At 45.5% G+C, this 122995-nt stretch overlaps 2 protein-coding genes across 5 annotated transcripts; one reads left to right on the top strand and one right to left on the bottom strand.

The window, feature by feature from the left end:
* Positions 1-40201: 40201 nt before the first annotated feature.
* On the bottom strand, positions 40202-44459 carry LOC138664077 (uncharacterized). Of its 2 annotated transcripts, XM_069750508.1 has the most exons (6): positions 43924-44459; positions 42836-42894; positions 42668-42754; positions 42324-42519; positions 42021-42166; positions 40202-41259 (listed from the first exon to the last, which is right to left on the bottom strand). In XM_069750508.1, the coding sequence occupies exons 2-5, from the start codon at positions 42875-42877 to the stop codon at positions 42102-42104; spliced, it is 390 nt and encodes a 129-aa protein (XP_069606609.1). In that variant the 5' UTR covers positions 42878-42894; positions 43924-44459; the 3' UTR covers positions 40202-41259; positions 42021-42101. The 2 variants fall into 2 exon arrangements, with proteins under 2 accessions (XP_069606609.1, XP_069606608.1); XM_069750507.1 differs by lacking the exon at positions 43924-44459 and having other exon boundaries at positions 42668-42856.
* A 79-nt stretch (positions 44460-44538) lies between these two features.
* On the top strand, positions 44539-122282 carry LOC138664075 (gastrula zinc finger protein XlCGF57.1-like). Of its 3 annotated transcripts, none has more exons than XM_069750501.1 (7): positions 44539-44596; positions 95490-95639; positions 95760-95936; positions 96020-96143; positions 96227-96324; positions 97859-97949; positions 121132-122282. In XM_069750501.1, exons 2-7 carry the CDS (start codon positions 95583-95585, stop codon positions 122133-122135), a joined length of 1551 nt encoding a protein of 516 aa, XP_069606602.1. In that variant the 5' UTR covers positions 44539-44596; positions 95490-95582; the 3' UTR covers positions 122136-122282. The 3 variants fall into 3 exon arrangements, with proteins under 3 accessions (XP_069606602.1, XP_069606604.1, XP_069606603.1); XM_069750503.1 differs by having other exon boundaries at positions 44550-44596; positions 121135-122261; XM_069750502.1 differs by lacking the exon at positions 44539-44596 and adding an exon at positions 50936-51305 and having other exon boundaries at positions 121132-122261.
* Positions 122283-122995: the final 713 nt, after the last annotated feature.

The raw sequence follows: 122995 nt of genomic DNA, 5'->3' as shown, positions 1-122995 counted from the left end.
GCATTACATTCTATGGAGGCTGTGCTGTATTACATTCTATGGGGGCTGTGCTGCATTACATTCTATGGAGGCTGTGCTGTATACTATGGGGGCTGTGCTGCATTACATTCTATGGGGGCTGGCTGCATTACATTCTATGGGGGCTGTGCTGTATTACATTCTATGGGGGCTGTGCTGTATTACATTGTATGGGGTTGTGCTGTATTACATTCTATGGGGACTGAGCTGTAATGCTGGATACAGCTGTAATTATATGTTATATAGTCGTGTTACACTCCCCTCACTTCTTGTAACCTACAAGTGTACAAAGATATTATACAGTCACCATGCGACAAATGGGCCTTTGTAACTTCAAATGCCAGGGCTGAATTTTAGTCCCAGTCCCGCTCTGGATAGATCTATAGATAGATACAATAGATAGATCTATCTATAGATAATACCAAGCTCGTTGTTTAGTAATAAACATAATAAAATGTTACATAAAGACTTAGGCCGGGATCACACATGCGAGAAACTCAGACGAGTCTCGCATCTTAATACCTGGCACTGCCGCCACCACTCGGGAGCGGAGCGTACGGCTGCATGTATTTCTAACATACCGCCTTGCCTAGGTCATTTTTGTTAAATTCGTTAACAAAATTCTCAAAATCCGTCTCAATACCCCTTCATATGACAAAGATGTCATCAATATAGTGTAACCATAATGTTATCCGTTCCTCCGGGGTGTCAGATGTTTCACTGAAGACTATCTTTTCCACCCACCAGCCCAGGAGCAGATTTGCATATGTGGACGCACAAGGGCTACCCATTGCAGTGCCCCTGAGCTGGTGGAAGTACTTGCTGTCAAAAAGGAAGACATTGTTAACTAGACAGAATTCGAGAGCCTTTAAGAGAAAGGCATTATGGTTTTTAAACTGTCGGCCATGTGTCTGCAGATAATGATCCACAGCCATAAGTCCCGCTCTATGGGGGATAGAGGAATAGAGTGCCTCAACATCAATACTCCCCAAAATCATGTCTGAAATTTTATTCTTACAATCTGTTTTGCACTTGCAATCTCTTTTCTGGATCTGTCCATACCTCTGGGTAAAAGGCTGCAAACACGGTTCAAAGAATCCACATCACCAGTGAGTTTTGTGTTTTGTCTGTTTATGTCCGTATGAGAATTGAATAATAGAGTAATAAGATGATAATTGTGATAATTGCTATCTGTATTATTTGTCAATATCCTAATTGGTTATGTATTTGTTTAGGGTGTGTGTTTAATACAGAGCTGAGATAGACTCTGTGCAGTGTTGTTATTTTGGTCATTTTGGATTGGCAGTACATTATATGAAGCTGTATTTTGTATAAGGCTGTGGTTTTTGTTGTTTGGCCTTAAAGTGCTTTCAGAGTGTCAGTGGACACTGCTGCAGGTTTTTTTTTATAGAGTTGTGTTAATTCCAAAGTGCAAAATAGGCAGGCTGTGTGAACCTTGTATGTATGTCTATGAGAACCTCTGAATGAGATGAGAGGTGAGTAAATGAGTATAAGGGATAAATAGATAAATCCCTGATTGATGAGGGGTTCGGTTAGGTGTGGTCCTCTGTATGTGACAAGAGACATTATTCAACGCAGTTTGAGCTGAATTAGCTGGAGTGATTGAGATAAGGGATTTTCTTCTTGTAAAAATCAACTGAAAAGTGAAAGGAAAAGAAAAAACACTCCCTGAATGAGCATGCATGTATGAGTGATCACATAAGGTTCATTACTTATCTAACTGTTGTTGAAGGTCCAGGATGAATGAGTTGTGGATATTTTTAATGTACATTTAATTTACATCTGAGATTCAGTAAAACCCTTGTTATATATGGTTTGATATTGGATAGGTTTCTATATGTGTTTTGGCCGGACGCGGTCAGAATCAGCATATTCAAGTTGTGCAGTGATCTGCCTGTATAGAGAAACTGTTTTTAATTCCGAGAGGATGAATGTTTTGTAGAGATTAAGTCTGAAAACTGCTGCATTCTGTTTCTGTGTGGAAGACGCTAAAGATCTCTATTGAATACCTGGTGGGAGGGGGAACCCCTGCGCGAATTGCTTGTGATTTCTCCTCTCTATCTGTTGTGAATTCCGTTCTTGGGCTCCCTCCGGTGGTTGTAAATGGCACTTTTGTGAATTCTGCCCTTGGGCTCCCTCTGGTGGTTTTGAGTGGAACTGCCGCTCCTTGGGTTTAGCTTTAGCAGCTGCTTTCACTAATCATCTCTCCTGGCTCTGTTATTTAACTTGGCTCTAGTCTTCAGCCTATGCCACTTGTCAATGTTTTCAGGCTGGATTCACATCTCTGCTTGGATTCTCCTGGTTTCCTGACCAGTTCTGCAAAGATAAGTTCTGGCTTTGCTCATTTCAGTCCACATGTTGTGGACTTATTGTTCTATGCATTCTATTTTTGTCCAGCTTGTCATTATGGATTTTTTCTGTTAGCTGGAAGCTCTGGGAAGCAGATTTACCCTCCACACCTTTAGTCAGGTGTGGAGATTTTGTAAACTCTGTGTGGATTGTTTTGTAGTTTTTATACTGACCGCACAGTATCCTTTCCTGTCCTATCTATCAAGCTAGACTGGCCTCCTATGCTAAAATCTGATTTCATCTCTGCGTATGTTATTTTCCCCTCCTCTCACCGTCAATATTTGTGGGAGGCTATCTTTCCTTTGGGGATTTTCTCTGAGGCAAGATAGGTTTCCTGTTTCCATCTTTAGGGGAAGTTAGATCTTAGGCTGTGCCGAGGGGTCTAGGGAGCGTCAGGTACCCCCCACGGCTATTTCTAGTTGCGCTGCTAGGTTCAGGGTCTGCGGTCAGTACAGATACCACCTCCTTCAGAGCTTGTCTCATGTTGTTCCTAAACCACCAGATCATAACAGTACAAGTGGCCGAAAATTAATTAAATGTATCTCAAAAGAAGGAAAAGAAAGTTCTGAACCATTTCTTTTTCTGTGCTCTGGTTTGCATATTTTTTCCTCTTGATATCTGGGTGGTGCAGGATATATGCTCTGGCATGGATGTTCAGGGTTTGTTTTCTCGTGTGGATCAACTGGCTGCAAGAGTACAGAGTATCCAGGACTATGCTGTCCAGACTCCGGCTTTAGAGCCCAGAATTCCTACTCCGGATTTGTTCTTTGGGGACAGATCCAAGTTTTTGAACTTTAAAAATAACTGCAAATTGTTTTTTGCTTTGAAACCCCGTTCTTCAGGTGATCCCATTCAGCAGGTGAAAATCATCATATCCTTGCTGCGTGGTGATCCGCAAGACTGGGCTTTTTCTCTTGAAACAGGGGATCCGGCATTATTGAATGAAGACGCATTTTTTCAAGCGCTCGGATTATTATATGACGAACCTAACTCTGTAGAGCATGCTGAGAAAACACTGTTGGCCCTGTGTCAAGGTCAGGAAGCGGCAGAGTTATACTGCCAGAAATTTAGAAAATGGTCTGTGCTCACTAAATGGAATGAAGAGGCTCTGGCTGCTATTTTCAGAAAAGGTCTTTCTGAAACCCTTAAAGATGTTATTGTGGGCTTTCCTACGCCTGCCGGTTTGAACGAATCTATGTCTCTAGCCATTCAGATTGATCGGCGTCTGTGCGAGCGCAAAGCTGTGCACCATATGGCAGTATCCTCTGAGCATAGTCCTGAACCTATGCAATGTGATAGGATTTTGACTAGAATAGAACGGCAGGAATACAGACGTCAGAATAGGCTGTGTTTTTACTGTGGTGATTCGGCTCATGTTATCTCTGATTGCCCTAAGCGTACTAAGAGAGTCGCTAGGTCTGTTACCATTAGTACTATACAGCCTAAATTTCTCTTATCTGTGACCCTGATTTGCTCATTGTCGTCCTTTTCTGTCATGGCATTTGTGGATTCAGGCGCTGCCCTGAACTTAATAGACTTAGAATTCGCCAGGCGCTGTGGTTTTTCCTTGCAGCCTTTGCAGAGCCCTATTCCTTTGAGGGGCATTGATGCTACACCTTTGGCTAAGGATAAACCTCAGTACTGGACACAGATGACTATGTACATGGCTCCTGCACATCAGGAAGATTGCCGTTTTCTGGTGTTGCATAACCTGCATGATGTTGTTGTGCTGGGATTTCCATGGTTACAGGAACATAATCCAGTGCTGGATTGGAAAACTATGTCTGTGACTAGTTGGGGTTGTCAAGGGGTACATAGTGACGTTCCTTTGATGTCAATTTCCTCTTCCCCCTCTTCTGAGGTCCCTGAGTTTTTGTTGGATTTCCAGGATGTATTTGATGAGCCCAAGTCCAGTTCCCTTCCTCCACATAGGGACTGTGATTGTGCTATTAACTTGATTCCTGGTTGTAAGTTCCCTAAGGGCCGACTTTTCAATCTGTCTGTGCCAGAGCATGCCGCCATGCGGAGCTATGTTAAGGAATCTTTGGAGAAAGGGCATATTCAGCCCTCTTCGTCACCATTGGGAGCGGGTTTCTTTTTTGTTGCTAAGAAGGATGGCTCCTTGAGACCCTGTATTGATTATCGTCTTCTTAATAAGATCACGGTCAAATTCCAATACCCCTTGCCTTTGCTTACTGATTTGTTTGCTCAGATTAAGGGGGCTAGTTGGTTTACTAAGATTGACCTCCGAGGGGCATATAATCTTGTTCGTATTAAACAGGGTGACGAATGGAAAACTGCATTTAATACGCCCGAAGGCCATTTTGAATACCTTGTGATGCCATTTGGACTCTCTAATGCTCCATCTGTGTTCCAATCTTTCATGCATGATATTTTCCGCAATTATCTTGATAAATTCATGGTCGTATATTTGGATGATATTTTGATTTTTTCCAATGATTGGGAGTCTCATGTGAAGCAGGACAGGATGGTGTTCCAGATCCTTCGTGATAATGCTTTATTTGTGAAGGGGTCTAAGTGCCTATTCGGAGTTCAGAAGGTCTCTTTTTTGGGTTTTGTTTTTTCTCCCTCCTCTATAGAAATGGATCCTGTTAAGGTCCAAGCTATTCATGACTGGATCCAACCCACATCTGTGAAGGGTCTTCAAAAATTTTTGGGCTTTGCTAATTTCTATCGCCGTTTCATTGCCAACTTTTCCAGTGTAGTTAAGCCCCTTACTGATTTGACGAAGAAAGGCGCTGATGTGATGAATTTGTCCTCTGAGGCTGTTGAGGCCTTTCAGGAGCTTAAACGCCGATTTACTTCTGCCCCTGTGTTGCGTCAACCGGATGTTTCTCTTCCTTTTCAGGTTGAGGTCGACACTTCTGAGATTGGGGCAGGGGCCGTCTTGTCTCAGAGGGAGTCTGATGGTTCTTTGATGAAACCGTGGACTTTTTTTTCCAGAAAGTTTTCGCCTGCGGAACGCAATTATGATGTCGGCAATCGGGAGTTGTTGGCTATGAAGTGGGCGTTTGAGGAGTGGCGACATTGGCTTGAGGGAGCTAAACACCGTGTTGTGGTCCTGACCGATCATAAGAATCTGATTTACCTCGAGTCGGCCAAGCGGCTGAATCCTAGACAGGCTCGATGGTCCCTGATTTTCTCCAGTTTTGATTTTGTGGTCTCGTATCTTCCGGGATCTAAGAATGTTAAGGCTGATGCCCTCTCTAGGAGTTTTTCGCCTGATTCTCCTGGAGTCCTTGAGCCGGTTGGCATTCTTAAGGAGGGGGTGATTCTTTCTGCTATCTCCCCTGATTTGCGCCGGGTGCTTCAGGAATTTTAGGCTGATAGGCCTGACCGCTGTCCAGTGGGGAAGCTGTTTGTTCCTGATAGATGGACAAGTAAGGTAATTTCTGAGATTCATTGTTCAGTGTTGGCTGGTCATCCTGGGATTTTTGATACTAGAGATTTGGTTGCTAGGTCCTTTTGGTGGCCTTCCTTGTCTCGCGATGTGCGTGCTTTTGTGCAGTCCTGTGGGACTTGCACCCGGGCCAAGCCTTGCTGTTCCCGTGCTAGTGGGTTGCTTTTGCATTTGCCGGTCCCTGAGAGGCCCTGGACGCATATTTCCATGGATTTTATTTAGGATCTTCCTGTTTCCCAGAAGATGTCTGTTATCTGGGTTGTTTGTGACCGGTTCTCTAAAATGGTCCATTTGGTACCTTTGCCTAAGTTGCCTTCCTCCTCAGATCTGGTTCCATTGTTTTTTCAGCATGTGGTTCGTTTGCATGGCATTCCGGAGAATACTGTGTCTGACAGAGGTTCTCAGTTTGTCTCTAGATTTTGGCGGGCCTTTTGTGCTAGGATGGGCATTGATTTGTCTGTTTCTTCGGCGTTTCATCCTCAGACTAATGGCCAAACTGAGCGAACTAATCAGACCTTGGAGACCTATTTGAGATGCTTTGTGTCTGCTGATCAGGATGATTGGGTGTCTTTCTTGCCGTTGGCCGAGTTTGCCCTTAATAATCAGGCTAGTTCGGCTACTTTGGTTTCACCTTTCTTTTGTAATTTTGGTTTTCATCCTCGTTTTTCTTCTGGGCAGGTTGAGCCTTCTGATTGTCCTGGTGTTGATTCTGTGGTGGACAGGCTGCAGCAGATTTGGACTCATGTGGTGGACAATTTGACGTTGTCTCAGGAAAGGGCTCAACGTTTTGCTAACCGCCGTCGGCGTGCTGGTCCCCGGCTTCGTGTGGGGGATTTGGTTTGGTTGTCTTCTCGTCATGTTCCTATGAAGGTTTCTTCTCCTAAGTTTAAGCCTCGGTTTATTGGTCCTTATAAAATTTCTGAAATTATTAATTCGGTCTCTTTTCGTTTGGCTCTTCCAGCCTCTTTTGCCATTCATAATGTTTTCCATAGATCTTTGTTGCGGAGATATGTGGTGCCCGTTTTCCCTCGGTTGACCCTCCTGCCCCGGTGTTGGTTGAGGGAGAGTTGGAATATGAGGTTGAGAAGATTTTGGATTCTCGTTTTTTGAGGCGGAGGCTCCAGTATCTTGTCAAGTGGAAGGGTTATGGCCAGGAGGATAATTCTTGGGTTGTTGCCTCCGATGCCCATGCTACCGATTTGGTTCGTGCTTTTCACTTGGCTCGTCCTGATCGGCCTGGGGGCTCTGGTGAGGGTTCGGTGACCCCTCCTCAAGGGGGGGTACTGTTGTGAATTCCGTTCTTGGGCTCCCTCCGGTGGTTGTAAATGGCACTTTTGTGAATTCTGCCCTTGGGCTCCCTCTGGTGGTTTTGAGTGGAACTGCCGCTCCTTGGGTTTAGCTTTAGCAGCTGCTTTCACTAATCATCTCTCCTGGCTCTGCTATTTAACCTGGCTCTAGTCTTCAGCCTATGCCACTTGTCAATGTTTTCAGGCTGGATTCACATCTCTGCTTGGATTCTCCTGGTTTCCTGACCAGTTCTGCAAAGATAAGTTCTGGCTTTGCTCATTTCAGTCCACATGTTGTGGACTTATTGTTCTGTGCATTCTATTTTTGTCCAGCTTGTCATTATGGATTTTTTCTGTTAGCTGGAAGCTCTGGGAAGCATATTTACCCTCCACACCTTTAGTCAGGTGTGGAGATTTTGTAAACTCTGTGTGGATTGTTTTGTAGTTTTTATACTGACCGCACAGTATCCTTTCCTGTCCTATCTATCAAGCTAGACTGGCCTCCTATGCTAAAATCTGATTTCATCTCTGCGTATGTTATTTTCCCCTCCTCTCACCGTCAATATTTGTGGGGGGGCTATCTTTCCTTTGGGGATTTTCTCTGAGGCAAGATAGGTTTCCTGTTTCCATCTTTAGGGGAAGTTAGATCTTAGGCTGTGCCGAGGGGTCTAGGGAGCGTCAGGTACCCCCCACGGCTATTTCTAGTTGCGCTGCTAGGTTCAGGGTCTGCGGTCAGTACAGATACCGCCTCCTTCAAAGCTTGTCTCATGTTGTTCCTAAACCACCAGATCATAACATCTATCCTTATCTGTACTGTGTACCAGAGGAAGAGGGGGCATGGAGCTGCTCTCTGAATATTCTGTCCTTGGTGAAGTACACGCTGAGAGATTTGTGTTTAAAGTAATAGTACTGTATGTATTGAAGTAGAAAGGAATATTGTAAGTTGGACGTTGGACGTCGAAAAGTAAAAGAACTGCCTATTTTTGAGGAAATTTGTGCGATTGAAAGATTGGTAAAAAGATTCACCTGCTTCAAGTTGAGTAATTGATATGTATATATAGCCAATTGAGGATCAACAGAGGAGGTAGCCAACTGCACGGCTGATGTAGTAGGTGAGAGGCCTAACACATCAGGGCCTTCCTTCTACAATCAGCTTACGGGTCAGAGGTGGTATAGCCTTCTCGTCCATGGAACTGAGCTAGTGGGTCAGAGGCCTCACACATCTGGGCCTTTCCATTTCTAGCCAGTTGATCTAACGGTGGTTTAGCCTTCTCGTTACATCCTTTACGTTTACCGGGTCAGAGGTGGTTTAGCCTTCCCGCTAAATCTTGACACTCACTCTGACTTGTCACGTGTGGCCGCCTGGTGAAGGCAAGGCACACTAAAAAGGGCATTTGCAGAATAAAGGTGAGTTGTTTGAGCAAATAAGTTGAAGCCGTGGGCAACTTGTTCTGTATGCAGTCAGGGCTCCAATGGGATCCAGAAATGCTGTACAGATTGAAAAAGGAAGCAGTGAAAGATGTGGGACCAATATTGAAAAAGGCAAAAATGCCAGTGTGTGAATGTTTGGATGTACAAAAGGCACAGACAAGGGAGAAAATAGCATGTGAATAAATGGTGTCTGAGAGAGTGCAGCAGGACGGAAGTAAGGTGTATTATGAATGTTTTGATGCTCAAAAGTCTGACTATGACCGACACATTACTGCTACGGTCATACCTTTGTATAACCAGAGACCCAGACAAGACAGATGGACTTGGAAACATTGCGGTCAGACAAACCCAGACTGGAGAAATACTTGTATGATCCATGCTGCAACCCAACCTAAGAGAATTGCACTGAATCCTGTCCAGACAAGATCACATGTAGTGATATAAGAAGCTGACACAGGATTGTGGTTAGTGGGTAGTGCGGACATTTGACTTTTTGGGAGTAAGCTGACGGTAATCCTTTTGGGAAGGAGCTGTAGACCAGCATGTCATGTCACCCCCAACCGGACATCTAGTCACCCCCACCACCAGAGAACCAACCACAACAGGTAGGGTAAGACAGATACAGGAGTATTATCCCTGGAAGCCCTCTGACTAGCTAGCTACGCTAAAACAATTGGCTGACCCTGAGATCCAACCTTTCCCATTTTACAGACAAAGACAATATGATGGACGTATAAGTGCACCTGAGCAGACCTAGAGAGTTGGTGAGCACAAAAGCAGGTGATGTACTAGGACGCAAATTAAGACTTTTACAGATGTGACAAAAGGTAGAGATGTACTTTGGACGGTTACAGCTGAAATGGGCAGACATGGGGTACAGTCCAGTAAACCCACTTGATGTTAAAATATTGGTAAATACATTCATTGACGGTATGACAAATGGCTTACGAGACGCAGTACAGCTAGCCAGACCTGAATGGAGAAATGTAGATCCAAAGACCTCCTGAAGGTTGCTCAGGAGTTGAAGAAACTAGGACAATAAGACGACGTGTCATGTATGCTGAAGTACAAGGAAAAACAGTAGCGACATAGTAAGGGACCTAAGGATTTAGAAACAATGAACTGCTGGAATTGTGGAGAAAATGAACACTCAGACCAATCTTCCACCTCCTTCACCTTCAGATTAGGAAACTGACAACCCAGTGACAAATGTGTGCCCTGTTCTTGTCCCCTCCGGACCTGGTCCTGCCTTGATGACCACCATACCAATGCTGGGAGGGAAAGAGACAGAATACTTGACTGACACTGGGGCAGCCGGGACTGTGGTACACAAAGACTTGATAATGCCAGACATGATTACTGATGAGGCTGTGGAATGCGTGAGGGTAGAGACAAGTGACTGAAGCCCCTATGACTAAACAAATAAGACTAGAATCACGAGACAGCCAAGAGGTGCTTACAAACTTATTGTTAGTGACAATACCCCTATGAATTTGCTGGGAGCAGAGTTGAGTGCTGTCTAGGCCTCTGTACAGTACTCTCCTGAGGGTATTACAGTCACAAGTCCCCTTTCATATAAACACTTGGGGCAGAGGGACGCCAGGGTCTTCCACGTGCACATTATACCACAGGTAAATCATGCCCTATTATAGTTACACTTAATTCCATTCATTTGCCAGTTTAGTAGTTTATTTACACAAGATGATATAGTTACCGTGTATTTCTAGGTTGTCTTCACATGATATATAGTTTTTTAGCCATTCATTATATTGGCTCAAACCATAGTCACTGTTTGTCTTTTCCACTTCCTATACCTTATCACAAGCAACTGGCATTGATATTTGGTATTTTTCAAATCCCTTCTTTTTGTATTTGGAACTGTTAGTTATGGATTTATATAGGGCTGCTACTTTCTTAGAATTGTACTTTGCTGTGGCCTATGGCATTGTGCTCCCCCGTTTTATGACTCAGTATCTTTCGTAATTATATATATATATTTAAAAATTTAGTTTTTTAAGGGGTACTCTACCCAATCAAATACGGGTATAAATAATATTTGGACATTAATGTGTAACTTATATAAACACGTGTGTAATATTGCAGAAATGGTGTATATGGCAATAGTAGTGAAAGTAATACCTGACACCAGAATGTCTGAGGACAGGGAAAAGAGTCAGGTACCAGACACTGTTTGCGCAAGGGGAAAATCTGATGTGGGTCGGCTACCCATTCCCCCTGTCATGATAAATTAAGAGAAGAAACCACTCCTCTTTGGTTAAGGCAATACCCCTTTGAGCCTAGTCAAATCAGTGGCCCTGAGCAGGGATATTAAAGAGTATGTGTGACGCTGTAAGAATCTGGCTGCACTCGGATGTCACCCGAGTGCAGTCCTATTAGAGCATGTAGATTCAAACAGTGAAAAACGGAGAGTGGACCCACTGGACCGTGATGACGAACCCCTCTCGGACGAGCTGACCAGGTGGACCGCCCCCTATACAGGGAGAGTTAGGGGCAGGCCCGTGAGGGACTATCGCCACGGAAGCTGGAGGGTCGACTGAGATCAGATGAGTACACAGCAGGCACAAAGGGAAAGAGGGAACAGAAAGGAACTACTGAGACAAGGGAGAAGATGGGAATGCTACGGAGGCACGGAGTCTGGCAGGACAATATGGAGACACCGAGGCTGACGGGAGCAAGGAAAAGATATAGGAGCCGGGCAGGTACCGAAGAGGAAAAGGAACTGAAGGAACAAGGCAGGAAAACAGGAAACAGGCAGGCACTGCAGAGGGCGGAGGAGACCCAAAGTCAGAGAGCTAGGAACGCACAGAGACCACAGGTGGCCAGAAGCACTTGTAAACACAAATGAACATCAGGCACAGAGAAGCAGCAGGAAGCAGTTTACATAGCAGCATGGGAGCTACTTCCGGGTTACAGTCCTCCAGGATGACGGAGAGGACAGGAAAGAGCGCCAACAGAGGAATCAGATGTGCGCACGCGCAGAGCTGAATTCGACGCGCGCGCACACCCGGCGAGCTGCAGTGGGGAGAGGCGGCGGCAGCAACGGCATGACACTACCCCCATCTTTACGCCCCTCCTTTTTAAGACTAGAAAGAAACCGGGACAAAATACGAGGAGCCCGAATGTTCTCTCGAGGCTCCCAGGACCTCTCCTCAGGACCAAAACCCTTCCAGTCAACCAAAAACAAAGTTCTCCCTCTAAGTTTTTTCATGGCTAAAATGTCCCTAACTTCAAAGACATCATCCTCGGAAACAGGCAAAGGAGAACAAAGGTTAGAAGAATGAAACTGATTAAAAACTACAGGTTTAAGGAGAGACACATGAAAAGAATTAGAAATACGCAGAGAGGCAGGCAACTTAAGTTTGTAAGAAACGTCATTAATACGAGACAAAACTTCGAATGGACCGATATAGCGAGGACCCAGCTTATGTGAAGGGATTTTGAGACGAATAAATTTAGAAGAAACCCAAACCTTGTCCCCAGGATGGAATATAGGAGAATCAAGACGTCTTTTGTCCGCATGTCTCTTCATCCTAACTTGAGCAAACTCAAGGGCGGACTTGGTCTCCTGCCAGACCCTGGAGAACTCTCTAGACAGAAGATCAGCCACTGGTACAGTAGAGACAGGAGGAACCGGAAGAGGAAGACCAGGATGTTGACCGTAGACGATAAAAAATGGAGATTTGTTAGTAGCTTCGCTGGGATGGTTATTGTAAGAAAACTCAGCCCATGGCAGTAAGTCAGACCAATCATTCTGATGAGATGTGGAAAAATGACGGAGATAAGTTACCAAGGTCTGATTAGTACGTTCCACCTGGCCATTGGACTGTGGATGGTAGGCCGAAGAAAAATCAAGCGAAATGTTCATAGATTTGCAGAGGGATCTCCTGAAGCGGGCGGTGAATTGAACATCTCGGTCAGAAACAATATGTAAAGGAAGACCATGAAGACGAAAAATATGGTGAACAAAAATCTTTGCCAATTCGGGAGCAGAAGGTAAACCTGGGAGAGTGATGAAATGAGCCATCTTGGAGAAACGGTCCATGACCACGAAGATGACGGTGGAACCAGAAGAATGAGGCAGGTCAGTGATGAAATCCATAGATAAATGTTGCCACGGAGTGGAAGGTACTGGCAAAGGATGTAGAAGCCCAGAAGGTAGTTGCCTGGGAATCTTATTCTTGGCACAGGAAGGACAAGAGGCGACAAAACTTTGGACATCCTTAGACAACGTTGGCCACCAGTAAAAACGAGAGATCAAACGAAAGGTTTTTTTGAAACCAACATGTCCAGCCAGTTTGGAGGCGTGACCCCAAAGTAAGACACGTCTCCTGTTCCCTTCAGCGACAAAGGTCTTACCCGGAGGCAACGAAGTGAGAGAGACTGGAGCAACTGTGATGACTCTGGCAGGATCAATGATGTGTGCAGGCTCGTCCTCCAAATCCACCACCTGGAATGACCTAGACAGAGCGTCGGCTTTGGAGTTTTTATTTCCTGGCAAGAAACGAAGTTCGAAGTCAAACCTGGCTAAAAACAAGGCCCACCTGGCCTGCCGAGGATTAAGTCTTTGCGCAGAACGAATATACGCCAGATTCTTGTGATCGCTGTAGATTATAAAACGATGTAAAGCCCCTTCTAAGAGGTACCGCCACTCCTCTAATGCCAACTTGATTGCCAAAAGTTCTTTATCACCGATGGAATAATTTTTTTCTGAGGAGGAGAAGATCTTTGAGAAAAAACCACAGGGCACAGGACGACCAGAAGAGGATTTCTGTGAGAGCACAGCTCCAGCTCCAATTGCAGAAGCATCTACTTCAAGGATGAAGGGTTTATTGGCCACTGGACGATGAAGAATAGGAGCTGAGGCAAAGGCTTGCTTGATGGACCGGAAAGCCTCTTCGGCCTCAGACGACCACAGATGAGGATTGGCACCCTTCCGAATCATGGAGGAGATTGGAGCTGAAAGAGAGGAAAAGTGAGGTATAAACTGCCGATAGTAGTTAGCAAATCCAAGAAATCGCTGAATTGCTTTCACTCCAAGAGGACGCGGCCAGTTGAGCACGGCAGAAACTTTTCCCGGATCCATACACAAACCAGAGTCGGAAATGATGAAACCCAAGAAGGGTAGAGATGACTGTTCGAAGACACATTTTTCCAGTTTTGCGTACAGCCGATTCTCTCTCAAACGCTGAAGTACTTGCCGTACATCTCTTCTGTGAGTAGACAGATCTGGAGAGAACACAAGGATATCGTCCAAGTACACTACAACACAGGTGTAAAGTAGATCCCGAAAAGCATCATTTACGAACTCCTGGAAGACTGCGGGTGCATTGCATAAACCGAATGGCATAACAAAATATTCATAATGACCATCTCTGGTATTAAACGCAGTCTTCCACTCGTCACCAGAACGGATACGGATCAAATTATAAGCTCCTCTGAGATCCAATTTGGTAAAGATTCGTGCTCCACGTAGACGATCAAAGAGTTCTGGTATGAGAGGAAGTGGGTACTTGTTTTTGATCGTGATGGTGTTGAGACCCCGGTAGTCTATACATGGGCGAAGAGAACCGTCCTTCTTTTTAACGAAGAAGAACCCAGCTCCTGCAGGTGAGGAAGACTTTCGAATGAAGCCTCTGGCCAGATTCTCTTGAATATATTCGGACATGGCTTGAGTCTCGGTAGGAGACAATGGGTAAATACGACCCCTAGGTGGATTAGAACCAGGAACAAGGTCTATCGGGCAGTCCTAAGAGCGGTGCGGCGGCAAAATCTCCGCTTCCTTCTTGTTAAAGACGTCCGAGAAAGCGCAATAGGCTGGAGGAATTCCCACGGATTCCGAAGCAGACCGAGAGGAGGACGCAGGCTTGACGGGAAGCAGGCACCTGTTTAGACAAGACGGTCCCCACCGTAGAACATCTCCAGTACGCCAGTCCAGCGTGGGTTCGTGATCTCTCAACCAAGGAAGACCCAAAAGGAAAGAATGAGACAAAGAAGGTAAAACATAAAAGGCCAGTTTCTCACGATGAAGAGCTCCAATCTGAAGTTCGACTTCCTCCGTAACCAAGTTGACGGTCTCCCGCAAAGGCTGACCATCGACGGAAGCTATTTGTCTAGGAGTCTCCAAGGGTCTAACAGGTATCCCAAGCCTGTTAACAACCTCGAGCTGAACAAAGTTCCCAGCCGCTCCTGAATCAACATAAGCCTCCAGAGAAAAGTGACGGGAACCTAAATGTAGAATAACAGACAAAACCAGAGGCGGAGAGGAATCATAACCACCTAGGAAGGCCTCTCTTACCTGTCCTAGGCGGATGCGTTTCCCGGCTTCTGAGGACAAGCGAGTAAGAGATGAGAGGCACTGCCGCAGTAAAAACAAAGACCTTGTGCGAGTCTTTCCTTGCGGCGTTGCTCAGAAGACTTAAGGCGATCGACCTGCATGGGTTCAGGAGAAGATGAAGAAGCCACCGGGGCTGCTTGAGAAAAAGAAGTCCCTCGAGCAACAGTGGTCTGGCGAAGAGGTCTCCTCTCTCTGGCAAGCTCACGAGTGCGCTCCTGAAAGCGCAGATCAATGCGTATGGCCAAGGAGATAAGATCATCCAAAGAGGTGGGAGTGTCCTGTCCCGCCAACTCATCCTTAATCCATGAAGACAAACCACGCCAAAACGCTCCAACCAAAGCCTCATTATTCCACCCAAGGTCTGAGGACAGAGTCCGGAAACGGATGGCGTACTGGGCTACTGAGAGAGTACCCTGGTAAAGGTTAAAGAGGGACTCAGTGGTAGAGACCAGATGACCAGGTTCATCAAAAACCTTACGGAAGGTATCCAGGAACGGATTGAGTTGGGAGACCAAAGGATCATCACGCTCCCAGAGGGGATTAACCCACGCCAAAGCCTCACCCTCCAAATGGGATACTATAAAAGCAACCTTAGCTCGGTCGGTAGGATAAAGTAGCGGAGACAATTCAAAATGCAACTGGCATTGATTAAGAAAGCCGCGGCACGCTTTAGAATCCCCACCATACCGAGGAGGTCTAGCAAGTCGGGGCGAGGGTTGTGGCGCAGAGACAGGAGTGGAAACAGAGGCCACATTCTGGAGGGAGAGAAGCCGATCATTAATGGAGGCCATAAAACTCAAAATATGGGACCGAGTGTCCCGTTGTTGACCTAGCTCCTGCTGAAGGGCAACCAACTGTGGAGCAATACCAGGATCAGAAGGCTGTAAAGCCGCTAGGCGAGACTCCATATTCTTTAAAAATGACATGATCCTAGTCTGGTTTTCACGCAAAAAGAGTAACTCCTTTTGAGTGGCAGAGACTCCAGCGGGGTCCATGGCCTGATGTTACTGTGACGCTGTAAGAATCTGGCTGCACTCGGATGTCACCCGAGTGCAGTCCTATTAGAGCATGTAGATTCAAACAGTGAAAAACGGAGAGTGGACCCACTGGACCGTGATGACGAACCCCTCTCGGACGAGCTGACCAGGTGGACCGCCCCCTATACAGGGAGAGTTAGGGGCAGGCCCGTGAGGGACTATCGCCACGGAAGCTGGAGGGTCGACTGAGATCAGATGAGTACACAGCAGGCACAAAGGGAAAGAGGGAACAGAAAGGAACTACTGAGACAAGGGAGAAGATGGGAATGCTACGGAGGCACAGAGGCTGGCAGGACAATATGGAGACACCGAGGCTGACGGGAGCAAGGAAAAGATATAGGAGCCGGGCAGGTACCGAAGAGGAAAAGGAACTGAAGGAACAAGGCAGGAACACAGGAAACAGGCAGGCACTGCAGAGGGCTGAGGAGACCCAAAGTCAGAGAGCTAGGAACGCACAGAGACCACAGGTGGCCAGAAGCACTTGTAAACACAAATGAACATCAGGCACAGAGAAGCCACAGGAAGCAGTTTACATAGCAGCATGGGAGCTACTTCCGGGTTACAGTCCTCCAGGATGACGGAGAGGACAGGAAAGAGTGCCAACAGAGGAATCAGATGTGCGCACGCGCAGAACTGAATGCGACGCGCGTGCGCACCCGGCGAGCTGCAGTGGGGAGAGGCGGCGGCAGCAACGGCATGACAGTATGTTAAGGCAGGGGTTCTAGTACAGAGATCTTCCCCCTGCAACACCCCTTTGTATCCCATTAAGAAAAAAGGACGCAAGGGTTCCCCTGACACTTGAAGAATAGTTCATGACTAACGGGCTATTAATGATGTTACAGTGAGTGTGACCTCAATTGTCCCTAATACACTCACCGTATGGTCACAGATCCCAGCTACATCAAAATGTTTCACAATCACTGATTTGGCAAAAGCATTCTTCACCTCCTCCACAGATTGTACTATTACAGTACGTGGATGACCTCCTGCTCTGCTGCCTGGACCAGATGTCCTTGCTGTGGCTTTTTAGCAGAAAAGGGTTGCAAAGTCTCACGTGACAAACTACAGTATTACAAACAAAAGGTGACATTTTTAGGCCACAATATTGCTAAAGGTACAAGACGCCTGATTAAAGAAGAAAACAGGCAGTGCTGACACAACAGTATAAAGGGAAACAGAGACCAATAGCTTACTACTCAGCACAATTAGACCCCGTGATTAGAGGGTCTCCTATGTGTGTCCGTGCTGTAAGATCTGCTGTATTACTGAAAGGCATGTGAGATCACACTGACTTTTTCTTTTTGACAATTTGTTCCCCACATGACATTAATGCCATACTCGTACAAATTCAACCAAAACACCTGTTTATGGATAGACAGATCAAACTTGAATGTGCTCAAATACTAATTCCTGTATACCTCACCCTCAAAAGACACAATGTTCTGAATCCAGCCACTCATCTGCCTGTGGATTCAGAAAAGGGGGAATTGGTGACAGCGTTGGAAGGAGAGAGAAAAAAAAGAGAGAGTACGTTGACATGACGCATGAACATGCATAGGAACTGATGAGTCAGGAGACAGTGGGTTTTACATATGTTCATGGAAAAAAAAACCTCACATGAGGTAATCCGAGCTGAACCACTCCCTCTTCACATGTTGGTGTAGGAGGCAGAGTTGAAGGCACTCACTGAGGCGTGTAGAGCTGCTGCAGGTAAAGTCGCTAATATTTACATAGATTCGAATTGTGCCTGGGGAATATCCCATGATTATTGCCCTATCTGGAGAAGCAGAATGTTTCTTACATCAGCCGGTAAGCCTATTAAAAATGCAGAGCTGGTGAAACAATTAGTGGAGGCATTGATGTTACCAGTCCAGGTTGGCATCGTCAAGGTAAAAGCACACACGAACGGTGACTCTGTGGAGGTAGAGGGCAACAGAAGGGCGGACGAGGCTGCTAAAGTAGCAGCAAGGTGGCCTAGGGAGCAGTGGGCGGTGGCGGGGAGTCAGCGTTTTCCAGCCACACTGAGCCTAGATGTCCTGAAATCCCTCCAGCTGCCCAAACAGAGAAGGAACACTGGGAGAGAATGGGAGCTGAGCTGAACTCAGAAGGAGTATGGGAGAATAAGGATAAATTGTATATACACATGGCCCCACTCACACCTCAAAATATCACGTGTCCATGGTAGATGCCTTCTGGATCGCTCCTGGTTTCAGTTACGCAGCCGTAAAGCTCGTACAGTCATGCCTCATCTGTGCACAGCACAACCCAGATAAAACAGTAAAAATCCCTAAGAAAGCGACACCCAGGCCTCTCTACCCGTTCCAGAGACTGCAGACTGACTACATACAGCTACCCAAGGTAGGAGTGTGTGAAAAATGTCCTAGTATGTGTAGATCTCTTCTCTGGTTGTCTGGAAGCCTATCCGGTAAAATGTGCAAATGCTAAAGCGACTGCAGACAAACTGATGAAAGAACATCATTAATCATTCATCATTAATTGAAGCTCTAAAAAACTATAGGGAGAAAAATACTTTATCTAAAAAACTAATTAAAGCTGCCAAAAAGGAATCAGAGAAGCACATTGCTAAGGAGAGTAAAACTAATCCCAAACTGTTCTTCAACTATAAAAGAATAAAAACTGAAAATGTAGGCCCCTTAAAAAATAGTGAGGAAAGAATGGTTGTAGATGACGAGGAAAAAGCTAACATATTAAACACCTTCTTCTCCACGGTATTCACGGTGGAAAATGAAATGCTAGGTGAAATCCCAAGAAACAATGAAAACCCTATATTAAGGGTCACCAATCTAACCCAAGAAGAGGTGCGAAACCGGCTAAATAAGATTAAAATAGATAAATCTCCGGGTCCGGATGGCATACACCCACGAGTACTAAGAGAACTAAGTAATGTAATAGATAAACCATTATTTCTTATTTTTAGGGACTCTATAGCGACGGGGTCTGTTCCGCAGGACTGGCGCATAGCAAATGTGGTGCCAATATTTAAAAAGGGCTCTAAAAGTGAACCTGGAAATTATAGGCCAGTAAGTCTAACCTCTATTGTTGGTAAAATATTTGAAGGGTTTCTGAGGGATGTTATTCTGGATTATCTCAATAAGAATAACTGTTTAACTCCATATCAGCATGGGTTTATGAGAAATCGCTCCTGTCAAACCAATCTAATCAGTTTTTATGAAGAGGTAAGCTATAGGCTGGACCACGGTGAGTCATTGGACGTGGTATTTCTCGATTTTTCCAAAGCGTTTGATACCGTGCCGCACAAGAGGTTGGTATACAAAATGAGAATGTTTGGTCTGGGGGAAAATGTGTGTAAATGGGTTAGTAACTGGCTTAGTGATAGAAAGCAGAGGGTGGTTATAAATGGTATAGTCTCCAACTGGGTCGCTGTGACCAGTGGGGTACCGCAGGGGTCGGTATTGGGACCTGTTCTCTTCAACATATTCATTAATGATCTGGTAGAAGGTTTACACAGTAAAATATCGATATTTGCAGATGATACAAAACTATGTAAAGCAGTTAATACAAGAGAAGATAGTATTCTGCTACAGATGGATCTGGATAAGTTGGAAACTTGGGCTGAAAGGTGGCAGATGAGGTTTAACAATGATAAATGTAAGGTTATACACATGGGAAGAAGGAATCAATATCACCATTACACACTGAACGGGAAACCACTGGGTAAATCTGACAGGGAGAAGGACTTGGGGATCCTAGTTAATGATAAACTTACCTGGAGCAGCCAGTGCCAGGCAGCAGCTGCCAAGGCAAACAGGATCATGGGGTGCATTAAAAGAGGTCTGGATACACATGATGAGAGCATTATACTGCCTCTGTACAAATCCCTAGTTAGACCGCACATGGAGTACTGTGTCCAGTTTTGGGCACCGGTGCTCAGGAAGGATATAATGGAACTAGAGAGAGTACAAAGGAGGGCAACAAAATTAATAAAGGGGATGGGAGAACTACAATACCCAGATAGATTGGCGAAATTAGGATTATTTAGTCTAGAAAAAAGATGACTGAGGGGCGATCTAATAACCATGTATAAGTATATAAGGGGACAATACAAATATCTCGCTGAGGATCTGTTTATACCAAGGAAGGTGACGGGCACAAGGGGGCATTCTTTGCGTCTGGAGGAGAGAAGGTTTTTCCACCAACATAGAAGAGGATTCTTTACTGTTAGGGCGGTGAGAATCTGGAATTGCTTGCCTGAGGAGGTGGTGATGGCGAACTCAGTCGAGGGGTTCAAGAGAGGCCTGGATGTCTTCCTGGAGCAGAACAATATTGTATCATACAATTATTAGGTTCTGTAGAAGGACAAAGATCTGGGGATTTATTATGATGGAATATAGGCTGAACTGGATGGATAAATGTCTGTTTTCGGCCTTACTAACTATGTTACTATGTTACTATGTAACTGATCTGCAGGTATGGTGTCCCAGAAACCATAGAGAGTGATAGGGGTACACACTCCATGGGAGAAATAATGAGGGAAGTCATGCAGGCCCTGGGAGTACAGCAAGCATATCATGCACCATATAGACCACAAAGTAGTAGGAAAGTGGAGAGACTAAACGGGACACTTAAACTGAAAATTCAAAAGGCCATGGCAGACACAGGAAAGAACTGGGTAGAGTGCTTGTCTCTTGCACTCTTGTCAGTCAGACACACTCCAAATAGAAAGACAGGCTTATCTCCTTCTGATGTCCTGTTTGGTAGTGCCCCAAAGACTGGTCTGTACTTCCCACAGGTGCTACAAATGCAACATGGTGCTATGACAACCCATGTCCAGGCCTTGCAGGAAAGACTTAATGTGGTGCATAAACATGTGTTTTCATCCATTTCAGATCCTAATGAAAGTGCAGATGTGCATCAGCTGAATCCAGGTGATTGGGTGGTTATACGCAGACACGTGAGAAGGAGCCTTGACCCACGATTTGACGGCCCCTTCCAAGTCCAGCTGACCACATTCACCTCAGTGAAACTTGAGGGAAAGCCCACCTGGATCCATGCCAGTCACTGCAAAAAGATATTTTCACCAGCAGAATGACGGTTCTCCTAATCACCTTGCTGGCAGTGGTAGGATGTTTGCACCTTACAGAGACACTGGATACACTTTTAAATGTTGACAAGGACAACAACTTATTCAACATCTTACTTTTTTTTATAAAAGACGCGGAAGAACAAAAACTGCTGGACTTTTGGATCTGTATACACATCCCAGTATCTGCAATGACTATGCTGTACTTAGCCTTACCCCTGGAGCCAAGGAAGGTATTAACACCACACCGCACACACAATGAGACTTGGACTCAGATTTTCCAGGTCCCTTGAGGTTCTTAATGAGACTAATACAATATAGAGACTCCTTTTTAAATCCAGCCAATTGGCTTAGCGGCCTAGCAGGATGGATTTCTGACATTATACAGACTTGTATGCAAATTTTGTTGCTTTGCTTATTGTTTTATGTAGCCGTAAAAGCGCTAATATATGTATTAAAAAAAAATCTAAGGCTGAACCTTCTGTAGTGTATCATAGGCCCCGTATAGCCACTGCTGATGGGAGAGGTGAGTGTCCACTCTGAGGGTGGATGGGCGAAGCAGGTAGGAAGTCCCCTTGTGGGTACTAGACCCATGAGACAGTAGCTCCTTTGTGGACATCAGCTGACCCCGTAGCAGAGGTTATACCATTTATAAAAGGGGGGAATTGATATAGAAGGGTTAATAGTTTTCCTTTAAGTGCCTTTTGCCTTTAATTGTTAGAATTACTAGAATCTGTGGATGCAGTAGTCTGATGGTCTCCTCTTCAAGGAGACCATACTTCTTATCAATGTATGTTCTTAATAGTCAGCAACAACATGTTCTGGGTGCATGGTAAATAAAGTATGACCCTGAGCGATGGTGGGGGCTACATGACTTACATTGAAATGCATTTCTTGTAAATGGTATAAAACTTTGCCTTGTTTTTTGAGATATCAGATAAAAGTGACTTGCTCACAGAAATATGTGTGAGGTGTCCTTTGTCTCCAAGCGCGCTTGTAAAATGACGGGCGTAATTCCACAATTTGGGCTCACTGGTGATCTGTCATCTGACATTCGGTCAGAACGAAAACAGCTACGACAAGCTCATTCACATGGGCGGGGCTATCGCTCCGATTTCTAATGAACTCATCCACCAAAGACGGTGTCCAAAGGTAATACGCATGCGCAATGATAAGCTTGCGTTCCACTGCGCTCCACGGACTTTCAGTCCTTTTGCTTTATGGTCCGGAAACCGGAAGTAACTCTTCCATGAACCAGAAACCGTAAGTTTGGGCACACATTATAAAAAGCCAGACCAGGCAGCGGCAATATTATAACGGTGAACAGCAATATGACATAACGGCATGATAGCTTATACCCCTGCGGACTCCCCTGAAGAGTTTTTACGAAACGCGTCGGGTATGGGAGAGGACAAGGGAGCTATGTCCACTGATGATTCAAAGGAGCAGACTTATGAAAAGTCCTAAAGGAACTGGGTGAGACCGTTCCTTGCCTCTTATATAAAAAATGCCGCATAGAATCACTATTTGTATGACTGAGGTTCTTAATAGGCAGTAATTAAGTACATAGTTATAATGTTGTAAACACTGCCACAACCTCAATCATCCGCCATGTGCTGCATCATAAGCACGTTAATACTGTGTTAATATCCATGTTTTGAGTAACTTGACTATGTATACTGTTTGCAATATTGTATATGGTTTATGTACCATTGGAATGCCAAGATTGTATAAGGTTGTAGTAGGCACCGATGTTTGATCCATTGCCAGTGGATAAAGGTTTATGCGCATAATATGTGCTCTGGCCATTTGTTTTGACTCAACATTGGTATTTGTGTGGACTACTATTGGTTAAAAGAGGCTGTTTTCATTGATATCGCGGATTTATATTGTCAGCCGGCTATGATTCATTAACTAGCTTGGATAATTGACCACAGTTTCATAATTTGAACAATGCGGGAGCTTCCCTGTTTGGTTACTCTTGCTTTTTTATGTAGTACCACTGGAATTTATTTGTTTGTCTTGGCACTTGCACTTTTTGTCCCCCATTTTTTAATAATCTAAATAAAGCTTATAAATTTTATTCACTTTTCCAACACGCTAATCCCTATTCTGCTTTTGATTGGAAAAACCATCCGCTACATATGTAGATAAAGAGGTGGTTGCAATGGGGGTGGATTCTGTGTGTATCTTTATCTCAACACATGTTCAATTTACTCCTAGGAGAACTAACAATGTTCTGCTGATATTTTACAAGCAATTAAAGTGTTTGAAATTATGCAATTCACATTTCCTACACTTCTGAAGCATCAATGAGTGGGCGAACATAATTTTCCATTGCTGTGTGGACCTCCCCATAATACCCTGCAGCTATGACATATTACAGATTAACATACCTTGTACAGTGGTGGTCACTGGGCCATCACATACCTGGGCCATCACTGATCAGCAGTTCCCAGTGGAGCACAGTTTGCAGCAGTAATTTTCCTTCTCCAAAGTCACTGGGTACACCACTCTCTACTGTAAAGCGAAAACTCTTATGGTCAGCGGGGTCTCCTCATGTAGAGTATAAGATATTATGGTCAGAGGGATCCTCTCTCTCTCATTCCTGTAGAATGTAGGCTCTTATGGTCAACAGGGTTCTGTCTCTCTTCTCTAGTGTGTAAGCTCTTATGGTCATCAGGGTCCTTATTTTCTTTCTCCTGTAGAGTGTAAGCTCTTATGGTCATCCGGTTCTTCACTCTCTTTCTCCTGTGGAGTGTAAGCTCTTATGGTCAGTGTGGGTTCTCTCTCCTGTAGATTGTAAAATCTTGTAGTCAGAGGGGTCCTCTTTCTCTTCTGTAGAGTGTAACCTCATATTTAGAGGGGTCCTCTCTTTTTCTTGTAGAGCGTAAGCTCTTATGGTCAGTAGGGTTCTCTCTCTCTTCTGTAGAGTATAAGATATTATGGTAGATGGGGTCCTCTCTGTATCTCTCCTGTAGAGTTTAAGCTCTTATGGTCAGGGGGGGGGTCCTTTCTCTCTCATACCTGTAGAATGTAGGCTCTCATGGTCAACAGGGTTCAGTCTCTCTCCTTTAGAGTGCTTCAAGGAAGCCTACAGCCTGCAATAACCATTCTGCCGCCTCACCATCGCCAGAGCCACCGCCTCGCCATCGCCAGAGCCTCCGCCTCGCCCCTACCTTCTGTCTCTTCCCCACTATCCCATAGAATATAAGTCCGCAAGGACAGGGTCCTCTCCTCTCTATACCAGTCTGTCAATGTAAACCTGCTTACTGTAATCGATATCTATAACCCTGTATGTAACTCCTTGCTCATGTACAGCACCATGGAATTAATGGTGCTATATAAATAAATAATAATAGAGTGTAAGCTCTTATGGTCATCTGGGTCCTCTCTTTCTTTCTCCTGTAGAATGTAAGCTCTTATGGTCATCCGGTTTCTCACTCTTTTTCTCCTGTAGAGTGTAAGCCCCTATGGTCATCGGGGTCCCCACTCTCTTTCTCCTGTAGGTAAGTATAGTTCTCTCACTCTCCTGTAGAGTATAAGATTTTATGGTAGATGGGTGTCACGACCTCCACACTGTCCTTGTTTGCTATGTTACTATTGTGTGGAGGCTGTCAGCCTGTCTGCGTAGCCTTTACTGGCTATTAAAATAGGGGGACACCCCAAAAAAGTGACGTGGGGCCCCCCTATATTTTATAGCCACAAAGGCTACGCAGACAGCTGCGGGCTGATATTCATAACCTAGAGAGGGGCCATGGACATTGGCCCCCCCGGCTACAAATACCAGTCCGCAGCCGCCCCAGAAATGGCGCATCTGTAAGATGCACCAAATCCGGCACTTAGCCCCTCTCTTCCCACTCCCGTGTAGCGGTGGGATATGGGGTAATAAGGGGTTAATGTCACCTTGCTATTGTAAGGTGACATTAAGCCGGGTTAATAACGGAGAGGCGTCAATAAGACGCCTATCCATTATTAATCCAATAGTAAGAAAGGGTTAATAAAACACGCACACATTAGGAAAAAGTATTTTAATATTCTTCATTTAACCATACTTACCATACTTCAGCGCCTGCAAAAAACGTAAAATAATGAACCGTATACTACCTGTCCGCCGTAGTCCAATTAATAACGAATGTCCCACGACGATCTCCCCTATAGAACAGTGACATCAGGTGATGTCACTGCTCTATAGGACCCTCAGTGACACACTGACAGGAGACAATGCATCCTGCATTGTATCACTGAGGTTACTAAAGTTAAAAGTCTTACTTTATGGCAATTGCTGCGTGAGAAAATTTCTCACCCAGCAATGCCATAAGTCAGACTAGGGACTTTTTTTTTTTACAGCGGCGGAGGAATACCTTCCTCCCGTCATTGTGTTTCTGGGGTCCCTGGAGAGCGGTCGCATTATCTGATGCTGCTGCTCTCCACGGGAGATCGTCGTGGGATACTCGTGGATTTCTGCGGACAGGGAGTATATTGGTTGTTTGTTTTTTTCATATTTTTTACAGGTTGACACTGGCTTCGGGGATCAAAATGACAAGTGATGGTGAGTATGTAATCTATGTTTAATGTACTGTATGTCTATATGTATGTCATGTATGTAATGTATGAATGTACTGTATGGAGTATGTATGGAGTATGTTTTTTTTTTTTTCCATTCAACACATTAGCCGGATGATGGGACTACTACTGTCCCATCATTGGCTAATGTGTCAATCACTGTTAGTGTAGCAGGCATCGTCCGATGGGACTTGTAGTCCCATCGGACGATGCCTGCACACACGCACAGAGCCCCAGCACGCCGCATACACCCCGCACGCCGCATAGAGCCCAGGCAGCCCACATACAGCCCCGGCACACCGCATAGAGCCCGGGCAGCCTGCATAGATCCCTGACACGCCACATAGAGCCCAGGCAGCCCGCATAAAGGCCCGCACAGAGCCCTGGTAGGCACGTACAGATCCCTGGCAGGCCCGCACAGACCCCACCCGCACACACAGACACGCAGTGTCCACCCACGCACCGCCCACACTCTTTCCCCCTCCGGAACAGCATATAGAAGGACAGAAAGGGCTTATTTACGTTCCGATATTTGTGTCCCATTGACTTGCATTGGTATCGGGTATCGTATCGGCGATATCCGATATTTTTTGGATATCGGCCGATCCAATCCGATATCGATACTTTTGAATATCGGAAGGTATTGCTCAACACTACTTGTGACATGACTTCTCTTTTGCCTGCTCCCTGTAAACTATATTGCCTTTCTGGTTTTTCTGACTTCGGCTCATGAATTGGATTTCGTCTCTGACTACCACTTGTTGTACTGCGCCATTTCCTTGACCTGACCTCGGATCGTTTTACCTCCCTCTACTTATCCAGTAAGTAGTATTGTATTACTATCTGTTATTGTAATATTTCTGTCCACTTTTGGGACTTATTTTTACTATAGTGACTCGCGTCACATTACGATTGACCGTTAAAATTTTCTTTTCCCACCTATGGATCTGTTACGTACTTTGGGTGATCAGGTGGTGAATCTGACTCAGTTAGTACAAGATCTGTTCTTAGAACAACACAAACTGGCACCCTCACAGGCTCAGCTACAGGGTCAGATTTCTGGTACTTTTACTGCCCCGCAGAATCTCTCTCTTCCAACCGCTGTCATGACTTCTGAACCTTCTGACGTATCCCCCTGAACCTGTTGTAGCACCCTCTGACACATTTTCGGGTGAAAAAGACCAGCTCAGAATTTTCAAAGAGTTGTAAATTATTGTTTACCTTGCGCCCTTGGTCATTGGGGAATGAGTCTGAGTCACAGCTGGTGGGAATTATAATGTCACTTTTGCGGAGGGGGACCCTTAAGGTACCGTCACATTTAGCGACGCTGCAGCAATCTAGACAACGATCCCGATCGCTGCAGCGTCGCTGTGTGGTCGCTGGAGAGCTGTCACACAGACAGCTCTCCAGCGACCAACTATGCGAAGTCCCCTGGTAACCAGGGTAAACATCGGGTTACTAAGCGCAGGGCCGCGCTTAGTAACCCGATGTTTACCCTGGTTACCAGTGCTAATGTAAAAAAAAACAAACACTACATACTTACATTCCGGTGTCTGTCCCCCGTCGCTCTGCTTTCCTGCACTAACTGTAAGCGCCCGCTGGCCGTAAAGCACAGCGGTGACGTCACCGCTGTAATCTGCTTTACGGCTGGCCGGCGCTGACAGTGCAGGGAAGCAGAACGCCGAGGTCGCGACAGACACCGGAATATAAGTATGAAGTGGTTTTTTTTACATTTACACTGGTAACCAGGGTAAACATCAGGTTACTAAGTGCGGCCCTGCGCTTAGTAACCCGATGTTTACCCTGGTTACTAGTGAAGACATCGCTGAATCGGCGTCACACACGCCGATTCAGCGATGTCTGCGGGAGATCCAGCGACTAAATAAAGTTCTGGACTTTCTGCTCCGACCAACGATGTCACAGCAGGATCCAGATCGCTGCTGCGTGTCAAACACAACGATATCGCTATCCAGGACGCTGCAACGTCACGGATCGCTAGCGATATCATTGTGAAGTTGGTCAGTGTGACGGTACCTTTAGACTTGGGCATTTTCCCTACCCTTTTTTTGCTCCTGAATGAAATTCTGTGGAAACCTTTTTTGACACTTTAGGACAGATCTATGACGAACTTGACAGGGTCAAGGTGGCTGAGACAAGGATCATGAACCTGACACAGGGGAACTGCACAGCAGAAGACTATTGCACTAAGTTTTGTCAGTGGACTACTGTGGTCCTGTGGAATGACGCAGCTCTCATATGCCAATTTCTCAGGGATCTTTCGGAGTCTTTAAAGGATGCTCTAGCTCTACATGCTCCACCTGGTTCTTTGGTAGAGGCCATGACTCAGGCTAATCGCATGGATTGAAGGATGTGGGAGAGACGCGAGGTGCAACAAGAGGTTCCATTTTGTCCCACTGGCCCATTTCGTTTACCTAAGATGGAACCTATGGAGTTTGGTGCTGCCAGCTCAAGGATTAAGGAGAGGAGACGCCGTCGGGAATTTGGACTTTGTCTCTATTGTGGCCAAGCTGGTCATTTCTTAAAGGATTGCTTGGCACGACCTACAGCAAACAAGTCATCGGGAAATGCCTAAGTCTCGGTGATTGTTGAGGAGGTCACTCAGATTTACAGGTACCCTTTTACTCCTCCGATAAAGTGTTGTTGAAAGCTGAACTTCTCTTTCAAAATCAGTGTCTATTCACATTTGCCTTTATTGACTGCAGATCTGTGGCTAATTTAATTGATTGGGACTTGTTAGGAAGATAGAATTAGGGACAGTTAAGCTACAAAGCCCTATTCAAATCGTGGCCATTGATAGAACACCATTGCTCAAAATCCTGGTTCAGTTAGTTACGGTGGCGTTCACACTCAAAGTGGGGTCTCTTCATATGGAATTAATCTCCTGGTATGTTTTGGACAATTTACCTGCTGGGATTGTGTTCGGTATTCCTTGGTTGCGTATGCATAATCCGATTATTGAATGGAATCTGAAAGATATTGTCAAATAGGGTTCTTATTGTATTGAAAAATGTCTTAAATCTGTGCATGTTTGCTCCGTTAGTCTGGAGGGTCTTCCGGAGTCCCTGAAAGACTTCGGAGATGTTTTTTCGGAAAAGGATTTTAAGATCTGAGATCTTACTTCCTCATCGACCCTATGATTGTGCTATTAATCTCATTCCTAATGCCAAATTACCCAAGGCTCGCTTGTGTAACTTGTCTGGCCCTGAGCAGTTACACATGAATGTTTATATTAACGAAAGTTTACGAAAAAGTCATATTTGTCCTTCCTCACCACTGGTAGCCGCCAGATTCTTTTTTGTTAAAAAGTAAGATGGAGGTCTAAGTCCCTGCTTCGATTTCCGAGAATTAAACCAAATAACAGTAAAAAATACTTACCTGCTTCTACTTATTCCCGATCTATATAATCAGCTTTCAGGGGGCCAAATGGTTTTCCAAAATGGATCTCAGAGGGGCATATAATCTTATACGCATTTGTGAGGGTGATGAGTGGAAGACAGCATTTTTAACAAATGAAGGTCTCGTTATGCCTTTTGGTCTAACCAATGCAGCCACGGTTTTTCAGAATTTTATGAATGATATTTTTTCCGTCTATATTGGGAGATTTATTGTGGTTTATTTTGATGATATTCTGATTTTCTCACCTGACCTGGATTCACATTATAAACATGTCCGTTTGGTTCTGCAAGGGTTGAGAGATAATTGTTTGTTCGCTTAAATAGAAAAATGTACCTTTTCTGTTCAAGAAATATCATTCTTGGGTTTCATTGTGTCAACCTCCGGGTTTTAGATGGATCCTGGGAAAGTTCAGGCTATCATCGATTGCATTCAAGCCAGCGACCTCAAGGCTCTGCAGCGCTTTTTAGGGTTTGCAAATTATTACAGAAAATTATTATAAGAGGATTTTCTCAGATCATCAAGCCTCTTACGAAACTCACTCATAAAGGGGGGAGCTAAAGGTTTGGTATCCAGAAGCGGTTGGGGCTTTTGAAAGTTTGAAGAAATGTTTTATGTCTGCTTATCTTCTTGTTCAACTAGATCTCCTGAGGCCGTTGATTGTGGAGTTAGATGCTCCTGAGGTTGGGCTGGGGGCTGTGTTGTCTCAAGGTCCTGAGACTTTTACTAACCTGCGACCATGTGTCTTCTCTCTAAAAAATTTTTTCTCCTTCTGAAAGAAACTATGATGTGGTTAATCGAGAGTTACATGTTGTCAAGTTGGCTTTTGAAGAATGCAGGCATTTTTTTGAGGGAGCCGTTCATCCAGTCACCATGGTGACAGATCACAAAAATCTAGCTTATATTGAATCTGCCAAGCGGTTGACACCTAGACAAACCCTGTGGTCTTTATTTTTTTCACAATTTAATTTTTCTATTATGCTTAGACCAGGGTCTAAGAACGTGAGGGCAGATGCCCTGTCTCGTAGTCTTGATTCTGTGTCTCCTTCAAAACCTCCTTCCTCCATTCTTCCTCAGGGTTATGTTGTGGCCATGGTTTCCGCTGAGCTGAAAGCGGAGATCCATACTGCTCAGTCCTTGGCTCCATCTAATACCCCTGAATGCAAGCTGTTTGTCCCTGTGTATCTCAGATTACGCCATTTGCAAGAATTCCATGATTCTGTGTTGAGTGGTCATCCTGGGGTCACTGCCACCCAGGAGGATATTAGAGATTTTGTGTCAGCTTGTGAAACTTGCACACGCTGAAAAGTACAGCATTGCCATCCAGCCAGGGAATTGGCTCCTTTGCCAATTCCGGGAAGACCATGAACTTATTTGTCCATGAATATCTTTGCGGATTTACCGCTGTCTGGGGGGATGACTGCTATTTGGGTGGTAGTCGATCAGTTCAGCAAACAAGCTCACTTTGTCTCATTATCTGGGTTACCCAATGCTGAAACTCTCTCCAATCTGTTTATTATTCATGTGGTACAATTGCATGGGATTCCTTTAAATATTATATCTGATAGGGGGGTACAATTCGTATCTAGATTTTGAAGGGCTTTCTGCAAAAGATTGGGAATTGATTTGTTCTTTTCCTCTGCTTATCACCCTAAAACTAACGGTCAGACAGAGAGAACAAATCAGTCTTTAGCGCAAAAAATTATAAGATTTTTTTTCGCCAATCAGCAGATTTGGTCATCATTTCTTCCTCTGGCTGAGTTTGCCTTTAACAGTTGGGTTAATCAGTCAACAGGGGCCTTAAAGTTTTTCTGTAATTACAGGTTTCATCCTCATTTTGCTGAGTTCTCCAGAATAAGTTCTGGGTGCCCTGGGGTGGATGTCACTATTCAAGAGCTGCAGATGTGTGGAGGGAGGTTAAAAAGAACATTGGAATGGCTCAGCATCGACAAAAGCGGAAGGCCAATAGGAGGCGCTTCTCAGGGGCCGCCTTCAAAGTGGGAGAGAAGGTATGGCTGTCCTCTAAGAATATTAGATTGAAGATGCCGTCACTGAAGTTGAGTCCTAGATTTATTGGTCCGTAAGAGATTTTGAAGGAGGTCAATCCAGTTGCCTTCCAATTAAGACTCCCTCGGTCTTTCCGTATTCCTAATGTGTTCCATAAGTCGTTCTTGAAGAAGTTTATTCCCCCAGCTCTGTTTCCCTTGCCCCAGCCTCCTCCGGTGTCTATTGAGAGAAGCTTGGAATATGAGGTACAAAGCATCGATTCCCAAATGGTCTGGAATTCCCTTCAATATCTGGTACATTGGAAGGGGTATGGACCTGAGGAACGGTCCTGGGTCCCAGATCATTCTGTCAGGGCTGATCGGTAAGTCCGGGCCTTTCATTGGTGGTTTCCAGAGAAACCTTGACGAGGGGGTACTCTCACGATCTCCACACTGTCCTGGTCTGCTATGTTACTATTGTGTGGAGGCTGTCAGTCTGTTTTGTTGTGTGCTGGGTCTGGGCTGCAATCAGCTGTGTTCACTTCTCTTGATTAGTCCTTTACTTAAGCATGTTAGCTCCTTCTTTCAGTGTCAATCATACACTTGCTGTGGCCTGTGTAAATCTGATTCCTCTGTACTCTGTACCTGACCGAGCTTGACTTTGATTTGTCCCTGGACTTAGACTCTTTGCTTGTGACCTGACTTATAATAATAATAATTTTTATTTATATAGCGCCAACATATTCCGCAGCACTTTACAATTAGCGGGGACATGTACAGACAATAAATTCAATACAAGTTAAGACAATTCAAACAGTGACATTAGGAGTGAGGTGCCTGCTTGCAAGCTTGCAATCTACAAGGAAATGGGGGGAACACAATAGGTGAAAAGTGCTTGTTATTTCAGGTCTGGCAATTATAATAAATAGGGATTTTCATATAAAGCTGCATGATCCGATCATCAGCCCGTGTGTTTAAGTAAAATAGTCAAGTATCAAGTGCAGTTATGTGCATGGAGAATGTGGAGACAGATGAATAGTAGGGTGCAGATTCAGAATATTTGGAAGGAGAGAATAGGGCAAAGTTAGTTTATTGAGTAGTTGATGTGGTAGGCTTGTTTGAAGACATGGGTTTTTAAAGCGCGCTTAAATAGGTCAGGGCTAGGTATCAGCCTGATCATCTGGGGAAGTGCATTCCAGAGAGCTGGCGCAGCACGAGAGAAGTCTTGGAGACTGAGGTGTGAGATTTGGATTACGGGGAATGTTAGTCTTAGGTCATTTGTAGAACGGAGGGCACGTGTAGGGCGATAGACAGGGATGAGAGAGGAGATATAAGGCGGTGCAGAACTGTGGAGAGCTTTGTGGGTGAGAGAGATGAGTTTATACTGGACCCTGTAGCGAATGGGTAGCCAGTGTAATGACTGGCACAAGATGGAGGCATTGGTGAAGCGGATGGACAGAAATATGACACTGGCTGCCGCATTCAAGATGGATTGGAGAGGAGAAAGTTTGGTAAGAGGGAGACCGATCAGAAGAGAGTTGCAGTCATCCAGACGGAAATGATTAAGAGCGACAGTAAGAGTGTTAGCAGTTTCAAAGGTGAGAAAAGGTTGGATTCTGGAGATGTTTTTAAGATGCAGGTGACAAGAGCGAGTGAGTGATCGGATATAGGGAGTAAAAGAAAGTTCGGTGTCAAATGTGACCCCAAGACAGCGGGCATGCTGCTTGGGAGTTATGGTTGAACCCGCCAGGGTAATTTTGATGTTGGGTAGAGTGAGGTTAGTAGAAGGGAGAAACCCAAGAAGTTCCATTTTGGAGAGATTTAGTTTCAGATTGAGGAAGGACATGATGTTAGAGACAGCAGACAGACAATCCTTGGTATTTTGAATTAGGGTAGGAGTGATGTCAGGGGAAGAAGTGTATAATTGGGTGTCATCAGCATAGAGATGGTACTGGAACCCAAATCTGCTGATTGTTTGTCCAATAGGGGCCGTGTATAGAGAGAAGAAGAGGGGGCCTAGGACTGAGCCCTGCAGAACCCCGATAGTAAGGGGACGAGGAGAGGAAGAGGAGCATGCACTGAATGTTAATAAGATTAGCAGGGTTTCTATATGTAGCTGGAGGAGAGTAATGTATGCTGGTGGAGGGAGGCCCAGGGTTTGGGGAGATGTCGCTTGCAACTAGTAAAAGGAGAAAAAATAGAGCAGGTAGTGGAATGATTTGTATGAGCGTTTTGAGTGCTGCATGGAGGTATTGGATGGTTTGAAGTGGGTAAGAAATGTCAGTCGAGCCTCAGAGTTATACATGGGAGAGGGGAGAAGGGAGGGGTGGATATGGAGAGAGTGCACAGAATGTGTTGAAGGGTAGGCGAGTTGTGAGAAAGCAGAAGAAAAAACAAATAAGAAGCAGATTGATATGAATGCATAATGTAGTATGACTGACCAAGAAGTATGATTGTTTGTAAAACCTATGCACCTTACCTGTCTCCTGTCCTGTCCAACTGTCATTGTCTAACTGCCAAGCACTTGATACTGTTGCACTTAATATCTGTTGCACGCGTCACCCTGCGCACCTGCTATCCCAGCCAGACTAAATATATATGAAAGCATAAAAGATGTGGCACTCACCCCAAGATTGCTGAAAAACAAAGTCCTTTAATTCGCTTTATGCGGCATTAGACATCTGTGGAGAGGCGGCAGGTAAAAGTGAGGGGTGCAGGGACAGGAGAACGGACGACGGCCGTTTCGCACAAATGTGCTTCCACGGGTCCAGTTACATAGTGTGTAACTCTATTGTTCTGCTATATGTAGAGCACCGCCCATGGATGCATCAATTGTTGTGTTTTTAAGTCTGATGGAAAGCTGGTCCCATATGTTCTATAGCCTGTGAAGATTACTAGTTACTTGGTGCCGCTCAGTTCCAAATCTTGTTTGTTTGGCTAAATATATATGAAATGACTGCTAGCATCAGGCAACAAATGGCCACAATCAGCAATTAAGCAATTAGCATAAGGCCAGAGCAGGCATTACTATGCAGGGTAAACAACCAATGCTGAACAAGGCCATAAAACAGTGGGGAAAGAAAAAAAATAGCTTTGAACACTTTAAAGCAGAAGCCAAAAAGAGAGAAAAGAAAAAAAAAACAAAAGCTTGCTAGATATGGTTCCATTCACACTTGTCAGACAGAGCACACAAACAGATGATGGATGAAATACCTGTGTGAAAAAGAAGAGAGGAACATCAGCTTCAATTCCATTGTCTAACTGCCAAGCACTTGATACTGTTGCACTTAATATCTGTTGCGCGCGTCACCCTGCGCGCGTGCTATCCCAGCCTGACTTCTCTTTTGCCTGCTCCCTGTAAACTATATTGCCTTTCTGGTTTTCCTGACCCCGGATCGTGAATTGGATTTCATCTCTGACTAACCCTTGTTGTACTGCACCATTTCTGGACCTTACCTCGGATCGTTTGACCTCCTTTTACTTATCGAGTAAGTAGTATTATATTACTATCTGTTATTGTAATCTTTCTCTCCGCTTTTGGGACATATATTTTACTATAGTGACTCGCGTCACAATGGGGTCCTCTCTGTATATCTCCTGTGGAATATAAGCTCTTATGGTCAGAGGGTCCTCTCATACCTGTAGAATGTAGGCTCCTATAGTCAACAGGGTTCTGTCTCTCTCCTCTAGTGCATAAGCTTTTATGATCATTGGGGTCCTCATTTTCTTTCTCCTGTAGAGTGTAAGCTCTTACGGTCATCTGGTTCCTCACTCTCTTTCTCCTGTACAGTGTAAGCCCTTATGATCATCAGGGTCCCCACTCTCTTTCTCCTGTAGATTGTAAGCTCTTATGGTCAACAGGGTCCTCTCTCTCTTATAGATTGTAACCTCTTATAGTCATAGGGGTCCTCTTTCTCTCCTGTAGAGAGTAGCTTCTTATATTCAGAGGGGTCCTCTCTCTTTCTTTTAGAGTGTAAGCTCTTATGGTCAGATGGGTCCTCTCTCTTTCTCTCCTGCAGAGTGTAAGCTCTTATGATAAGCAGTGTTCTCTCGCTCTCCTGTAGAGTATAAGATGTTATGGTAGATGGGGTCCTTTCTCTCTTTCTCCTGTAGAGTGTAAGCTTTAATGGTCAGTGGAGTCCTCTCTCTCCTGTAGAGTGTAAGCTCTTATGGTCAGTAGGGTTCTCTCGCTCTCCTGTAGAGTATAAGATGTTATGGTAGATGGGTCCTCTCTCTTTCTCCTGTAGAGTGTAAGCTCTTATGGTCAGTAGGGTTCTCTCGCTCTTCTGTAGAGTATAAGATGTTATGGTAGCCGGGGTCTTCTCTGTCTTTCTTCTGTAGAGTGTAAGCTTTTTTGATAAGTGGCGTAGTCTCTCTTCCCTACAAAGTCTTAATTGATCTCATGGTTGGTTGTAACATGGCTCAACTACAGTATGTGATGTTCAGCTCTGCTATGCATGATTATGTTCAGTAGCGGAGACTGGACCATATTCCCACCACTCGTATTACCCACCACATTCATTATTTGATTTGGATATTATGTATATATTTAACAAAACTAAATTTATGAATTTTTTATAAAACCATGCTTGTACAAATAGCAATAATGTAATACAATAGCGTAGTCTACTACACTATTTCTCTCTTTTATCTGTCCCTCTATCATTTCCTCTCTCTCTCTGCATTTCTTCAGACTGGCCTACCACCTCAATGCATTAACCTAACTATCCCTGCATCAAAACTTTCAGCCCAACCAGGTTCCTTGTATCATGTTCTCACACGCTTTATGCATTTAATAGCCCTCTGGGTCTGTTTTTAGGCTACGTTCACATTAGCGTCGTCGACGCAACGCATGATGCATTGGCAACGCACACAAAAACGCACCCTTTTAGACGCATGCGTTGAACGGATGCGTCGTAAAACGCTGCGGTTTTTGTGCGTTTTTGTAGCGTTTTTTCGAAAAACGCAGCGTTTTTCAACGCATGCGTTGTCAAACAATTATGTCATTTTTCAACCCAATTTAGTGTCTAGACACTAGATAATACCACCAATGGATAGAAGAGGGTGGGTATAATGGAATTGTGGTATATATACCCCGGCATAGATAAATTCCTACCATTGCGTGGCTTTACAGCATCAAGATGGAGCGTCCCATGGAGAGTATCTACCTCAATATGGAGCTGGATTTTGCCATTGCTATTGCTTACGCTATTGCCTGTCATGAACAGAGGAAAAGAGATAAACTACGGAGGAGTCGTCGGCGTTTTTGGCTACACCCTATAGTGGAAGTCCGAGAGAGCCGTGGAGCCTACCATTGTTTGTTTGGCGAGTTAAATGACAACCTGGATAAATACTTTGAGTACACCAGGATGTCTCAAAACAGCTTCCGCTATCTGCTGCGTCTGGTGGAAGGAGCCATTTCCAGGCAGGACACGCAGCTCCGTAAATCAATTTCCCCCGAGGAACGTCTGCTGGTGACTCTACGGTACGTAATGCAATGTGAAGGATTTATATGTTCTTGCCATTTTTTAAAGTAACGTGTTTTGTTTTTGTGGGCTGGGGGATTGGAATTAAAAATGAAATTTTATTTTATAACAATGTAATTAAATTAAATTTATTTATTTTTCTTCTCGTCAGTTTCCTGGCTACCGGAGAGACCTTGAGATCACTGCATTTCCAGTTTCGGATTGGAGTCTTCACACTTTCGGGTATTATTGCCGACACATGCCGCGCATTGTGGGACAACCTCCGGGAGGAATTTTTACCAATACCAACGACAGCGTTATGGGAGGCCAACGCCCAAAAATTTGAACAATTGTGTTCTTTCCCTAACTGTATTGGAGCAGTGGATGGGAAGCACATTAGGATTACAAAGCCTGCAAAAAGTGGATCTCTGTTTTTCAATTATAAAAAATACTTTTCCACCGTGCTCATGGCAATTGCAGGTGCGGACTGCAGGTTTCTCGCCGTGGACATTGGAGCGTTTGGCCGTGCAAATGATTCACGGACATTTAAGGAGTCTGACATGGGCCGAAGATTATACGAGAACAATTTTAATTTCCCCCAGCCACGACCTCTTCCCAACACCGAAGCCCTGGCCATGCCATTTGTTGTGGTTGGGGATGAGGCTTTTCAAATGAGTGCCAACCTACTGAAACCGTACTCCAGTCGGGGCTTGGACCGCACAAAAAGTATTTTTAATTATAGACTGTCCAGGGCCAGAAGAATTGTGGAGTGCGCCTTTGGAATCCTTGTCTCCAAATGGCGTATCTTAGGATCCGCAATAAATTTGAAAATTGAGACAGTGGATGAGGTGGTGAAGGCTTGTGTGGTTCTCCACAATTATGTTATTGATAAAGAGAGAGTCAACGTGGAACTAGATGAACCCATACCAAATCCATTGCCTGATTATCAAGATCATCCTCTGAGGACAACTTTGGAAATTGCTCATATGAGGGATCGATTTGCTGCATACTTTGTTTCAGATGTTGGGCGTGTTTCATGGCAAGATGAAATGGTTTAATTTATATTTCATCTTGGTTTTACTGATACAATCAAAACACTGTCATGTAAACACTGTTGAGTCCATGACATTTTACCAGCCTATGTAATGTTATTTAAATGTTGTAATGTCCCCTGAATTTCTACTGTGTTGTGTTTTGAAATAAAGTTCTTTATTGTGCCTTTCCGTTTTAACAAAACAAATCTCCCATATGTTTGTCCAAATTAAACAAAATTTAAAATCCAATGTTCTAGAAACTAATGTGTGTCCCACAAAATTTAGTAATGTGAGCACCAGTACCCAAATTGACTGTGACAAAACAAACAAATTGTTCAGCCGTGTGTTCCATAGTTTTAAAATATAACATGATCGGCTCCAGGGCCGGCGTCAGCACCCGGCGTACCGGGGCAAATGCCGGGGCCCTGAACAAATGGGGGGGCCCACTCGTGGCCGGGATACCAGGGAGCCCGGGCTGCTCCCTCAGCAGCTTCGCCACTACTTGAGCTGAGCCGTCACTTAAATAAACATGGCCACGCACAGTGCACGCTGCAGCGATGTCTCTGCTTCTGCTAGTAATGACGCGGCCGGGCGGACACACAAGCAAAGTTAAAGGCACAGTGTCTGCCTGACCGCATCATTAGTAACAGACACAGCTGCAGCGTGCACTGTGGGTGGCCATGTATGTTTAAGTGACGGCCATCGATCAAGCAGCGCTCCCTCCACAGCCACATGCCAGAGGAGGGGGGAGTCTGGAGAGATATGGGAGCAGTCTGCTGAACGATCATTTTCCTGGTGTGTCTGGATGGATAAAACACTGACTGGAGATTTGGCCCATAATCAATAAATTAAGGTAGAGAACTGTGAATGTTCCCAGATAAGAAACGCTTCCATAGCAAAAGTCAAAAATGGAGCAAGAGGGTCGACCATCCCACAAGCTTTGGCAATATGTGTATGTCTGCGTATTGTGTGTGTGTGTGCATGTCTGCGTATTGTGTGTGTGCATGTCTGAGTGCTGCATGTGTGTGTGCATGTCTGAGTACTGTATGTGTGTGCAGCATGTCTGCGTACTGTATGTGTATGTCTGCGTATTGTGTGTGTGTATGTCTGCGTATTGTCTGTGTGTGTGCGCATGTCTGCGTATTGTGTGTGTGTGTGTGTGTATGTCTGCGTATTGTCTGTGTGTGTGCGCGCATGTCTGCGTATTGTGTGTGTGCATGTCTGAGTGCTGCGTGTGTGTGTGCATGTCTGAGTACTGTATGTGTGTGCAGCATGCCTGCGTACTGTATGTGTATGTCTGCGTATTGTGTGTGTGTATGTCTGCGTATTGTGTGTGTGCATGTCTGCGTATTGTGTGTGTGTGTGCATGTCTGCGTATTTGTGTGTGTGCGTGTGTGTGTGTGTGTGTGTGAGTGCGCATGTCTGCGTACTGTAGATGTGTGTGTGTGTGTGTGTGTATGTCTGCGTATTGTGTGTGTGCATATCTGCCTATGTGAAGGATGAGGGGGAAGGCTAGGCCCTATGTAGTATATCTATATTTCTCCTCCGTATTTGTGCATCATGAATCGTGGTATGTGGGCCCACTGAGACTCTTTTGCCCGGGGCCCACAAAATCCTGGAGCCGGCCCTGATCGGCTCCCACCTTGTCAACCATTTTTAATCTTGCAGACTATTTGCATATGGAACCTGGCTTGACAAGGAGGGAGACGATCATGTTTGCTAAACTCTACTGAGTTTACACTATTGGACTCATGATGCTGGAATACGTCCAGAGTCAAATAGTGGCGACACTGTGAACATTGCTACCACCTCACCTGACCAATAACCTTAAGGGTACCATTATAAAACGATTAACCAACGATCCCGACCAGTGATACGACCTGACTGTGATCGTTGTTAAGTCGTCGTGTGGTTGCTGGAGAGCTGTCACACAGACAGCTCTCCAGCGACCAAAAAAGACCAAGTCGCCGTGTAATCTGGGTAAACATTGTGTTATGAAGCGCAGGGCCGCACTCACGATGTTTCCCCTGTTAACCATTGTAAATGTAAAACAAAAAAACAAAAAAAACCCTTACATTCCGGTGTGTGACACGTCCATCGCCGTCAGCTTTCCGCACTGTGCCAGCCCTAAAGCACAGCACAGCGTTTAAGTCAACGGTGTGCTCTGCTTTTACTTTACGGCCGGGAATGACAGTGTCATTCACTGCGGGAAGATGACGGCGAGGGACGTGGTAGACACCGTAATGTAAGTGTGTAGTATTTTTTGGTATTTTTCAATTTTTGAGTGGGTAAAACACTGCGCTAGTAACCCAATATTCCCTGGTTTCCAGCGACATCGCTGGATCGGTGTCAAACACGCCGATCCAACAATGACAGCGTGTGATCAGTGACCCGATAAAGGTCCTGATCATTCGCAGAGACCTACAATCTCCCAGCAGGGGCCTGATCGTTGGTCGCTGTCATGCATAACGATTTCAGAAAAGATAACGTTGCTACGTGACAAAAAACAACTATATCGTTAATGAAATCGTTGTGTGATGGTACCTTTACGGTAGGTTTTAAAATTGATATATTGTGAAATGCTCTTTGTGTTTGTAACATCTCATAGTACAATGAAAGCCAGCCCTAAAAAAATTTGAACAAAAAATTGATAAAATTGTGTCAGACATTGCACATCAGGTGTTACAAACACAAGATTTGTTTATACGGCGCACGGTGTGATTTGGTGCAAACTTTATTTTAGACAAAGAAACTCCGTATTTTTGATCAAATTAACAGTTTTATTAATGGGGACACAAAAAGAAAAAACGGGTAAAGGTTAAGGTGTATTAACGTCAGCGACAAAGGGGGATTGATATCCTCCAGTTTGGGTGTGGGTTGAGGAGAACGAGGAGGAGGACGAGGGGGAGGAACCACCATATTTTAAGACACTGGACGGGATGCCGACGTCAGTCCAGCCTGTAGATGGTGGCGATAATGCCAATGCAGGAGGTGAGGGAGGAGGGACGACCAGTGTCCTAGCCAATGTGGACTGGCTATGACTACTCCTGCTCCGGGTAGACCCAGGCTGGGTACTGGGTGTGCTAGTTCTTGGAGCAGCCATAGCCGCCGTTGTAGTTCTGGTCTTCTTTCTTTTTCTCCTCTCTCCCTCTGGGTGTGGTTCGGCTTCCTGTCTTTGTGCCCTTGAAGGCCTGGCAGGAGCAGAACTTTGGGGCTCTGTTCTATGGTGGCGGTGGCGGCGGTGGCCCTCGGCACGCGGAGCTCTGTGTTGGTGCTCTGCAGCAGGAGTCGGAGCCATGGTAGCCAGCGATGGTACTGCGGGCATTGTAGTCGCTGACTGCATGACCCGAGCCTGCTGCAGAGCAGTCACGTATGCATTGTTGCAGGCCTGCATCACCGAAATCTGGAGTTCCGGCGTAAGATGTTCCACCATGCCCTTCTCAATGGCACTAAAAAAATGTTTGGCTGGCCTCGAGAGCTCCGATTCCATTGTTTGAAGACGCCGGTCGATATTGGGCAGAGCTGTGTCCATTCTATCGCCCAGCGCCTTGAAACAATTCTGGAAGACCGTGCTCAAATGCAAAAATTCGGGCAGTAGCGGCCTGTCCGAGGCCCGCTGACGCTGTAGGGAAGACCCGAAGGAAGGAGCGACAGAGGCCTCGGCCAGGGGAACATGTGATGGACCGGCTGCCGGTTCGCCAGATTGTGGTGGTGCAGACCTGCTCTCGCTGTGGGATGGCTGTGACGGGTCAGCTGGCGATTCACGAAGGACCGCTCCAGAGGGTCGGACAGGCTCGCGGGTGCTGCTGTGTGTTCTGTGAAAACATAAGGAAACCATTAGTATACAAAATATAACATTTCACATTCGTCACCACCTGTGTAAAAGTTAACATTGCATCACACATTATAATTTAACATAACTGTTTAAGGGTTAGTTCAGTCTGTCAGTCGTAACGGTTTGCTGATTGAACCGGCCAGCTGCCTGACATGGCTGATGCGACCAATCAGCGCGGGTCACAGGCCTGATTACAAATGCCCGCTCCTTACTCCCCGCAGTGAATGCCCGTCGCCCGCATACTCCCCTGTCATTAATTAACTTTACCGGCGGTATCCATTGCCGCCGTTAATGTTAACCAATTTTTAATATTGACACTGCATATGCCGCATCAATATTAAAAATAGAATACATTTATTTTTTTCTAAATAGTCACCCATGTTTGGCGTTTGTAACGCCCGACAATTACGCTTATCGTCGGAACTGCCATGACGTCACGGTCATGTGACCGAGACGTCATCACAGGTCCTGCGACCTGAGCAACCCTGGGAACATAACCTGCCTTGGAGTAGAAGGTATGCCGTGTCTATTATATTTTTCCTTTTTTTATAAATCTGTGATAAACCTGGATGGGCAATAAACTACTCCACTATGAAATATTGCCCGGGCCTGGCCAATCTACTATCTGTCTGTGTGCTGTATACTTCGTACTTGCCAAAATAAATGGCTGGGCAATAAACTACGTGGCTGGGAAATATGCATGTTTTCCAAACGAGGTGTGGGAATAGGTACTATACTTACTCTCGGCTTTCAAGGACCGGTCGCAGGAATTGCAAAATACGATTGTATTTATATATTGAGGTCCTTGAAGCTGCAGCACCACTACGACTCTGTCCCTCCTTTTTCATGACCCTCTTGAAACGGTCCTTCATGGAGCGCCATCTGGTCTTCAATTGTTTAAGTGTGTTAAAGTAAAAAAAAAAATTAGGTTGAGAGAAAATATTGAAATTGATAACGCAACCGTGTGCAATCCCAATAGAAGACATCACAGACGGTTGTGTATCCTGGCATGATTGGTCAGAGCAGCATTTCGGAAATACTTACGAAATTTATCTTTGACCGCGGGGGAAGCAATGTTGAAGCCATCCCACAGCGATTTTGCCACCTCAAGCCACAAACGGCGCAACACGCCCTGGTCCGCGTGCCGGGGGTCACGGCTGTCCCACAACGGGCCTCGCTCCTGTATGGATGCAACCATGAGGTCGATGTCCAGTGGTTCATCATGGGCCCGTTGTGAAACCTAGAATAATTGGAAAATATTAATGTTTGCAAGATAAAAATTGTTCTCCCAACCTCCTCCACCACCTCCCCTCCCACCACCCCCCATACCCAAAAAAAAAAAAAGTTAAAGAAAAAAAAGGAATAGGTTGTTTGAAATAAAAACTTACTCGCCGTCCTGCCACCACAGCTTGGTCCCGTGGTCTCTGCTCCTCAGGGCTATGTTCCTCCTGGCTCTCCTCCTCACTTGAAGAAGCCTGGAAAATAGTTTAAAAAAAGTTGAGTGACCCATCTACAAATGACACCGAATAGTAAGCAACAGTAGATCATGTACTCACCGGACTCCTCAGCGGTGGGGTGATGCTTGACTCGCTGGCCATTTTTACTAGATGAAATTCTGAAACAAAAAACAAAATAAAATTTATCCTATGCACAATACAGCGGAACATAGGAAAATATAAAAAAAAAATACATTTACATTTCAACCACAAAGAACAGTGCACTCATTGTACAATGCCAACTGAACTAACGCTGAGCAAACAACACTGCCACATTGAAACAAAAAACAATGGCAGAGACAACACAATGCCAGAGTAAACAAAAGCCTAAAGATAACAAAACAAATACACAACAGACCCTATGTAGTAATCCAAAAAGACAGTTTTTTTTAACAAAATTTTAACTACTTTGATTGCCAAAAGTCAAAAGAAAAGCCAAACCATACCGCCATACGTGACAATTGAAAAAAAAAAAAAAAGAAAACGGCTAAATATAAAGACCTTAAATACCTCAGAATCTGATTAAAAAAGCAACCATTTCTATTTAAAAAAAAAAAAAAAATTTGGAAAAACAGCATGCACGGAGCAACCCAAAAAGCACAATAGATTTTTGAAACAAAAAAAATTAACAACCCCCAAAAATTAAGGAAAGACACGGCAATCCTGGATACACCACCATACTTTACAATAAAACCTACATGGCCGGAGACAATAAAAGGCCATACAACGCCATACATCACAACCAGAAACATACAACAATGTCTTTACACAACCACAGTGCAGAACATAATACACAACTTGCAATAAAAATAATTAAATTTAAAACATGTAGAAAAGGCGCAGAATCATTCTATACTACCATACTTTACAATAAAACGCCATCATATAACGCAAGAAATATACATCACAACAGAATAAAAAAACACCCCCAAACAAATAATTGGAAAAGAAAAGTCTATCCTGGAAAGAACAATAATCAAGGCCACAGACAATGAAACGCCATCCTATACAACGCCATACATCACAACCAGACTAAAAATACAACAATGTCTTTACACAACCACAGTGCAGAATATAATACACAACTTGCAATAAAACAATTTAAAAATAAAACATGTAGAAAATGCGCAGAATCATTCTATACTTACATCTCTGGACAGCAGATGAAGAAGTCTGGTCTGGTGTGTTGCCTATAGATGCTGCAGCAGAAGTGGCAAACAATCCAAACATTCTCTTTATATAAGGGGGATGTTTATCACTGTCTAGACACTGTCTAGACCCTTTTTTGTGTAATTTTATTTAACGACGCATGTGTCGCACAACGCACGCACGACGCACGCACTTGCGTCACGTGCGTTGTCAATTGGTTTCAATGGGAGATTGTAACGCAATGACGACGCACGAGCGACGCAAGCGCGACGCATGCGTTTTATCGACGCTACAAAAATGCAACATGTAGCGTCTCCGACGCCACCCCAGGTGCAGTAAAACGACGCATACATCGTGCGTTTCACAAAAACGCATGACAACGCAACGCATGCGTCCCCAATGTTAAAGATAGGGATGCATGCGTCGTTGTGCGTCGACGACGCTGCGTAGCATGACGCTAATGTGAACGTAGCCTTAGTGAGTGGGAGACACTACACCGGATATAAGGCTGTTCAGTTCCTACAGGACCTGTGATGATGTCAAAGAAGGGGAGGAGTCAGGTGGTCACATGTTACACACCAATTCCTGAATGACTCCTCCCCTCCTGTGACCTCATCACAGGTCCTGTGCACAGAACAGCCATATATGTGGTGTGCGGCTCTGCAGGTGGAGGTAGGTGCTGGAGATTCCCCATTACTGGGCGGGGGCAGGGGACATTAACCCCCTCAGTGCTGCGGTCACATTCCAGGAGACAGAACGTGTTCCCGTCTGTGTCGCTATATCAGGGTCTCTCTCTGTATTGGATTACATTGGGTCACTTCCCTCCTGGTGTCGCTCGCTGCTCTGTTACTGTACAGTCTCCATTATGGCCATTGCCGGCTCCATGTTGTCACTATCAGGAGATATTAACCCCTTAACGACCGTCTATGCTTTTTAAGGGTGCTGAGAAATAAGTTTATAGCTACCCCCAGTGTCTGAAAATCTCCAGGGTCTCGACCATTGGGGGTAACAGGAGAACATGATTCTGGTCGGTTGTTACCGTCCCCAGTGTTGCGATCGCCGTTATTCACCAAATAATGGCGACCGCAAAAAAACCCCTGATTTCCCATTTGTTTCTCTCTTCTCTGATATGATCTAGCATATCAGAGGAGAGAAAAAATGGGGTCCCCCAAGCCCCCAGATACCTCTGGTGTCCCTGGACCCTCCTGCATCCCCCGGTCATGTCCCCTTGCCATAGGTGTCTTCTTCCGGGAAGAAAACGGCTGGTGAATGCGCAGTGCACCCACCGAGATCTGCCGGCCGGCAGCAATAGGAGATTTTTCAACCATACTCAGATGGCACCACCATCAGTACTATTGGTTGAAAAATGTAAGGAAAGTAACACAGGTAGTTGAGTGAAAGTAAATGCAGCCCTGCCTGTCTGGGAGCCCTACTGCAACAGGCAACACAACAGATGTAGACCCAACTTGGAGTCTCCACATTTCAAAAAATGATTGTCACACAGCAGTGGCATCAATTTCCACAGAGTAGAAGCAGTATAATTGGCCTCTGACACACCTTACACTACAGGCAACCCACCCGATGGAGACCCAACTTGAAATCTCTACATTTCAAAACATTGTCACACACCACTAAAGTGGCATCAATATCCACAGAGTAGAAACAGTATAATAGGCCTCTGACACACCTTCCACTACTGGCAACCCACCAGATGGAGCGCCAACATGGAGTCTCCACATTTCAAAAAAATTCTTTGTAACCGCAGCAGAAGCAATGGCAGGCACAGCAGAAACCACAAAGATGACACAGACTGCAATAACACGAGATTAATGCATGACACTAAAAATGACACCATTGCCTAGTCTGCCCAGTCTGCGACTGGGGTTCAAAAGTTATTGGAGATCCACGACTTGTACAATTTGCTAAAGTTATGCGGTCTACACTTACAGGGGACAGCCTGATGCGCTTATCCGTCAGGACACCTCCAGCAGCGCTGAAGACACATTCTGAGAGAACTCAGGCTGCTGGGCATGACAAAACCTCCAATGCGGGACAGGGAAGCTCAGGCCACTCTTCCATTTTTGAAGACCAAAATGCAAACCCCACCTTTAGGGTGGCCAGGGTGGTAGTCATGGGCAGTAGTGTTCCCACACCCTGGTGCCCCACAGATGAAATGCAATGTCCATTCTGCTGCATGGCAGTGTGCGCAGACGTACACTCACATTCACTGTTAGAGTCCCCTCGGCTTCTTTCACTCCGGCTCCGCATCTACAAGCTCTGCAAACCATCTCAGAGACATTGTCCTTTTTCAACAGTTCAACTTTACTTAACAGTAGGGTTTCTATCACAAATGCAGCATAGTGTACACGGAGTGGCATCTCTCACGCTTTCTCTGCCTTCTTGGAAACCTCTATTCTTCCTAGCAGTCCCTGTCTCGCTTTTGGTAATCCCTGCCTCATTTCTGGACCATCTCTCTCATGGACAATCTCTGTCCCATCCATGCCTTCTGGCCCACCAGCTTCCTATCATCCCCTTGTCCGGCTGCACGATATTCAGGCTGGGGCCCCTTCCTGCCTTAGCAGCCTTATCCCCACGGCTTGCAGACTGTCTCCTTTCACTGCTGCATCCTGACTGACTCCAACCAGGAAGTGCCTGCCTATGTCCCCCTGCTATATGCTGCACTACTCTGTAGCCCCTCCCAACTGGAATACCCCTATGCTAACAAAACCTAAACTAATACTCCTATTCCCTATCTCTAATGTGCCCCACTAATCTAATCCCACTATTGCCATATGATATCTTCTATTCTGTCCCTATTTCTATACATAACACACATCAAATACATCACATTACAGAACATAAACAATACAGCAACATCACACTAACATTAGTGAACGACAAGGTGCCGCAGGTAGTCATGTGAACAGTGTCCAAAGAAGGGGATGCACATGGCGACCCTGGTCACCCCCTTACACACCATCCTCTCCAGTCATTCACAATGTGTCAGACTTGTACTCTATTCTGCTGGTGCACAGGCTGGTCAAAAAAAATGTGTTTAACGACTCAAGGAAATTGATTATGCCACTTACACTGTTGCTAATGTTTTTCTGATTAAACCTTGATGCTCCCGGGGTTGGACATCTAGAATTGTGATGCTCACTATATGCCTCACTGCTGCCTTGGGGAAAATCACTATTAAGACTGTCTATAAGCGTGTTTTCATACTCCAGCATGCTCTCATCCCTTTCCAGTGGGGGGGAGCATCTGGCTAAATTTACTCTTGTAAGTTTTTGTATATCAGGCCGGGGTCACACTAGACCGTAATACGGCCGAGTGCAATGCGATAAAAAATCGCATTGCACTCGGAACAATGTTAACATATGGGGCCGCTCCCAGCAGCCAACTTTTTCTCGGCCGTTTTCCTCGGTCCGAGACACTCGCAGCATGCTGCGATTGTCACGGACCGAGGAAAACTCTCGACTCACTCGCACCCATATAAGCCTATGGGTGCGAGTGAGACAGCGCACACCACTCGGATAACATCCGAGTGATGTGCGCTATAAGCGGACCCCAGCAATGGAGGAGATGGAGAAATTCATTTCTCCGCCTCCTCCGCAGCTGTGCTCCGATCCTCCCTGTGCGAGAGAATCGGAGCACAGACGCAAGACACTCGGCTCCTGCTCTGCTGCGAGCAGGAGCCGAGGGTCATTAGCATATTGCATCCGATGCTCTCGCATCGGATGCAATACGCCAGTGTGACCCCGGCCTCAGTCACAATCCGTCGAATGTTGAAAAAAACGGATCCGTCACAGATTGTGAAAAACTGATGCAACGGATCCGACTAGCTAATACAGCTAATTGGATCCTAAAAAAAATCAGAGCATGCTCAGTTAAAAAAACAGACGGATTTGACGGATCTGGCACCATAGGGTTCCATTCTAGCAAACAACGGATTGCGACGGATCAGTCACTGTCCGTTTTTTCAACGGACACAAAAAACATTACTATGTCCGTTTTCTCCGGTCTTCGGAAAACCAATTTTCAACGGATCTGGCAAAAAACGGATGAATCGTGAGGCCATCCGTCGCAATCTGTCACTAATACAAGTCTATGAGAAAAAAATGGATCCGGCGGCAACTTTTGCTGGATCCGTTTTTTTCAAAATTCGCCGGATTGTGCCTGACAGCAAAAAACTGATATGTGAAAGCAGCCTAATATGAATGTAAAGCTACTTTCACAAATCAGGTTTTTTGTTTCAGGCACAATCCGGCAAGCTTTGAAAAAAACAGATCCTTTTTTTTATGCCGGATCCGTTTTTTTCTCCTAGAGTTGTATTAGCACCGGATTGCACCTGATGGCCAGACGTCTCATCCGTTTTTTTCCGATCTGTCCAAATAGTAGTTTCCGGGGATGGAGAAAACGTCCAGAGGAATGTTTTTTCGTCTGGCGACAAAAGCGCACAGTGACGGAACCGGGCAAAAACGTGTGAAACGGAGATGTGAAGATTCGGCCTCCGGATCCGGTTTTCCAATCATTTTCCATTGAAATCATTCTCTCTCCTTTTTTTCCAAGAAGTCACTGTAAACTCCATGTTAAAAATAGAAAACCGGATCCGGCAGAAAAACGGATCCATTGCATCAGTTTTTTCACTATTTCAACGGATTTGTTTTTTGGTACATTAGCCGGATTCTGCCTGAAACAAAAAACCTGATGTGTGAAAGTAGCCTAAGAGAGTAGCAACCAAGTAGGCAGAACTATTTCTAACCCTAAGAATACTGGCATCATGTTGAAGATAGGCACCAACTTTTGCCACAGAAAACTGGGTAAGCTTATTGACTCGAGTATAAGCTGGGGATGCATTGTCCCCCTCATCCCTGTCATACTATGCATGGCTCCCCCTGTCCTGTCCTGGTATGTGTGGCTCCCCCTATCCTGTCCTGGTATGTGGCTCCCCCTGTACCGCATTGTTCAGCTCCCCTGGTTCCGCATTGCTCAGCTCCCCCGTTCCCGCATTGCTCAGCTCCCCCGTTCCCGTATTGCTCAGCTCTCTCGTTCCCGTATTGCTCTGCTCCCCCGTCCCCTATGGCTTACATTGCCCCCCCCCCCTCCCCGTCATACTCACCCTCGGTCGCTGCATCTCCGTTGTCACGGCGCCGGCGGCTCTCCTCTCCTCTGCTCAGCGGTCATGTGGTACCGCTCATTAAGGTAATAAGGAAATCCTGATAACCTGACCTGTTGGTGGCTCTCGAGGACTGGAGTTGGGGAACACTGCATAGGTCATCGATACGATCTCTCAATATTGTGTTTTCAAGGACAATAGCTATCACCTTGGCATAGTCATCACCTATACCATCTTCAATGCTCGACACGCGTTTCCAATTCAGTCAGCTGTTCAGCCTACTCGTCCTGTCTATCCTGTAGATCCAGTATTAGGCAGTATTAAGCAGTGGATTGAATAATGTTTTTAATTTCCGGCAGTAATTTGTCCGTGACCTCAGCTGCCAAATATGAAGGATTCATTAGTATCTCCCCTTTCATTTTGAAATAGAGGTGAGAGATTGATGAAAGAGATGGACCAACTTCTCCCCACCCTCAGTTTGGGGTGATTGATCCTCTTGATCAAAAGTGGGAGCCATTTTGGGAATGTTTGAAACGTCAACAAGACAGGAGGAAACGGGCTGTTTTTGCCCACTGCGAATTAAATGGCAGTCCATATAAGCAAATAGAATTATCTGAAGGTCTCCTTTAGCTTGATGTAAATTTTAAAGATTATGAGTGTGTATAAGGGAGTAACGTTCAAAAATCAGATGGCCAGATGAAACATACGGAGAGCATAAGCGATGATTAGAATTCATATGGTCGGCGCCTGAACCAGAAATCTCACAGACCCATATTTTGCAGCATTAGTTATCCCATGTTAGAAGACAGGGAAATTTACAGGGTAATTCATCTGTATGTCCAAGAAATTTTCAGCCGTAATATCGTGTCTGGACACTAGATGGTAACAGAGACACACCGGGATAGTTTTTTTTTTAACTCAAATTTTTATTTAGGATCACATGACAATTAACTTGTTACATTCTTATATTTCAATACAGAGTTTTTACCCCAAAATAGACCACCCCATTCCCAACTTAATCCACCCCCTCCCAAACAGACAGCCCACCTCTTTTAATAACTTAACCATCAGGATTATAGAGTTACTATCATCTCATGTAGATCTGCATGCCTCATATTATACACCCTTCTTTTATAGAGAACCTATCACATGGCGAGCCACGAAGACCACAATTTATCAAACGTTTCTATTTTCCCTCTTTTCTTATAAATCCTTCTTTTCTAATATCAGGCCCTGTTTTACATACTGAAGGAATTCCCTTCTTGTAGGCGGCTCATCCTTAATCCAATTTCGCGCTATTACCTTTCGAGCCATATACAGTAATCTGGCAATGGCTGTCTTCAGATTGTTATCCACTCCAATCTCATCCACGCATCCCATCAAGCACACTATCGGGTCTCTTGGCACCGTGCATTTGTACGCACCTTCCACTCGACTCAAAACCACCAACCAAAAAGCAGCCAGTCTCGGACAGGTCCACATCATATGAAATATGTCAGCATCTGCGAACCTACACCTCGGGCATTCAGAGTCATCACACAAACATGCCTTGAACAATACTTCCGGAGATTTATAAACTCTGTGTATCACATAGAGTTGTGAAAGCCTATACGGTTCGCTCAGTGACAGCCTTGGTATCCATTCCAACACCGATTACCAAGTTTCATTCTCCATTGGGCCCACATCTCTCTCCCACCTAGTTCTTGCCGTGATCGGATACCCCAGAAGGTAAGTATGCAGCAAGTCTTTATAAAGAGTAGAAATAACCCCCCTAGTAGTCCCCTCACTACAGACAAATTCCAATACTATAGCCCTTTGAATACTGGCATTTCCATCCCTATTCTGAGCTCCAAATGCGTGCCTCATCCGCAAATACTGATATTCCCCCTTAGGCCCGAGACCAGACTCTGCCTACAGGGGGCGTGGCCTGGATCCTGAGCCGAGCGGACGTCCCTGGTATGAGCTCCCCGGACACCTCTGATTAAAACTCAGATTCGGCACCAAATTCCCTCAAAATACGCCCCAAGACCGGTGACTGGAGGACCTCTCACCTGGCACCACCTGAACGCTGTGTCGGGAGAAGCCCAGTAGCAGAGGGACGCGGGACAGCGCCAGAAGCACTCAGGAGGAGAGACGCCATCGCTGCCTTCCTTTGAAGCCCCGGAGGTGTACCGGCTGTCTACAGCGGAGGAAGGGATCGCGGAGCCAGCATCGGGACGTGAGGCAAAAAAGAGTTCCGTGGCACAGCACGGAGAGGCACCGGTAAGTGTGGGAGTGCCAGTGGTGCAGGGAGAGGACACGTGTTACAGCGGCCATTTTAACATAGACACAGCTGGGAGCCGGCAGGCTCGCGGTGCGGGCCGCATATAGTGCTTCCTTGATATCTGTCTCCATCGTCCCCTCATGTCCCACTGCTCCATATTGTGCTCACCTTGCCTGGGAGGAGGTCGTGGGGCTGCCTGGGGCTGTGGTGGCTTTGCTTTGGCTTCCCTCCCCCCCTCTCCTTTTGGCGCCAAACGCAGCGGTTACACAGCAGACTCATATCTAATAGCAATGCTGCTTCTACGGTCCCGCTCAGAGCTCATAAGGCCCCAAGCCATATCCTCCACCAAACTGGTAATCATAATACGGGAGAGGCAATTGCTGTTGAGAGAACTGGCTGTCTAATGTAGACATACTCGCCTCACTGAACCCCCCCCCCCCCCCACAGCCACATATCGACCACCAAAACTTGCTGGGGTATATGGGCAAACCCAAAAGACGACCTGATTTACCCCCGGATTCTGAAACCCACTCCGATAACATGGATTGCTTTCTAAATACAAATAGTCAACATAGGAACACAAGATCCAAATTTTCCAATAAGGTCTCGAGTGACAGCTCCTTCTTGCGTGATTCGTCAGCTTCTCAGAGCTCACCTGATAGAATGACTGATGAGGAAGAAGACAATAATGATTTTTTAGATGACGTGACTGTAAATGATCTTAGCAAAATTATTAGAACACTCCCCACCAAAAAAGACCTAGAAGTTTTTGCTTGTCGCATTGAAAACTCCTACAAAAAAGAGCTCCATGCCCTAAAATCGTAATTCACATCCCGAGTGGAGGACGTGGAGAAGTCTCAGGAAGTCATTTTACAAGAACTACAAACCCACAGAGAGGTCATTACTAGCCACGCTTTGAGATTGGAGGACCGTAATAGACAAAACAACATCAGAATACGTGGTCTCCCTGAATCTGTAGGTTTATCTGATCTAGACTCCATGGTACAAAAACTGTTCCTTGAATTATTAAATGATGAAGAAGCAGGGTACATAGAATTTGACCGTATACATAGATCACTTGGACCTAAACCGTCATCAGAATCAAGACCCATGTTATCTGCAGAATACACTATTATAAAGTCAAAGAGGCCATCATGATGGCTGCTAGACAGAGAGGTACCATCAACTATTGCGGAACCCAGATTTTGTTGCTCTCAGATCTATCTAGGCGCACTATACAGCTCAGGAGAGCACTACGGTGTTGTGAATTCTGTGGCAGAGTTCACTCCTGTGGAGAAAAGTGGTACTGCAGCTTCTGAGTTTCCTCCCTCAGGTGATCTGGTGAGGTCGTTAGCTGCTTCTCTACTTATCTCCACCTGATGCTTTGATCCATGCTTCCTGTCAATGTTCCAGTGTTGGACTTGTGTTTCTCTGGATCATTCCTGTGGCCTGCTGCTCTGCATAGCTAAGTGCTTCTTTGCTATTTGTTGCTATTTTTTCTGTCTAGCTTGTCTATTTGTTTTGCTCGAAGCTCTGGGACGCAAAGGGTGTACCTCCGTGCCGTTAGTTCGGTACGGAGGGTCTTTTTGCCCCCTTTGCGTGGTTTTCTTTAGGGTTTTGTGTAGACCGCAAAGTTATCTTTCCTATCCTCGTTCTGTCTAGAATATCGGGCCTCACTTTGCTGAATCTATTTCATCCCTACGTTTGTCTTTTCATCTTACTCACAGTCATTATATGTGGGGGGCTGCCTTTTCCTTTGGGGTATTTCTCTGAGGCAAGGTAGGCTTATTTTTCTATCTTCAGGCTAGTTAGTTTCTCAGGCTGTGCCGAGTTGCATAGGGAGCTTTAGGCGCAATCCACAGCTGCCTCTAGTGTTGTTTGGAGAGGATCAGGAATTGCGGTCTACAGAGTTTCCACGTCTCAGAGCTCGTTCTATTATTTTGGGTTATTGTCAGATCACTGTATGTGCTCTGATCGCTATGTACATTGTGTTACTGAATTGCCTAGCATAACAGTACAGGAAGCCAAAAGTACTAATGATTCTCAATAGAGGGAAAAAATAAGTTCTGAGACCATTTTTTTTCCTTTGCACTGTGATTTGTCTTTTTTTTCCCCTAGACATTTGGGTGGTTCAGGACACAGGTGTTACAATGGACATTAAAGGTCTGTCTTCATGTGTAGATCAGCTCACGGCAAGAGTTCAAGATATACAAAATTTTGTGGTTCAGAATTCTTTGTTAGAACCGAGAATTCCTATTCCAGATTTGTTTTTTGGAGATAGAACTAAATTTCTGAGTTTCAAGAATAATTGTAAACTGTTTCTGGCTTTGAAACCTCGTTCCTCTGGTGACCCAGCGCAACAGGTTAGGATCGTAATTTCTTTTTTGCGTGGCGACCCTCAGGACTGGGCATTTTCTCTTGCGTCAGGAGATCCTGCATTGAGTGATATCGATGCGTTTTTCCTGGCGCTTGGATTGCTGTACGATGAGCCTAATTCAGTAGATCAGGCAGAAAAAAATTTGCTGGCTCTTTGTCAGGCTCAGGATGAGATAGAGCTATATTGCCAGAAATTTAGAAAATGGTCCGTGCTCACTCAATGGAATGAATCTGCGCTTGCAGCCATTTTCAGAAAGGGTCTCTCTGAAGCCATTAAGGATGTCATGGTGGGATTTCCTATGCCCGCTGGTTTGAATCAGTCTATGTCTTTGGCCATTCAGATCGGTCGACGCTTGCGTGAGCGTAAATCTGTGTACCATTTGGCGGGATTACCTGAGATTAAACCTGAGCCTATGCAGTGCGATAGGACTATGACCAGAGTTGAACGGCAAGAACACAGACGTCTGAATGGGCTGTGTTTCTACTGTGGTGATTCCACTCATGCTATCTCTGATTGTCCTAAGCGCACTAAGCGGTTCGCTAGGTCTGCCGCCATTGGTACTGTACAGTCAAAATTTCTTCTGTCCGTTACCTTGATATGCTCCTTGTCGTCGTATTCTGTCATGGCGTTTGTGGATTCAGGCGCTGCCCTGAATTTGATGGACTTGGATTATGCTAAACATTGTGGGTTTTTATTGGAGCCCTTGCAGTGTCCTATTCCATTGAGAGGAATTGATGCTACACCTTTGGCCAAGAATAAGCCTCAATACTGGACCCAGCTGACCATGTGCATGGCTCCTGCACATCAGGAGGTTATTCGCTTTCTGGTGTTGCATAATCTGCATGATGTGGTCGTGTTGGGGTTGCCATGGCTACAAGCCCATAATCCAGTATTGGATTGGAATTCCATGTTGGTGTCCAGCTGGGGTTGTCAGGGGGTACATGGTGATGTTCCATTTCTGTCAATTTCGTCATCCACCCCTTCTGAGGTTCCAGAGTTCTTGTCTGATTACCGGGATGTATTTGATGAGCCCAAGTCCGATGCCCTGCCTCCGCATAGGGATTGTGATTGTGCTATCAATTTGATTCCTGGTAGTAAATTCCCAAAAGGTCGACTGTTTAATTTATCCGTGCCTGAGCACACCGCTATGCGCAGTTATGTGAAGGAATCCCTGGAGAAGGGGCATATTCGCCCGTCGTCGTCGCCATTGGGAGCAGGGTTCTTTTTTGTGGCCAAGAAGGATGGTTCGCTGAGACCGTGTATAGATTACCGCCTTCTTAATAAGATCACTGTTAAATTTCAGTACCCCTTGCCATTGTTATCTGATTTGTTTGCTCGGATTAAGGGGGCTAGTTGGTTCACTAAGATAGATCTTCGTGGTGCGTATAATCTGGTGAGAATCAGGCAAGGCGATGAATGGAAAACTGCATTTAATACGCCCGAGGGTAATTTTGAGTATCTAGTGATGCCGTTCGGACTTGCCAATGCTCCATCAGTGTTTCAATCCTTTATGCATGACATCTTCCGTGAGTACCTGGATAAATTCCTGATTGTGTACTTGGATGACATTTTGATCTTCTCGGATGATTGGGAGTCTCATGTGAAGCAGGTCAGAACGGTTTTTCAGGTCCTGCGTGCTAATTCTTTGTTTGTGAAGGGATCAAAGTGTCTCTTTGGTGTGCAGAAGGTTTCATTTTTGGGGTTCATCTTTTCCCCTTCTACTATCGAGATGGATCCGGTTAAGGTCCAAGCCATCCATGATTGGACTCAGCCGACATCTCTGAAAAGTCTGCAAAAGTTCCTGGGCTTTGCTAATTTTTATCGTCGCTTCATCTGCAATTTTTCTAGTGTTGCCAAACCATTGACCGATTTGACCAAGAAGGGTGCTGATTTGGTCAATTGGTCTTCTGCTGCTGTGGAAGCTTTTCAAGAGTTGAAGCGTCGTTTTTCTTCTGCCCCTGTGTTGTGTCAACCAGATGTTTCTCTTCCGTTCCAGGTCGAAGTTGATGCTTCTGAGATTGGAGCAGGGGCTGTTTTGTCACAGAGAGGTTCTGGTTGCTCAGTGATGAAACCATGCGCTTTCTTTTCCAGGAAGTTTTCGCCTGCTGAGCGAAATTATGATGTGGGCAACCGAGAGTTGCTGGCCATGAAGTGGGCATTCGAGGAGTGGCGTCATTGGCTTGAAGGAGCTAAGCATCGCGTGGTGGTATTGACTGATCATAAGAACTTGACTTATCTCGAGTCTGCCAAGTGCTTGAATCCTAGACAAGCTCGTTGGTCGTTGTTTTTTGCCCATTTTGACTTTGTGATTTCGTACCTTCCGGGCTCTAAAAATGTGAAGGCGGATGCTCTGTCTAGGAGTTTTGTGCCCGACTCTCCGGGTTTGTCTGAGCCGGTGGGTATCCTCAAGGAAGGAGTAATTGTGTCTGCCATCTCTCCTGATTTGCGGCGGGTGCTGCAAAAATTTCAGGCTAATAAACCTGATCGTTGCCCAGCGGAGAAACTGTTTGTCCCTGATAGGTGGACGAATAGAGTTATCTCTGAACTTCATTGTTCGTGTTGGCTGGTCATCCTGGAATCTTTGGTACCAGAGAGTTAGTGGCTAGATCCTTTTGGTGGCCCTCTCTGTCGCGGGATGTGCGTACTTTTGTGCAGTCCTGTGGGATTTGTGCTCGGGCTAAGCCCTGCTGTTCTCGTGCCAGTGGGTTGCTTTTGCCCTTGCCGGTCCCGAAGAGGCCTTGGACACATATCTCTATGGATTTTATTTCTGACCTTCCCGTTTCTCAAAGGATGTCAGTCATTTGGGTGGTCTGTGATCGCTTTTCTAAGATGGTCCATCTGGTACCCTTGTCTAAATTGCCTTCCTCTTCTGATTTGGTGCCTTTATTCTTCCAGCATGTGGTTCGTTTGCATGGCATTCCAGAGAATATTGTTTCTGACAGAGGTTCCCAGTTTGTTTCGAGGTTTTGGCGAGCCTTTTGTGGTAGGATGGGCATTGACTTGTCTTTTTCCTCGGCTTTCCATCCTCAGACTAATGGCCAGAACGAACGAACCAATCAGACCTTGGAAACATATCTGAGATGCTTTGTTTCTGCTGATCAGGATGACTGGGTGTTCTTTTTGCCTTTGGCTGAGTTCGCCCTTAATAATCGGGCCAGCTCGGCTACCTTGGTTTCGTCGTTTTTCTGCAATTCTGGGTTCCATCCTCGTTTCTCTTCAGGACAGGTTGAGTCTTCGGACTGTCCTGGTGTGGATACTGTGGTGGACAGGTTGCAGCAGATTTGGACTCAGGTAGTGGACAATTTGACCTTGTCCCAGGAGAAGGCTCAACTTTTCGCTAATCGCAGACGCCGTGTGGGTCCCCAACTTCGTGTTGGGGATCTGGTTTGGTTATCTTCTCGTCATATTCCTATGAAGGTTTCCTCTCCTAAGTTTAAACCTCGTTTTATTGTTCCGTATAGGATTTCTGAGGTTCTTAATCCTGTGTCTTTTCGTCTGACCCTTCCAGATTCTTTTTCCATACATAACGTATTCCATAGGTCATTGTTGCGGAGATACGTGGCACCTATGGTCCCATCTGTTGAGCCTCCTGCCCCGGTTTTGGTGGAGGGGGAATTGGAGTATATTGTGGAGAAGATTTTGGATTCTCGTGTTTCAAGACGGAAACTCCAGTATCTGGTTAAATGGAAGGGTTATGCTCAGGAAGATAATTCCTGGGTTTTTGCCTCTGATGTCCATGCTCCCGATCTTGTTCGTGCCTTTCATGTGGCTCATCCTGGTCGGCCTGGGGGCTCTGGTGAGGGTTCGGTGACCCCTCCTCAAGGGGGGGGTACTGTTGTGAAATCTGTGGCAGAGTTCACTCCTGTGGAGAAAAGTGGTACTGCAGCTTCTGAGTTTCCTCCCTCAGGTGATCTGGTGAGGTCGTTAGCTGCTTCTCTACTTAACTCCACCTGATGCTTTGATCCATGCTTCTTGTCAATGTTCCAGTGTTGGACTTGTGTTTCTCTGGATCATTCCTGTGGCCTGCTGCTCTGCATAGCTAAGTGCTTCTTTGCTATTTGTTGCTATTTTTTCTGTCCAGCTTGTCTATTTGTTTTGCTGGAAGCTCTGGGACGCAAAGGGTGTACCTCCGTGCCGTTAGTTCGGTACGGAGGGTCTTTTTGCCCCCTTTGCGTGGTTTTCTTTAGAGTTTTGTGTAGACCGCAAAGTTATCTTTCCTATCCTCGTTCTGTCTAGAATATCGGGCCTCACTTTGCTGAATCTATTTCATCCCTACGTTTGTCTTTTCATCTTACTCACAGTCATTATATGTGGGGGGCTGCCTTTTCCTTTGGGGTATTTCTCTGAGGCAAGGTAGGCTTATTTTTCTATCTTCAGGCTAGTTAGTTTCTCAGGCTGTGCCGAGTTGCATAGGGAGCTTTAGGCGCAATCCACAGCTGCCTCTAGTGTTGTTTGGAGAGGATCAGGAATTGCGGTCTACAGAGTTTCCACGTCTCAGAGCTCGTTCTATTATTTTGGGTTATTGTCAGATCACTGTATGTGCTCTGATCGCTATGTACATTGTGTTACTGAATTGCCTAGCATAACACTACGGCCTTTATTATCCCTTCTCAAGGAAAAAGATATCACTTATAAGTGGGGATTCCCGTTCCAGCTGATAGCCTTTAAAGGGGGGAAAACAGCCATTTTCCTTAACCTAGGGGATCTAACTAACTTTCTAGGTACCTTTTGAGTTGCCGATGACTGATCTCCTGGAATGGCCTCATTCTCCCCAACTTCCAGATATCCCTCCTAGATGGCTAAAAGCACAGCGCACCAAGCAACACAAGAAGAACGGCTCCCCTTGATTGTAACATGAGAGGAGCCTGTCTCTCTTTAGACCTTCTCCTGCCTCGCAGCGTGCAATACTATACATGTACTAATTTAAATGTGCGGCATTGAGTTTTGCGGCGATTTGGTTCTCAATCACCTATGATCTGCCGTGTGGAACACTCTTTACTGACCTATGGATCCGGTACCCATTACCGGGATAATTTTGAAGAATAGTTGGTTTGCCTATTTACCTTATTGTTTATATTGTTAAGTTTAAATCTGAATCTAGTCTGGACAAAACCGGATATTAGTTAACAAAGTTTGGTTTAATATTTTATTGTTTAGGTTGTGGGGGTGGCAAACAGAGGTTGGTTCTCGTCTTCGGCTTCTTCCCACCCTGATTGTTGTATTTGGTGGCCTCCCACCAAATAACCGCACCAGGATTTCTTACTCTAGGTGTTTATTCACCACGCACTTTGTTTTTCTCCACTACTTTCAACTTTCTTGTTTCTTTCTTTTCTTCACCCTTTTTCCCTCATCCCTTCGACCTGTCCCATCCCAAAAACCACACAAAATTCTCTTCAGGTTCTGGTCCCAATGTCCGCACTACCATTCCATTGGAATCTACACTAGTCATGACTGGAATTAAATTTTGTTCCCATAATGTTAAAGGGTTGAATGTGCCCGAGAAAAGGAGACAGATTCTGTACTCCAATCATAAACAACGTATATCAATTTTAATGTTCCAGGAGACGCACTTTAAAACTGGGGTGACTCCTAACTGTACTTCCTATTATTACCCAAAATGGTTCCATAGTACCAATCCTTGCTCTAAATCTAAAGGAGTGTCTATAGGCTTCCATAAATCCTTCCAACCTGAGATCCTTGAATCATTAATAGATACGGAGGGAAGATATAGTTTCTTGAAGGTGGCTTGGGGAACACGTACTCTTATCTTCACAAATGTCTTCTTCCCCAACCAAGGCCAGCAGAAATTTGGTTATATATGTAAACGACTCCTAGAGAAATTCGCAGGTGCATTGCCGATAGTCCTTGGAGGTGACTTCAACCTCCCAATGAACCCTCTAGTTGATATCTTGTCAGGCAGGACCTCTTACTCTCCATCCTCCATCAAAAAAGTGAAGAAACAGATGTATGACTTACGTCTGGTGGATGTATGGAGGATTCTCCACTCGGGCACGAAAGACTATAGCTTTTATTCTCAAGTACATTCTACATACAGTAGAATCGACTATTTCTTTGTATCCCACTGCTTATTAGATTCTGGGGTGAGGGCGGATGTGGGATCTGTGCTGTGGTCTGACCATGCGCCCATCTATTTTTCGATCCAACTGGATCCCTCCGTGAGATCTAGCTTTTCATGGCGGTTAAATAGCCTGCTACAGGACCAGATTTGTAAAGCAGAGGTGAAACGTTCGATTGAAGGTTTTATGGCGGACCATGCCGGAGACCCAACATCCCCCTCCATGCAATGGGAGGCCCTGAAGAGCGTCTTACGGGGTGTGTTTATCTCACAGGGAGCACGTCTTAAGAAGGAATGTCTGGCAGACATTGCCGACCTCTCTTCACAGATACATAAACTTGAGATGCAACATAAAAAGGACCTCTCCTTGCTTACTTTGTCAAATCTGTCCACAGCTAGACAAAAGCTACTTACAATTTTAGATCAGAAATCTCGCTGTTTTAGAGAAAGAATTAGAAGTCGACTTTACCATCTAGGGAACAAAAGTGGCAAATTCCTAGCGAGAGCCTTACACCCACGAGGCCCACAAACATTTATCTCACACATCAAAAACGCCAAGGGTAAAAAGGTTCACAGCCCCAAAGACATTTTATCTAGCTTCTATGATTATTACAGATCTCTCTATAATATAAATAGCCAATTTAAGGATCTCTGTTATGATCTGGTGGTTTAGGAGCAACATGGAACGAGCTCTGAAGGAAGTGGTACCTGTACTGACCGCAGTCCCTAAGCTCAACACAACACTAGAAGTAGCCGTGGGATGCTCCTAACACTCCCTAGGCACCTCGTCACAGCCTGAGAACTAACTACCCCTAAAGATAGAAACAGGAAAACTATCTTGCCTCAGAGAAAATCCCCAAAGGATAGCCCCCCCACAAGTAATGACTGTGAGTGGAGAGGGAAAAGAGATACACCGAATGAAACCAGGATGAGCACAGGAGGCCAATCTAGCTAGCTAGATAGGACAGGATGGAATACTGTGCGGTCAGTATAAAACACTTTTAGTTTGCAAAAATCTCCACACCTGACTAAAGGTGTGGAGGGTAAATCTGCTTCCCAGAGCTTCCAGTATCACTGAATTAATTCATACTGACAAGCTGGACAAACATAGAAAGCACAGAACGGATAAGTCCACAACCTGTGGACAGAAAAGAGCAAGCAAGGACTTAGCTTTGCTGAACTGGTCAGGATAACAGGGAAATCCAAAGAGATGTGAATCCAACCAGGAACCATTGACAAGTGGCACAAGCTGAAGGAAAGAGCCAGGCTAAGTAGCCGAGCAGAATAGACAATCAGTGGAAGCAGCTGCTGACAGCTAAATCCAAGGAGCAGCCATTCCACTTAAAACCACCGGAGGGAGCCCAAGAGCAGAACTCACAAAAGTGCCACTTACAACCACCGGAGGGAGCCCAAGAGCGGAATTCACAACAGATCTCCCCGCCCATTCCCTACAAGAAAAAATCAAATCCTATATCCAGCAAAACAAACTACCCACAATTTCTGAGGAGATCTTAGCTGATCTAGAAAACGATTTCTCCTTAGATGAGGTCTCTTCCGTGATTCGAGACCTAAAAATGGGCAAAAGTCCAGGCCCTGATGGTTACACAGCAGGCTTCTATAAGCAGTTCTCAGATTTACTGTGCCCTCCATTTCTTTCAACGTGCAACTTTTTTTCCTCAGGGGGTTCTTTCCCTCGACAAGCCCCAATTGCTCATATTACAGTCATCCCAAAGCCGGAAAAAGATCCGTCCCTTTGTAGCAATTACCGCCCTATCTCACTTATAAATATAGACGTAAAATTTATGCCAAAATGATCTCAAAGAGACTCAGTAGCCTCTTGCCCCACTTGATTAATCAAGACCAGGTAGGTTTTATAGCCGGAAGAGAGGCAAGGGATAACACTATTAGATCCATTTCCTTGATTGACAGTGCAAATAGAAGAGGTGATCCTTTATGTATTTTATCAATCGATGCAGAAAAAGCATTCGATAGAGTGGGTTGGGAATTTATGTATCAAAAACTTGAAGGAATCGGTCTGCAGAGGAGGGCAATGTGGAGTATCAGGGCCCTCTATGAGTTTCCTTCTGCTCAGGTCAAGGTCAACGGCTCGCTATCAGACCCTTTTCATATACAAAACGGCACAAGACAGGGGTGTCCTCTATCCCCCTTGCTATATGTACTAACCATGGAACACTTGGCAATTGCAATTCATAACAATCCATATATAGCAGGAATGAGGATTCAATCAGAAGAGCATAAATTGGCACTGTTTGCTGACGACGTACTCATGTATGTTACCTCTCCCATTACCAGTTTGCCCAATATCCTTTTAGAATTACACAGTTTTGGCTCACTAAGTAATTTTAAAATAAATTCACGTAAGTCCGAAATATTAAATATCTCACTGCCACCCTCTTTATTCTCCCAGTTAAGCTCCTCTTTTCCATTTAGATGGAGATCCGACTCCCTTACCTATTTGGGTATAAAATTAACTGCTAAGTCACTACAATTATATGACGCCAATTATAAAATAGCCCTGAACAGAGCGGAGCTTGACCTGGAGAAATGGAACAAATTACATCTATCATGGCTGGGAAGAATTAATACTATTAAAATGGATTTACTACCGCGCCTTCTTTACTTCTTCCAGACCATCCCTTTGTTCCTACCAGCGTCTTTTTTCTCTAGACTCAAGACAGCAATAACGAGATTTATTTGGTCGGGGAGGCGTCCACGTCTGGCATACCATCCCCTGAGCAGAACTAAACAAACCGGGGGGTTGAGTCTTCCGGACTTTTCACTTTACAATAACGCATCTCTTGGAACCTGTATCCTAGATTTATTCCATCACAAACTCAGTAAAAAATGGGTTGATGTAGAGATGAAGCTCTCAAAACATAATCCTATAGCTCAAATCTGGAGAGAGGGAATCACGACCGCTCAGCGAAATCACCTACCCTTTATTACAAGAAACCTAATCCTATTCATTAAATATGGTAATCAAAAGCTTAATACTTCTTCCATTCCAGGTCCCTCAACCCCAATCTCTGATAACTTAAGGTACCTTCACACATAACGATATTGTTAACGATATCGTTGCTTTTTGTGACGTAGCAACGATATCGTTAATGAAATCGTTATGTGTGACAGCGACCAACGATCAGGCCCCTGCTGGGCCATCGTTGGTCGCTGAATAAAGTCCAGAACTTTATTTCGTCGCTGGATCTCCCGTGGACATCGCTGGATCGGCGTGTGTGACACCGATCCAGCGATGTCTTCACTGGTAACCAGGGTAAACATCGGGTAACTAAGCGCAGGGCCGCGCTTAGTAACCCGATGTTTACCCTGGTTACCATCCTAAAAGTAAAAAAAACAAACGCTACATACTTACCTACAGCTGTCTGTCCTCCGGCGCTGTGCTCTGCACTCCTCCTGTACTGGCTGTGAGCGTCGGTCAGCCGGAAAGCAGAGCGGTGACGTCACCGCTCTGCTTTCCGGCCGCTGTGCTCACAGTCAGTGCAGGAGGAGAGCAGAGCACAGCGCCGGAGGACAGACAGCTGTAGGTAAGTATGTAGCGTTTGTTTTTTTTTACTTTTAGGATGGTAACCAGGGTAAACATCGGGTTACTAAGCGCGGCCCTGCGCTTAGTTACCCGATGTTTACCCTGGTTACCGGCATCGTTGGTCGCTGGAGAGCGGTCTGTGTGACAGCTCTCCAGCGACCAAACAGCGACGCTGCAGCGATCCGGATCGTTGTCGGTGTCGCTGCAGCGTCGCTTAATGTGAAGGGGCCTTTAGACTTTCCATCGGGTCTAGACAAAGCTAATTTCCTACACAAACATAAAGATAACTATCCAATAGCCTATGACTACATAGATCAGGCCTCGATAAAGCCCCTGCGGATGATTTTCGCCAGAACTGAGCCCCCGCCAGGTTCATGGTTCTTCCATGAACAAATTAAAAACTATCTCACTAAATTTTCTAGACAGACTGACATTTATAGACAGCTTACCCCCTTTGAGTCTGCGTGCTTGGGTGGAGATCCTCTGACTCATACGGTATCACTATTATGCAAAATATTTCAAGGGCACCAAATAACCTCACTTGATTCCACTATATTTTTATATAGGCAAACCACTGACACCAGAAGATCATTGCAAAAGTCTTCTCTTCACCTTCAGATCTTCCCTATGCTCAGATTATCAAGAAAGAAGCTATAAACTTTTGTCTAGGTGGTACAGGTGCCCATCCAATATCCATATTATATTCCCCACCACCCCAGATACTTGCTGGAGGGATAAAGGGAGATACTTGCACATCTGGTGGTCCTGCCCACCTATACACAATTTTTGGGTAAACATGTTTGAACTTTACAATAAACTATCCACGAAATACAACCTACAATGGAATTGGCCTTATTATCTATATGTGACCTCTCCATTGCCAAATTCAAGAGAAGTCTACTCAGACACTTCTTAACAGCGGCGCATAATCTAATTCCCCGTTATGGGAAGCAATCAAAATCTCTCTTGCGCACTGATTTTATTACCGAACTCAATCACATCTTTAGAATGGAGCAACTGATTCGTCAAGACACTGGAACCTCAGATAAAGTATTTAATGTTTGGTCTCCCTGGATTGCTTTTAGAGAGACTGAAGAGCTGAATAATTTGTTACGCTAAATGACCTAACCAGAGCGCTCAAAACCCGTACCTACCATTTTCCTTGGAAATGGGATAAATAATGTACGATCATAAAAGAACTACAGACTCAAGTCCATTTGGACCGGAAACCGGGTTCTTACCCCTTGCTCCCTAACCCCACCTCCCCATCTTCTTCTCCCCCCCCCCTTTTATTTTTATTTTTATTTTCTTCTTTCTCTCTTCTTTCTCTTCTTTTCTCTCTCATTCTTCCTCTTCTCTCTTCATGATCTAGGTTACATTTGGTTTTCTAATGGTTGTTAAGTGTTATAGAGAGCCTAGACACCATCACTTCCAATCGATAAATAATTAATATCTCAGAATTCTATGAAAGTAGAATAGCGGGAGTTCAGGATATGTAATATCTGCAAACTTTTTTTACGAACATTAATGAATCTTTCATGTAGTTAAAAGTAGTATGTCCACAGGACTGAAATCATAATAATCATTTTACAATACTCTGGATCTCTTTTCATGAGACAGTTATACATGTATTTTAATATTGTAAGAGAGACAAACTCTGGTTATACATAAAGTTATTCAATTATTATGATCATCTTACATTTTTGTATGTGTTTATGAATGCAAATTATTACTTTGATTCCCATGTATGTTCATATACAACTTAATAAACTTGATTTACACAAAACTCTGCCTGCAATCGAGAAAAGGATTTCAATTTCCCCTTCTCAATTATCTGATACACATATTGAATTCCCATTGCCTGCCATTCTGGTAATACCCCCAGTTCCACAAATTCCGGTAAGTTATTATTGTGCCATATTGGGGAGATCTTGGTCAGACCCTTAACCCCACGTACTGTATGTGTTTCAGTCTACACCACAATTTACATATCAAAAATATAGTGGGATATGACTTCCCCAGAGACCCATCCTCTAGACCAGTGTTCCCCAACTCCGGTCCTCAAGAGCCACCAACAGGTCATGTTTTCAGGATTTCCTTAGTATTGCACAGGTGATTGAATGCTTGCCTGTCCAGGTGATCCTATTATCGTGCAATACTAAGGAAATCCTGAAAACATGACCTGTTGGTGGCTCTTGAGGACCGGAGTTGGGGAACACTTCTCTAGACACTGCACTACCGGTCTTCTGTTTGTCACTTTTTCCATCAATTGCTGTACCGCGCTGGACGATCCCTCATACGCCCAGCCCTTCAAGTGCTGACTCTGGGCTGCCAGAAAATATACTTCAGGGTTAGGCAATGCCAAGCCCCCCTCATCCTTGGGCCGCTGAAGCGTCTCCAGCCTGATCCGTGGGTTACGTCTCCCCCATACCAAATTTCTAAACAGGGAGTTAATCTGCCTAAATTTTGCCCGCGGTATCAAAACTGGCGCGTTATGAAGAACATAAAGGATTTTCGGCATCAGAATCATTTTGATGAGACTTACTCCAATTTATCATCAACTCCGACAATGCCCCAAATCTTTCAATAAGCCCAATAGCACCCCTCAAGGAAGCGACCGGGTCTGCCAGAAACAGTAGGATGTCGTCCGCATACAGCGCCACCTCTACTTCAATCATCTCATATTTAAACCCTGACACCTCGTCCAACTGTCGAAGCTTAGCAGCCAATGGTTCCACAGCCAGGGCAAACAAAAGAGGAGAGAGTGGACACCCCTGTCTCGTTCCTCTCGCTAAATGTATAGTCCTTGATAACTCCCCATTCACCCTGACTCTAGCCACCGGCCGCGAGTACAGCAGCCGAATCCAGGACATAAACTGCGAGCCAAACCCCATACACTGCAATACCTGCCAAAGATATCCCCATTCCACACTGTCGAATGCCTTATGGGCATCTAAGGATGCAATGACTCTCTGGCCACAGTTGTCGGATCTAAGCTGCAGATTCATAAACAATCTCCGTAGATTGACCGCCGTGGATCTATCAGGCATAAAGCCAGATTGGTCTGGGTGTACCAGGCCGGAGATGACACTCGTCAACCTAGTCGCCAACACCTTGGCAAGAAGCTTGACATCAACAGTGAGTAAGGAGATCAACCGGTATGATTCAGGCTGCCCGAAGTCTTTCCCTTCCTTAGTAATTACCGTTATTATGGCTTCTCTCATGGATGCTGGCAGATACCCTCTACTTTTAGCCTCATCTAGGACCACCTTTAATCTGGGAACTAGCATCTCTCTCATATTTTTGTAGATCTCAGCGGGAAACCCATCCACTCCAGGTGCCTTCCCATTAGCCATAGACTGTAATGCCCGACCCAGTTCCTCTTCCGTGATGGGAGCCTCCAAACTCTCTCTATCCACGTCACTCAACCTCGAAAGTGCCAGTCCTTCAAGAAACGCCACTGTGTCTCCTGCCGACTCATCTACCCTAGAAGAATATAGGTCAGCGTAAAAGTCCGCAAAGACCCCCAAAATCTCAGAATTTTCGGAGACAATCCTACCATTCCCGGAAGTCAGATAGTGAACAAACGAAGTATTCCTCTGAGCAGAAGCCACCAGTGACAGCATGTGTCCGACAGTCTCACCCTCCTGATAATATGCCAGGTTCTGAAACTCCCGCTTCCTTTCTGCCTTTCCCAGCAAAGTTTTTTCCAGTTGACTCTGAGCTGCCTTTAGTCTGTTCTCAGCTTCAGGGGTACCCATCATAACCATCTCATCCTCCGCTGCCATTAGCCCATCAGCCACCGTCTTCTCTGTCTCTCTCGTCCGCCGCTTACATCTACTAATATCTCTAAATAGTAGTCCTCTTAAGTACGCCTTCATAGCTTCCCATATGGTAAGAACATCTGCACTCCCATCATTCAACACAAAAAATTCTGCCAACTCCTGTTTTATCTTATCTAAATCTATACTGTGCAGCCAGTTAGGGTGAAACTTCCACTCTCTCCGGCCCACAGCCCGCGTCCCCACCAGTCGAAACTCCACCTCAATTGGACTATGGTCCGACAGAGCCCTGGGTAAATATCGAACATCCACCACCATAGTGTCCAACAGATGATTGCTTAGTGCTAGATCAATTCTGGATAGCGTATCATGAGCCAGTGTGTAACATGAATACCCCCTTTCCTGTTGTGAATTCTGCTTTTGGGCTCCCTCCGGTGGTTGTAGATGGTAATGCAGTTGTCCCTGTGCTGCAGTCTTGGACAGGTGTATCTGCTAATTGCAATTCTGACTGGGGTATTTAGCTTTGCAGGACTCATTAGTCCTGGCCAGTTGTCAATGTTCCTTTGGAAGTGTTGGTTCTCTGCCTGGCCTCTCCTGGTTAGCTGCCAATTCAGCAAAGATAAGTGCCTGTTTATTTTTCTGAGGCACACATGCTGTGTGCTGATTTTCAGTGCTGTTCATTTGTTTCTATTTGTCCAGCTTAGACTGTGTCTGTTGTTTTTCTCAGTCTGGTTGGATTCTCTGGAGTTGCAGATATACTCTCCACATCTTTAGTTAGGTGGTGGAGTCTTGTATTTTCTGCTGTGGATATTTTTGTAGTATTTTTTATGCTGACCGCTTAGTATCCTGTCCTATCCTTTTCTATTTAGGTAGAAGTGGCCTCCTTTGCTAAAATCCTGTTTTCTGCCTGTGTGTGTCTTTTCCTCTCCTACTCACAGTCATTAATTGTGGGGGGCTGCCTATCCTTTGGGGGTCTTCTCTGAGGCAAGATAGTTTTCCTATTTCCATCTTTAGGGGTATTTAGTCCTCTGGCTGTGTCGAGGTGTCTAGGTTTTTGTTAGGCACACCCCACGGCTACTTCTAGTTGCTGCGATAAGATTAGGGTTTGCGGTCAGTATAGTTACCACCTACTCCAGTGAAAGTTTTCATGCTGCTCCAAGGCCACCTGATCATAACAGTACAACTGGCCCACAATGAGTTAAATGCATCTAAGAAGAAGGGAGGAAAAGTCTTGAGCCATTTTTTTTCTTCAGTCTGTTTTGTCTTCTCCTCCCTCTTTATTTCTGGGTGGCTGAGGAGCCTTGTGCTAGCATGAATGTTCAGGAATTAGCTTCTCGTGTAGACCAGCTTGCTGCTAGGGTACAGGGTATTTCTGATTATATTGTTCAGACTCCTGCTTTAGAACCGAAGATTCCTACTCCTGATTTGTTTTTTGGTGACAAGTAGTGTTGAGCATTCCGATACCGCAAGTATCGGGTATCGGCCGATATTTGCGGTATCGGAATTCCGATACCGAATTCCGATATTTCCCGCGTATCGGATACCGGAATCGGAAGTTCCCAGAATTCAAAACTGCACGCAGCAGCCAATGAGGAATGAATGGAAGTGTGGGCACATCCTGTTTAGCATGGTGGGCATGTAAGTACTGGCAAGGCTGTGATTGGCTCCTGAAATGATGTCACTATGCACTATAAAAAACGCTGCCGCCATTTTGCGCTCACTCTGCTGTGATTTCAGTTAGGGACAGGACGCTGTGTTCTAACTGAGGGCCAGTTGAGATAGCGAATTGCTTCATTGCGCTTTTCCCAGGCTAATTTAGCAAACGCTGTGTGTTCACCTTGCTCTTGCCTTGCAGCGCTGTTTTAACAGCGTTCTGCAAGGTCTCTCTCAGTGTGTGTGTGTGTGTGTGTGTGCAGCTCACTCTGTAGTCTGTGTGCAGCCATATACCCGGTTGTATTCAGCTCAGGGGGGGGGGGGGTTCACACTGCCTCATACTGTTCTATCCATTGTCCTTTTTTGCTCATAGTGCAGCCTTCTGCACATTTTTTCTAAAATTTCCTATTAGTGTTTTTCCACCCGTCTCTAGCTAAATTGTGGAAAAACACTACATAGGATAACCTATAGGAGGGTTTTTGGGCCTTGCAGCGCCGTTTACGGCTGTCTGCACGGTCTCCGTGTGAGCGCAGCTCGCCCTGTAGTCTGTGTGCAGCCACAGCCGGTTGTATTCAGCTCAGGGTGCATCCACATACTCAACATGCCTGATTATTGAGTGTTCACCCTCCTCGATCCTCGCTACCGGGACAACGTCCAAAACCTCATCCCAGCGTTGACCCGGGAGCGTAAAATGCGGGAGTACCACGACACACTGGTGAATTCCATCATCTTCTCCAGTCCAACTGAGAGGAGTGCTGCTAGTGCTTTACAAAGCAGCTCAGTGCGTCGAGGCAGTGGAGGAGGCTCTGCACAAAGAGGGAGCAGAAGCAGTGCCTCTGCCCAAGGCAAGACCAGTATGGCACAACTGTGGCAAACTTTTGTGTGCCCGCCCCAAATGTCTACACCATCACCGGCGGCTACATGTCTTGCCCTCTTACTGTACTCCCAGACAGCTCTTCCCCGTTCAAGTTTTGGGTCTCTAAGCTGGATACATGGCCAGAGCTAAGCCAGCATGCATTGGAGGTGCTGGCTTGCCCTGCGGCTAGTGTCTTATCGGAACGTGTCTTTAGTGCCGCAGGTGGTGTACTAACAGACCGTCGCATGCGACTATCCTCCGATAACGTTGACCGGCTTACTATTCTGAAAATGAACCAGGCCTGGATCTCGCAGGAATTTGCCACTCCTCTGCCTGATTAAGTAATTGGGTGTCATCCAGGTCTCCTGATGTGTTCAACTTTCTATCACCTGAACTGCTATTCCTGGGCTCCAACACCACCAGTTGCGGCTCAGAAGTGCAGGCTGCACAGTCAAAACATACGACCCAGTGTTATTGGGTTTCAGTAACGTCAGCTGATCCCCAGCTGTGTAGCCGGCAATGTGTCCTGCGACCGCCACGCTAGCACAACAACCTAAATTTAAGGGAACCTGTCCCCCCCCCTCGGCGTTTGTTACTGAAAGAGGCACCTTGTACAGCAGTAATGCTGCACAAGGAAAAGGTAGCTCTTTTAGTTTAGCTCCTTGCACACGCAGAACTTAACACTTATAAAATGTGTTCACTGATACCGTTATACCTTCCCAGAGCTGGGACTTTCCTTCGTAATGTGACGCAGCACAGCGGTCATTCCTCCCCCCTTGGTGCCGTGCGCTGCCTCCTCAGCGATGTTTTAAGCTGTCACGGACCCTGCACTGTTCTGTTATCCCTTGGCCATGCCCAATTTGCGCTGCCTGTCTTCTTACATAATTTGGTGTCAGGCTGGCTGCGCCTGTGCGGCCGCGCTGCCCGAGATCCCGCCTCGCAGTGTCTTCTGATTGAATCACACTGCGAGCCTGGGATCCATGGGCATGCGCAGTGCATATCTTCCCCTCGGGCTCTCGCTCATCTCCCTCCGCCTTCTTCAGACTGTGCGCCGTCAGCTGATCCCTAATAGCAAGCCACAGCCGTGACGACGCACAGTCTGAAGAAGAGGGAAGGAGGGGAGTGAGAGTCGAGGATATGCACTGTGCATGCCCATGGATCCAAGGCCCGCAGTGGGATTACATTAGATGACACTGCGAGGTGGGATCTCGGGCAGCGTGGACGCACAAGCACTGACAGCCTGACACCTAAATGATGTCAGAAGACGGGCACCGCTAAGTGTGCATGGCCAAGGGATAACATAACAGCGCAGGCTCCGTGATAGCTTAAAACAACGCTGATGAGGCAGCGCACGGCACCAAGGGGATAGGAATGACAGCTGTCCCATTACGAAGGAAATTCCCACCTCCGGGACGGTTTTACGGTATCGGGGGCCACATTTTAAGTGTTTACTTCTATGTTTGCAAGGAGCATAATTAAAAGAGCAACCTTTTCCTTTTGCATCCTTAGTGCTGCACAAGATGGCTCATTCAGCTACAAACGTCTTGGGGGGGGGGGGGGTAAAGGTTCCCTTTCATCTTGCTCCAATCAGGCTTCGGCCTACACTCTGTTCCTCTGCTACTCGTGCTGTCCCTGGGCTCTAACACCGCCAGTTGGTGCCTGGAAGTGCTGTCTGCACAGTCAACAGTCGCTCCTCTGTTATTGGGGTTCAGTAACGTCAGCTGATCCCCAGCAGTGTGTGCGGCAATACCTCCAATCTGCTCCTGCAGTCCCTGGGCTCTAACACCGCCTGTTGGTGCCTGGAAGTGCTGTCTGCACAGTCAACAGTCGCTCCTCTGTTATTGGGGTTCAGTAACGTCAGCTGATCCCCAGCTGTGTGCGGCAATACCTCCAATCTGCTCCTCCTGCGGTCCCTGGGCTCTAACACCGCCTGTTGGTGCCTGGAAGTGCTGTCTGCACAGTCAACAGTCGCTCCTCTGTTATTGGGGTTCAGTAACGTCAGCTGATCCCCAGCTGTGTATTCGGCAACGTGTCATGCGACCGCCACGCTGGCAAAACTAAAATGTAAGGGAACCTGTCCCCCCCCCCCCCCAGACGTTTGTTACTGAAAGAGCCACCTTGTGCAGCACTAATACTGCACAAGGAAAAGGTCGCTCTTTAAATTATGTTCCTTGGAAATGCTGAACTACACACTCATGTAATGTGTCCCCTCACACCGTCAAACCGTCCCGGAGGTGGGACTTTCCTTTGTAATGTGACGCAGCACAGCCGTCATTCCTACCCCCTTGGCTCCGTGCGCTGCCTCCTTAGCGTTGTTTGATTCTGTCATGGACCCTGCGCTGTTATGTTATCCCTTGGCCATGCACAGTTTGCGCTGCCCGTCCTCTGACATCATTTGTTGTCGTCCTGGCTGCGCCTGTGCGTCCACGCTGCCCGAAATCCCACCTCGCAGTGTCGTCTAATGTGATCCCACAGTGGGCCTGGTATCCATGGCCATGCGCAGTGCATATACTAGCCTCTCACTCCCCTTCTTCACACTTCTTCAGACTAGGCGGTGTCAGCTGATCCCTAATAGCATGCCACGGCCGTGACGCCGCACAGTCTGAAGAAGCAGGAAGGAGGGGAGTGAGAGGCGATGATATGCACTGCGCATGCCCATGGATCCCAGGCCCGCAGTGGGATTACATTAGATGACACTGCGAGGTTGGATCTCGGGCAGCTTGGACGCACAGGCACTGCCAGCCTGACACCTAAATGATGTCAGAAAACGAGCACCGCTAAGTGTGCATGGCCAAGGGATAACATTACAGCCCGGGCTCCGTGACAGAATCAAACAGCGTTAAGGAGGTGGCGCACGGCACCAAGGGGGTTGGAATGACGGCTGTGCTGTGTCACATTACAAACGAAAGTCCCACCTCCGGGACGGTTTAACGGTGTGAGGGGACACATTATATGAGTGTGTACTTCAGCGTTTGCAAGGAGCATAATTTAAAGAGCCACCATTTTCCATGTGCAGTATTACTGCTGTACAAGATGGCTCTTTCAGCAACAAATGCCTGGGGGTGGGGGTTAAAGGTTCCCTTTCAACTTGCTCCACTGCAGGCTTCGGCTTACACTTTGCTCCTACTGCAGACCCTGGGCTCTAACACCGCCAGTTGTTACCCGGAAGTGCTAGCTGCACAGAGAAAAACACCCGCCATTGTGTCAGTGGGGTTCAGCAACGCCAGCTGTTCCCCTGCTGTGTAGCCGGCAATGTGTCCAGCACAAGCCACGCTGGCACAACAGACCAAAAGCTGCCACCAGTGCAGGCTTCGGCCTACACTCTGCTCCTCTTTGATTCCCTGGGTTTTAACACTGTCAGTTGTCACCTGGAAGTGTTGTCTACACAGAAAAAACACTCGCTGATGTGTCAGTGGGGTTCCGCAACGCCAGCTGTTCCCCTGCTGTGTAGTCGGCAATGTGTCCTGCACAAGCCACGCTGGCACAACACACCTAAAGCTGCCACCAGTGCAGGCTTCGGCCTACACTCTGCTCCTCTCCTCCTCTTGCTGACCCTGGGCTCTAACACCGCCAGTTTTTGCCCGGAAGTACTAGCTGCACAGAGAAAAACACCCGCCAATGTGTCAGTGGGGTTCAGCAACGCCAGCTGTTCCCCTGCTGTGTAGCCGGCAACGTGTCATGCAAACGCCATGCAGGCACCTGAACTGAAATTAAAGGGAACCTGCCCCCCCCCAGGTGTTTCTATGTATAACAGCCACCTTGTACAGCAGTAATGCTGCATTTGTACAAGGTGGCTAACTTTTTCTCCTTGCCCACGTGGAACGCAACACTTACAAAATGTGTCTCATTAGAGACCATTACATTGTCCCTGAGGTGTGACTTTCCTTTTTAATGACATGCAGCACCCCCCTTGGTAGCGCTGCCCGTCTTCTGACATCATTGGTTGGCTGGCTGTGCCTGTACGTCCGCCCTGCCCGACACAACGTCCCTCGTTGTCTGATATATTTTGACTGCGAGGGTGTGATTGATGGGCATGTGCAGTGCATATGTTCGCCTGTCTTCCCTCATCTCCTTCCGCCTTCTTCAGACTGTGCGGCCTCATGGCCGTGGCATGCGATAAGGGATCAGCGGAGGCCGCCCAGTCTGAAGCAGGTGTAAGGACATGAGTGAGCGGCAAACATATTTACTGCGCAATGCCATGAATCCCAGCTCTGCAGTGTTACTTTATGAAAAGACACTGCGGGTCTGGGATTCATGGCCATCGCTAACAGCACTGGCCGACATGAAATGAAGTGAGAAGACAGGCAGCGCTCACAGCGCATGGCCAAGGGATAACAAGAGCGCAGACTCCTGCACAGCAAATAACAACGCTCAGGAGGCTGCGCCCAGCACCAAGGCGTTATTTTGGACACCTGTGCTGCGTCTCCTTAAAAAGACAAGTCACGCCTCCAATACAGTTTTACTGTACAATGGGCAAAATTGTGTACGTCTTTCATTCAGCGTTTGCAATGAGCAAAATTTAAAGAGCAACCTTTCACTTGTGGAGCATTACTGCTGCACAAGGTGTGGCTCTTCTACATTGTAACACCTGAGGGAGGGTTAAAGGTTACCTTTGAAATTGGTTCAATTAGGCTTCGGCCTACACTCTGCTCCTCTCCTCCTCCTGCTGACCCTGGGCTCTAACACCGCCAGTTTTTGCCCGGACGTGCTAGCTGCACAGAGAAAAACACCAGCCAATGTGTTAGTGGGGTTCAGCACTGCCAGCTGTTCTCCTGCTGTGTAGTCGGCAACGTGTCCAGCACAAGCCACGCTGGCACAACAGAACAAAAGCTGCCACCAGTGCAGGCTTCGGCCTACACTCTGCTCCTCTCCTCCTCCTGCTGACCCTGGGCTCTAACACCGCCAGTTTTTGCCCGGACGTGCTAGCTGCACAGAGAAAAACACCAGCCAATGTGTTAGTGGGGTTCAGCACCGCCAGCTGTTCCCCTGCTGTGTAGCCGGCAACGTGTCCAGCACAAGCCACGCTGGCACAACAGAACAAAAGCTGCCACCAGTGCAGGCTTCGGCCTACACTCTGCTCCTCTCCTTCCTCCTGCTGACCCTGGGCTCTAACACCGCCAGTTTTTGCCCGGACGTGCTAGCTGCACAGAGAAAAACACCAGCCAATGTGTTAGTGGGGTTCAGCACCGCCAGCTGTTCCCCTGCTGTGTAGTCGGCAACGTGTCCAGCACAAGCCACGCTGGCACAACAGAACAAAAGCTGCCACCAGTGCAGGCTTCGGCCTACACTCTGCTCCTCTCCTCCTCCTGCTGACCCTGGGCTCTAACACCGCCAGTTTTTGCCCGGACGTGCTAGCTGCACAGAGAAAAACACCAGTCAATGTGTTAGTGGGGTTCAGCACCGCCAGCTGTTCCCCTGCTGTGTAGCCGGCAACGTGTCCTGCAAACACCACGCAGGCACCTGAACTGAAATTAAAGGGGACCCTGCCCCCCCCACCCCCCAGGTGTTTCTATGTATAACAGCCACCTTGTACAGCAGTCAGGTGGCTGACTTTTTCTCCTTGCCCACGTCGAACTCAACACGTACAAAATGTGTCTCATTAGAGACCATTACAGTGTCCCTGAGGTGTGACTTTCCTTTTTAATGACACGCAGCACCCCCCTTGGTAGCGCTGCCTGTCTTCTGACATCATTGGTTGGCTGGCTGTGCCTGTGCGTCCGCCCTGCCCGACACAACGTCCCTCGTTGTCTGATATATTTTGACTGCGAGGGTGTGATTGATGGGCATGTGCAGTGCGTATGTTCGCCTGTCTTCACTCATCTCCTTCCGCCTTCTTCAGACTGTGCGGCCTCATGGCCGTGGCATGCGATAAGGGATCAGCGGAGGCCGCCCAGTCTGAAGCAGGTGTAAGGACATGAGTGAGCGGCAAACATATTTACTGCGCAAGGCCATGAATCCCAGCTCTGCAGTGTGACTTTATGAAAAGACACTGCGGGTCTGGGATTCATGGGCATCGCTAGCCGCACCGTCCGACATGAAATGAGGTCAGAAGACGGGCAGCGCTAACAGCGCATGGCCAAGGGATAACAAGAGCGCAGACTCCTGTACAGCAAATAACAACGCTCAGGAGGCTGCGACCAGCACCAAGGCGTTATTTTGGACACCTGTGCTGCATCTCCTTAAAAAGACAAGTCACGCCTCCAATACAGTTTTACTGTACAATGGGCAAAATTGTGTACGTCTTTCATTCAGCGTGTGCAATGAGCAAAATTTAAAGAGTAACCTTTCACTTGTGGAGCATTACTGCTGCACAAGGTGTGGCTCTTCTACATTGTAACACCTGAGGGTGGGTTAAAGGTTACCTTTTGAAATTGGTTCAATTAGGCTTCGGCCTACACTCTGCTCCTCTCCTTCTCCTGCTGACCCTGGGCTCTAACACCGCCAGTTTTGCCCGGACGTGCTAGCTGCACAGAGAAAAACACCCGCCAATGTGTCAGTGGGGTTCAGCACCGCCAGCTGTTCCCCTGCTGTGTAGCCGGCAACGTGTCCTGCAAACGCCACGCAGGCACCTGAACTGAAATTAAAGGTACCCTGCCCCCCCCCCCAGGTGTTTCTATGTATAACAGCCACCTTGTACAGCAGTAATGCTGCATTTGTACAAGGTGGCTGACTTTTTCTCCTTGCCCACGTGGAACGCAACACTTACAAAATGTGTCTCATTACAGACCATTACATTGTCCCTGAGGTGTGACTTTCCTTTTTAATGACACGCAGCACCCCCATTGGTAACGCTGGCCGTCTTCTGACATCGTTGGTTGGCTGCTTGTGCCTGTGCGTCCGCCCTGCCCGACACAACGCCCCTCATTGTCTTACCTATTTTGACTGCGAGGGTGTGATTGATGGGCACGAGCAGTGCATATCTTTGCCTGTCTTCACTCCCCTCCTTCCTCCTTCTTCAGACTGTGCGGCCTCATGGCCGTGGCATGCAATAAGGGATCAGCTGAGGCCGCCCAGTCTGAAGCAGGTGTAAGGACATGTGTGAGCAGCGAACATATTTACTGCACAAAGCCACGAATCCCAACCCCGCACTGTGACTTTATGAAAAGACATTGTGGGTCTGGGATTCATGGCCATCGTTAACCGCACCAGCCAACATGAAATGAGGTCATAAGACGGGCAGCGCTAACAGGGCATGGCCAAGGGATAACAAGAGCGCATACTCCTGTACAGCAAATAACAACGCTCAGGAGGCTGCGCCCAGCATCAAGGCGTTATTTTTGGACACCTGTGCTGCGTCTCCTTAAAAAGACAAGTCACGCCTCCAATACAGTTTTACTGTACAATGGACAAAATTGTGTACGTCTTTCATTCAGCGTGCGCAATGAGCAAAATTTAAAGAGCAACCTTTCACTTGTGGAGCATTACTGCTGCACAAGGTGTGGCTCTTCTACATTTTAACACCTGAGGGAGGGTTAAAGGTTACCTTTGAAATTGGTTCTACTAGGCTTCAGCCTACACTCTGCTCGTCCTGCAGACCCTGGGCTCTAACACCGCCAGTTGGTGCCTGGAAGTGCAGGCTGCACAGAGAAAAACACCCGCCATTGTGTCAGTGGGGTTCAGCAACGCCAGCTGTTCCACCGCTGTGTAGCCGGCAACGTGTCCTGCAAACGCAACGCAGACACAAAGCTGCCTTCAGTGCAGGCTTCGGCCTACACTCTGCTCCCCTTGCTTACCCTTTGCTCCAACACCGCTAGTTGGGGCTCTAGGAAGACAATCTTGAATAGGCAACGCATCCGGGTTCCAGCACTGTCAGCTGGTTCTCGGCAGTGTCTTTGTCGCGGGTACTCCCTCGTGCCCAGCCTGGGTCCAGAACCGTCAGCTGGTTCCGGGTAGTGTCAAGGTCACTTAGACGCCTATGCGTTGCCCCGTCGTGTTGCGGTCGGGTTAGCCAACTCCATGGTGCCTCCAGTTTAGGAGCTTCCTATGTGGGCTGCGGGAATTGGCAATCAAGGCTGGTTCTGTAGTGCCAGTAGGCCAAGCTCCCCCTGTAGGACTGTTGGTGTTCGGTAACTGCGGCAGCCTCGCGGCCTAGCTGTTCTCTCCTCTCCTGTGGACCTTCTGGTCCACATCCTGGTTCCAGCACCGTCAGCTGGTTCCGGGCAGAGCCTTTGGCTTAGGTGCCTCCTTCTGGGTATCCGAGTTCCGCCAACGCCAGGCGGTCCTTGGTAGTGCTTTTAAGCACGGGTACCTACAGCTTAGTAACCGTGTTCCAGCACCGTCAGCTGGTCCTCGGTGCCATTGGCTCTTGCACACTTGGGCAACGCATCCGGGTTCCAGTACCGTCAGCTGGTTCTCAGCAGTGTCTTTGTCACGGGTACTCCCTCGTGCCCAGCCTGGTTCCAGCACCGTCAGCTGGTTCCGGGTAGTGTCAAGGTCACTTAGACGCCTATGCGTTGCCCCGTCGTGTTGCGGTCGGGTTAGCCAACTCCATGGTGCCTCCAGTTTAGGAGCTTCCTATGTGGGCTGCGGGAATTGGCAATCAAGGCTGGTTCTGTAGTGCCAGTAGGCCAAGCTCCCCCTGTAGGACTGTTGGTGTTCGGTAACTGCGGCAGCCTCGCGGCCTAGCTGTTCTCTCCTCTCCTGTGGACCTTCTGGTCCACATCCTGGTTCCAGCACCGTCAGTTGGTTCCGGGCCGAGCCTTTGGCTTAGGTGCCTCCTTCTGGGTATCCGAGTTCCGCCAACGCCAGGCGGTCCTTGGTAGTGCTTTTAAGCGCGGGTACCTACAGCTTAGTAACCGGGTTCCAGCACCATCAGCTGGTCCTCGGTCGTGCCATTGGCTCTTGCACAGTTGGCCAACGCATCCGGGTTCCAGTACTGTCAGCTGGTTCTCGGCAGTGTCTTTTGCTCTTGTACCTTCTGCTCCCCATCCTGGTTCCAGTACCGTCAGCTGGTTCCGGGCAGAGCCTTTGGCTTAGGTGCCTCCTTCTGGGTATCCGAGTACCACCAACGTCAGGTGGTCCTTGGTAGTGCTTTCAGGCACAGGTACCTCCTGCTTAGTAACCGGGTTCCAGTAACGTCAGCTGGTCCTCGGTAGTTCCATTGGCTCTTGGACCTTCGGCTACCCATCCGGGTTCCAGTACCGTCAGCTGGTTCTCGGCAGTGTCTGTTGCTCTTGTACCTTCTGCTCCCCATCCTGGTTCCAGTAACGTCAGCTGGTTCCGGGCAGAGCCTTTGGATTAGGTGCCTCCTTCTGGGTATCCGAGTTCCGCCAACGTCAGGCGGTCCTTGGTAGTGCTTTTTAGCACGGGTACCTCCTGCTTAGTAACCGGGTTCCAGTAACGTCAGCTGGTCCTCGGTAGTTCCATTGGCTCTTTGACCTTCGGGTAGCCATCCGAGTTCCAGTTCCATCAGCTGGTTCTCGGCATTTTCTCAGCCTTCTTGTACCTTCTGCTACATTTCCAAGTTCAAGACCCTAAAGACGACGACCCGGAAGACCACCCCTAAGATGACGACGACACCAGAGACGACAACCACTGAGATGATGACGACCCTGGAGATGACGACCCTGAAGACCACTCCGATAACGACGGCGGAGACGACGACGGCGGAGACGACGACGACCCTGGAGACGACTACCCTGGAGACGACGACCCTGGAGACGACGACATGGAAGACCGAGAAGCAGAAGAACAAGAGGCTGCAGAACAAAGAGCAGAAGAACATTAAGCATAACACTTAAAGGGAACCTGTCACCCCGTTTTTTGAGATTGAGCTATAAATACTGTTAAATAGGGCCTGCGCTGTGTGTTCCTATAGTGTATGTAGTGTACCCCGATTCCCCATGTATGCTGAGAAATAACTTACCAAAGTCGCCGTTTTCGCCTGTCAATCAGGCTGGTCAGGTCGGGAGGGCGTGGTGACATCGCTGGTTCTTCCTCAGCTTTACGTTGGTGGCGTAGTGGCGTAGTGGTGAAGACACAGCGCGCGATCTGCGCTGTCATCCCTTTCGTCGGTGGGGGCGGCCATCTTCCGAGATGCAAACTCGGCTTTGGGAAAATGGCCGCCGCGATCTCTAATGCGCACGCGCGGCATCCCGCGGCCATTTTCCTGAAGCCCCGTGCAGCAGAGCACTCGATCTGCGCACGCGCGGCCCCAGAAAGATGGCCGCCCCCACCGACGAAAGGGATGACAGCGCAGATCGCGCGCTGTGTCTTCACCACTACGCCACTACGCCACCAACGTAAAGCTGAGGAAGAACCAGCGATGTCACCACGCCCTCCCGACCTGACCAGCCTGATTGACAGGCGAAAACGGCGACTTTGGTAAGTTATTTCTCAGCATACATGGGGAATCGGGGTACACTACATACACTATAGGAACACACAGCGCAGGCCCTATTTAACAGTATTTATAGCTCAATCTCAAAAAACGGGGTGACAGGTTCCCTTTAATATCAGAGCAAAAGATATTATCTAAATTATATGCAGAAGAAGACTAAGCAGTGTATGGGGGTGAGTCCGTTCCTCCTCGTGGTGCCCCTGGATAAAGCCTGATGCTGCAGGCCAAACTGAACGCAGACAAATGTAACTTTTGTGACAGGCAGAACGGAAGGTGTAATCTTCAAACTTTTACAGATAACAACTACGGGAATGCCTGTCACAAATGAGAATATGATGAAGAAGTAGAATAGGAAGAATAATAATAGTTGAAGAAAATGAATATGAATAATGTAATAAAAAAAAAAATGTAGAAGATGAAGAAGAAGATGAATAAGGTGAAGAAAAAGTTGATGTCAAAGATGCTGATGATGATGAAGATGAAAGTGTGGGAAAAGTTTAAAAAAAAAGAAGGGGAAGGGCGTGGAATAGTGAAACATCAATATCTGACAAAATAAAAAAAAAATTTACATAGTCAATATCTTTGTAACTCCGAACGTCTTTAAAAAAAAATAAAATTCCTGCTATTCTATTTGATTGGGCTAAACCTCTATGCCTTTAATGTCTCCGCCACCTCCCCAAATACATCCTGTATTATTCTTAGTTGTTTTCCTTCATGTAGAATGAACCTACAAGGAAAGGGTTTATTTTAATTCCGATATTTTGGTCCCATTGACTTGTATTGGGATCGGGAATCGGTATCGGCGATATCCGATATTTTTTGAATATCGGCCGATCAAATCCGATACCGATACTTTCCGATATCGGAAGGTATCGCTCAACACTAGTGACAAGTCCAAATTTTTGAGTTTTAAAAACAACTGTAAACTCTTTTTTGCATTGAAACCTCGATCCTCCGGTGATTCCATTCAGCAGGTTAAAATTATCATCTCCCTGCTGCGTGGTGATCCACAGGATTGGGCATTTTCCCTGGAATCTGGGGATCCGGCTTTGCTTAATGTAGACTCCTTCTTTCAGGCGTTAGGATTATTGTATGATGAACCTAATTCGGTGGATCAAGCTGAGAAGACCTTGTTGGCCCTGTCTCAGGGGCAAGAGGCGGCTGAATTGTATTGTCAGAAATTCAGAAAATGGTCTGTGTTGACTAAGTGGAATAATGATGCTTTGGCGGCAATTTTCAGAAAGGGTCTTTCTGAATCCGTTAAAGATGTTATGGTGGGGTTTCCCACGCCCTCCAATCTGAGTGATTCTATGTCTCTGGCCATTCAGATTGACCGGCGCTTGCGGGAGCGCAGAACTGTGCGCGCTATGGTGTTTTCCTCAGAGCAAATTCCTGAGCCTATGCAGTGTGATAGGATTCTGTCTAAAACAGAACGACAAGGTTTCAGACGTCTCAAAAGGTTGTGTTATTATTGTGGCGACGCTTCCCATGTCATTTCTGTCTGCCCTAAGCGGACAAAGAGGATCGCCAGTTCATTTACCATCAGTACTGTACAACCTAAATTTCTGTTATCTGTGTCCTTGATCTGCTCATTGTCATCATTTTCTGTAATGGCTTTTGTGGATTCAGGCGCCGCCTTGAACTTAATGGACTTTGACTTTGCTAGGCGTTGTGGTTTTCCCTTGCAGCCTTTGCAGAACCCTATTCCTTTAAGGGGCATTGATGCTACACCCTTGGCTAAAAATAAGCCCCAGTTTTGGACACAGGTGACTGTTATGAACAGGTGATTCAGAACCACAATGGACCTAGTGGTTAAGAGCACACAAAGTGACCTGATAGTAACTAACATAGGACGAGCTCTGAGACATGGGAACTCTGCTGACCGCAATCCCTAATCCTATCATACCACACTAGAGGTAGCCGTGGATTGCGCCTAACGCTCCCTATGCAACTCGGCACAGCCTGAGAAACTAGCTAGCCCTGAAGATAGAAAAATAAGCCTACCTTGCCTCAGAGAAATTCCCCAAAGGAAAAGGCAGCCCCCCACATATAATGACTGTGTGAGTTAAGATGAAAATACAAACACAGAGATGAAAGAGATTTTAGCAAAGTGAGGCCCGACTTACTGAATAGACCGAGGATAGTAAAGATAGCTTTGCGGTCAGCACAAAAACCTACAAACAACCACGTAGAGGGGCAAAAAGACCCTCCGCACTGACTAACGGTACGGAGGTGCTCCCTCTGCATCTCAGAGCTTCCAGCAAGCAAGAAAAACCAATATAGCAAGCTGGACAGAAAATATAGCAAACAAAAGTAACACAAGCAAAACTTAGCTTATGCAGGGCAGACAGGCCACAAGAACGATCCAGGAGAAAGCAAGACCAATACTGGAACATTGACTGGAGGCCAGGAACAAAGAACTAGGTGGAGTTAAATAGAGCCGCACCTAACGACTTAACCTCGTCACCTGAGGAAGGAAACTCAGAAGCCACAGCCCCACTCACATCCACCAGAGGAAGCTCATAGACAGAACCAGCCGAAGTACCACTCATGACCACAGGAGGGAGCTTGACCACAGAATTCACAACAGTACCCCCCCCCTTGAGGAGGGGTCACCGAACCCTCACCAGAGCCCCCAGGCCGACCAGGATGAGCCAAATGAAAGGCACGAACCAGATCGGCAGCATGAACATCAGAGGCAAAGACCCAGGAATTATCTTCCTGACCATAACCCTTCCACTTAACCAGGTACTGGAGTTTCCGTCTCGAAATACGAGAATCCAAAATCTTCTCCACTATATACTCCAACTCCCCCTCAACCAAAACCGGGGCAGGAGGATCAACGGATGGAACCACAGGTACCACGTATCTCCGCAACAATGACCTATGGAATACGTTATGGATGGAAAAAGAAGCTGGAAGGGTCAAACGAAAAGACACAGGATTAAGAACCTCAGAAATCCTATATGGACCAATGAAACGAGGCTTAAACTTAGGAGAGGAAACTTTCATAGGAATATAACGAGATGACAACCAAACCAAATCCCCAACACGAAGTCGGGGACCCACACAGCGCCTGCGGTTAGCGAAACGTTGAGCCTTCTCCTGAGACAATGTAAAATTGTCCACCACATGAGTCCAAATCTGCTGCAACCTATCCACCACAGTATCCACACCAGGACAGTCAGAAGACTCAACCTGCCCTGAAGATAAACGAGGATGGAAACCAGAATTGCAGAAAAACGGCGAAACCAAAGTAGCCGAGCTGGCCCGATTATTAAGGGCGAACTCAGCCAAAGGCAAAAAGGACACCCAATCATCCTGATCGGCAGAAACAAAACATCTCAGATATGTTTCCAAGGTCTGATTGGTTCGTTCAGTCTGGCCATTTGTCTGAGGATGGAAAGCCGAGGAAAAAGACAAATCAATGCCCATCCTAGCACAAAAGGCTCGCCAAAACCTCGAAACAAACTGGGAACCTCTGTCAGAAACGATGTTCTCCGGAATGCCATGTAAACGGACCACATGCTGGAAGAACAATGGCACCAAATCAGAGGAGGAAGGCAATTTAGACAAGGGTACCAAATGGACCATCTTAGAGAAGCGATCACAAACAACCCAAATGACCGACATTTTTTGAGAGACGGGGAGATCCGAAATAAAATCCATAGAGATATGTGTCCAGGGCCTCTTCGGAACTGGCAAGGGCAAAAGCAACCCACTGGCACGAGAACAGCAGGGCTTAGCCCGAGCACAAATCCCACAGGACTGCACAAACGAACGCACATCCCGCGACAGAGACGGCCACCAAAAGGATCTAGCCACCAAATCTCTGGTACCAAAGATTCCAGGATGACCAGCCAACACCGAACAATGAACCTTAGAGATAACTCTACTTGTCCATTTATCAGGGACAAACAGTTTCTCCGCTGGGCAACGGTCAGGTCTATTAGTCTGAAATTTTTGCAGCACCCGCCGCAAATCAGGGGAGATGGCAGACAAAATTACCCCCTCTTTGAGAATACCCGCCGGCTCAGACAAACCCGGAGAGTCGGGCACAAAACTCCTAGACAGGGCATCTGCCTTCACATTTTTAGAGCCCGGAAGGTACGAAACCACAAAGTCAAAACGGGAGAAAAACAGCGACCAACGAGCCTGTCTAGGATTCAACCGTTTGGCAGACTCGAGATAAGTCAAGTTCTTGTGATCAGTCAAGACCACCACGCGATGCTTAGCTCCTTCAAGCCAATGACGCCACTCCTCGAATGCCCACTTCATGGCCAGCAACTCTCGATTGCCAACATCATAATTACGCTCAGCAGGCGAAAACTTCCTGGAAAAGAAGGCGCATGGTTTCATCACCGAGCCATCAGAACTTCTTTGCGACAAAACAGCCCCTGCTCCAATCTTAGAAGCATAAACCTCGACCTGGAATGGGAGCGAAACATCTGGTTGGCACAACACAGGGGCAGAAGAAAAACGACGCTTCAACTCTTGAAAAGCTTCCACAGCAGCAGAAGACCAATTGACCACATCAGCACCCTTCTTGGTTAACTCAGTCAACGGTTTAGCAATACTAGAAAAATTATTGATGAAGCGACGATAAAAATTAGCAAAGCCCAGGAACTTTTGCAGACTCTTCAGAGATGTCGGCTGAGTCCAATCATAAATGGCCTGAACTTTAACAGGGTCCATCTCGATAGTAGAAGGGGAAAAAATGAACCCCAAAAATGAAACCTTCTGAACACCAAAGAGACACTTTGACCCCTTTACAAACAAAGAATTTGCACGCAGAACCTGGAACACCATTCTGACCTGCTTCACGTGAGACTCCCAATCATCCGAGAAGACCAAAATATCCTCCAAGTATACAATCAGGAATTTATCCAGGTACTCTCGGAAGATGTCATGCATAAAGGACTGAAACACTGATGGAGCATTAGAAAGCCCGAATGGCATAACCAGGTACTCAAAATGGCCCTCGGGCGTATTAAATGCTGTTTTCCATTCATCGCCCTGTTTAATACGCACAAGATTATACGCACCACGAAGATCTATCTTGGTGAACCAACTAGCCCCCTTAATCCGAGCAAACAAATCAGACAGCAGCGGCAAGGGGTACTGAAATTTGACCGTGATTTTATTTAGAAGGCGGTAATCAATACAAGGTCTTAGCGAACCATCCTTCTTGGCCACAAAAAAGAACCCTGCTCCCAATGGCAACGACGACGGACGAATATGACCCTTCTCCAAGGATTCCTTTACGTAACTCCGCATAGCGACGTGTTCAGGCACAGACAAATTAAACAGTCGACCTTTAGGAAATTTACTACCAGGAATCAAATCGATAGCACAATCACAATCCCTATGCGGAGGTAGGGCACTGGACTTGGGCTCATCAAATACATCCCGGTAATCCGACAAGAACTCTGGGACCTCAGAAGGGGTGGATGATGAAATAGACAGAAAAGGAACATCACCATGTACCCCCTGACAACCCCAGCTGGACACAGACATTGATTTCCAATCCAATACTGGGTTATGGACTTGTAGCCAGGGCAACCCCTACACGACCACATCATGCAGATTATGCAACACCAAAAAGCGAATATCCTCCTGATGCGCAGGAGCCATGCACATGGTCAGCTGGGTCCAGTACTGAGGCTTATTCTTGGCCAAAGGCGTAGCATCAATTCCTCTCAATGGAATAGGATACTGCAAGGGCTCCAAGAAAAACCCACAGCGCCTAGCATACTCCAAGTCCATCAAATTCAGGGCAGCGCCTGAATCCACAAATGCCATGACAGAATAGGATGACAAAGAGCACATCAAAGTAACGGACAAAAGAAATTTCGACTGTACCGTACCAATGGTGGCAGACCTAGCGAACCACTTAGTGCGCTTAGGACATTCGGAGATGGCATGAGTGGAATCACCACAGTAAAAACACAGCCCATTCTGACATCTGTGTTCTTGCCGTTCAGCTCTGGTCAAAGTCCTATCGCACTGCATAGGCTCAGGTCCATGCTCAGATAATACCGCGAAATGGTGCAGTTTTACGCTCACGCAAGCGTCGATCGATCTGAATGGCCAAAGACATAGACTCATTCAGACCAGCAGGCATAGGAAATCCCACCATGACATCTTTAAGGGCTTCAGAGAGACCTTTTCTGAAAATTGCTGCCAGCGCACATTCATTCCATTGAGTGAGCACAGACCACTTCCTAAACTTCTGACAATATATCTCTACCTCATCCTGACCCTGAGACAGAGCCAGCAAATTTTTCTCTGCCTGATCCACTGAATTAGGTTCATCATACAGCAATCCGAGCGCCAGAAAAAATGCATCAATATTACATAATGCAGGATCTCCTGGCGCAAGGGAAAATGCCCAGTCTTGAGGGTCGCCACGTAATAAAGAAATAATGATCTTAACTTGTTGAACTGGGTCACCAGAGGAGCGGGGTTTCAAAGCCAGAAACAGTTTACAATTATTCTTAAAACTCAGAAACTTAGCTCTATCTCCAGAAAACAAATCAGGAATAGGAATTCTTGGCTCTAACATAGAATTCTGAACCACAAAGTCTTGAATATTTTGTACTCTTGCAGTGAGATGATCCACACAAGAAGACAGATCTTTAATGTCCATCACTACACCTGTGTACTGAACCACCCAAATGTCTAGGGGAAAAGAAAGACAAAACACAGTACAGAGGAAAAAAAATGGTCTCAGAACTTCTCTTTTCCCTCTATTGAGAAGCATTAGTACTTTGGGCCTCCAGTACTGTTATGAACAGGTGATTCAGAACCACAATGGACCTAGTGGTTAAGAGCACACAAAGTGACCTGATAGTTACTAACATAGGACGAGCTCTGAGACGTGGGAACTCTGCTGACCGCAATCCCTAATCCTATCATACCACACTAGAGGTAGCCGTGGATTGCGCCTAACGCTCCCTATGCAACTCGGCACAGCCTGAGAAACTAGCTAGCCCTGAAGATAGAAAAATAAGCCTACCTTGCCTCAGAGAAATTCCCCAAAGGAAAAGGCAGTCCCCCACATATAATGACTGTGAGTTAAGATGAAAATACAAACACAGAGATGAAAGAGATTTTAGCAAAGTGAGGCCCGACTTACTGAATAGACCGAGGATAGTAAAGATAGCTTTGCGGTCAGCACAAAAACCTACAAACAACCACGCAGAGGGGCAAAAAGACCCTCCGCACTGACTAACGGTATGGAGGTGCTCCCTCTGCGTCTCAGAGCTTCCAGCAAGCAAGAAAAACCAATATAGCAAGCTGGACAGAAAATATAGCAAACAAAAGTAACACAAGCAAAACTTAGCTTATGTAGGGCAGACAGGCCACAAGAACGATCCAGGAGAAAGCAAGACCAATACTGGAACATTGACTGGAGGCCAGGAACAAAGAACTAGGTGGAGTTAAATAGAGCAGCACCTAATGACTTAACCTCGTCACCTGAGGAAGGAAACTGAGAAGCCGCAGCCCCACTCACATCCACCAGAGGAAGCTCATAGACAGAACCAGCCGAAGTACCACTCATGACCATAGGAGGGAGCTTGACCACAGAATTCACAACAGGTGACCATGCGCATGGCGCCAGCCCATCAGGAAGATTGTCGATTTCTGGTGTTGCATAATTTGCATGATGCTATTGTGCTGGGTTTTCCGTGGTTACAGGTACATAATCCTGTTTTGGATTGGAAGTCCATGTCTGTGACTAGTTGGGGTTGTCAGGGGGTTCATAATGATGTTCCTCTGATGTCAATCGCCCCTTCTTCCTCTTCTGAAATTCCGAAGTTTTTGTCTGATTTTCAGGATGTATTCGATGAGCCCAAGTCCAGTTTCCTTCCACCGCACAGGGACTGCGATTGTGCTATTGACTTGATTCCAGGCTGTAAGTTTCCTAAGGGTCGACTTTTCAACCTGTCTGTACCTGAACATACCACCATGCGGAGCTATATTAAGGAGTCTTTGGAGAAAGGGCATATTCGTCCATCTTCTTCACCGTTGGGAGCGGGGTTCTTTTTTGTTGCTAAAAAAGATGGTTCCTTAAGACCCTGTATTGATTATCGCCTCTTGAATAAGATCACGGTCAAGTTTCAATACCCTTTACCTTTGCTTTCCGATTTGTTTGCTAGGATTAAGGGAGCTAGTTGGTTTATGAAGATTGACCTTCGGGGGGCTTATAATCTTGTTCGTATAAAGCAGGGTGATAAATGGACACACCCGAAGGCCATTTTGAATACCTTGCGATGCCATTCGGACTCTCTAATGCTCCACCTGTTTTTCAGTCCTTCATGCATGATATTTTCCAGAATTATCTTGATAAATTCTTGATTGTATATTTGGACGATATTTTGATTTTTTCAGATGATTGGGAGTCTCATGTGCAGCAGGTCAAGATGGTATTTCAGATCCTTCGTGACAATGCCTTGTTTGTGAAAGGGTCTAAGTGTCTTTTTGGGGTGCAGAAGGTTTCCTTTTTGGGCTTTATTTTTTCTCCCTCATCTATAGAGATGGATCCGGTTAAGGTTCAGGCCATTCATGATTGGATTCAGCCCACATCCGTGAAGAGCCTTCAGAAATTTTTGGGTTTTGCTAATTTTTATCGCCGTTTCATTGCTAATTTTTCCAGCGTGGTTAAACCCTTGACTGATTTGACGAAGAAGGGCGCTGATGTGGCAAATTGGTCCTCTGCGGCTGTCTCTGCCTTTCAGGAACTTAAACATCGTTTTACTTCTGCTCCAGTGTTGCGCCAACCGGATGTTTCTCTTCCGTTTCAGGTTAAGGTTGATGCTTCTGAGATTGGGGCAGGGGCCGTTTTGTCTCAGAGGGATCCTGTTGGTTCCTTAATGAAACCGTGTGCCTTCTTTTCCCGTAAGTTTTCGCATGCTGAACGCAATTATGATGTCGGCAATCGGGAGTTGTTGGCTATGAAGTGGGCGTTTGAGGAGTGGCGACATTGGCTTGAGGGAGCTAAGCACCGTATTGTGGTCTTGACCGATCATAAGAATTTGATTTACCTCGAGTCTGCCAAACGGTTGAATCCTAGACAGGCTCGATGGTCCTTGTTTTTTTCTTGTTTTGATTTTGTGGTTTTGTACCTTCCGGGTTCTAAGAATATTAAGGCTGATGCCCTCTCTAGGAGTTTTTTGCCTGATTCTCCTGAGGTCTTGGAACCGGTTGGTATTCTGAAAGAAGGGGTGGTCCTTTCTGCCATTTCTCCTGATTTGCGACGGGTTCTTCAGGAATTTCAGGCTGACAAACCTGACCGTTGTCCTGTGGGGAAACTGTTTGTTCCTGACAGATGGACTAGTAGAGTGATTTCTGAGGTTCACTGTTCTGTGTTGGCTGGTCATCCTGGCATTTTTGGTACCAGAGACTTGGTTGGTAGGTCCTTTTGGTGGCCTTCTTTGTCGCGTGATGTGCGTTCTTTTGTGCAGTCCTGTGGGACTTGTGCGCGGGCCAAGCCTTGTTGCTCCCGTGCTAGTGGGTTGCTTTTGCCATTGCCGGTCCCTGAGAGGCCCTGGACGCATATTTCTATGGATTTTATTTCCGATCTTCCTGTTTCCCAGAGGATGTCGGTTATCTGGGTTGTTTGTGACCGATTCTCTAAGATGGTTCATTTGGTGCCTTTGCCTAAATTGCCTTCTTCTTCGGATTTGGTTCCGTTGTTTTTTCAGCATGTGGTCCGTTTGCATGGTATTCCGGAGAATATTGTGTCCGACAGAGGTTCCCAATTTGTTTCTAGGCCTTTTGTGCCAAGCTGGGCATTGATTTGTCTTTTTCTTCTGCATTTCATCCTCAGATAAACGGCCAGACCGAGCGAACTAATCAGACTTTGGAGACTTATTTGAGATGCTTTGTGTCTGCTGATCAGGATGATTGGGTGGCTTTTTTGCCATTGGCCGAGTTTGCCCTTAATAATCAGGCTAGTTCGGCTACTTTGGTTACGCCTTTCTTTTGTAATTTTGGTTTTCATCCTCGTTTTTCTTCTGGGCAGGTTGAGCAGCAGATTTGGGCTCATGTGGTGGACAATTTGGTGTTGTCTCAGAAGGAGGCTCAACGTTTTGCTAACCGTTGTCGGTGCGTTGGTTCCCGGCTTCGGGTTGGGGATCTGGTTTGGTTGTCTTCCCGTCATGTTCCTATGAAGGTTTCTTCTCCTAAGTTTAAGCCTCGGTTTATTGGTCCTTATAGGATTTCTGAGATGATTAATCCGGTGTCTTTTCGTCGGCGCTTCCGGCCTCTTTTGCTATACATAATGTCTTCCATAGATCTTTATTGCGGAAATATTCTCATTAGTCCTGGCCAGTTGTCAATGTTCCTTTGGAAGTGTTGGTTCTCTGCCTGGCCTCTCCTGCTTAGCTGCCAATTCAGCAAAGAAAAGTGTCTGTTTCTTTTTCTGAGGCACACATGCTGTGTGCTGATTTTCAGTGCTGTTCATTTGTTTCTATTTGTCCAGCTTAGACTGTGTCTTTTGTTTTTCTCAGTCTGGTTGTATTCTCTGGAGTTGCAGATATACTCTCCACATCTTTAGTTAGGTGGTGGAGTTTTGTATTTTCTGCTGTGGATATTTTTGTAGTATTTTTTATGCTGACCGCTTAGTATCCTGTCCTATCCTTTTCTATTTAGGTAGAAGTGGCCTCCTTTGCTAAAATCCTGTTTTCTGCCTGTGTGTGTCTTTTCCTCTCCTACTCACAGTCATTAATTGTGGGGGGCTGCCTATCCTTTGGGGGTCTTCTCTGAGGCAAGATAGTTTTCCTATTTCCATCTTTAGGGGTATTTAGTCCTCTGGCTGTGTCGAGGTGTCTAGGTTTTTGTTAGGCACACCCCACGGCTACTTCTAGTTGCTGCGATAAGATTAGGGTTTGCGGTCAGTATAGTTACCACCTACTCCAGTGAAAGTTTTCATGCTGCTCCAAGGCCACCTGATCATAACACTTTCCCCAACATGCCTAACTCTCCATAGGTCAGTCATACCCACTTCGCGAATATAAGTCCCAAACGTAGTAATATGTCCCACTGTCCTATTCTGGGAATTTTTATTTTTATTCCAAAAGTCATCACATATGTTATTAAGATCCCTTATGATTAGAAAAGGCATCGGACCCCAGCGTTCCACCCATTCCAACACCTCCCTAATTTTCTTACTTGAGTACGGGGGCAGAATGTACATTGCCGCTATACACATCAATACTCCATTTATTTTACATTGCATCATCACATACTGACCATCCACATCCACCTGAACCGTCACCTCTTCATATTGCACTCCCATGGGTACCAACAACGACACACCCCTAGAGTACGCAGAGAAGCTAGAGTGGTATGCCTTCTGTATCCAGCGTCTCTTTAATACATCCACCTTTTCACGCACCAAATGCGTTTCCAGACATATCATTGAGGCTCTCTGCTCCCGGACATACTGTAGACTCGCTGCTCGCCGGGTCCCATCCGCAAGGCCTCTCACATTCCAACTCAATATTTTAGTGTGGCCCCCCATCGTGTGGCTCATCATCCTTCATAGCAACCTCCTTTCCAAATTTGAGCTGTATAATCCTTCCCCCCCTATCAACCCCAAACTTACCCCCTAACCCATCCAATACCACACATTCTACCTCTTGTCAAGAGTGGGGCTCCACCGCCCATTGCGAACACTCTCCCTTGCCTCACACTCTCCACTCGCCTCCCGCCGCCGTGACACACAGAATTTCCCACAATTTTTGTTTTCAGAACAATCCAACTTATAAACACATGTAGAGAAACTTCAAACCAAACTTGCAGTACCCCGCAGAACCCTCCTCCCCTATATTTATTAACCGTTGCTGCCCCCTTCAGCCGAACACTCAATATGGCCTGGTACAATCCTCAACAATTGCTCAACCATCTAGCAAATATGCTATTAAAAGCAGATCCCTTCTCTAGCAACAGAGAAATAACTCCCATCTGGATCCCCACAAAATGTCAATCGCTTTTTCCCTTAAATCTTTTAGCGTTAGTATCAATCCACTGGGTAGCGTCCTCTGGTGTCAGGAAAAAGTGGGTCTTATCAAAAGCGACCACTCTCAGCTTTGCGGGGAACAACATAGAGTATTGCACTCCCAGTTCCCTCAGTCGTCTCTTGACCCCTGTGAACTTCATCCGTTGTTTCTGAACTGCAGCAAAATAATCCGGGTAGATGGCAATCTTTTGACCTCCAGCCGTCAGATCCTCCATTTCTCTAGCCTTTCTGAGGATAATGTCTCAGAAATGAAGTTCAGTATTTTGGCAAGCATGGTACGGGGATTCGCTCTTGGGGCAGGGGGCAGGGGGCTGCGGCGTGACCCTATGAGCTCTTTCAACAGCAAAAACTTTTGTCAGCACTGTGCCCCCAATTTTCTCCAGCATCCAGCTTTCAACAAACTCTGTGGGGTTTCTATCCTCAGTCTTTTCAGGCAGCCCCACTATACGTATATTATTCCTTCTGGATCTATTTTCCAGATCCTCATTTTTGGCAGCGAGCTCTGATATTGCTTGGGCGAACTTTTTCTCAGCTTTTTGCAGTTTAACTATGTGGTCTTCTGCCATGTTCACCCTCTCCTACACCGCTCCCGTACGTCTGTCCATCTTTTGCAGGGCTGCATTAACTTGTGCTGTGTCCCCTTTTACCTCCCTCATCTGCAGGGTCAGGGAATTCAGGGAATGCTGGCACGAGGAGATCAACGCAGCAACTTCTCTGAGGGTCGGCTCCTCTTCCTGCATCAAACCTTCAGGTCCCCCTTTTGCCCCCGCCATGCTGCCTCTCTCCTTCCCCCTCTGTATCTCATGTTTTGCAACCAGGACTGTATCCTCCTCCTTCTTATCAGCTCCAGCTCCGGTTCCTTCCTCTGCCTCCTCCACAGCCTCCACTCTGGCATACTGCTGGAGCTTCGTCGCCACTTCCATACGTCTCTGTCATGCAGCATTTTCTTTATCAGCTTGCTCCCTGGCCTCGGCGTCATCTTGGCTGGCTCCTGCATCGCCAGCTCCCGCGTCTTTCTGCCATCGCCTGGTCATCTCCTCCACCGTCAGATCCACCGCCCTGCACCGCGCAGCTCCCCCGACCCTCAGCCAGCTGTTAAGCAGCAGAAAAGCCTGGCCCGCGGTGCCTGCACAGGATAAATCACTTTTTAGCAGTGGGAGCGCTCTTCTATGCGACCGCTCACATGGCCAGCTAGGACACGCCCCACACACCGGGATAGTTAAAGGGAACCTGTCACCCCCCCCCCCAGGGCCTATTAAAGTAAAAGAGCCACCTTCAGCAGCACTAAGGCTGCATTCTGTGAAGGTGGCTCTTATGTTTATTATCCCTAGGAACTCTGAAATAATGATTTTTATAAATTTCCCGCCATACCTCTATTGAGTCAGGGAGGTATGTTTTCTCCCCCTAACTCAACCGCCTTGCAGCCATCCATCATCCCCCTCTGTCCTCCAGGCACTGCCTCCTCTCTTTGTTGTGACGTCACCGGCGCCTGCGCACTGCAATCAGTTCTCATGCATGCGCCATGCGCGCTGCCAAGGAACTTGCATCAGGTGATGTAAAGATATCTCGCCTGCATATAGCGGAGGCCCCAGATCCCGCCCCGCAGTGTGTTATGATGTATTCACACTGCGGGGCTGGGAATCTGGCGCCTGCGCTGTGGATCAGGGCTGACAGGACTAATGTATGTACCTTGTACCACCTTGTGTAGCAGGGAGGGAGAGCCTGCTGCTTCACACTGCAGAGCCTCACAGGGCCTGCAGCACGCACCTCACTGAACGCCCCACTGACTCTGGAGAAACGTTGATGAGGGTGAGTGACTCTGTAGGGACACCGGAGGATATCTGTTACAGATCTGCAACACAGGACTAGGGTAGAAGGGCAAAACTGACCCTGCACTGAGACTAGGCTGATACCTTACGATGGAGTGGGCGACCCATTCCTTGCGAATAGACTCACCGACAATCCTAGGTTAATCTCAAGCGAAGACCTATAGATTGGGGGAAGGGGTTCCCTGAAAGATCTAAGGACTGGGTACAAAAACAGGTCACCGCCTAATAGAAAACACAGAGAAGGCTGCAGATACAAACAGAAGACAGAAACTAAGACTAGCAGAACCAGAACTCCCAGTAATGCCCAAATTACACACACAGAAGATAAAGCAAAGCACCAAGCCAGAGCCAGAGCAGATTAACACTTTTGTCCAGCAAGGAATGGGAGGCATGTGCTGGTTAATAAAGAGTGATACAATCACCTGACCAAAGACAAACCCAGCATCAGAGGGAAAAGACCAGCAGCCAGAAAACCACATGAAAATGGCGGATAGTCAGAAACTAAACTGATTCTAACAATATCCTCCCGAAAGCACATACTCGTAGTTAGCCGAAGTTCTCAACTGAGGGGCCCGACAGGAGCAGAGGCATGAGATGAGGAAGCTCTCCCTCGTGTCCAAGATGACGGCCGCGAATAGTCCCGGCCCTCATCCTCAGTCTGAGATTCCCCTCCACTCCACCATGAAGTCTGGGGAGCCCAGCGTTATTCCACGAATGTTCTCTGGTTATCCGGGGGAGCAGTTTGGGAGGTGAGGATCCGGACATTAGGGCTCAAATTCTCGCTTATAGCGGCAGCCCACAGGAGCTCCTGCAAAACACGTCCTGCTCCTTCCTGCCACACAGTTTTTGCACAATCTAGTTCGATGCTGGGAGATCGAATTCAAACAGGACAGGATTCTATCTAGTTAGCTGACAAGTTCACTTTCAGCACCAGCACTAGTGCAGGAGTGACATCTCTGCACTGTGACACTGAGACAATGGCGCCAGCAAAACAAGATATCCGCTTTTTACATGGCCAGAGACAAGTGACTTTGGCAGCCAGTCACAAAGACCTTTTGTCATGACATTGTGGATGGTTTCTGCACCCTGATTGGCTGCTGGAATCAACACACATAAAGTTAAGGGGAAAAAAAGAGAACGCCGCACCTCTAAAACTCTTCACTTGCTCCTCTAACCTCTACAAACCCCCTCCCCTCAACAAACATTCCCCCCTCCCCCTCTCCTCAAACATCACCCTATCCTAGCCAAAGTAATAACAAAAGCATTAGTGGAAACGCTCATGAAACTGAACGCAAATTCGAATATGCTACATTCATGCCGAATTTGAGAATGGCAAACATTTTCCGAACAAGTTCTCTCATCTCTATTACTGACGTCCCCGGTTCTGCCATCCCAATCTCTGGATGTTCCCTGCACTTTATAACTTTGTCTTGTTTTTATGGAATATCTAAGAAAGTTTCAGATAATTTAGATTTTCCTTTTAGATTTATTCTGTGATTTTGGTGCTGCTTTGGAGATATTCTGTGATATATCTCTGTATGTGACTATAATTGGACTGTGTGTTATACCGGGGGCACGACGGGGCCATGACTGGATGTAGTGATCATGTGAAGCCGGTAACAGCTCCGCAGATTTGTTACATGGGATCTTTATGATGTTACATCGTTATCTTCTTCCCATTCAGGTCCCTACAATATTGGATCCTCTCAGTGGAGATCTTCTATATAAGAGAATTCTCCTGACTGACCTGTGAAGGATAGATAGGGACAGGGTCAAGATGGCAGCGAGGATGATAGACCTCACCCTAGAGATCCTATTCTGGCTTACTGGAGAGGTGAGTGATTCTGATGACGTTACATTACATCATTCTCATTTATGGGAATAACAGATGGACAGAACTGGAGAGGTGAGGAAATGTCTAGTGAGATTTATTAATGTGTCTCTCCATAACCAGGATTACATATTAGTGAAAACCCCTAGTGAGCGCTGTCAGGCCCCTGTGTTTGAGGGATGTGAAAGACCCCTGGGCCCAATCATGGGACCTTCACGTCATCCCCTGATACATGAGGACATCAAAGACCAGAAGATCCTAGAACTCACCTACAAGATGATTGAGCTGCTGACTGGAGAGGTGACACTGCTGGGAATGCCGGGACATTTTACAGTAATGCCATGAAGGGATCGGGGTGTTGACTGTACCATTGTATGTGTCAGGTTCCTATAAGGTGTAAGGATGTCGCCATATATTTCTCCATGGAGGAGTGGGAGTTTTTAGAAGGACACAAAGATCTGTACCAGGACGTCATGATGAAGGTTCCCCAGCCCCTCACATCACCAGGTAATAGACAGGACTAAATACACACAGACTATAATTATCTGTATGTAAAGAATAAATTCAGTCCCTGTATGTGTTTTCTCCAGTTCCATCCATTAAGAAGACAACACCAGAGAGATGTCCCTGTCCTCTTCTTCCACAGAACTGTAAACAAGAAAATTCCAATGTTCCTCAGCATCATCAGGTAGATTAAGAAAAGGTGCCATGAAATCTTCCCTATTATGTATAGAAGGCTGTGAAGGCCTTGTGTTTGGTTCTCTTTTATCCACCAGTATTATACACTCAATGGATAATTTATTTGAGACCCGTCCCTCTTCATGGGTGGAAATTTGACTTGTGACCCTGAAGTGCAGCAGGAAGTGATATGAAATTATCTGTTTTGGTGTGAATCCACACAAGAATGGGATAATCGAGCAATCTGAGTAACTTTGAACAAGGCAAGGTCATTTCAGACACTGCTAATCTGATGAGGTTTTTTAGGCACATTCAGCATGAATCCGTGTCGTCTTCCTATCAGGTGTCAACATTTGAGGCTGGTGGAGATGGAGTGATTGTGCAGAGTATGTTTTAATGGCACATTCTGGGTCCTCTGATTCCAGGATGTTCTACACTAGAGCTTACAGTAGAAGGACAATGGACCGTGCCACAAGAGTCGTATAGTCATAAAATACTTCCCCGACCCTTATATTGGCCAGGTCTTAATTCAAAAGAGCATCTCAGGGAGGACGTAGAATTGGTTATTTAGGACATGCAAGTGCCTCCATCTAATTTGTGGTAACTACTAGAAGCTGCCCTATTGACATGGACCAATATTTTATCATTTAGTGGAATCTGTGACAGGATGATTTTCTGAGGTTGTGAAGCTCCAATGTTCTACTAGATGTTACTAATAATGTGGCCATTTGATGTATGTTTAATACTTGGTGGACATGAGAGGATAAAGCTAATCATGAACATTAGATGTGACACAATTTTCTGGTTATGGAGACTGCTAGCTAGAATTAGGAGCCAACAGGTCGGATTTTTACAGGAAACACACTGCAGCGCTAGAACATACAAACTTGAAAAACGAAATTTGAACTGCATTACTGCACTAGAAATATGAAAAATGAGAGAGTTTAGCGCATAAAAATGGCCAATTTTATGTGTACCTGGTAGCCCCTTTACGGCATCTCTCTTATACCAGGTCCTACACTTGCCTTACCTCGCTGAGAATAAACGGCTCCATCTGAATGGGTACATGTGAAACCTCTTCCTAGACTAAAATTCTCTCTTTCTATGGAGGGGTATTGGACCTGCTGTAATTAAAAGTGTAGGACCTGGTATAAGAGAGATGCCGTAAAGGGGCTACCAGGTACACATAAAATTGGCCATTTTTATGCGCTAAACGCTCTCATTTTTCATATTTCTAGTGCAGTAATGCAGTTCAAATTTCGTTTATCAAGTTTGTATGTTCTAGCGCTGCAGTGTGCTGCCTTATTTACTTAACTATATACGAGTTGGCGACTCTAGGTTCAGCACCTGTTCACACTGAGTCTATGTTTGGATGTGCCGGTCAGGTTTTTGAAATGGATTTTTACAGGAGACCTGCAGCTATGTGATAACTATTGCTGTCATGTCATTTGTGATCGACATGATAATTTTTTTTCATTTCTTTTTTTCTGAATAATTACTAACAACTTCTCCATTTGTCTGTGACTTTTTTCAATTTCTTTCAGGGTAAAGATCTGACCCATATTAATACTACAGAGACATATGTGAGGGATGATGAGAGGTGGAAAGAGGAGATTCCCACAGATAACCGCACAGGTGAGTAGTGACCACTAAATTAAATGCAGAGAAGTCACAGATTCCACTCTCAGTTGCCGCTTTCGTCTTGGGTTCAAATTTTGTGTTTTGTTTACACAGTTTTTTTTTTTTGCATGGATTTTATGGGTTCAGATGAAATGCTTAAACAGAAAAACAAGTTGTTACACTATTTTAGATGGTCTTCTCTGTAGAAGTGATTCTTTTGTATTCACAGCCCTAAGACTGGACACTGTGGTTAGTGGATGTCTCTTAATTTATGTTTATCAGTTCCAGGGATTCCAAATTTAGAACTGATATTGAGGGCAGAAACATTACCAGTGAGCCGCAGGATGCACTGTTCTGTTCTGTCCAAGATCATTTTATCAGACTTATAACATCAGTAGCGTTCTTTACAATCTATAATATACTGGTACATACATTTGGTAGTTATTTTTTTTTCAGTCACCCATGACAGCACCACGAGAGAGGGGATCTGCCCTTTAAGGATAGGAAACATTCAAGATAAAAAGGTCGGCTCCTGTCTCAGCATTAGTTGGTTTCCTGTTCTTGATGGTATACCCTCAGTAAATCGGTGGTGAAAGAAGAAGAGGATTATTGGCCCCGGGGCGGTCGGTGGTTTGGCAGGGCACGGGCTCTGCTGTGGCCGTCACCAGAGAGTGCTGGAAGCACCACGGAGGCCCCACTGGGGTTTCCTCCCTGAGCGAGTGTGAGCGGGGCTCAGACTATTGCTGGTACCCATTACCCACTTATCCCCGGGGCATAGCGTATACTGTGCAACAGGGAGAAGAGAATATGGAGAATGGCCGCAGATGCAGAACGTCACGGCAGACGCGGCATACAGTAACCTTCACCTCGGTGGGGGCTTCTCAGGAGGCGCCATGAGAGCATTGTAGCACGGAACACCAGCAGGATCCAGGCTGATGCCCGTCGGATGCATGAACCGGAAGTGCGCAGCCCCCGGAGGTCATGTCCTAATGACGCTCTTGCATACGACTTCTAGGGTCGGGTACCAGAAGTGGCTGCGTGCTGGCCAGCGGCTCCCACGTGGAGATGGTATGTAAAGGGACCTCCGGCACTCAGAAATGTGGGCAAGATGGAGGTACAGCAACCACTGGAGCAGCCTGCGCAACCACCACTACAGCAGCAGCAGCTGAAAAAGCCGGACAGGAGACACCCATCTCATCCCCATAGAAAGCAGGCACCCTAGCAGCCAGATGCAAATCCACAAGGCAGCTGCAGTGGGGGACATTTGGGCAGCATGTGAGGAACAGCAGGAGCCAGGAGCCGTCGCAGTTCTAGTTGGATTTAGGAGTCTGCAGTCTCCAGGGGAGACCTTTCTGACATCGTCCAGCCTCCTGATGCGGTACCCGTATAAAGCTTCCGAGTGGTGAGTCATCTACAAGGAAGTCCAGCAAGCTAATGGTCTTTTTTTCTTTTTTTAAATTTTTTTCTCCATATCTCTCTCTGCCTTTATTTTGTTTTCTGGGGCGGAAGATAGGAGGTCCCTAGGAAGTGTACTGGGAAGACAAAACATAGGGAGTGCCCCTTCTGTGGACAGGGGCTGTCAAGAATATGGTCAAAGAAGCCTTGTCAAGCATGTATAGAGCAGACTATTTCAGAGGATTCCCCTAATTTAATTTTTCTGCCAGCCTGAGATCCTTGACTAAAACGGCGGTTCAGAGATCCGAAAGTTCACTGGCCCACTCAGAAGATAGGAGAATTAGGGGAAAAAAGAGATTAAGGATGTCCCCTTCACCGGATGATTCTGCAGGGTCAGAGGAAGAGAGCCTGTGAGAATCTGATCGAAGTTCCACCTCATCTGACAGTGACAGCGGAGAGTTGACATTGTTTTCCCTTATATGAAACAGATAAGTTATTTAAGTCCATAAGGTCCACAATGGTTTTGGTAAACCAGAAATCCAAGAGGTCAGTTCAGGACTTAATGTTCTGGAGCCTCGAGCAGAGAAAACACCGGACTTTCCCAGTGAATGAACAGGGGCAGAACCTCATTAAGAGGGAGTGGGATAGACCAGACAGAAAAGGGCACTTTATGGCTTCCTTTAAAAGGAACTATCCCTTTGAAAAAAAAGCTACTACTTCTTTGGATAAAGCCTTTAAGCTGGATGTAGTAATATCCAAGATATCCAGGAGGTGCTCCCTGCCTTTTGATGATCTGGGTTTGCTAAAGGACCCGTTGGATAGAAAGACTGACAGAGCAGCATGGGAGTCCCCTGCAGGTGCCCTAAGACCAGCGATTGTGGCAAGTTGCACAGCTAGATCTCAGATTTTAGCTACATAACTTGGAAGATCAATCAGAGCAAAAGGTCCTAAGGGATACCATCCTAGCCTCAATCTCAACCGTTAAAGGGGCAGCAGTATTCCTGGCGGATGCTTCTGCAGACTCGGCTAAGTTGGCAGCCAGATCAGCTGTCTAATGCGGGTCATAGGGCGGTCTGGCTCAAGTGTTGGCCAGGGGACAGGCAGGCGAAAGTTAAACTAAGTTCTCTCACCTGTGACGGTAAAATCCTGCTTGGGCCTGCCCTCTACGAAATACTAGATAAAGCTGGGGACATCAGACAGGGTTTCCCAAAATCCCCTTTCCATAATTTCGGTGGTCCTTTCGGAAGGGAGATTACGCCCGCAAGAAGTCATCCAAAGATCGGGATAAGCTGGAAGAACCATCTATGAGAGGCAGAGGTTTCTTCTTCAGGAGATCCCTCCCAGGAAGCCAAAAACCCCCTCAATGATTCAACTTCCCGGGTGGGGGGAATGCTTTCTCTTTTCCTCCAAACCTGGGAAAGAATTTCTTCCAGTGCCTGGATCCTTGGTATCCTACGATCAGGTCTAAAACTAAGATTTCATTCCTCTACACGGTAAAGATACATCGAAACCCCTACGCAGCCGTCCCCGCACAAACAACTGGTGCTGGAAAGCGAGGTCCTGGCACTCAGGGAGAATCGTGTTGGAAGAAGTTCCTCCAGTGGAAATAAAAAATAGGTTCTACTCCCCCTCATTTCTGATAAAAAAACAGACGCATCCTTAAGAACCATAATAAATTTGAAGGCTTTAAACAAATTCCTGGTAGTCCCTTCATTCAAGATGGAGTCGGTGAGGACAGCAGTGAAGGTTCTCTTCTACCAATCTACACCCAGTATCGGAGATTCCTCAGAGTAGCAGTACATGGCACTCCCATTTGAGCCAGCATTAGCTCCCCGGATATTTACAAAAATATCAGAGGTAACAGCTCATCGCTGGGAAAAGGACATACTGGTGGTGCCATATCTGGACGACTTCCTGATTGTGGGGACTGTTGTGAATTCTGTGGTCAAGCTCCCTCCTGTGGTCATGAGTGGTACTTCGGCTGGTTCTGTCTATGAGCTTCCGTTGGTGGATGTGAGTGGGGCTGCGGCTTCTGAGTTTCCTTCCTCAGGTGACGAGGTTAAGTCGTTAGGTGCTGCTCTATTTAACTCCACCTATTTCTTTGTTCCTGGCCTCCAGTCAATGTTCCAGTATTGGTCTGGCTCTCTCCTGGATCGTTCTTGTGGCCTGTCTGCCCTGCATAAGCTAAGTTCTGCTTGTGTTACTTTTGTTTGCTATATTTTCTGTCCAGCTTGCTATATTGGTTTTTCTTGCTTGCTGGAAGCTCTGAGACGCAGAGGGAGCACCTCCGTACCGTTAGTCGGTGTGGAGGGTCTTTTTGCCCCTCTGCGTGGTTGTTTGTAGGTTTTTGTGCTGACCGCAAAGCTATCTTTCCTATCCTCGGTCTATTCAGTAAGTCGGGCCTCACTTTGCTAAATCTATTTCATCTCTGTGTTTGTATTTTCATCTTAACTCACAGTCATTATATGTGGGGGGCTGCCTTTTCCTTTGGGGAATTTCTCTGAGGCAAGGTAGGCTTATTTTTCTATCTTCAGGGCTAGTTAGTTTCTCAGGCTGTGCCGAGTTGCATAGGGAGCGTTAGGCGCAATCCACGGCTACCTCTAGTGTGGTATGATAGGATTAGGGATTGCGGTCAGCAGAGTTCCCACGTCTTAGAGCTCGTCCTATGTTAGTAACTATCAGGTCACTTTGTGTGCTCTTAACCACTAGGTCCATTGTGGTTCTGAATCACCTGTTCTTAACAGTACTGGAGGCCCAAAGTACTAATGCTTCTCAATAGAGGGAAAAGAGAAGTTCTGAGACCTTTTTTTTTCTTCTTTGCACTGTGTTTTGTCTTTTTTTTCCCCTTTACATCAGGGTGGTTCAGAACACAGGTGTAGACATGGACATTCAAGGTCTGTCCTCTTTGATGGATAATCTCGCTATAAGTGTTCAGAACATTCAAGATTTAGTGGTTCAGAATCCTATGTTAGAACCTAAAATTCCTATTCCTGAGTTATTTTCTGGAGATAGAGCTAAGTTTCTGAATTTCAAAAATAATTGTAAACTATTTCTGGCTTTGAAACCCTGTTCAACAAGTAAAGATCATTATTTCTTTATTACGTGGCGACCCTCAAGACTGGGCATTTTCCCTTGCGCCAGGAGATCCTGCATTATGTGATATTGATGCGTTTTTTCTGGCGCTCGGGTTGCTTTATGATGAACCTAATTCAGTGGATCAGGCAGAGAAAATCTTGCTGGCTCTGTGTCAGGGTCAGGATGAGGTAGAGATATATTGTCAGAAATTTAGGAAGTGTTCTGTGCTCACTCAATGGAATGAATGTGCTCTGGCAGCCATTTTCAGAAAGGGTCTCTCTGAAGCCCTTAAGGATGTCATGGTGGGATTTCCTATGCCTGCTGGTCTGAATGAGTCTATGTCTTTGGCCATTCAGATCGATCGACGCTTACGTGAGCGTAAAACTGTGCACCATTTGGCGGTATTATCTGAGCATAAACCTGAGCCTATGCAATGCAATAGGACTTTGACCAGAGCTGAACGGCAAGAACACAGACGACGGAATGGGCTGTGTTTTTACTGTGGTGATTCCACTCATGCTATCTCCGATTGTCCTAAGCGCACTAAGCGGTTCGCTAGCTCTGCCACCATTGGTACGGTACAGTCGAATTTTTTTTGTCCGTTACTTTGATCTGCTCTTTGTCATCCTATTCTGTCATGGCATTTGTGGATTCAGGCGCTGCCCTGAATTTGATGGACTTGGAGTATGCTAGGCGCTGTGGGTTTTTCTTGGAGCCCTTGCAGTATCCTATTCCATTGAGAGGAATTGATGCTACGCCTTTGGCCAAGAATAAGCCTCAGTACTGGACCCAGCTGACCATGTGCATGGCTCCTGCGCATCAGGAGGATATTCGCTTTTTGGTGTTGCATAATCTGCATGATGTGGTCGTGTTGGGGTTGCCATGGCTACAAGTCCATAACCCAGTATTGGATTGGAAATCAATGTCTGTGTCCAGCTGGGGTTGTCAGGGGGTACATGGTGATGTTCCATTTCTGTCTATTTCATCATCCACCCCTTCTGAGGTCCCAGAGTTCTTGTCGGATTACCGGGATGTATTTGATGAGCCCAAGTCCAGTGCCCTACCCCCGCATAGGGATTGTGATTGCGCTATCGATTTGATTCCTGGTAGTAAGTTTCCTAAAGGTCGACTGTTTAATTTGTCTGTGCCTGAGCACGCCGCTATGCGGAGTTACGTAAAGGAATCCTTGGAGAAGGGTCATATTCGCCCGTCGTCGTCGCCATTGGGAGCAGGGTTCTTTTTTGTGGCCAAGAAGGATGGTTCGCTGAGACCTTGTATTGATTACCGCCTTCTAAATAAAATCACGGTCAAATTTCAGTACCCCTTGCCGCTGCTGTCTGATTTGTTTGCTCGGATTAAGGGGGCTAGTTGGTTCACCAAGATAGATCTTCGTGGTGCGTATAATCTTGTGCGCATTAAACAGGGCGATGAATGGAAAACAGCATTTAATACGCCCGAGGGCCATTTTGAGTACCTGGTTATGCCATTCGGGCTTTCTAATGCTCCATCAGTGTTTCAGTCCTTTATGCATGACATCTTCCGAGAGTACCTGGATAAATTCCTGATTGTATACTTGGATGATATTTTGGTCTTCTCGGATGATTGGGAGTCTCACGTGAGGCAGGTCAGAATGGTGTTCCAGGTCCTGCGTGCGAATTCTTTGTTTGTGAAGGGGTCAAAGTGTCTCTTTGGTGTTCAGAAGGTTTCATTTTTGGGTTTCATTTTTTCCCCTTCTACTATCGAGATGGACCCTGTTAAAGTTCAGGCCATTTATGATTGGACTCAGCCGACATCTCTGAAGAGTCTGCAAAAGTTCCTGGGCTTTGCTAATTTTTATCGTCGCTTCATCAATAATTTTTCTAGTATTGCTAAACCGTTGACTGATTTAACCAAGAAAGGTGCTGATGTGGTCAATTGGTCTTCTGCTGCTGTGGAAGCTTTTCAGGAGTTGAAGCGTCGTTTTTCTTCTGCCCCTGTGTTGTGTCAACCAGATGTTTCGCTCCCATTCCAGGTCGAGGTTGATGCTTCTGAGATTGGAGCAGGGGCTGTTTTGTCGCAAATAAGTTCTGATGGCTCGGTGATGAAACCATGCGCCTTCTTTTCCAGGAAGTTTTCGCCTGCTGAGCGTAATTATGATGTTGGCAATCGAGAGTTGCTGGCCATGAAGTGGGCATTCGAGGAGTGGCGTCATTGGCTTGAAGGAGCTAAGCATCGCGTGGTGGTCTTGACTGATCATAAGAACTTGACTTATCTCGAGTCTGCCAAACGGTTGAATCCTAGACAGGCTCGTTGGTCGCTGTTTTTCTCCCGTTTTGACTTTGACTCGTGCCAGTGGGTTGCTTTTGCCCTTGCCAGTCCCGAAGAGGCCCTGGACACATATCTCTGTGGATTTTATTTCGGATCTCCCCGTCTCTCAAAAAATGTCGGTCATTTGGGTTGTTTGTGATCGCTTCTCGAAGATGGTCCATTTGGTACCCTTGTCTAAATTGCCTTCCTCCTCTGATTTGGTACCATTGTTCTTCCAGCATGTGGTTCGTTTACATGGCATTCCTGAGAACATCGTTTCTGACAGAGGTTCCCAGTTTGTTTCGAGGTTTTGGCGAGCCTTTTGTGCTAGGATGGGCATTGATTTGTCTTTTTCCTCGGCTTTCCATCCTCAGACAAATGGCCAGACTGAACGAACCAATCAGACCTTGGAAACATATCTGAGATGTTTTGTTTCTGCTGATCAGGATGATTGGGTGTCTTTTTTGCCTTTGGCTGAGTTCACCCTTAATAATCGGGCCAGCTCGGCTACTTTGGTTTCGCCGTTTTTCTGCAATTCTGGTTTCCATCCTCGTTTCTCTTCAGGGCAGGTTGAGTCTTCTGACTGTCCTGGTGTGGATACTGTGGTGGATAGGTTGCAGCAGATTTGGACTCATGTGGTGGATAATTTGACATTGTCTCAGGAGAAGGCTCAACGTTTCGCTAACTGCAGGCGCTGTGTGGGTCCCCGACTTCGTGTTGGGGATTTGGTTTGGTTGTCATCTCGTTATATTCCTATGAAAGTTTCCTCTCCTAAGTTTAAGCCTCGTTTCATTGGTCCGTATAGGATTTCTGAGGTTCTTAATCCTGTGTCTTTTCGTTTGACCCTTCCAGCTTCTTTTTGCATCCATAACGTATTCCATAGGTCATTGTTGCGGAGATACGTGGCACCTGTGGTTCCATCCGTTGATCCTCCTGCCCCGGTTTTGGTTGAGGGGGAGTTGGAGTATATAGTGGAGAAGATTTTGGATTCTCGTATTTCGAGACGGAAACTTCAGTACCTGGTTAAATGGAAGGGTTATGGTCAGGAAGATAATTCCTGGGTCTTTGCCTCTGATGTTCATGCTGCCGATCTTGTTCGTGCCTTTCATTTGGCCCATCCTGGTCGGCCTGGGGGCTCTGGTGAGGGTTCGGTGACCCCTCCTCAAGGGGGGGGTACTGTTGTGAATTCTGTGGTCAAGCTCCCTCCTGTGGTCATGAGTGGTACTTCGGCTGGTTCTGTCTATGAGCTTCCGCTGGTGGATGTGAGTGGGGCTGCGGCTTCTGAGTTTCCTTCCTCAGGTGACGAGGTTAAGTCGTTAGGTGCTGCTCTATTTAACTCCACCTAGTTCTTTGTTCCTGGCCTCCAGTCAATGTTCCAGTATTGTTAAAAATCGTTATAGCGCAAAAATATCTAATCAAGACTTAACCAGGTGCGTTATTCTTAAAATAAAAATGTCATGATATTCTGACGAAAGTATAGTGGTTTATTGAGTTATCCACCATCGCAACCAAAACATAAAAGGTAGATGAAACAATTACAAACAGAGTGTCCATGTGTAGATATCAGCGCTTCTCCTATTACTCATCTTTCCAGGGTCCTGAATGGTAGAAGTCATCTGTCTGTGTGAAAGTCTGAAGTCATCATGGCATGGAGTAGCTAACAGCTGTTGTTCCTCGTGTCTTGTCCCATGTCCATGGAGAATGATGGTGAAGGAAGGGAGGTGACCGTCCCACGTGACAAAAAGCCCCCCACCCTCCTTAGAGACGTTATTTATATGGTTTCTACAGATCACGTGTCTTCTGTATATGGAGTTAACTTATACTCTGAGCTACATACACAGAAATAGCTTTTCATAGTGTCAGCAAGAAACCATGTGCTCGGTACAGAATAAAAATAAGAATAATTAATATTTAACAATTCCCCCTTTTGAGGGTGACAGACATTGATTGGAACCCTCAAATTAAAATATTAATAAAATCTACTTTCTTCTTTGGCAAAATGATGTAATAAATAATATTATTAATAATAATATCGTTATATGTTCTCAATAATATAATGATATGTAAATTCATGTTATGGTAATTCATGTTATGGTAAGCCGTGACTAATATTCATATAAAATATATATTATACTTCCCTATATCTACTTGAAGCATCTCAGGTGTGATGTCATCTGATGTCATCTGGTCTTCATCTTGGTTCTTCTTCTTGGTTCTTTCAAACAATCTTTAATATGTCTTTTGTAATAGATGATAGCATGTAGATATGTAGAGACCGTGTGTCATGTGTCAATCAAAGTCCATAAATTCAAATGTTGATAAGAAAACAAAGTCCATAGATGAAATGTAGCTTTAATATCTGTGCAGTGTCACCTTTAGAAACCTGGACTTACATTGGCTCGCCTTGGAAATCATCTGGAATCCTCATATCGTCCGCACTGGTCTTGGGACAGGTGTGACGTCTTTGGTCAGCACAGCAAGGGTTACATTGACTCTTCCTTGCCAAATATAGCACCATAACCAGTCCTTAGTGCACAGGACACATGTCAGGGTTATTACCTGAGTGTTCACCAGCTTTCATGGAAGTCTTATAGGTGATAGGAAACCACTGGATCGTGATAAGAACGTAATAACACAGTTCATCTTTGATACTGTACTCATAGTCAGTGATGGATGCTGTAGTTGTGAATGGTGACATGAATTGCATTTGACACAGTCTATTACTCAGAAATCATAGCATTGTTACCTTGTGGAACTTCTGGATAACGGCTTTTCTTCTTGCAACTTTTAAAAATCAATTGAATTTAGAAAAATATAAAATCTTTATTAACGTCTTTAGTATCTTGATTGAAGTCTTCATTCCCTATTCTATACCAAATCTGGTAATTTCCCTAACTTATAATATCACAGCGTACCATAGCAATCAATAATATCCATATAATTATTAAATGATATTAAAATGGAGTTTATATTTGGAAAAATAAAATAATAATAATAATAATAATAATAAATGATAAATGATAGTATATTATTAACCATATTCTTCATGTGATTGGACATTTTTATGTCATAGGTGTAATTTCTTTTTGAACCCATAGATGTCAGTGTGTCTTTTATGTAACAAGTGCTGATATTTAGTATTAAAACTTTATTAATTTATGTTCAGTAGACCAATAATATGTAAGTATGTATAGCCATGAACCAAAATAAGTATATATATGAATAAATGAATGAATGAGTGAAAGAATTGTTGTATTTAACTCAGAATTGAAATTTTCTTATATAATGAAACCATATGATCACTATATTTGATAAAGCAATATGCTTGTAGAGATTACTCTATTAAATATTGATTTTTCCTTGATGAAAAATAAGAATGAAAAATAAAAATTGAAAGAAAAGTGGAAAAAAAATGAAAAATAAAAATGAGAATAAAAAATAAAAATAAGGCCTTTATATGTTGATGACAAATGCTGAGGTTATGTCTCAGTAACACATTCCCTTAATATTTTCCTCATGTAGATGTTGTCATAACCTTGGATCACCAAAATATTGAAATTATGCAACTTTGCATATTATACCCTTCATTAGAGGAAAAAATGATATTTATAATATTTATTGTTATTGTACCCAATAATACCTTATTAATATTTCTTCATTATTAAAATGTGTGAAGAAGAGGTATTGATGAAATGTGATGATGTGATCAGGATCAAAAACACATTTCCTCCTTAATATCAAAAAATATTATTTTATGAAAAAATTAATTTGTAAAAACCCAAAATATTGTATCCTAATTATCAATCAATGCGCATTGTAATCTATTAAATTTAGTATTCTAATATTCCTTTGAATATTCGCCAAATATTATTTAAGAGTATCAGTATGTTTTAAACTATAGAAAGGACTGGACTCATTTACAAGAAACTTGAGTTGAATGTTCTAACGCTATTTCGGTACAAGCCTGTAACTAAGACCCTTTGAATGTAAGGCTGAGGAAAATTCCTAAAATTAAAAAACTAAAAAACAAGGCTATATGATATCTCTTGACTCACAGCTGTCACGTCATGCACCATGCAGTGGAAAAAACATAATGTTACAGAAAAACATGTAGTACACACATTTTTAGGTTATTAGATATATTATTTTAAGTGTTAAATATATAAAAATCATGCAGTTAATATAGCTTCCTGTGTGAATAAGACATAAATTCATGAAACAGGTATTTTTTGTTCAATCCTCGCTTTGAAAGTAAAATTCTAAGGGAAATGAAAGATAAAGGTTAATTTCATATTTATTTCAAAACAAAATAATTTAAATATCTTATACATATGTATATATTTAATAAATGTATTTAATTGTAATTCTAAATATTTTTTTTTCCTGGAGTAAATTTTAATTATTTCACTATACATATAAAAATGCAGTTAATATAATCTCTACTTATACAAATATGCTACAGTATTTACTGTATATTATATTAATATATGTAACTGCAGAATTATATTGAAATAGAATAATTACATTAATAAATAATACATTGTATAACTCATCATATAATATAATTAATTTTTAGCCAATTCCTATCCCAAAATTTAGCTGTCTGTCGATAATTTGCTGAAATGCTAAATTTAGTAAGGTCAGTTTTAACCCTATGGACTCTTTGAAGAGCTGCTGTGATAATGGAGTGTTCAGCTGAGCTCCCCCTGGGATACTCACCTGCTTCCGTCTGTCAGTCTCCGCCATCTTTAGAGACAGATCTGACCCTTCAGATTTTAAATCTTTCAGAGAAATTTCTTTAATAGACTCCTGAATCTTTTCATACGGTTTGTAACAAATATGTAATTTTCTTCGTACTTCATAGATTTGATTTTGGATCAGATTTGAAGATTTTGATTTTGGCTTTTGATAAGATTGAATTCTGACTGGTTTCAAAAACTTAGTAAAATGTGTTTTCCTTTCAAGATTCTCGTGTTTTCTAGAAAAATCAAGGGATTGGGCGCATTCGTATAAAGAATTTTTCTGTGAAGCAATTATACGAGATACAGGATTTAAGAATTTAAACTTGTTTACAAAACAATTTATCATGGATTGTTGATTCAAATTCGTACAGACCAATTTATAAATCCTTTCAAAAATGGCCATAAAAGTAAACGTACATTCTTCCCGGCCAATCTTCAATTTTAGAAGAATATCAAGATCTGGATAATTTTCTTTCAATCCACAGAAAATCAAAATTCTTAATCTTTCTACATCAGTCATCTTTTCGTGGAACTCATCAGTCTGCATTTTTAGTGAGAGTCTTCTGGAGAAGATTACCGGAAGCCAAATTTTAAACAAATTATTTCTCTGCACATTAGTCAAATCAAACTTATCAGCAAAACTCTCAAATATCTCTGAATTTCTGCACACATGGATTTTGTCATCATATGCAGGAATGATTTTGCATAATTTTAGCAGGATTTTCCTAGATTTAAGTTGGAGTTGGGCCTCTGAGTCGTCTATTTTTAAGGGCAATGGTACATCTGTCCCTCGTAGATCATCTTTGTCAATTGTCATGTCTCCTTCACTTCCTCCATCTTGTTTTTCATTTTGTGTCACAAAGTCAATGTCACTTTGGGTGGTCATCGTCATCACAGATACGTGCGTCACATCTTTCTCACTCTTCTCATTACAGTCAATCTTGGGAACATCATTCGTTTCCTTAGAAATTCTTTCTACACTGTCTTTTTTGGACTTCTCTGTCACAAACTCGTTAAATACATAAACCATATGTAAAATATTTTTAAGTTGCTCTTTTTCTTTTTTCTTAAACATTAGCTTAGAATCTAAATTCGAATTCGCTATTCTGCATTCTGCAAATAAATTAGACCAAAATATTTCTAAGCTAGATCCATACAAACTTACAAATTCTATCTGACTTGATTTAGCATATGAATTTATCAAATCCATTTGTCTTACCTTGAAATCTCAGCTTGTAATCCCTTTGCTTTTACAACGCTGGGCTCCGGACTTCAGCACGGCTATTTTTAGCACGTCTGTTCTTCAGCACTACCAGTGCTTGCTGTCAATCCGTACAACACCTGTTAGTCTCCGTCATTCGTAGGTTCTTGTGAAATCTTTGTGACTTGAAATTTTGAAGTGGAATTCCTGAATACTTGCACAATCTAGCGGAACTCTTCTGTCTTCCCCCGTGTGCAAGAAGAAGGAAATTCACGCAAAAATAGCACAAAAAATCAAAACTGGCTGGCTAGGCCAAATGTTAAAAATCGTTATAGCGCAAAAATATCTAATCAAGACTTAACCAGGTGCGTTATTCTTAAAATAAAAATGTCATGATATTCTGACGAAAGTATAGTGGTTTATTGAGTTATCCACCATCGCAACAAAAACATAAAAGGTAGATGAAACAATTACAAACAGAGTGTCCATGTGTAGATATCAGCGCTTCTCCTATTACTCATCTTTCCAGGGTCCTGAATGGTAGAAGTCATCTGTCTGTGTGAAAGTCTGAAGTCATCATGGCATGGAGTAGCTAACAGCTGTTGTTCCTCGTGTCTTGTCCCATGTCCATGGAGAATGATGGTGAAGGAAGGGAGGTGACCGTCCCACGTGACAAAAAGCCCCCCACCCTCCTTAGAGACGTTATTTATATGGTTTCTACAGATCACGTGTCTTCTGTATATGGAGTTAACTTATACTCTGAGCTACATACACAGAAATAGCTTTTCATAGTGTCAGCAAGAAACCATGTGCTCGGTACAGAATAAAAATAAGAATAATTAATATTTAACAAGTATTGGTCTGGCTCTCTCCTGGATCGTTCTTGTGGCCTGTCTGCCCTGCATAAGCTAAGTTCTGCTTGTGTTACTTTTGTTTGCTATATTTTCTGTCCAGCTTGCTATATTGGTTTTTCTTGCTTGCTGAAAGCTCTGAGACGCAGAGGGAGCACCTCCGTACCGTTAGTCGGTGCGGAGGGTCTTTTTGCCCCTCTGCGTGGTTGTTTGTAGGTTTTTGTGCTGACCGCAAAGCTATCTTTCCTATCCTCGGTCTATTCAGTAAGTCGGGCCTCACTTTGCTAAATCTATTTCATCTCTGTGTTTGTATTTTCATCTTAACTCAGTCATTATATGTGGGGGGCTGCCTTTTCCTTTGGGGAATTTCTCTGAGGCAAGGTAGGCTTATTTTTCTATCTTCAGGGCTAGTTAGTTTCTCAGGCTGTGCCGAGTTGCATAGGGAGCGTTAGGCGCAATCCACGGCTACCTCTAGTGTGGTATGATAGGATTAGGGATTGCGGTCAGCAGAGTTCCCACGTCTCAGAGCTCGTCCTATGTTAGTAACTATCAGGTCACTTTGTGTGCTCTTAACCACTAGGTCCATTGTGGTTCTGAATCACCTGTTCATAACAGGGGACTCATTCCTTAGAAAGGTTAGGGTGGCGTTTGAATCTCAAAAATTCCATGCTACGACCATTAACATCACAGGTCTCCCTGGGTCTAGTAATAGATTTGGTAAGACAAGAATGCCTCCTGCTCTTAACTCCGCCTCTTGTGGTTCTGCTCTATCTCCGTTCTGCAACTTGCCGCACAGGTCTCTACCTGTTTCTTTATATTCACCAGTCCGAACAGGTCCTTACCTGTTTTCATATACTCTACAGTCTGAACAGGTTCTTACCTGTTTCCATACACCCGCCTGTGTTCCAGTTCCTACCAGAGTATCAGTCCTGTCGGTGTGACCTGCCAGAGTGCCAGCCGTGCCCGCCTGTTTGCCAGCGTGCCAGCCATGCCCGTCTGCCTGCCTGTGTCTCCGTCAAGCCCGTATGCCCATCAGGGTCTCTGCTGTACCCGTCCGCCAGCCAGTGTCACAGCCGTGCCTGCCTGTGTCCTGTCCCCCGGTGGGATCAGCATCCACAGCCAGACTCCACCCTGGAGTGGTACCTGGTAGCTACCTGCCGCACAAGTCTGGCCTCACCATCAGAGGCTCCAGCAAACACCTAGGAAGCTACTTAGTTACGCCCCTTCCAGGGAAGTCTGGCCAGTGGTCCAGTGGGGCCACACCCCCAGATGCCCGCGCCAAACCAGTCTCGGTGCGAGCGTTACAGTTCCCACAATGAAACTGACAAAACTCAGTCTAAGTCTGTCCTCCAAAAAGAAGCATCATATCCATTTTTTATCAGATGCGAGGATGACATTTTCTCATTAATGTGAATGGGTCTGTGAATGAACTCAAAACACTCAAATGACATCCATGTGTCATCTGAGCACTGTCTATCCTTCACTGAACAGTTGATATGAGAAGGTTTGAAAAATCTATTTTTGTATTTAACATATAAGTAAAAAAGTATAATACACGAATTATAAAAAAGTGACACACGGACCAAAAGTTGTTCCAACATAATGAAAACCCCCCACATTTTTCCACATGTGACCAAAAAAAAAAAGCTGTCTGATTGAGGCCTTAGGCTACATTCTCATTCTGAAGTGCTGTGTGCCGAGTTGTCTCTCTGGGTGTTACATGAAAAAGGTGTGCACACGTGCCCCTGACGAATCTACTCAGTGCAATGAGGTAAATGTAGTCAGACACAATATCTTAGGGGAAGGTCACACTGCAATCTTAAATGAGTTCCTATTTCTGCCTAAAGCTACTATCTAAATCTACATCAAATTTCCACAAACTTCTTCAGACATATCCCTGTCTGAGACATTGCATTTCATAAGTGTGGGTTATGAAAATTTGTTTCAATTACCGTATTTTTCAGACTATAAGATGCACTTTTTTCCCTAAAGAATTTTGGAGGAAAATACTTTTCTATCCACTGGCTAACACGGTACCAAGATATGTATCTTTCCTGTATCAGGCCATATCACCAATCTAACCCAAGAAGAGGTGCGAAACCGGCTAAATAAGATTAAAATAGATAAATCTCCGGGTCCGGATGGCATACACCCACGAGTACTAAGAGAACTAAGTAATGTAATAGATAAACCATTATTTCTTATTTTTAGGAACTTTATAGCGACGGGGTCTGTTCCGCAGGACTGGCGCATAGCAAATGTGGTGCCAATATTCAAAAAGGGCTCTAAAAGTGAACCTGGAAATTATAGGCCAGTAAGTCTAACCTCTATTGTTGGTAAAATATTTGAAGGGTTTCTGAGGGATGTTATTCTGGATTATCTCAATGAGAATAACTGTTTAACTCCATATCAGCATGGGTTTATGAGAAATCGCTCGTGTCAAACCAATCTAATCAGTTTTTATGAAGAGGTAAGCTATAGGCTGGATGACGGTGAGTCATTGGACGTGGTATATCTCGATTTTTCCAAAGCGTTTGATACCGTGCCACACAAGAGGTTGGTACACAAAATGAGAATGCTTGGTCTGGGGGAAAATGTGTGTAAATGGGTTAGTAACTGGCTTAGTGATACAAAGCAGAGGGTGGTTATAAATGGTATAGTCTCTAACTGGGTCGCTGTGACCAGTGGGGTACCGCAGGGGTCGGTATTGGGTTCCTGTTCTCTTCAACATATTCATTAATGATCTGGTAGAAGGTTTACACAGTAAAATATCGATATTTGCAGATGATACAAAACTATGTAAAGCGGTTAATACAAGAGAAGATAGTATTCTGCTACAGATGGATCTGGATAAGTTGGAAACTTGGGCTGAAAGGTGGCAGATGAGGTTTAACAATGATAAATGTAAGGTTATGCACATGGGAAGAAGGAATCAATATCACCATTACACACTGAACGGGAAACCACTGGGTAAATCTGACAGGGAGAAGGACTTGGGGATCCTAGTTAATGATAAACTTACCTGGAGCAGCCAGTGCCAGGCAGCAGCTGCCAAGGCAAACAGGATCATGGGGTGCATTAAAAGAGGTCTGGATGGGGGGCGTGACCTAGCAGGCGATGTGAACAGACGTGCAACAGAGCTCTCCCACTTCATTATCTCCTTATTAACCCCTTAGAGGCGCCGCCGAACGCAAATCATACTCTCAGGAGTGCACATAGTCTCGGGGAGCGAGGTGTGACCCGAAGGAACGGAATCTTATCTGAGGATGACACGCAGGAGACAGAAGGAGCTGACAGCTGCGGGAAGCTCACAGGCCCAAGATGGCGCCGAGACTGCAGAGGAGGCGGCGAGGGCAAGCGCTGCTTATCAGAGGAAGATGGATGTGATTGCTAAGTTGGAGCGATTTGCCAGGTCAGAGGAGGCTGTAAATCTGCAGTCAGAGGCTGGAAGTGTGAAGTCTGGAGCAGCTGGTGCCCCCGGAGAACAGCAGGAAGGAGGGGCTCAGCTACAGTGCAGTGGGTCAGACCAAGGATCTCCTACCAGAGCCGCAGGAGCTGTTCTGCCTGCACAGTCTGACATGCCAGAAATGGAGGAGCCGACTCTGAAGGACATATTTTCAGTGGTGATGTACTGTAAGTCTGCCCTGGGGGCTCTAAACCTACGAGCGGATGAATTAAAGGGAGAGATGGTCGCTTTAAACTCTGCTATGCGTAAAGTTGAAAAGAGAGTGGAAGAGGTGGAAGAAAGGGTTGGGAGTACAGAAGATCGGATTGGTGAATTGTTAAACAGGGGAAAAAAAGTATATTCAACGTATTGCTGATCTGGAGTTTAAGACTGATGACCTTGAAAACCGATCCCGCAGGAACAACCTAAGGATTGTGGGGGTCCCAGAAAAGGCGGAAGGGAGCAACCCCACGGCTTATATTGAGGCATGGCTAAAAAACGCTGTGGGTGGAGATGGCCTTACTAAGATGTTTGCCGTTGAAAGAGCGCACCGTGTGCACACCAGACCCCTCCCCCCCGGCTCGGCCCCAAGAGTTATCTTGGCTAAAATTCTGAACTATCAGGACCGAGACATTTTGTTGAGGAAAGCCAGGAATTGTGATGAGCTGACCATTGATGGTAATCGGGTCTCCCTTTATCCGGATTACTCTGCGGCAGTCCAAAAGCTTCGGATGAAGTTTGGGGAGGTCAAGAGGAGGTTGCGAGACTTAGATGTCCGTTATTCAATGATTTACCCAGCAAAATTAAGGGTGGTGGCTCTGGATCGGGTGCATTTTTTCCAAAATCCAGAGGAGGCGTCACAATGGCTGGATCTCAATTCTAAGCATGTCAGAGCGGGGCAGACCCGCTGAAACTGATTTAAGTGCTACTGAGGCAATTGTTAACCCTTCACTGTTATGTTTGGTTTGATAGTTAACTGGTACTTATACTGTGACTTTATGGTATATTGATATCATCAGGTTGTGTTCGGCGGCGCAACAGAATTTGCATTTTGGCTATGGTGGGCGGGGGAGCTGAAGGAACGCAGAGTTTTTATCGTTAGGCTGTGAAACAGCGTTCCCAGATCTCAAATTGAGAGGGAGAGTTTATTTTGATATTCTAAGAGTAGAGAGGAGTTGGGTGGGCTTAAGAGAGGGGAGAGATGGAGAGTTATTTCAGTTGGGAATTGGGGATGGGGGCGGGGAGGAGGGAGGGGGTGGGAGTTGGGGTTGAGACCTTAGGGAGCTTGAACTCATTCATTGTTTCTATAAGCTACAATGGGTGGGGAGGTTAAAATCCTAAGTTGGAATGTTAGGGGCCTTGCAAATGCTACTAAAAGAACAGCTATTTTCCAATATGTACTGAAACAGAGGCCTTCAGTGATATGTCTGCAGGAAACTCACCTAGTGAAGGAAAAGGTTGCTATTCTACAGAAGAGATGGGTGAGAAAGGCGTATCACTCAACGTTCTCAAATTATGCCAGAGGTGTGTCAATTTTGATACACGTTAGTGTTCCGTTTGAAGAGATTGAGGTAACCACCGATAAAGACGGCCAATTTGTGTTTTTAGTATGCAAGATATTTAACAGGTTAATTTGTATTGTGTCAATTTATATTCCACCACCATATTCCAAGAAAAAGATACAGGAGATTCTGGAAATTACGGGTAGGTGGGATGGGGTGCCCCTCCTTATAGTGGGGGATGTGAACAATATATCTAATGATCACTGGGACAAGGGTAGACATGCGGAGTTGAGAAGTGAAGGGAACTCTACTCCTTTTGGAAATTATCTAAGAGAAATAGGATGGATAGATTTGTGGCGGGTGCGTAATCCTAGGACATATGCCTACTCATGTTATTCAGCAACATACGGATCTTTATCTCGCATTGATGTGGCTTTAGGAAATGGGGGGGTGAATAATCTAATACATGAGGTGGAGTATAGGCCTAGAGTAATATCGGATCATAGCCCAGTACTGGTCTCGGTACAAATGACTGGGAAGAGTGGTCTGACGGGGTTGGGATGGAAATTTCACCCCTCCTGGCTACAGTATTTGGATATGGAACAGGTGGGATCTGAACTCGGGGAGTTTTTCAGGATTAATGAAGGGAGTGCGGGGAATCTTGTAGTGTGGGACACCATGAAGGCATACCTGAGAGGAATTTTATTCCGGGACATCTCGAGACATAAAACTAAGTCTAAAATTCAAGACAATGCAGTGATGGAGGAACTGAGGGTGGCGGAAGAGACACTGGCCTCTCAGAATTCAAGAGAAGCGCAACTTCGTATGAGGGCGGCTCAGGTAGCGGTCGAGGAACTCCATATGCGTAGGGCAGATAGGTTGAGAGCCTTTCAAAAGGAAACATTTTATTCTGAGGGAGAGAAGGTAGGACATTTGCTGTCGGTGGTGGTTTCTGCGCAGCGGGATTCTTCACATGTATACTCCATAAGAACAGAGGAAGGTAAAACAGTTACTCAGGGGGGGGAAATTTTAGACGTTTTTCGGAGATTTTATAGTAAATTATATTCCTCTAGGGTGGATAAAAGTCCTGAGGAAATGAATAGATATCTGAAAGAGGTTGACTTACCCAGACTAGGTAGAGAGGAAAGGGAGTGGATGGATAGACCGCTTGGGGAGGAAGAATTCAAGGCGGCTTTGGCAGATATGGCGGGGGGCAAGGCTCCGGGGACGGACGGTATCCCAGTAGAGGTTTATAAAATTCTTAATGCAGAGTTAATGCCCAAATTGGAGCGAGTGTTCTCTGAGTCGTTGGAGAGGGGAGTGCTGCCTCCATCAATGAGAGAGGTCATTGTGGTGGTTATTCCTAAAGCTGATAAAGATCCTCAACAGCCGGAGTCGTATAGACCAATTTCACTTCTAACGGCTGACATAAAGATTTTGGCGAAGGCCCTGGCGAACAGGCTGTCCCAAGTGATCGATAAATTGATTCACCCAGACCAGTCTGGCTTTATGCCCAATAAATCCACGGCAATTAACTTGAGAAGGCTATTTTTAAATATGCAAATTCCTGCAGACAATGCCGGAAAAAGAGTTGTGGTGTCTTTAGATGCCCACAAGGCCTTTGATTGTGTGGAGTGGAGTTACTTGTGGTCGGTACTGGATCGCCTGGGGTTTGGTCCAAAATTCATCTCCTGGGTTAAGTTGCTGTACTCGTTCCCAACGGCAAAAATTAGAGTTAATAATAATTTGTCAGAGAGTATCCCGCTGTTTAGGGGTACCAGACAGGGGTGTCCGCTGTCCCCGTTGCTCTTCGCTCTGGCCGTGGAGCCGTTAGCGGCTAAAATAAGAGGTGCTCAGGAGGTCAGAGGTTTCATCTATGGTAGGAGGGAAGACAAAATTGCATTATATGCTGACGATATTTTGTTGTTCCTGGAGGATTCTGAAAGGTCCCTGTGCAATGCGGTTGCTTTGATTGAGGAGTTTGGTCGGTTTTCGGGTCTCACAATAAACTGGGATAAGTCTTGTATGTTGTTGATTGAGGGGGACAGTATTGGCAGTGGAGAGAGGGCGATAACCACAAAATTAAAGATTGTTCAAAAATTCAAATATTTGGGTATTCAGATTGCTCTTCCTCTAACTACCTTTGAGGAACTGAATTTAATTCCATTAATGCAGAAAATTCGTACCAAGATTGCGGCATGGAACAAATTACATTTATCGGTGGTTGGTAGGGTGAACCTCTTAAAAATGATTGTAATGCCACAGTTGTTGTACGTGCTACATAACTCTCCCATTTGGATTACACAGTGCAGATTCCGTAAGATTAGGTCTTTGTTTGGGGAATTAATATGGGGAGGAAAGAGTCCTAGGTTTAAACAGGAGATACTTCAGAGGGCCAAAACAGAGGGGGGTCTTGCACTTCCTAATCCATGGCTATACTTCTTAGCAGCACAGTGTCAACATCTCAAAGGATGGGGGGAGGAGGCAGGGAGTGTGCAAATACCTAATAGCTTGAGGTACTTACTACAGGCAGACGTTTTGAGTGACAGTTTGGAGGGAGGACAATCCAAAAAAATGGGTTCACAGGGGTGCACTATCAAATTAATTCACAGAGTATGGGAAAAAGTCAAACTCATTAGGGAAGTGAGTGGGTTCACCAGATTCTCGCCTATTTGGGACAACATTTATCTACCGGAATTTAGGCAGAGGGAGGGTTTTCACTTTTGGTCTGCAGCAGGTATTAAACGGCTGGGGCAGCTGATAAGTCAGGGCAGACTTAAAACATTTGAGGAGTTGCAGGAAGAATTTCAGTTGCCACGGTCTGAATTGTTCCAGTATAATCGTATCTCTCATGCTTATCAGGCACAGAATAAAAGGGGAGCCATAGTGGTACAGATTGATCTCATGCTCGACTATATCCTTAAGAATAGCTGCACGAAGGGGGCGATTTCAGAAATATATGGGTATCTACTTTTTTCTTTCCTGGAAAAATATCCCATCCGAGCCAAAGGGAAATGGGAAGCTGAATTGGGAATAATTGACAATGATAGATGGGAGTCGGTCCTAGAATATGTGCCCAAGATATCAATGAGTGAACCTGGCAGGCTATCACAGTTATTCGTAATCCATAGGGCCTATAGAACCCCTGACAGGTTGTTCAAGGCTGGGCTTAGGCAGAACTCGGAATGCCCTCGGTGCTCACAATCCCAGGCGGGGATATTGCATATGATGTGGCAGTGCCCTAGACTGTCCTCCTTCTGGATAGTTGTTTTAAATCGTATTGAACTGGTGTATGGATGTTCTATCCCTAGGGTTCCACTGACTTGCATATTGGGATATGTGGAGGAAATTGTTACGGACAACATGTTTAAAATAGCTATTGCACGATTGTTATTCATTGCTAGGAAATTGATCGCCAAATTTTGGATTAGAGAGGAACCTCCAACAAGAAGAGACTTTCTTAAGCAAGCAGAGCATATACTTACTTTGGAGAAAAGTATCTACACCAAAAGGAATAAGCTGGACATCTTCCACAAGCTGTGGCAACCGTGGATGGACTTGAATTAGGATGATAAATGAGAATATAGGGAACCTAGTATTCAATGGAAATATAACGGATGTTTATTCAAATGTTTGTATGATGATGGGAAGTGGGGTGGCTCTGGCTGAGGTCTCTGGGGTTGGGCGGGGTGGGGGGGCTCTGGGTCGGGGGGAAAAAAAAGTTAACTGTAAATGTTTAATGAAACATTATGAAACATTGTCATGAGAAATATTCTGATTGTTTATTCTTTGCGGATAATAAAAATCTATCTGATAAAAAAAAAAAAAAAAGAGGTCTGGATACACATGATGAGAGCGTTATACTGCCTCTGTACAAATCCCTAGTTAGACCGCACATGGAGTACTGTGTCCAGTTTTGGGCACCGGTGCTCAGGAAGGATATAATGGAACTAGAGAGAGTACAAAGGAGGGCAACAAAATTAATAAAGGGGATGGGAGAACTACAATACCCAGATAGATTAGCGAAATTAGGATTATTTAGTCTAGAAAAAAGACGACTGAGGGGCGATCTAATAACCATGTATAAGTATATAAGGGGACAATACAAATATCTCGCTGAGGATCTGTTTATACCAAGGAAGGTGATGGGCACAAGGGGGCATTCTTTGCGTCTGGAGGAGAGAAGGTTTTTCCACCAACATAGAAGAGGATTCTTTACTGTTAGGGCAGTGAGAATCTGGAATTGCTTGCCTGAGGAGGTGGTGATGGCGAACTCAGTCGAGGGGTTCAAGAGAGGCCTGGATGTCTTCCTGGAGCAGAACAATATTGTATCCTACAATTATTAGGTTCTGTAGAAGGACGTAGATCTGGGGATTTATTATGATGGAATATAGGCTGAACTGGATGGACAAATGTCTTTTTTCGGCTTTACTAACTATGTTACTATGTTACATATCTGCATGTTTTTCTGTGCATAGCCCTCAGACGCGAGCATAAACAAACAAGCTGTTTTGAAAATATTGTTTTCATTTTTTCTTCAATTGCATACTATTAACATATCTATGGATTTGACAGTTTTCATGATTCCATGACTTTTCCTTTTTGATGTTGGAATTTCAGTGTTGAGAAGTGTATAATATAAATAATAATTTAATTTCAAGGCACTGTTATTTAAAAATAACAATCACTTTTATTCTTAGCAGATAACTATTCCAGAAGCTCAGAGGGATATCTGATATTTTTAGATTTTGCAGCAAATGGACATGGTATCATAACAGATAATCGTCAAGAACATTCCATTATCCTAAATACACCTCAGGCTCTTCACAGTAAAGACTTAGGATCCACTGAAAAGAATCAGATGCTTTCTACTGCTCCATCAATCACCAATGTGCAAAAGAAAAGTCAAGGAATAGCTGTTGAACATATTAATGCTCATGTAGTGGTGGATCCATTATCATGCTCAGTATGTGGGAAATGTTTTGTCAAGAATTCAGATCTTATTAGACATCACAGAACACACACAGGGGAGAAGCCATTTTCATGTTCAGAATGTGAGAAATGTTTTTTTCAGAGATCGCATCTTGTGCAACATTTGAAGATTCACACAGGAGAGAAACCATTTCCATGTTCAGAATGTGGAAAATGTTTTGTCAAGAATTCAGATCTTATTAGACATCACAGAACACACACAGGGGAGAAGCCATTTTCATGTTCAGAATGTTTTAAATGTTTTAAAACAAGAGCAGAACTTGTTATCCATCAGAGATTTCACACAGGGGAAAAGCCATTTTTATGTTCAGATTGTGGGAAATGTTTTTACAGTACATCAGAACTTGTTACACATCAGATAAGTCACACAGGGGAGAAGCCATTTTCATGTTCAGAATGTGGAATAGGTTGTATGAAAAAGTCAATTCTTGATAGACATAAAAAAATTCACACAGGGGAGAAGCCATTTTCATGTTCAGAATGTTGTAAATGTTTTAGCAGGAAAACAGAACTTGTCAGCCATCTGAGAATTCACACAGGGGAGAAGCCATATCAATGTTTAGAATGTGGAAAATGTTTTAATGCGAAACGCAGCCTTGTTACCCATCAGAAAAGTCACACAAAGAAAACCGCATTTTCATGTTCAGAGTGTGGGAAAAGTTTTGTTAAAAAATCACATCTTGATGCACATCTGAGAATTCACACAGGGTAGAAACCATGTTCATGTTCATAATGTAAAAAAGGTTTTATGAAAAAGTCAGATCTTGTTAGACATCAGAGAAATCACACAGGGGAGACGCCATACCCATGTTCAGAATGTGGAAAATGTTTTAATAAGAAATTAAATCATAATAATAATAATAATTTTATTTATATAGCACCAACATATTCCGCAGCGCTTTACAAATTATAGAGGGGACTTGTACAGACAATAGACATCACAGCATAACAGAAATCACAGTTCAAAATAGATACCAAGAGGAATGAGGGCCCTGCTCGCAAGCTTACAAACTATGAGGAAAAGGGGAGACACAAGAGGTGGATGGTAACAATTGCTTTAGTTAGTCAAACTAGCCATAGCGTAAGGCTCAGATATTCATGTAAAGCTGCATGAACCAGTTAACTGCCTAAGTATGTAGCAGTATAGACACAGAGGGCTATTAACTGCATAAAGTGTATGAGAACATGATGCGAGGAACCCAATAATTTATTTATTTTTTTTGAATGGGCCACACAGGGATAGTTAGATTAATGCGTTGAGGCGGTAGGCCAATCTGAACAAATTAGTTTTTTAGGGCACGCTTAAAACTGTGGGGATTGGGGATTAATCGTTTTAACTTAGGTAGTGCATTCCAAAGAATCGGCGAAGCACGTGTAAAGTCTTGGAGACGGGAGTGGGAGGTTCTGATTATTGAGGATGCTAACCTGAGGTCATTAGCGGAGCAGACGGCACAGGTAGGGTGGTAGACTGAGACCAGAGAGGAGATGTAGGGTGGTGCTGAGCCATGGAGTGCTTTGTGGATGTGGGTAGTAGTTTTGTACTGGATTCTTGAGTGGATGGGTAACCAGTTT

This window comes from Ranitomeya imitator, chromosome 2, assembly GCF_032444005.1.
Source record: "Ranitomeya imitator isolate aRanImi1 chromosome 2, aRanImi1.pri, whole genome shotgun sequence".
Lineage (NCBI taxonomy): Eukaryota > Metazoa > Chordata > Amphibia > Anura > Dendrobatidae > Ranitomeya > Ranitomeya imitator.
This window is presented reverse-complemented; position numbering and strand designations above follow the sequence as displayed.

Coding starts and splice junctions, on each gene's coding strand:
- LOC138664077 (XM_069750507.1), bottom strand. CDS start 42,789: ATGGGTCACTCAACTTTTTTTAAACTATTTTCCAGGCTTCTTCAAGTG. Junction 42,167..42,323: donor CGCGGTCAAAGATAAATTTC/GTAAGTATTTCC, acceptor AAACAATTGAAG/ACCAGATGGCGCTCCATGAA. Junction 41,260..42,020: donor CCGGTCCTTGAAAGCCGAGA/GTAAGTATAGTA, acceptor ATGTTTTCACAG/AACACACAGCAGCACCCGCG.
- LOC138664075 (XM_069750501.1), top strand. CDS start 95,583: ATGGCAGCGAGGATGATAGACCTCACCCTAGAGATCCTATTCTGGCTT. Junction 95,937..96,019: donor TTGAGCTGCTGACTGGAGAG/GTGACACTGCTG, acceptor TGTATGTGTCAG/GTTCCTATAAGGTGTAAGGA. Junction 96,144..96,226: donor CCAGCCCCTCACATCACCAG/GTAATAGACAGG, acceptor TGTTTTCTCCAG/TTCCATCCATTAAGAAGACA.